The sequence below is a fragment of the Mytilus californianus genome, unplaced genomic scaffold (assembly GCF_021869535.1).
Source record: "Mytilus californianus isolate M0D057914Y unplaced genomic scaffold, xbMytCali1.0.p SCAF_5, whole genome shotgun sequence".
In the NCBI taxonomy this organism is placed as follows: Eukaryota; Metazoa; Mollusca; class Bivalvia; order Mytilida; family Mytilidae; genus Mytilus; species Mytilus californianus.
In genome coordinates this window covers 46,804,871-46,940,346 of record NW_026262701.1, presented here as the reverse complement: position 1 = coordinate 46,940,346, position 135,476 = coordinate 46,804,871, and the positions used below count along the sequence as shown (strand labels likewise).

Here is a 135,476-nt window from a genome sequence, read left to right as displayed (position 1 = left end):
AATGGATGATTTAAGTTTATTTGAAATCAAACTTCTTCTGTCTGGATTATCTTTAGTAAATCAACTGTCAAGATGAAGAACAGGAATAAAAGCCCTGTTCATTGATAATTTTCTATGTTTTCTATGTATTGTCTGCGATTTTGTCCCATGTACATTTACTCCATATCCTTTCATTTTCTATCTTCAGTAAGATATGGAGAGAAATTGCACTCGGAGGTAATATTGCAGAAAAAATTTTACAATAAAACAACATAAACATTAGAGGAGGGTATGAGGGTTGTCATCACGATTTCCAGAAAAAATAAAGTATTCTTTCCCGATTCAAGAAAAAAATAATCAAAAATTCCCAAGTGCCGATAAGTGTTAATCCCGAATGCCAGTCACAATAAAGGCCAAATCCGGCCCGACGTCCCAGTGAAGGTCCTTCCACCCCTCAAATAATAATAAGTTGAAAGGAATCTGAAAAATCTAAAAGACTGAAAGAAATAATTTGAAAAAGACAATATACTGTTAAAAAAGATATAAACGCCATGATGTTTGTTGTCATTATTTAAGCTTAACTGCAGTGTTTTGCCTTTCTATCATTCACAGTCAAATATACTAGTAGGAATTACGTAGAAAATCATTATAATAGATAGCACTGGTACGATCAAATTTTTGTGAAGTTATAACAAGGGTTTTAAAGGAAGAGAAAGTAAATTACGTTCGGAAGTAAACCAGAGGTATCTTCTTGGCAGCACGAGAACGGCTGCGCCAACGTGATTTATAATACTTAAAACATGGGTTAACATGATAAACTAATACAACTTTTAGAGATTTTTTCTATAATCAATATAAATACCCTTTTCACTATAAGACAGTGATATTATGTACTGTGCATTGTCGCAACGTTTAAAAACCATTGTTTCATTCCTTAAAGCCACATGAAAGGGTAGATAACAAAAAAAAAAAGTAAAACACTGGGCCTCAGCAAAGTAGGAAATTTTATTGGTCCCTAGAAATCTTCACCAGAGGAGATAAGGGATTGGCCATTTCGTTGGTCCCGTCGGTAAACCACAAGTTAGTTTTCCAAGTACTATTTGAGAAAAAATGCTCTGTTCCCTATTTTTGGATTGTTTGATAATCACACATGCAGCTAAATTGCAAAAAGAGACTTGCTCAGAACTTGAATGAACAAAATAGTTGTGAAAATTGTCTGTCAAAGTACTCCCTTTACATGTACTTTTCTTGTGAAAATAGTCTGTCAAAGTACACCCTTTACATGTACTTTTCTTTTGAAAATTGTCTATCGAAGTACACCTTTTACATGTACTTTTCTTGTGAAAATTGTCTGTCGAAGTACACCCTTTACATGTACTTTTCTTTTTATACAGTGCAATGTTTGTACTAGTCTCGAGGTTAGACCCGAATTTGAACTATTAACCTTATGCGCTTTAAAAAGTGCAGCATATATTGTGCATTTTGTTGTCAGAGTGTCAGGGTAGCTTACTAACTTGATATTGTAGTTTTCCTAGATGCATTGAAATATCTGTGACTTTAAAACTATTACTGTTTGTAACTTTGCATAGAGTACTACTGCTAGGTAACCTCCGAGATCTTAAATATTTACATTTCAATATTTTATGTATATGTTTGAGGTACATATGTACTTAACATGGAAACTAATAAATAAAAACCGCACGTGAAAAAATGAACAGATGTAGAGATAGAGCAAATATGATTGAAAAAACAACAAAAACAACAAAAACAACACAGTGTAGACAAAAGCCTCTACATTTTAATTTGAACATTTTCTGCACATTAAAATTTTAAAATAACAATTGAGGCTTGGGATTTGGTGTATCAGTGCAGCTTCATATCCTGTTTTTTTTTGTAATTTATACATGAGAAAATTCTGATAATCTGACTATCGATTATTTGTTTGTATTTTATCGTGCCTTTGATAATCAAAACCTAAAAGTTCTTCTTTGCTTTTCAGTCTAACCGAAAGTACAAGTGTAGGTCAGAAGGATAATCTACATTAAGGTCATAGAAACCAGGTATATCCTAAATTGTACATGTATCACCTTTCTGCATGCTAATTTTCAACCACTGTTTAAAGTCTTGTAGTGAAACACCAGCGTTCCGAAGGCAACTACTACTAAAAATAACCCCTTGTTTTCGGGAAATCTTAAATAAATAAACTATGGAGAGCATAAATCCTCAATTTTTAATGCAAACTTATGGACAAGTAAAATTTGACTCACAATCGTCTAAATATATTTTTCTTTCATCAAAAGTTCCATATCTGCAAATTTGTTGGTTAGTTTAAGTAAACAAAGACAACAAAAGCACTATTTTTTGTCAGGGAAGGGCTATACTTTTACATATGTTCTAAATTGGAGTGTGTGAAATGGTGGCCTGACACCTGAAACACAGCGGAAATTCTAGTTACAATTATACCAGAAAAATTATCTTAATTGCGAATTTTGAAGGAGCAATTTAAAATAGTAATTGATAATATTGGGATTTTTTAATACAGATTTAACACATAACAAATGTACACCGACACATATATACAGTATACGTATATATAGTTGATAATACCTTGGGATTCTCTTTTAAATATATCTACAAATTATCTAGAATCAGAACTTTATAAAGCTTCACTTATCTATTGGTGAAGACCTCTAGATACGTTTTTCACCTTTAAATATTGATCCTGGTTAGCTGTCTCATTTTAGAGTATACCGCATTTCCATTTATTTATACAAATGGTATATTAAAGATTTTATAAATGCATAGAAAACAATTCAGTCAAAAGCGAAGAAGAGTCTACTTTTATTCATAAAAATGGTGCATTAAAGAACTCGTAAATGTAAGAAACCAATTATGCCAAAAAGCGGGGAATAATCATGAAAAATACAAAGCATTAAATAAAAAAAAAAAATAAAAAATAAAACACACATTTCAGGACAAAATGCATCACTTACACTTAGTCTTGCAATTTACCACACATTAAACATACGTTCCTCTGTAGAAATGGTATAAATACTAGGACTAAAATGTTTAAACTTTATCAAAAGTAAAGTAAACGTTATCGTTATATCCTGAAGACTTACAATGTAGCAACAAGTAAAGATTGATAAATTTGCAATTCTATTTCCGAAGAAAAAGAACTATTCTTACCGTTAGAGAGTATTAACGTCCAAAAAAAGATTTTAAGACGATGTCTTCTAATGTATACTAAACTTGAAACCACGTGGGATAGATTAAACAGTCTACCTCGCAATTGAATGGTTGTTAGGTTAGGCAAATATAAACAATCTTTCAGAAGATAATACACCAATCTAACACCCAGATTAAGTGCAATATTTCACGTGTGACGCAAACCCTTATGTCAAATGTACAATCCTAATGTAACAATAAGTTCAAAACTAGCGGATATGGTATATTTTGAACTGATGATATAATCTAGATTGTTGCGGACACAACATTTTTTTAACATATAAGACTCGTTCGTAAAGGTGATGGTATCTGAAGCCACGTATCCAAAATTGCGAATCTAATACCCCTGGTGTGATGCAAATATCACATTGAATATTATATTACGAATAGATAGTATACTATATGTCCTATGCCCCTTTCTCTCTAAAACAACAGAGATCATCCCATACTCTTAAATCCCTTTGAGGCTCAAATATCAGAAACCAAGTGTGAAACGTAAATGAATGAATGTAGCCCGAGAAGATAACATGGAATTGCAAACCAAATATCCCCGAAAGATGTTTAATGTCCTTCTTCATTGAGAGCAGTTGAACATATATCGTATCCCTCGCCACCGCTAACCCTTTAAAGAATATGCCCATCCGTTAAATCCCCACAAGGCTCATATATATAGCAGATACCAGATTGGAATACGTAAGTCAATAGATATCGCTCGATAAAGTTGAATTTTCCATCAAAACACTCTTATCACCAAAGGAAAGTAATGTACACCAAGAGGATAGACGATAGTACAGAAACAACGTGAGGGTGAAAAAGAGACACCAACCCAACGTAACAAAATACCGAAAGACATCTAGAGGTCAAGTAATGTTATTGAAGGATATAAAACCATTACATTTTGGGCAATTGAAGGATAGTTTACACACATCTGATATGTTTAAACCTTGCTTGTACAAAACTTACAACCAGTGGTTAAGATTTATCTAGTTGTTAAACTTTGTACAAAACTTAAAACCATAGGTTAAGATTTATATCCAGTGGTTAAGCCTTGTACAAAACTTATAACCAGAGGTTCGGATTCACCCAGTGATTAAACCTTGTACAAAACTTATAACCAGAGGTAAAGTTTCATCAAGTGATTAAACCTTGTACAACAGCTTATAACCAGAGGTTAGGATTTATCTATAGGTTAAATCTTGTACAAAACTTATAACTAGAGGTTAAGATGTATTCAGTGGTTAATGTTTGTACCAAACTTATAACCAGAAGATAAGATTTATCCAGTGGTTAAACCTTGTAAAAAATCTTATAACCAGAGGTTAAGATTTATCTAGGGGTTAAACCGTGTACAAAACTTATAACATGAGGTTAAGGTGTATTCAGTGGTTAATATTTGTACAAAACTTATAACAAGAGGTTAAGATTTATCCAGTGGTTAAACGTTATACAAAACTTATAACCAGAGGATATGATTTATCCAGTGGTTAAACGTTATACAAAATTTATAACCAGAGGATATAATTTATCCAGTGGTTAAACCTTGTACAAAATCTTATAACCAGAGGTTAGGGTTTATCTAGGGGTTACGCCTTGTGCAAAACTAATAACTAAAGGTTAAGATGTATTAAGTGGTTAATATTTGCACAAAACTTATAACAAGAGGTTAAGATGTATCCAGTGGTCAAACCCAGTACAAAACTTATAACTAGAGGTTAAGATATATCCAGGGGTCAAACCTTGTACAAAACTTATAACTAGAGGTTTTAATCTATTTTGTTATATCTCTATCCGTCCGGTTTTTGTATAGATCTGAAAGAACATGCACTAAAACTCAGTACATAAAAACACTTAACCTTAACCCAACGGAATAAGATAAAAGAAAACACAAGTACAAACAAAACAATATAGAAATTTTACCGTATCGAAGAGTGCATGTGTAGTCACTGTAAGCATGCTCAAAGTACTTAACCTGCTCCAGGGTATATATCATCATATCGTCTTTATCTCTTATACCAATGGCAATTATTTACTTAGATAAAGATTTTATACAGCATCGTCATAAAAAGTATAGGGAGATTTGACATTGTGCAATGCTTAGAACATATTGTGCAGTATTTCAATGCAAAAAAAAACAAAAGAAACATTTTTTTTCTTGCTTCAAATTATAAATAAGCAAATCGTTGGTCATCGCCCAAATTACCACACAATAATGGAACAACAGAATTATTATAACCAGTCTGTTAAGCCAAAAAGAAAGATTTGCAGAACTTATCAACTTTATTAATAATATAAACATAAAAAACTGGGTGTGAAGAAAACCTATTATATCCCTGCAGTTGGAAATATACTTCCACAATTATTCTCTACATAACCGTTAATTGCGATAGAATTAAGTACTTGTTTTGACAAATTAAATGATCTACATCCCTGCTGTAAAAGATTTTGATAGTGCAAATATAACGTTATTTGAATATAGAAATGTATAAAAGTAAATAAGATGTCCGAATTAATCTGGCAAAATATTTTTGACCATTTAAACGACTAAATAAAATCTGTTTACTCTGCTAGCTCTTCCCTTCTGATGCTGTCAGAGTTTTTAACAATGAAAATATAACGTTCGTATAGAGTATAGAAATGTAAAAAATATTTAAAGTGTCCGAAATAATTTGGTAAATTATTTTGACCATTTATTCAAACGACAAAATAAGTTTGTTTTCCTCTGCTAGCGCTTCCTTCTGATGATAGTAAAAGTCAAGATGCTAAATTTCCATATTCTTTAACCAGTATTCATTGAATATATATAAAAGTAATGATAACGTTATTCATTAAACTTATGCATACATGTTTATTTACACAGGACGATTTATCTTGTGTACCCAAAGTAGATAATAAACACCCACCAAATTCGTACAAATATTGATTTACCTGTGATAGATAACATCAGAGGGCTTGTAACAAGGAAGTCCATTCCATCCCTGTCAGACTGGTCAAGTGAACAAACATTACCGCTAGGTTGTTGTTTCACTTTTCTTGTTTGTATATCTTCTGCCATTCTAACATAAAAAGCGGATCTTTATTTTGTAGTGATACATGTATGTGTCCGTTGTATTTGAGTAAATGTGTGTGCATGAGCTAGAATATCATTTGGAAATTCATAATAAACCTTCAACGTGACAAAAATATAAATATCGTCCAAAACAATGACAAGGATATGCAGAAGAGGGGTCTGGATAGGTGTTTTTTTTTGTCTGTATTTTTCAATTGTTTATGCCAATTTGCCCTATTCTTTTGTTTTGCCCATTTTACTCTATTCTTCCTATCCAAATGTTCTGTATTTTTCTTATTTTTTAGCATCCCAATATTCATTGTTCTTTTTATTTAAGCATTCCTATTTTAAGTGTTCTTTATTTTTCAAAATCCCAATAGGCTCTATAATTCTTTTTATTTAAGCATCCCAAAATGCTAGAATAGACAATGGAAACGGGGAATGTATCAAAGAGACAACAAGCCGAACAAAGAACAGAAAACAGCCCAAGGCAACCAACGTGTCTTCAACGCAGCTATATTGAAAACCCGGCATCCGGAGGCGAGTTTCAGCTGGCCCCCGAACTTGTTCAGAGAAATGGACACCACACAAAAATCAGAAAAATACAAATGAACCAAAATAAAAAAAATACACACACACACAAGATTATATAAGACTCGAGGTTCCTGACTTGGGACAGGCTCAAAAATGCGGCGGGGTTAAACATGTTTTGTGAGATAAGGACTACTAACAATTACTGACATGCCAGCTCCAGACCTCAATTTAACTGATCGAAAGATTATGTCTTCATCATTTGAAAATCAACTATTGTTCTTTTTATTTACGCATTCCAATATTCTGAATTCTGTATTTCTTAGCACCCATTATTCTCTATTCCGTTTATTTAAGCATCCCAATATTCTTTATTCTTTATTGTTTAGCATCCTAATATTCTCGGTTCTTTACTTTTTAGCATTCCCAATATTCTCTATTCTTTATTTTTATGGCCTCTGTAGAAGAGGGCATCATTGATGTCAATTAGACAGCAACCTTGATTTTTTTCAACAAAATAGATATTTAGAGGTCCCAAAAAGGCACTCAGAGATGACATAATGAACATGATGTCCTATGTAAGGGACATTGAGTTTAAAGAAAAGCATGATCCGTTAAACAATAACGGGACGCATTTTAAGAAACCAAGACTTTGAAGATCGTATATTAACTGGTAAAACTTTTCTATAATAAATTGAAAGGAATCTTTCGGAACAAGCGGTTATTATATTTTGAAATTCAAATGAATGCATGCATAAATATATAATTGTTTAAATAGCTAATAGGAGATGGGGTTAACATCATAGGGACAGAATCCAAACACCACAACGAAACCTAAATGATAACATACTACCTATAAGACAAGTGTGCATACAATTTCTGATTGTCTGGATGTGTTTTTTATGTATTTGCTGACATAAATTCTCTGAAAGTGTTTTTAAGCTTTTCTGGCCTACATTGTCCGAATGTTCTTATAAGTATTTGCTGACCTACATTGTCTAAATGTGTTTATAAGTATTTTCTGACCTACATTGTCTAAATGTGTTTATTTAAGTATTTGCTGACCTACATTGTCTGAATGTGTTTATAAGTATTTGCTGAACTACATTGTCTAAATGTGTTTATAAAATTTGACTATTTAATTAAATGGTCGTTTGGTAAATCTGAATGAAAATATATTTGCTGCAACTCATTTAAAGCCTTCTTCTCTAATGAGAAAGATAAATATGCTAGATATACTTACTGGAGGTGTGATGAGATGATTGAAGCTGTTAATTTTCTCCTTGATAATATTTATGTACGTTTCGGCAGCAAAGTTTATCGACAGGTTGTAGGTATTCCTATGGACACTTATTGCACCCCTTTTAAAGCAGACTTGTTTTTGTACTGTTATGAATCTCAGTTTATGACCAAACTCAGTAAAGACCCGTCTAAATTGCATTTAATTGATAAATTCAACAACACTTACCGTTATCTTGATGATATTTTTTCGTTAAATGATCAAGAATTTTCTCAATATACTGCCGAAATTTACCCAAAGGAACTTACTTTAAATAAATCAAATTTAAACGGTAACAACTGTCCTTTCCTAGATTTGGATATTTCGGTTTTACAAGGGAAACTCCACACTAAAATTTACGACAAAAGAGACGATTTTTCGTTCCCTATTGTTAATTTTCCCTTTTTGGATGGTGATGTTCCTTTGGCACCATCTTACGGTGTTTATATTTCACAACTCGTTCGCTATGCCCATGTTTGTTGTGACGTTTTTTATCTTAACGAACGTAATCTATGTATAACTGGTAAATTATTACGCCAGGGATTTCGTTACCACAAATTACTTAAAATCTTTACTAAATTCTTCCACAGATATAAAGATTTGGTTTTGAAGTTTGGTTGTACCTGTAGAAAACTTATTTCAAACGGGATTGCAAATCCTCATTTTTACGGCAATATTGTTTACCGTGCCCGGAAATTTAGAAATGATCCTGGTAAACTTATCGATCCTTTAAATAAACTTATACTAAAAGGTTACCAATTCAACACTGTAATTAGATCATTAAATATTGTTTTTATCGGTACTGATATTGATTTTGTTATCAGTAAATTAAAAGCAAACTAAATATTATTGTTATATACATATACACATTCATGGATCTACAATCTGTCGATACCTGTATCTTGGCATTGCACAAGGTCATGTTTTTCTATGACTGTTTATGACGTCTTTACACTAAATCCATTGGATTTTGGATGTGTACGGATTGATCATTGAGTCTTAGATGCATGATTTTTTTTATTAGTTGTTAGTGGCTTTGAACTAGCTGTCAGTAACTGCGAGTACTCTTAGATCTGTACTTAGTGTCTTTTTGTTGTTTGGATGTACAAGTACCCGGCCACGTCCACTCGTATTTGTAGTATTTGTATTTTTAACCATCTGATGAGTTAAGCATCTTTCAACTGATTTTTTAGTTCGTTCTTATGTTGTTACACCACTGTCCCAGGTTAGGGGGAGGGTTGGGATCCTGCTAACATGTTTAACCCCGCCACATTCTGTATGTATGTGCCTGTCCCAAGTCAGGAGCCTGTAATTCAGTGGTTGTCGTTTGTTTACGTGTTACATATTTGTTTTTCGTTCATTTTTTGTACATAAATTAGGCCGTTAGTTTTCTCGTTTGAATTGTTTTACATTGTCATTTCGGGTCCTTTTATAGCTGACTGTGCGGTATGGGCTAGCTCATTGTTGAAGGCCGTACGGTGGCCTATAGTTGTTAATTTCTGTGTCATTTGGTCTCTTGTGGAGAGTTGTCTCATTGGCAATCATACCACATCTTCTTTTTTATATAATAAGTATTTGCTGACCTTCATTGTCTGAATGTGTTTATAAGTATTTGCTGACCTACATTGTCTGAATGTGATTATAAGTATTTTCTGACCTACATTGTCTGAATGTGTTTATAAGTATTTGCCGAACTACATTGTCTAAATGTGTTTATAAGTATTTGCTGAACTACATTGTCTAAATGTGTTTATAAGTATTTGCTGACCTATACATTGTCTAAATGTGTTTATAAGTATTTGCTGACCTATACATTGTCTAAATGTGTTTATAAGTATTTGCTGACCTTCATTGTCTAAATGTGTTTATAAGTATTTGCTGACCTATACATTCAATTTGTCTAAATGTGTTTATAAGTATTTGCTGACCTATACATTGTCTAAATGTGTTTATAAGTATTTGCTGACCTATACATTGTCTGAATGTGTTTATAAGTATTTGCTGACCTATACATTGTCTTAATGTGTTTATAAGTATTTGCTGAACTACATTGTCTAAATGTGTTTATAAGTATTTGCTGACCTATACATTGTCTAAATGTGTTTATAAGTATTTGCTGAACTACATTGTCTAAATGTGTTTATAAGTATTTGCTGACCTACATTTTCTAAATGTGTTTATAAGTATTTGCTGACCTATACATTGTCTGAATGTGTTTATAAGTATTTACTGACCTACATTGTCTGAATGTGATTATAAGTATTTGCTGACCTACATTATCTGAATGTGATAATAAATATTTGTTGACCCACAATTTGAAGCCTTCAATAGAATATATTCATTCTTACGAATACAGTTTTTATCTTAAATCAGAATGGAATATATTTATAGTTTTGTGTTGGTTCTATTCAATGAAATTAATTTGCACATGATAAGCAGTTGCACTGTTTCATTTACAAAATAATTTAAACTAACCGTTGACCTATAATTATCTTCATTTATATTTTTTATTTTATTTTGATATTATTTTTTGCAACATTTATGGTAAAAAAAATTATGATGTTTTCTGTTTAATTTCATATACATTTAAGGTGCATAATAGAAATAGATTTTCTGTAGAATACATATATTAATCACAGGGCCCATTATTGATTAGTATTCAATTTGAAAAGGTATTCATAATCTTAAGATAATATTATTGTGGTATTGAAAACCATATTCTAAAATGTATGTCATTTATAAGGTCATGTGTTCCTTCTAATAAGAATGACTACGCATTTACTAGTAACTACTACCTTCCGAATGTCACCAAATATCAATCGTGTGTATTTATTTCCAAATTTCGGTGTTGCTATGCACTCACTGTATTGAATATTATCTGAACTTTAAATGACATTTGATCATGGATTCATTTAATACCATAGGTGATCCACACATAAACAGTTTTTCTCTTATTCTGTATGCATTCAAACTGGTTCTGTTTTTGATACACCACACGTCGATTGAATTATTTATTGCGTGCAATTTCCCGTCATATCTATTCGGAACATTGCACTTGGTGTTTTCCTTTAAATCACTAGAGATTCTACCGATTTGCCCCGTTGATAACAATATTTATCCACTTGAGAATTGCAGACTTTGAAATGCGAGGTTAAAACTTTACTGTGTATGAAACGTTTTAAAATTTAAAAAGGAGAAGATATTATAAAGTCACGTTTTACCCCTTTTAAATTGCGAATCAAAAAACACTATAAATCTTCCAAATAGCACCCTTCAGAAGTCTGTAAGACATTACTGTTAGATATCGGTATTTAAAAAAATTTTGAAGTATGCATTACAATTTTGTATTAGGGCTTCAAAGTTCTTGCATTTTAGTACATAACTGCAAAATCTGCCGCAAAAGTCCCATTTTGAGATCGAACTACTTGTTATTAATGTTTTTATGAGTTTAGATATACGCCAAGGCTTTACACAAAATGATATTTCACTACGAAATGTATTTTACAGTGATGCTAATGTAGGTAAAATATCTTTTTGTCTTAGTCCAGAGCTATAATCTATTTTGTCCAAAAAGTATGGCCATTTCATGTACAACCTGTTTATGACATCATTGGTTCAAAGTGACCTTTGTGCACTAAAGTGTCCAGAAAATACCAACCTGTTATAATCATAAAAATGACAATAACATAAATTTGGAAGACTTGAATAATCTTACTATTTTTTGTAGTGTTAGGAGCCAAACATGGCTTTTAAACATACCTCCTCTTTTAAGTATTTCGTGGATAAAAATCGAAATCAAAGGGGTGCTGTGGTAGAATTTATATTACTTAGAATCGGGTCTAGATCGTTGAAAAAAAATGTATAAAAACGAAATACAAAAATACTCGAATGTAACAACTATTTGAAGATCAGGACTCCCTAAACCATACAAATCTGCATTTTTGATTGCATTTTTCACATGGGTGTCACATGTTGTGCAAGATCTATTAACCCTTTCGGCGCACCTGAGATTGTCCCCGTTTTAGTAGGTGTGTGTTGCTCAATCTATATGTTTTAGTAGGTGTGTGTTGCTCAATCTATATGTTTTTGTTAACCCTTTCGGCGCACCTGAGATTGTCCCCGTTTTAGTAGGTGTGTGTTGCTCAATCTATATGTTTTAGTAGGTGTGTGTTGCTCAATCTATATGTTTTAGTAGGTGTGTGTTGCTCAATCTATATGTTTTTTGTAGACCGTTGTTTGTCTTTTCGTTGATTTTTTTTTGCCATGATTTTGTCTCTTTTCGACTGATGAGTTTGGTATCTACCGCTTTTTTAAAAGATAGAAGACAATCGGGTCTTTAAAAAGTTTACAAATTTGCTTTGGTAGATTACCTTGCGCATACTAACGCATAAGACAATAAAATCTATCTTTACAATTTTAATTATGTACTGGACACATCAATTTCATCTTATATTGTGGTAAAACTTACTTTGGTAATAAATGATTAATGAATAGAAGTAATGTCATGTTGCAGTTGATAAAATATGATTCATCTTGGTCCTAAACTTTGAATGAAAATATATGTCACTCAAAGAAATTAAAGATAATTATTAATATGCAGACAAAAAGAAATGATTTAAGTGTTATGCCAGGACTGCATCACGACACATTAATAAGTCTTTCGAACGATGAAAATGTTCTGTGTAGTATTTAAACCAGAGTCAGATACATGTATAGGAAGGGCTCTCATTTAGTACCCATTATTATATATACCAAAAACTATTTAAAACCAGCACTTTTTTATCTGAAAGGCAGATAATGGCATATACAACAGATATTTTAGTGTGATACCCTTGACTAAGAAATTGCAAGATTTAACACACAGTTTGTAAATATGAATAAAAGGAACTTTAGTGTAAACGTAAGCGAGATAACAACCCTACTGCACAAAAAGACATCAACTTATGCAAATAAGAAGATGTGATATGATTGCCAATGAGACAACTCTCCACCAGAGACCAGATTACATAGCAGTTAGCAACTATAGGTCACCGTACGGCCTTCAACAATTAACCTCATATATAAATAGTCAGCTATAAATGAAATGAAATGAAATGAAAAAGTAAAACAATTCAACGAGAAAACTAACGGCCTGATGTATTTACAAAACAAAATATGATATACAGCAACAAACGACAACCAATGAATTACAGTTTCTTTCTTACATTCTTTAACAATAGGCAAGTTTCTAAATGATATGACAAGCTCTTGTATTAAACAGACTATATCAATATCTTCCATCAACACTACATTCTCTAAATATAAAAAGAAAGAAAAAAACAACCCAACACATTATGCCATGAATATTTATAGCCACTTCGGTGTTTATAACTCTATCCCTCCCATTTTTTCATTCGTTCAGTGGAATTACAAAAAGTATTTACAAGATATCTTAAGGTTATCTTTCGCTATGATATAGTCTCAATGACTTTTACCAAACATCTCCTAGTATCTACATGTCGATGCACAATAACAATCAATACATCTAATCATAAGATTGAAAACAAGTTGAAGAACAACTACTTATCTCTTCTTGTGTAGAATAAATGAAACATTTAAAGTTAAGTGATTATTATGTTATATCCGACATTTACAAAGTTGTAATTACGGATTCATGATTGTATTTGATATTGTATATGATAAAGGTATTCATATAGTAATGCATGTTGTTAATATCGCCAAAAATTATCATTTTAATAGTTATTACTCGGTCATTCTCGATTCGCCTACAAAAAGGTTCCGATTGCGACCAATTTACGTCTGTTGATAATGACTATTATTGTCTGGCGAGTAATGTACCGAACGAACTTCCTTGTTGTACCTCGTACTTTCTCGTATATCACTGATTAATCTATACATGTATGTGTGCTTACATATATCGATTAAGTGTCCAAGTCTATTCCTATGGACAACTTTTATAAATTGTAGAATAATTGTTTTGTTTACATAAATGTTCCTGTTTCTGTAAATGTCCAGTCAACCCTTCCCCTTTGTGTTTTCTATTTTTTTTTCAAAACCTTGAATTTGTACATGTACGTGTAATCTCAATGGAAATAGAACGTGCAGTTTGATAGAAAGGTCATTTTACAACTATTATATTACATTTAATTTAGTAAAACATTTCTAAACATAACGTTATATTTAATCTAAAGAATTTTGATTTTTAAAGCTCGCAAATTTGCTGGTGTTCCTGAATTTCAAACCGGTTTGCCAGACTTTGAGTAATGCAAAGATACATGTAATGAAATCGTTATATTTAACCCTAGTATTTTTGCATTTGTTTTTATAGCTAATTGCGTTCTTTTATTAACATATCTTTAGAATCTACAGTTGTTTGAATAAATGTTTTTTTTTATAAAAAAAAAAATAACTATGCATTAGTTTAGTGCACAGTTATAATTCACAGGATAATTAATTTTGATGATAAAGCGTACACCAAAAAGTTGTGATTGGTTAAAATCGTCATAAAAATGGACAAGTCGTAACGAATGGCGTAACACCATTTCATGGTTGAACGAAAAATGAAATTATCAACAATTCCTAGTAAGTAGACACTAGAACGTGAATTCAAGTGCTATAGTATCGCGTATTGATATGTGTTTGTTAGTTCTACATTGGCTAGAGGTATATGGGAGGGTTGAGATCTCACAAAACATGTTTAACCCCGCCGCATTTGTGCGCCTGTCCCAAGTCAGGAACGTCTGGCTTTTGTTAGTCTTGTATGTTTTTTTTTAATTTTGGTATATTTATATATTTTCTCTGAAACAGTAATTGTATATATTTTTGTTTAGGGGCCAACTAAAGCCCGCATCCGGTTGCGGAATTTTCTCGCTGTGTTGAAGACCCATTTGTGGCCTTGAGCTGTTTTCTGCTCTTTGGTCGAGTTGTTGTCTCTTTGACACATTACCCGTTTCCATTCCCAATTTTATACATGCGCGAATATGAGCAATATACAGAATACTAAGTCAACTTATACCGAGCTGCAAACTCTCTTTGATGAAATGGAAAAGTGTAAATCTTTATCCTAACAGTTAGGACCGCCCTAAACAATTACATTCAGCGAATCTCCCTCAGTGTAGACATGTTTGATAAACCCACTGAGGTCAAATATATGTCATACATGTAAGATGGTCATGACACGCCCTAGTCCTTAAACACGTACCTTCGACAAACAAGCCACTGAATTACAATCTACTTATTTTATGTTGTTGAAATAATGCAATTTTTGGGAGAGATATTGCTATGTCAATCATTTAAATGAACGCAAGACGTACAGTACATCGTACGGTATCTGCACATTGTATGAAAATGGTGTAAATCAATTAGAAAATGTACTACTTTAAAATTAGTCAGAAAACAGATAAAATTGAGAATGGAAACGGGGAATGTGTCAAAGAGACAACCCGACCAAAAAGCAGAAAACAGCCTAAGGCCACCACTGGGGTTTCAACACAGCGAGAAAATCCCGCACCAGAGGCGAGCTGACCCCTAAATAGTAATTGTATAACAGTTCAGCGAAATGGACGTCACACTAAACTCCGAAACATATAAATGATGATGATGATGGATGGCTGCTTAACGTCCAGTGGAAATTAATATGTATATTAAGGACGAGGACATGTTAATGTAATATGAATATTTACACTGCTTTGTACTAGACCGACACGCTGAGCCGGATTTTTAACGTGCTAGTGCACAAGGTAAAAGTCCACAGAAAGACATGTCACCTTACCTGGACACATTATTCTGAATCCGAGCAGACCAGTCCTTGCTCTTACTCCTTATTGTCGCGTGCTTAGTGGAGAAGCAGCAAATACAAATTGTAAAGTCTTTGGTTTGACCCGGTCGGGGTTCGAACCCACGACCTCCCGCACTCGAGGCGAACACGCTACCATGAGACTACCGATGCGGTTTGAAACATATAAATGAACTAATATTTAAAAAAATACATCATACAGGTCCAATTGAAAGGAGCAAAGAATGGCGTCCAGAATTTGAACTAGCACACAGGAATTGAATCAAGTAAAAAGATAAAACTGTTCGGCTAAAGACGCCAAACATGCAAAACCTTAAATACAATTGTTATAAATTTTATGAAGAGCGTTTATTGATATAGAGCATATTTGGAATAAATACAAATAACTTAATTTCAACGTCACAAAGCAGTTAACACACAATTTTCTGACGACCCAATCACAATAAACAAAAACGTACTGGGAAACAATAAAATTATCAGAGTACCCTTTAACTACATGTACTATCTTTTCTAGTGGTCCTTTTATATGTAAACAGAGGTAGACACACTTGAATGAAATGCTTTACAACATAAAAACACTTGTGACAAAGATGGATTATCATTTACAAAAGTTGAAATAGATAACATATCACCTCTTTATTTTTGTACATTAAAACAATAAAGATGTCTGTACACTTTTCTTTGCAGATATCAAAATAAACTTAACGACGATAGCCAGACTGTTTTAGTTTAGATAAAAACTAGTAAAATTCAAATTGTATAAGAAAACAAATCTGTCACTAAAGATAAAAAAGACTTATATTCCGTGTAGCTACGTATAGTCTATTTTGAACACATGCATTTTACATGCGGTAGATGGGTTATTTTAAATTTTTAGATTCTAGATACGATTTTTAATCTACAGAATTATGATACACCTTATATCAGCATTCTTCCCGTCAAGAGCAAACTTTCAGAATCAGAGAGAATTCATGTCCTTAATAAAGTCTGATTTCTTGACCGATGGAGAATATATTTTAGAAATTACGCGGTTTAAAGAATCTGGCCTAATACATTTGATACCATATGGTATTAAAGTAAAAACAGCCATGACATATAGATTCATTTCCCGATGTTCCAGCTCTGCAGCAGACATAGTTCCACGTTTATTTTCAATTACAAACACGTTTTGCAGGATCTCAACATTGACGACTTCAAGTCTAAACCTACTGATTGCACCTGTGCTAGTTCCCAATTCACATATAATCCGGCTGGCCACGTTATTACCGGAGACCTCAACATTGTCAATAACACTTCCCTGCGTAATTTGTTATCCAAAGGTTGAAATATCGTTAGCCTAAATCCATCAATTGGAAATACAACTTCAAAATACTGATGGATTCAGTCGAGGATTATGCCAGGCAATGGGCTAAACGCGAGAAAAAAAAAACGTAGATACTCTTTCCGAATGGATTAAGGCTGTGAGATCGTTGATACAAATCCGAATTAAGAAACTAAATGGGTCTATCAATACCCACGCTACGTCAATTTTTTAAGACCCAAATGTTGCAAAACACTTGTCCTACCTCCATGACAAATATGTTGTTGTCCCCGCAGATAAAGCCCCAAACAACATCGTTTTTGTGTGTAAATATCATTACATAAACTGCTTGATAAATGAATAAGGTAACTCAACATATACCCTCACGACACTTACCAAAGAGGAAAGCCTGGATAATCATAGGTCTGTTCTATGTTCCTTTGGAATTTCAACCAAAGATGAAGAACTGGATCTTCCATCACTGTATTGGATACCTAAACTACATAAGTGTCCTTACAAACAACGGTATATTGCTGGGTCTTCCAAGTGCTCCACGAAATCTCTTTCGAAATTATTAACATCTATTTTATCAGCGATCAAAGCCGGGCTCCAAAGTTATTGTGAAACTGCCTATTCTAGAGGTGGCGTGAATCAGATGTGGATACTAAAAAAATCCAAAGATCTTTTAGAATACATACAATCTAAGACTCTCTCATCTTGCAATAGTATTAAAACATTTGACTTTTCTACACTTTACACAAGTATTCCCCATTCCAAACTAAAAGACAAATTGAAAGAGTTGGTATTACTTTGTTTCATTAAAAAGAATGGCGAACGTAGATACAAGTATCTTGTCTTGGGGAGGGATAAATCCTACTTTGTAAAGAATCACTCTGATTCAAACAAAAAATTCTCTGAAACTGACATTATCAAGATGCTTGATTTCTTGATTGACAGCATATTTGTTACGTTTGGAGGACGTGTTTTTCCCACAGACTGTTGGAACTCCAATGGGAACCAATTGTGCCCCTCTTCTTGCCGACTTGTTTCTTTATTATTATGAGGCTGACTTCATACAGGAACTTCTTAGGAAGAAAGATAACAAGTTAGCAATATCCTTTAACTTTACGTTCTGCTATATAGATGATGTTCTCTCACTAAATAATACAAAATGTGGTGACTATGTTGAACGAATCTATCCCATCGAACTAGAGATAAAGGATACTACAGATACAGTTAAGTCTGCCTCATATCTTGACTTACATCTAGAAATTGACAATGAGGGTCGGTTGAAAACAAAACTTTACGACAAAAGAGATGATTTCAGCTTCCCAATTGTGAACTTTCCATTTCTATGTAGCAACATTCCAGCAGCGCCTGCATACGGAGTATATTTCTCCCAATTGATACGATATTCCAGGGCTTGTATTTACTATCATGATTTCCTTGATAGAGTATTGCTGCTTACAAGGAAGCTATTGAACCAAGAGTTCCAAATGGTGAAGTTGAAGTCATCCCTTCGTAAATTTTACGGACGTAATCACGAGTTGGTGGACCGTTATGGAACAACCGTTTCACAGATGATATCGGATATGTTCCTTATGTCGTAATTACAATACCCTTCCCTTTTCACGAATGAGACCTACCGAATTAGACTATTTACAGGATTTGTAATAACATAAGCAACATGACGGGTGCCACATGTGGAGCAGGATCTGCTTACCCTTCCGGAGCACCTGAGATCACCCCCAGTTTTTGGTAGGGTTCGTTTTGCTTAGTCCTTAGTTTTCTATGCTGTGTCATCTGTACTATTATTTGTCCGTTTGTCTTTTTATTTTTGGCCATGGCGTTGTCAGTTTGTTTTCGATCTATGAGTTTGACTGTCCCTCTGGTATCTTTCGTCCCTCTTTTATTCAAAGTCGTGCAATTTGCAATTTGTCATACTTATATAGTAAATAAACTCATCATTACCAGGATTACAATTATGTACGCCTTCAATAAAATCATCAGTGATGCTCTAATAAAAGAAGTTGAAAAGGCCAAATAAAGTATGCATTTGCTAATAAAAAAGGTAATGTCTACTTACCTCTAGCTCCCAATCACCTCTGTACGAGTTGGATGACAACAAATAATGCGTTTATCATTATTCTTATTGGTTTATTAAAAATAATGGACATCAGTACAATCTGCATCAAACGTCAACAATGAATTCAAAGTCAGAATTAGTAAGAAACAATCATACAAATATTAACAATACAGCATGATAATAATGGTTAAGGTATGTCAACTTTGTGAAGACAAAATACAGAATATGAGTGGTGAGTTTAAGGAGTTATTAGGACTATTATGTAAGTCTATAGCGGTGTTATTGTAATGCTATATGCTACAATTATACATGATATATATATCGAGTAAAAACATGACTGAGATAAAAGCGTTCAAAAGTCACAATGCGACCTTCAATAATGAGAAAAAATCATAACGTATACTAGTAGTCAGCTGTAAAAGACACAGACATTAAAAATATGAAACCATTTAAACGAGAAAACTAACGGCTTGATTTATAAAGCAATTTACGAAAAACACGTATGACAAAAACGAACCAACGACAACCACTAAATTACAGGCTCCTGACTTAGGACATGAACACAAAGAATGTAGAGGGGTTTAACATGTTTTTTTGGGCGCTCAACCGTCCTCTAACATGGGACAGTGATGTTACAGCACAACATAAGAAGAAAATAAAAAATCAGTTGCAAATGGCTTAAGTCAATAAATCGATACAAAGCAAAAAACAATAGACACAAATCAATGATATAAGAGTAATCACATATTACTGAAAGTTTGTCAAAAGCCAATTACAGCCAAAGAATAAATCATGTTTTCATATACTAAATATCAACCAGTATACATCCAACAGATTTAGTGTAAAAACTCTAAAACAGTCTGAACCGTATGAATTCTTTTAAGCAAATCATTGCACTATTATTACAAAATTTACTATAGAAAAGTATAAGTGACCAAGCATTAGCTATATATAGGTTATGGAATGTTTCCTGATTTTTTTAATATCATTATGAGAGAGACATGATTTGTGGGAAAAAGGAGAAAAGAAACGGTAGAGGTTTTCTAAATAATGAAACGTATGTACTTCAATTCATTACAACCGATCATAATTTTCTCTTAATAGGAAAAATATTACCAAAATATACATCACATGAATTAGAATTTAAGTTATTGAATTCCTTTTCTACATTACTGAAGTTGAGTAATTTCAGTAGAAATCTATTTCCGATCATTAGGAATACAAGATGGTCGACATGATTTTACACCTGGACTACCTTGATATGTCATAGTTTACAATATTTTATCATATTATGCTAACGGTTATGTACTAAAATCAGATTCAGGATATATGCAAGTTCCCTGGAATCTAGGTTCAATTCAAGTCAAATCCCTTCTGCTTGTTTCTTCTATCATAAACTTCCACTACTACATATAACATCATCCCGACACTCAAAAATCCAAGACATATGTATAGCTTAACATATGTTATTAGGAAGTTACTCCAGGCAAAAGCAATGATAAAACCGACGGACTCCCATAAACGATAATTAGCAAAGGCTGCCTCGGTGTTGTCTGTGAATAAGTAACCATACAGTGCTGAAAAAATAGGAAATATATAAATTAAAAAAAGATTCAAAGAAAGATCTTTATGAAAGTAATTAACAGTAATATGAACAAGAATTAATATCGTACATGGCACTGCATACCCTTCCGAAGCATCTGAGACCCCCTTTGTGTGGGTTTATGATACTTTTTTTGTTTTCTGTGTAATGTTTGTAGACTGTTGGTCTTTTCTTCAGTTTATTTTTGGTCATGGTGTTTTCTGTTTTTCTTCGATTTATAGTTTTTTTTTATTGTTCCCAAAGTATCTTCTGTGTATTTTTTCCATAGTTCATAAACTTTGTGTTTACAGACACTTGAGTTTGAATTTCTCTTACTATGCAAATAAGCAAAGTACCCCAAGTTTTGCCATATGATTAAAAGAGACCTCTGGCGGATATCGGATGTTTCTTTTAGACGTATTGTACTTTCTCTTTTCACGCTTTTGATATCGATAGTCTGCCTCTGAAAGTGACATTCAAATATGTGTTGACGTATATGACCATTCTTCTTTGTTGTATATTCTTGCTGCGCCGCTTGAAATAACATTGAAATTTATCATCTGATTAGATATATTATTACCTTGAATTACAATAGGGTATCGCATGGTCAAATATTAGAAAGGATAAATGAGAGTGGTTGTACATTTTTTTACAAGTTCACGCGAGGTGAAAGTAAACCATTATTTTTGTTCTCTGACGATGTAGTGAGCTCCGTTTCATGTGACTAAACAGGAACTCTTTCAAAAATTAAATTGTTTTATAACATTACTGATAGATAAATAGAACAATGCTTTCCTTTGCACGGTAAATAGGACATGTATAATATTGACATTTAAAGGTGATATGAATTTTCATGACCTCAGTTTGTATCATACTAACAGTATGAGTCGGATTTTTCATCTGCTAACTCACAATGTAACACTCTGCAAAAAGACATTTCATCCTAATTCGATACACTATTCCGACTTTGAGCCGACCTGTCTTAGTCATACTTAAGGGTAGGTTCACTCTGCCGATCAGATCAACTCGATGATCCCGATTGCCCAAATTTCTACGACCAACCGTAACCAAGTCCTTGATCGGGCCTGTTTACGACTTCTATCCGACCGTACACGACTCATACTCGACCATTTACGATTCCTTAACGACTCCTTCGCGACTTCATCCAGACCACGCATTGAATATCTATTCGATTAACCCGACCAATTCACGATCTCTACACGCTCTTTACTGACTAGCTAGACTTAATCAACTATATACTCGATCTCAACCAGATTTGATCGTAAAGGGGTCGTTGGGTCAATTTCAGTATACAATTAAAACGTCTGACTTTTATTTGTTAACATTCAGTAGATCACAGAAGCTCTGAGTATAATCATACATATAAAAATATCTTCATGGAGATAGGGCAGTTGCAAAAATGGGCAAGGTGGTTAGAGCTCCAGAAGGACAGGTTCATAGCTGTGGGCTTGAAAAGGAGCGTAGAAAACGGACAAGAAGGCGTAGACAGCAACGGCGCCGATAAATATGGGCGAGGCAGTGGCTGACAACTGTATGTGCAGTATTAGAGACTGTTGCAGTCTAATAGTTGTAAAAACTTCCTAAGAGTAGACGCTGATATGTTTGGGGAACTTTTAAACCAAATATTACACAGACTTGAAAAACAGAACACCACTTTTAGGAAAGTTGACATGTTTATACATTGACAATTTCATCCGAATGAAAGCAAGGTGAGATAATAATATCATTGAAGGAATGATATTTAGACATTTTTCAACTTTTTTTTATATATTTGAGAAAAGCCTTCAAGCCTTGACTGAAACTGGCTGTCACCCTTCGCCATCTCGCAACTGGCGCTTCTTATGCAGAGCTCATGTTTTCATTCCGAATGGCTAAAACATCATTTGCTTGTTTGTTTCGGAAGTTTTGTAAGCTGTAGTACATGAGCCGGAAGAGGTGATGCCAGCCGTCGTCATCCTTGAACACTTGAACGGTGACAACAGATTGCCGATGACTTTTGGAACTTTCCTCATGCATGTGGAGCACTGGTTGGCAAGCAAGTAAGGATAAAGTGCTCAAAGGACTCACTCTAGTACACTGTACTGTCTGCAACTACAAAGAATTTTTCTTAATCATACTACTGGCCCTCGTCGACACAGACTACAAGTTCATAATGGTCAGTGTTCGTGCAAATGAAAGTGCATCTGACACTCACCTCCTCAACCACATTGAACTAAGGACTTTGATTGATGAAAAAAACCTCTGTATGACGTCACCTGACCCACTACCCGGCAATGACAAGAACACCCCATCCTTCATGTATGGAGATGATGCATTCCCAATGAGAATCTGGATGATGAAGCCATATTGCAGACGTAACCTAACCGACGAAGAGCGCATACGGTATTCAATAACAGATTAGTCTTTAATAACAAAAATTATAAACTACCTTTAAAAAAATTCAGTTACTAGTAATTATAATATATCATAAGCCTAACGTATATCTTTTGATGTTTGAGGGTATCAATTTTTCATTTTTTTCAAAACAATTTATCATCATGGTATTCGCTTTTTGGTCTCTACCAGTACTGACGAAATGCAAAAGAGAAGGAATTCTATAGGTTTAATATAAAAACAGAATTTCAATTGTTTTATTGTTATCAATTTGCGAAAAATAACATCAATGTTATCAATAACTTGTGATAATAGTCTTGCATTTGTACTAATTTTGTATAATTACACATTGTATATTTTTACTATGAAGATTTTCCAAGGCGAATGGTGGAAAACGCATTTGGTATTGTTGCCATGCGGTTTCAATGCCTGCTGGGCTGCTTGAATCAGTCTCCAGAGTCCATTGATTCTATCATTCTTGCATGTATTACACTGCATAATCTTCACTGGATTCGGAATCTTTCTATCGTACGACAGGCCATCGACCATGAGAATGAGCACAATCAACTACAACCTGGTGAATGGCGTCAGGGAAGGCAGATGGCAGATGGTGATCATACCCATGGAAGGAATGCTGTGACATCCGCTTGAGTCCGTCAAATACACTATCTTAAGCACTATTTCAATTAACCAGCAGGTTCAGTTAAATGGCAAGAGAGTATGATTTAGTTTCACCGTCAAACTGCCGATGCAGTTATTTAATTATGAAATCTTGTTCTCATGTGTTATAGAATTGTCAAGATTGTTTTAAAATAAAAGTAATTATGCTTTGTTTTGTTTAAAGTTAAAACTTTAGCTTTGGTATATGATTTGCCTTTTTTTGCGTTTTAAAAAAATGTAGTTTCTTGATAGCACGTTTCTAAGGAGATCCTTAAAGTTAAGGAAATCCTTGAAATAATAAAAAAAAAATAATAATAATCATAATAATTAGAACCGTTTGTATTTTCTTATTTATAAAATTTACTCTTTTCTTGAAAATGACACCACCAAATGAGATTTTGTCACCGGATTGGTACCTATGTTAGGCAATACGACCGGTATTGGTCGAGTAGGTCCGGGATCAAAAATAATAGTAGTCGCAGTGATCGGGAAGCGATCGGATATTAATCAAGCAAAGATCGAGATGATCGAGTAATGATCGAAAAAATATTTGTATTCCGACCAAACTCGATCTCATCACGATCTTGTCCCGATCAACTCGACCGTTACTCGACGAATTCCCAATCTCTTCTAGAGCGATTGGCTTCTTGATCCTATACACGATTTTTTTTGACATGTCAAAAATTGTCTGGTAGAAAGTCAGAGCGATGACGAGCAATGTAGACCACCCCGAACATTCTTGTCGAACGAGTCAGACCAGTCTCCAGATCGCTTAATCTGTCTTGATTGGGCTTGATCGAGTCGATCTGCTCGGCAGTTTGAACTTAATTTTACGCGTGGATACCAAATGTAAAGTTTTTTTTAACTCGGTGGCTGATCGAACCCATAACCACCCGTACTCGAGTACTCTTCCTCATTGTCTTCAAGGTGATTTTTATTTGATCTCTTGATAGATATATGTAAACAATTTCAGAAAAGGTATCACTCCAAGGAATTCTACTCTTGGCCAAATTTGGGGAAATATTTGACATCTTTACCCCCTTTTTACAATATTTTATAACAAAAACAGTAAGCTTAATTTGTAAGAAAGCAGTAAAAACTCCGATAACATATCAGCGTCCACTCTGAGGAAGTTTATACAACCATTGGGGTTCTTTCTCTCTGTTGAGCTCCTGCAACAGTCTCTCATACTGCCCATACAGTGGTCGCCGTGTCAGCCACTGTCTCATCTAGATTTCTTGGCGCCCGTTGCTGTCTACGCCTTTTTGTTCGTCTTCTACGCTCTCTTTTATGTTCAAGCTCCGTCACAGCTATTAACCTCTCTCTCTGACGCTCTAACCACCTTGCCAACAAATCCAATTTCTTAAATGTTATGTAGATATTTTAAATGTATGATGTTACTCCGACCATTTGTGAACTACTGAGTCTAACCAAATAAATGAAGAATGTGTCCATGGGACACAGATAATGCCCCTGCTTGCATATAACGTTATAAATTCAAGAACGGTAAAAGTGACGCCACCCAAATTTGCACTTGATCTGTGTTTTATGGTAATAAGCATTGTGTATACGTTTCATAACATTTGGCTGAGGCAAAATAAAGTAAGAGAACGGAAACTGATTTTGGGACGCACGTACGTACGAACGAACGGACAAGGGTAACACTGAATGCCCTCTCCGCTGAGGCGGGACATAAAAAATCTAGACGTTTTTTATACTGAAATTGTACATACTCGACTAATTCCCGACTATCCCTACGACCCCTATACAATCAGGTCGATCTGGTCTGGTCGAGATCGGGCTGAGATCGAGTATAGTTGATTAAAGATCGTGTAGAGATAGTGAATTGGTCGGAATGATCGAATATGTATTTAATTAGTGGTCGAGTTGGACTCGTGATGGATCATTAAAGAGTAGTGAATGGTCGAGTTAAAGTCGTGTACAGTCGGATAGCGTTCGGGAAGAAGTCGTAAACAGGCCCGATCAAGAATTTTGTTACGCTTGGTCTGGGAAATTTGGGCAATCGGGATCATCGAGTTGATCTAATCGGCAGTGTGAACCTAGCTTAATAAACTTTCAACAGAATTTTATTTTCGATGTTATTGTCCGAAGACATTTTTGCTGCTGTTAACTCAGTATACCGTTTTTAATACCATTTATTACAATAATAAGGTAACGAATAGTGGTTATAAACTTGAGTCTTGCAGACGAAAGTAGAAATATACATCTGCAGATTTATTTATTTACATACCATTAATTTGTGTCTGTATTACAGCATCACCAATTCCCCATAAACCAGCTACTATATAAAATATGTATGTAGGGTTTGGCTGCGGCTGCCACAAGAGTAAAGCAATCTGTGTACCGCCATGAACAAAGAAAGCTGGAATGATTTATAACACATCGTTATGTTATTAAAGATCACTGTTCAATCGAGCTCTAACATTAGGTCACCCTTAAACAAATCTTTGTTTGATGTTGCCTACCCATGCCTTGTAGGGTTGGGTAGATAGGTGGGGAATTTTTAATGTACAACATAAGTTACATGTTTTAGACAAGAAAACGACGTGAGAGCAGGAAAACATCTGTTAAAAAACAATTTGACCGATTTGTGTCATGAATTTTTTTCGGTTAGGCTGCTTTTTAGGTGGGTAGGTAGGCAACGTTAAACAATCTAAATTTTATTTTTGGCAATAAAGTGGCAGATACCCGACAACTAATTTGTCAAATATGTAATAACTTCTCTCTTACTCGCAACTCAAGGATAATCTAGAAATTAACCTAATCATATGAGGATAGAAACTGTTTGGCAAGAAGCTCAACCTGACGTTGATTTCAAGCTTATGACTTTCTTCTACTATAACAATAATATGTCAATGGAACGAAATTTGAATTCTTTTTTAAAATTCAGCTACTAGACCATGTAGACTACACACATTTTCAAAATCCTATGAATATTTTCTGTTAATTTTCAAAGCATTGGTTTGCTTTAGTTTAACTACTCTTTCAAATGATTCATTTCCATCTTCATGTAGTGTTTGCTCAATAATATACATTTCATTGTAGATACAACTTCGGCAACATTTATTTTTGGTGTTACAATCTCTTCTTGTTCTTGCTTTTATCAGAAATATGTCTTTTGACCGAAACATGAATGAATATACAAATTTTATATATGCCAAAGTCTGTTATCAAATAAAACATATTTAGAATGAACGAATATGTCGTACAGTTTCAATCCGTTTTTGACATCTAAGACGATTTTTTCAACAAATACGTTGAATGATTTGTTTAACCAAATATAAAACAGTATACATATATTATAACTAAACTCGATGTCCGCTAAACAGCAAAATTTCTTAATTTTCGACAGATTTTCTCAAAATACACTGTTATTTGTCTTGATCGTTTTTCTTTTCTTGCCGTGGCATTGTCAGTTTGTTTTCGACTTATAAGTTTGAATATCTCTTTAGTATCTTTCGTCTCTCTTTTAAAGATTTAAATGTAACACTGTCTGTAAATCAAATAGAGAGGAATTTGGTTCCCCCATTTCTCTGCGAAATAGGATGATTTGAAGAACAGCTTTGACCTTGTCATCGAACAACTTGATGAGTTTACCTATTGGCTTACTTTTATAGGTCTTATCATTGGCTATCACCAAAATATGGTCTTACCTTGGTTATAAAAGCTGGATCCCAATTATTGTCACATTAACCTGTTATGTTTGTTTGGGATGCTCACCCAATTCTGTTAATAGTACGGAATTATAAACAACTGTCATACAAGTGGGAGGTTTAGCTAGCTATAAAACCAGGTTTAACCCACCTTTTTTTTCTCGGAAAATGCCTGTACCAAGTCAGGAGTATGGCAGTTGTTTTTCACTTGTTCCGCTGATTGATAGCGTTTGATTTTGTCAGATTGTAAGGACTTACCCTTTTTGAATTTACCTTGGAGTTCGGTATTTTTGTTATACTTTTTTGCAACTATCAATATAAGTTTGGTAATAATTAAAGCTACATATAAACAAGACCAAATCTTACCTAACGCAAAAAATGGTATATGTCCAATATACTCTACTAGTCTACCAAAACTGAACGAGCAAATGGCATCCACCACACCATAACATATCATGACATATCCTACGTTCGAAATACCAATGGTACAGCCTACATAAGACTTTAAAAGACAAGAAATAATGTATACGATAACGAAGAAACGATTATTTGTTTTTTTTAGTTGTCTTTCCTTTTGTTGCTATGTTTAATATCACGTATTTTTGCAATGACATTTTATTATATCAGTTGTATTGGCAGAGGAAAGTAGAGTTTCCAATGTAAACAGTCGATCGTTGTATTTTAACTCTAAACTTTTTAACTTTCCTGTAGACAAAATTGCAGAAAATATCCTTTGCCATTTTTTAAATAGCCAGGATCGATGAAGCTGTCTAAACTGCAAATTTGACTTCATGTACATATAAGGGAAATCAGAATTTGAGTTGTAATCAATCGTGGATTTGAAATTTGCATTTAGTACAAAAGACCTTATCAAAATTAAATTACTTTTGCAAAAGGTACGTTGTTGGTTGACATACTTTTTGTCAGAAGGTTAATACGTTAAGTCTTGAGCTTTATTTAGTAACTGTGACCTTTGATTTAAGAATTGAATGCTTCTTTCTATAAATTTATTTAGGTGTAAAAGCGTTGACCTAAGGACATTTTGTACAAAGCGTGAAAGCGCTTCATATTAAAAATGTGCACACGATCAACGCTTTAAAAACCCTATGAAAAGAAGCATTCTATTCTTTTAATAACATTTTCATGCTACAACCATGCAATTAAGTGTTATACCAAGTGTTTTGTTTATTTTTAATGCATTATTTTACGGATAGCACGTGTAGTCATAGCTGTTGTATTTTATACGGAAATCAGATCTATGACATTGGAGTGCCTTGCAATTATTGTCAGCCAATCAAAATTTCGGATTCCAATTTAACATACATTTAATGTAATTATTGGTAATTGTTTTAAGTTTTGTTATACTTGTACGTGTGTTGTTTTTTTTGGTTTTTTTTATACCAGTATTACAATAATTTATCGTCTTTTTCTGAACCGGTTTTTATTATAATTATTTCTAAATATCTGTCGTGATCAACTGATCAAGAACTATAGTAAGCTAGACGATTGAGATGTAAAGAAAACTACAACCCAGCAACATGTCCACATGCCTGTACCCAATCAGGATTCCCATCAATAGTTATTCGAGAGTAAGACGTATTGAACTTAGTTTTTTATTTAGCCTTTTTAACTTTTTTGATTCGAGCGTCACTGATGAGCATTTTGTAGCGTCTGGCGTACAAATTTTAATCCTTGTATCTATGAGAAATTGTTTATTGACAATAAATAGACACTAAATCTTGTCTTTTGTTTTTCAAGACCGATTGTTGAACATTACCCAACATGCTTTTTTGAAGATTTCTGATTATCTCTGTTAAATTTATTCATGATTTTAATCTCTATTCTAGACACAGAGCGATTTAAAACTTGTTATAATGGGAAGAAGCGTATATTTATTGTAAAATCTCCACCTGTCAAATGAATGCTTGTTCTACACCACTGTTCATTGTCAATAACACTAACAACTTCTTACCTTAGTAAAGTCTCCAGCAATGAATGCTTGCTCTACACCACTGTACATCGTCAAAATCACTAACAACTTTTGAGTTGGGGATTTCCAGAAATGTTTAAAAGTTTCAATCAGCAAATGAAAAGAAAATTTGCCTTTTTCTTTTTTATTTTCGTTATGAACTGGTATGTTTTGAAGAAAGAAAACAATAATGAGAAATCCGATCGTGGCACTAGCCAAATAAATTCCACATACAGTATACACCTGAAAGAGAAAAAATAATCCTGTTGCGTAAATTTTGTTTTATATGATATGGTTAAAGGATTTCCATTGTATCAATTATAATTATTATCAATATGGACATATTTCCTTATTTAAGTGAAAAATGCTTTCAATGTATAAAAGTTCTATCCTTGAAGATAAATACTTTTACTTTGACAGTAATTTAACCATCCAGCTAACACTTTAGGTCCGAGATAATCCATTTTACCTTGTCCGATTTCATTTTACATTTTACATACAAACGTCACGTGATAACGTCAGAAATATATGCAGTGTTGAGATCGGTACAATATCCTCTACATGAAAACATCAACTGTCACCTTACGGCAGGTTTTAATCAGGTGAGGAAGTCAAATTGGAACAGCGTGGTCGTCTATGATTAGATGGAAATGATAACGTTTGCTTGATTCGTCTGTGTAAAAATCAAGGCATGTGCATAGAAAAATGTCACGTAATACGACTTTTGCAATCTCCATATTGAAACAACAATTACCTCGGACCACTACTATTATACCCTTTCCAAAAGGAGGCGTAAACTAGTTAAACGAAACATAGATATATTATTATCTAATTTTACATTTTGTGTTTTAACTTTACCAGAGATATGGGATCTACATGTAGTTAAATTGTGTATTCTTTAACAAAGCCAATGAGGCATGGATTGTAGGTCAAAGTTTCTTCATTTTGTTATGGTATTAACATGCTCGCTAATGTGCTTCAATTTTACAATTAAGAAGATCTTGTATATTATTGTGCTCATATGTAAACTATAACCAAAGTCAGTGAAGCATAGGATGTGAGTCATTGCAACCTAATTTACCTGACTGTTAACTTATATATTTAGGCCACATTGTGTGCAAGTTTACATAATCAAAGTAGGTTGCATAGAAAATAACTGTGAAAGGGTTTTTTCACGACGATGTACATGTTTCAAGAGTTGTCTTAAGTAAAATGTAATCTTATTATTTATAAAAAAAATTGTTCGTGTTGCTCAATCATTAGTTTTTTATGATGTGTTTTATATACTGTTGTTTGTCTTTTCGTCATTTTTCGTTTTTTGTCATGACATTGTCAGTTTGTTTTCGTTTGATGAGTTTGAATATCATTTTGGTATCTTTCGCCTCCCTTTAAACTAACCTCATAAATTTTATAGGACATATGGTCTTTTAAATTCTGAAAATTTCACAGTCACGTAGAAACGAAAACAAAAATAATCACATGAAAAATTATTGAAATCATATATATGTTACATTGCCATCAATTCGATTTACTTACTATTTCTATAATTTATTGTCTGCTAAGAATAAGCACCAGAGACATCGAAAACAATAATCATTACCTTTGTAATATCAGGTCTATCAAGATTAGTATTGTTAACCTCTCTACCTGGGTCATAATTTGCTCCACATTCTGCAAGTTCATCTGCTGTTGCGGTGGAGTTAGACTTTGATTTACTAAATACTTCAGATGATATCAGATTTCCCCAAATTTGACCTGAAACAAAGATGATGGTTAGTCATAGGGGGATCCAGGGGGAAAGGGGGGGGGGCCCACTTTTGTTGGAAAAGTTCTGAATCCGCCACTGTTAGTTAAACTTAATTAACATATGTTGAATTAATCCTGTTTTATTTAATTTGATCATATCTTAATCATGTTTAATTTGATCATATGTTAATCCTGTTTAATTTGATAATTTCTTAATCATGTTTAATTTGATCATAAATTATGTTAATCATATTTAATTTGATCATATGCTAATCGTGTTTAATTTTATCATAATTTCATGTTAATCGTGTTTAATTTGACTATGTTAATCATTTTAATTTGATCATATATTAATCATGTTTGATTTTATATAATTATAATTGGAAGTGTTTACACAACAAACTTGTAATTTCCCACTTCCAAAATCTAAATGAGCTACTGATTTAAGAAAAAAAAATCTTCAATGCGCAACTGAGGTCTTAAGCTAATAAACAATACCGGTGTTTCCGTTAACATTTTGAAAAAAAATTAGGGTAGGTAGGTATGAAAAATAATATTTAAAAAAAACTGTTTTGACTGATTTAAACATGGCAAATAGTCTGACTTTAATAGTGCTTGATAAAAAATGACAAAAACCCTAAAAGTGTCAAGACTCAAAATTTTATTCATAACCTCAGACACATGCAGGACAGTTGTACAAGAGGACACTATAATTACAAACATGAGATAATACATAGCGAGACAGGACAGACAAATCACAAATACATAAACGTGTCAGACAACCAATTCACCAACTTCAATTTATAAAAAAAATAGTGTTTTCGATGTCATTGTCATTGTTTACTTAAACTTACAAACAAATTTGCAGAAATAGAACTTTTGGTGAAAGAGAAAGTATACTTCTAACAATGAGTGTGCAGTGTTTCGATTTTAGCTTAGTTTTAAGAAAATAATTCGTTGACGTTTTTAAGTGTAGATTTATGGTATTTTTTTCGATGGATCCCTTCTTCTAATTATACGATCTTCCCTTGAACTACTCTACAGAATTGTTGATGTCTATTTGCTGGTGGTCCTCTATGACTTTTAAATTGTTTGGTTTCCACGCGTTTTTGTCTACATATTTTGAATTGCACAAGTGCATTCTGTCTGCATAAAAACACATCTAAACTGTATTTATGAAAGAGATTGCTGAAAATAAAATGAGGACTGATCTTCTTTATGTGTCTTTTGTTTTAATATTTTCTTTTTCTATGTTTATTTTTAAAATCATGTATCGTGGGAGGAGGAGGAGTGTCATTGATGTTTGTCTCGAGTCTTATTCTTATTATAATTTACTTACTTGTCTGAAAAACCATAAAAAAGAAACCAAAAAATCTGTTAATGACGTCATCTTCTGTTGCTCCAGTCAATTTCGCATACCAGACAGCTGTTTTTGTTAGATATGTACACTTAGCAGACCACAAAGGTGCAGCACCTAGACCGATGATAATAGATGCTGGGACAATAAGACCCCACACAGCATGGAAATTGGCTGCCATATACAGAATGTAGCAGATCATAGAGGCAGCAATGGTCCATTTACAACCAATATGGTTAATCACAAACGAAGGCACAAACATACATGATATAACAAGAGCTCCATAGATGATGGACAATCCTCCTGTGCCGATCCCTTCGTCCTTGTTAAGAGTACTTTGAAGATTTGTCAACGACTGAAAGGATGTAAAAAGAAAGACAAATCCAATGCTGACGACAAATACATTCCGAAGGATCTGAAATTTTGTCAACGGAATGTCTTCATTTGTTGTCTGTTTGTCTACTTCTTTCTTTGTGTCGGTTCCCATTGTATCCTTACCAATTCTAAAAAAATGAAATTAAAAAAAGTTATTAAATATCGTTTCAATATCACGTTTTTTTTTCTTCAGATAATAGGTACAGCAATATACGATCGATCGGAATTAACGAAACATCAGGTACGTCATCTTGTTATCGAAAATTATATATACGTAAAATGAAACGTTTATACTTCAAGAAATAAAGTAGCCATTCAAAGTATAAATGTATCGGCAATGGACATTTGAGCGATAAAAAATGACGTTTGAGCGCCAAAGTATAGGACATTTGAGCGCCGATATTTTTGGACATTTGAGCGAAAATAAAGATAAGTGTAGGACATTTGAGCGAAAAAAAATTAAGAATGATGAAGGAGTATCTCTTCCGTTCGTTCGTTCATCATTAACCTGTAAAAAATGTTCAAATCTATTTGTCTCAATATTCATCTTCGTTAACGATTCGTGCGTTCTCTCTCTAGATTTTGGAACTGCAGGGTGATATTTAAGTCTCTTTCTATTTATAGCCTTTGAAACGCTGCTAATGTCTTCAGATTTTAGGTTTGCCTCATCCATGTTCTGTAACTCGGTACGGATAATTTTCGAATGACGTTGAGCTATATCATCATCGGCTTTACGTTTTCCTTTTAGCTTTTTGTCCACTTTATATCGGAAACTGTCACAAACAATGCTGTTTTTTCTTTTATTAGTCTCGGTCAAAATTATATCCATTTTAACATGTACATGTATTAGTACTAAGATCTCAAGTGCCAAGGGACATTTTGCACTTTATAAATATAAGAAATTTAGAACAAAGAAAATTTTCATAGCCAATGAATTATAGTAGAATTGATTGGTAAGAAGAGATCAACTCAGGACTAAACTACCATTAACTAGCCCTAACCGTTCGAATTACTCGGGTGTAAAATCAAACAAATTATATTTATATTAAAAAGTCATTTTTTTTTCTTACTTTTTAAAAACATTTTCTTAATTCATATAAAAGTATCACAGGAAATTTCGCTCAGACGTCCTATTTGAAAATCCAGGTAAGGTTAAAATTCTGGCGCTTAAATGTCCTATGATGTCGGCGCTCAAATGACCCTATGTGTATATTTTAGTTGCGCTCAAATGTCCTATGCTCAAATGTATAGAATGGGCGCGTATATATCGTTAAAAAATTCAGTTATTAACCTTTAAATAGCCTTCGTTACCGAGCCAATACGTTGCTTTACAGTTAGGAAATAGAATATGATATTTTTCGATGAAATTCCATATTTAAATTAAAATCTTTCATCATTACAATGTTAAACTACCATTCCTCATACCCAATCTTAATATCGACCACACCTTCTCATTAAACAGTGTTTCTACAGAATTTTTAATCGTATATGCAAATTGATTGTTTTATATTATGGAAAATCTTTTTTTTTGTGAAGATACCACTCGGCTTCCATATACAAATACACCAAAGACGATATCAACAAAATGCTGGATTTTTTAAATGACAACATATCTGTCGATTTTGGTGGATTGATATTTCAGCAAACAGTCGGTATTCCAATGGGAACTAATTGTGCATCCTTACTGACCAACATGTCTTTTTTTTTTAATATTTTCATATGAAACAGTGAATTCTTTTTGACAAAAAAAAAAAAATAAAAACCATTTTGCCAATACTTTAATTTCATCTTCACATATATTGATGATGTCATGTCACTCAATAACCCACATTTCAGAGAGTGTTTACATCTCATAAAGCCAAGTGAACTTGACATTAACGGAATACTACCGGAACCACAAGGTCTGTTTCATATCTTAGACTAAATCTCTCTTTTGAAATTGACACGGAAGAACGACTTCAAACTAAGATCTTTGACAAGCGTGACGATTGATATTTTTCATTGTGCAATCTCCTTTTTACTCGGTTTAAAACTTGTTTCGTAAAATAAATGTTAAATGAAATTATATAGAATTTTTTTTATTAAGACAAAGTTTGACTAGGATGTATTTTATCTCCTAAATTATTTGCTATTCTAATGTCTGATCTTGTCTCAATGATAAAAGAAAAGAATCTCGGTATTAATGTAGCGACAGAAGTTACAAGTCACTCTTCGCAGACGATATTGTTTTACATGGGAAAACCGTCGAAGAATTACAAACCCTGCTGAATGTTGCCAGTGAATTTGTTTCAAAATGGAACCTAAAGTTTAATGCCAAAAAAACGAAAGTTCTAGTAGTAGGAAAAAGACTTAACGCAAATAATAACTGGTTTCTAGGGGATGTTTTAATTGGTGAAGGAAACGAATATAAATACTTGGGAGTTTATTTCTCAAGAACGTTAAAATTTAATCATCATATCGAGAAATACCTAAAGGAAAACTTTGAAAAGAAACATAACTATATTATTCGCGTCTTAGGAGAACACGGTGATTTTAATCGGTTTAATTTTGGCTGTGCTTTGTGGATTTTGGTTATACGTCCATTCATTGCTCATGCTTGTGGCGTATGGTACCCCGCGAAATGCTAGACAGCTGGCAGTACAAAGTCGCAAAAGTTATAATTAACTCTAAAATGAACTTTCCAAAATGCTCTGTTTTATCGCAGTTAGGATGGGAATCTTTAACAAATTATATGGACCTTCAAAGGATCACATATTTAGCTAGATTATATTCTTTACCTGGTACAAGATATTGCAAAATGATGTATAACGAACTTAAATTATCAAAAAATTAATACTTTAATCATATTAACGGCATATTCTAGTCAACGGCATAATCTAGTCCACGGGACTAGACCATTTTATACATGGAAATGTTAATATTAAAACGTTTAATAAGTTTGTTTGTATAGAAGCTTGTAATAAGCCCAAGTCCAAAATCCTTTAAAAGCGAAGCCTCGATTATTACCGTTGATTTTACATTACACAAGCACGACAGTCCTATTTAACAAAAGTAGATGATTTTGTAAGTTTCTGGCTAGAACAAACTGTCTTCCATTGAATGTTGTGTTATTCCGCATGAAATTGAAAGATAGTGATACATGTCAAACATGTTGTATTAAAGAATCTGTTTTGAATGTATTGTTGGAATGCCAGGCATATAATGACATTCGAGAACGTTTCTTTTCTGATTTGCACGATTTCCTTCTTAATTACACCTTATATAAGAATGCCGGATTTTGATTAGTTGTTAGCCAGTGTATTTTTCGCATATTCTAACATTTTTTCCTCATTTCAAACGAATTTGCCTGTTTTTCACCACTGCCGGTGAATTTGCCTCAAATTCCCCTCTCTGCCGTGGTATTTGCCATTTTGGATATTCCTTTTTTACCCTCGCGAGCCAGTTCCCGCCAAAATTATTCGGAACCTTTCTCACTTTATCCCGACAACATGGTTAAGCACTATTGATTGAGTTAAACCGAAAAGTGTCAGAAATATACATATAAAGAGGGGAAAAAAATGTCTATACAAATGAACGATTTAATGATGGTATAACAATGACGTTTACACATATAGATACCATGACGTTACAAAAAGACAGCACAAACGCGTATAAGTACATGTATAATTCCCGCGGTACTACGATTTCCCTTCACATGTACAGACAGTTTCAATCAAAATCTATTCGGTGTAATTAAACAGATATATCATGTTATGGAGGGATATTTGCGAAAAATACCAGTCTTGGGACCAAATTTCCTCGCCTTGGGAAATCTCACCGTCCCTTGACTGGTATTTTTCGCAAATACCCCTCCATAACATGATATATCTGTTCACAATGCAGGAACCGATGTGTTTTTCTCACAGTTGCCTCGCTTTAATAAACTTAAATTAATCATCGCAGACATAGTCTTTTTGTTCGGTGATGATATCGGAAAAAAGGTTGTTGAAATGGGCAAAATATATTTGACCTCAGTCTTTAAAGCTCGCAATGAGTTGTTGCATGTTAATGTCTAAATTAATTTATATGTTAGAAAGTTTGAAAGTATGCCAAATTTAAGTGAATGTGTATTTGAAGAAAAAGTCTAAATATATGTGTAATCTTTTAATAATATTCAAGATATCGCACTGCACTTTTACGGTTTTCTTTATTCATCTTTATACATGTTTATTGTCAAAGGTTAGATTTTAAAAGAAATACTTTTTTACGATTACATTGTATGTTGACATTTTAAATTTTTATAATGATGTGATTTTTACGTACACTGTATATAATGTATAGTTTGTATGACGCAAACACTAAAACCCTCGATATATGGAGTACTAATTTTTGCACCTTTTGTTTGTGGTATACCATCTTTTCCGCAAGTTTATTGTTTTCTGTTTGGTAGTTAATTAATAGTTAAGAACCATTTTGTTACATCTGGTGATCCGTTTATTTGGCAATCGCCAATGACAGTCAGTAGGGTTTAAGAACATCCGTTGTTCGACCTGCTAGTCAAATGCGTTTTGTTAAAATATACTTTTCCACTTTTTTGGTCTTTTGGAAAATGTTGTTTGTGCTGACCCCTCTACCAAGAAATTTGTTTTGCATGCACATGTGTAAAAATTGCGGTTTTTATCCAACGCAATCATAGATTTGAACGTTGTTTTCAATTTAGACTTGTTTACATAAATATATATATATATATACATGCTCTAGTTGCATGAGAAATTATATATAAAAACTGCGTAGATTATGTATTAATCACACTGATTAAAATCAGATGTTTCAGTCTGATTCATTGGGGTGGATTGTGGAGACCAATGACGTATATATTAGATACTAGTGGTAATATAAATCCTTGTCGGTGCGTGTAAAACGTTTTGAATCCTACTTCAGTGATTTTATCTCGAAATTTTAAAGACAGTGAGTGCTTTCAAGAGCTTTAAATCTTTAATTAGATATTGCATAAACAATCTACTAGACCCCCATTTTTTCATCAAAACGGGGAAAGAGAAAAAGTCACTTGTAACATAAGAAAATGATAACACGTATTTTCTTCTGACACATATAATTTGAAAAGACAAAGCCATTGTAAGAAAAACGAAAAGTACGTCTTAAAAATTAAAACATATAATAATGTCATAATACATTATTGCCCTGAACATGCATGAAACATTTGCCACTAGACGTTAAGCAACCAATAATCAGTCATAAGAACATTTAATTAACATAATTATACCAGAGTTAATAAAATGCTTCGCTGAGCGCAGCTGGATACGACCGCAGAGGTCCAACCCTGAACAGTTGGGGCAAAAATGGACACAATATTCGCGCTTGATACAGGTCTGAATTTGGATTGTAATTAAATATTTGACACATAATAGGTTTCTGATACCGAATAACTGTAGTCAAAGAACTTAGAATTGGTTATATGATTTGAATTTATATTCAATGTTTTGCTTTTGTGCAATGCTGTTGCGAAATTGACCCCCCTCCCCCCAAAAAAAATTAACCCCCCATTTTTTTTGCTTTAGAGAAATACACTATGCTGTTGCGTATTGACCCCCCCTCAAAAAAAAGTGTTTTTACCCCCCTTTTTTTGCAAAAAAAATAATATTTGAAGAAATTTTCTTTTTAATTTCTGAAATCTGAAATGAAAAAAAAAATTGCCCCCACACAATTTCTTTTTTACCCCCCCCTCCCCCCTATTTTTTTTCACCTCCCCCCCCCTTTTCCAAAAAAAAAAATTCTTTCCCTCAAGATATTCATAATCTCAATTCAAATTTCCAATGGAGTTTGCAACCATAATTACCAATTTAAATACATCATAAAAGTCTTAAAATAGAACCCCACCCCCAATTTTTTGAACCCCCTTATGATTCATCACCCCCAAACTCAATCCCAGCCTTCCCTTTGTGGTATGGTACCTTGCAGTACAATTTCAGAGAGATCCATACACTTGAACACAAGTTAATGTCTGGAAACTAGAAAAAAGTTTTTTTTGCCCCTTTTTGGCCCCAAATTCCTAAACATTCAGGGCAATTACCCCAAAACTAAAACCCAGCTTTCCCTTTGTGATGTGGAGCCTTGTAGTACAATTTCATAAAGATCCATACACGTACACACAAGTTATTGTCCTGAAACTAGAAAAATGCTTGTTTTTTTGTCCCTTTTTGGCCCCAAATTCCTAAACATATACGGCAATTACCCCAAAACTCAAACCCAGCTTTTCCTTTATAATATGGAGCTTTGTAGAACAATTTCATAAAGATCCATACACGTACACACAAGTTATTGTCCTGAAACTAGAAAAATGCTTGTTTTTGTCCCTTTTTGGCCCCTAATTCCTAAAATTTTGAGGCAAATACCCCCAAAATCAATCCCAGCCTTCCCTTCGTGGTATGGAACCTTGCAGTACAATTTCATCAGAGAGATCCATACACTTGAACACAAGTTATTGTCTGGAAACTAGAAAAATGCTTGTTTTTTTGCCCCTTTTTGGCCCCCTATTCCTAAACGTTTTGGGCAATAACCCCCAAACTCAATTTCCAGCTTTTTCTTTGTGATATGGAACTTTTACATGTAGTACAATTTTAGCCTAACCTTCCTTTTGTGGTATTGAACCTTATGGTAAAATTTCATAGAGATCCATTCACTTAAACTAAAGTTATTGTGCGAAAACCAATGTGTCTTCGGACGATGACGACGACAACGATGACGACGACGCCAACGTCATACCAATAAACGACCGCAAAAATTTTGCGGTTGTATAAAAACCAATCATCTATTCTGAATAAACAAATGCCTATTCAAAGATAAGGTAATCTTATGTATGACGTATTGTTGTAATTGTATGCCGTAGTTTTCTCTGATTGGTTCTTTTGTTTGATTTTTTTAATGACAAATTATACATCATTTTTGTCATTTTGAATTTAAAATAAGTAAATATCCTTAAACTGGTTTAATTAAAGTTAAATTTTGAATCGCAGTCATGTATTTATATATTGACTACTTAACCTTATCATAAGATGTAACAAAATACGATTTAATTTATCTTATATGATAGTACGGTAAAGGTAAAGATTGGACATTTCATATTGTTGTATTTACTAAATTATGCGCTTTAGCGTCTGATTGCTTAATTTTTTACAGATAGAACCCTCTAGCCCCTCCAACATAAAAAAAAATTAAGATTCCCGCCTGCGGTAAGGATGAATTAATCCTAAACATTAAAGCATACAACCGTATTTTACTACATAAAAAACCCTGAATTATATAGCCGATGAAAAAAGTTAAAATGTCATATGATCCTTCAAATTTAACAAAAAAGATGAACATGTTTATAAACTTTTAAAAATGGCAAAGTGTTTATTATAAAACACGTGTACATAATTTTTTTATGAAGAAAATCCTTTATCTTATCCAAATCTTCAGAAATGTACTACTATTGAATTATTGTCTTCCCGTTCTATAATTTACTGACAGCTTTCCAGTATGCAGTAACCTTGACTATGACACCTCTCGTTAGAAATTTGGCAATCGCACAGCACAAGTTGAAGGGATATCTCGTGTTTGAAGAAAAATTAACAAACTAAACGTGAAAGGAAGATATTTTTAACCGATACCGAAAGAAAATAACTAAATACACCAAATCATTTAACAACTGGTATGGCAAATGGGAACGCACGAAAGTAACAAATAAATATCGCTCTATCATCTCACTTATAAAACACGTGCACTATGATTATGTTTTGATTGTTTATCAAGGTCTAAATCGGTAATAAAACCAAAAAGTTAATTAGCAGTGCAAGTTTTCGATTAACAATCACAATTGAAATATTTTTTGTCGATTATGCGTTATGAATTCGTAATAAATGCAAAAATACGTGCATATTATACTTAGTTTAGTATACTGTATATGCATGCATTGGTTCAATAATTTCCTAAATATTACAACTTTTTCACTAAAAACTAGTTTCATATGACTTTAAACATTTAAAGGGGCATTAGCTACGAGATATAACAAAAAAATAAAATAAGATTTGTTTGTTCTATCATTAATGAAAGTGTAATATTGAAATGATAATTCGCTTTTAGCAGCCAGTTTGGTTCAATTTTGTCAAAATAAGCTAAGAAACATCGCTGATGAACTATTCACTTGCATGTGAATAATTCGACCTCATTGAATCCGTATTCATTTGACCTTCAATTTAACCCCTTAGCTAGAGATGGGTTTCGCATGAATTATACGTGTTCAGTTGTTAAAAGGAAAAGAATGTCAACATTAAAGTGAAACAAGGGTAAACCATTTGATTGGCTGATTTGATCCACAAAAACTCATTCTTATACAGGTAAATACGATGATTAACATATATGTTTAACCTATAACATGAAATCAAACAGACCTAGATAAATCCAATTGCACGAGTTCGCTATCTATTTATATCTACATTTATGTTTATATCGGGTTATATGACCGTCGGCAGTCTTCCGGAGTCACATCGATAGTTAATTAGATGGCGTCTAGACTAATATACACACAAAATGATAATACATATTATCGAGCCCATGGATTGTAAATTGTTTATTTTAGACTTTTTATTATTTGGATATACGTTTAAGTATGTTATAAATCAAATATGAGAATTTTAGTCAATTCAATGAACATGAATTTGACAGATAATGCCCCTTTAATAAAAGGTCTTTCATTTGGAATAGCAATATCATATTTTCATCAAGGTATACAGGACAAAGAACTGAGCCTAAAACACGGCACCATGCATGGTTTTTTGATAATATTATGCCAATGAACTCCAAATTACTCATTTCAGTTTACATAAATCACTATTATCCCTGAAATATACCTCTTGTCACTGTAAATGATTTTTTACACAATTTGACTATCAATACGGAGAGATTTAACCGTTTCTATCGAAAAGTGGGTGCAATAACAGGGGCGGATCCAGCCATTTTTAAAAGGGGCGTTCCAACCCAGGATAAAAGGGGAGGGGGTCGGGGGGTTCCAACCATTTGTCCCCATTCAAAAGCATTGATCGTCAAAAAAGTGGGGTTCCAACCCCCCGGACCCCCCGTTGGATCCGCCACTGAATAATAATCGATTATATATTAATTAGTCAAGTACCATGGCCATTTTCGTAAGTACAAAATCAACAAATTTTTACCTGTTGCCTTTTGTTTGTAAAAGAGACAGTCATGTTTGTAGTTTAAACATTGTGGTTGCAATTTAGCTTTTAAGCTGTTCAGTAATAAGCAGTTTAAAGACAAGGACTCTTTGGTAACAGAATCAATCATAAACAAACACAATTTTATGCACGGTTTTCTTTTAGGGACACGCATCGAAATTCAGCAATTTTTTTTAACTGACTTGATACCAATTTTCAATTATCAGGCATAAATATGATCCTCATGCCACTGCCAAGTTCACAGCTGCCTCAAAGAATTTTGAATTTCAGATATGAACTTCAGTTTTACTATTGTAACGGAAAATAAAATAAGTGGCCTTTAACGTTTTTGTTTACTATATTTCAATTGAAACTTTTCATGAACAATAACAAATGTAGACAAACAAAGAAGTGCATTGTGCAAACAATAATGCCTTCTCATCCTTAAAAATCACCTTATATACACATCTCATATATCGTAAATCATAATAACAGTCGATATTTGTCCTAGATAAGGTAGATAAGTATTGTATTACATATAATTTACCCTAACTTCCGGGTCTGAGTTAAAATTCTGTAAATTAAGTTAACTTATTAATTGTACCACCTCATACTTTAATCATTGCGTATATTACTAAATTTCTAATATAAACAGTACTGGTTGTCTAAAGTCATATTTATTTATCATTAAGGGAACGACCATTTGACTTCAAAGGAGGGGGTATGGTTTTTTCCTAAAAAATTATTCTGATCCCCAATTTGATGAAAAAAAATATTGTGGCCAAGCAGATGACAAAAAAAAAATATTCTGAATCCAGATTTGAAAAAAATAATTTGATTGATAGCGTCGAAAAACTAAAAAAAAAAAAAAAAAATTCTGACTCAGATAAAAAACCATAACCCCCCCTTTGAAGTTAAATGGTTGTTCCCTAAGGAAAGCTGGTGTTGATATCAGATCGTTGATTAATTTTAGAAATCAATTCACAAATTTTCTAGATTTTTTATTGTAATATTGTATATTAGACATTCGTTTTCATTTGTACAAGACTGTACGTTATCCCTTTGGTTTTTATGTTGATGGATTGCTGTCACATTGAAGTTAACCCTACGCCTCAATTTTATTTATAACCAAATGCGTTAATTATGTCAGCAAAAAAGAGGGGTAGATCTATAATTCGGACGAATTCAATAAATCTTGAAAGATGATTTCTTAAAATCCAAATGTCATATTTGGTAGCTGAATTTGTATCGCATATCTTTCTTATTGTTATACTAACTCTGACAGAATAACTAAAAAGGTAGCCATTACACATGTATGTCTCTATGGTAAATATGTATATCACAATCCAATATATACAGTGGAATCTATACAATTTATGACTACAGCAGCCATTCGAATGTAATTACCCTTTCCATTCACTCAAATACAAGTTTATAGAAATGAAACTGGGCTGATATGCAAAAAAATACTTAAGTTAAGATTTGTTTCAAACGGACGTGATTTTTCTACACAATCTAATTAAAATATAGAACTCGGATTTCGTTATACTACATACGTATAACGAAATCCGAGTTCTATATTTTAATTAGATTGTTTTCTAAATGGGCTACGATAAATTAGTACTACGATTGGATATCTTAACTTAAGTGGTTTTATGCATATCAGCCCAGACTTGTAACACGACGACAATCCAACACGAGACTACAAGCTCTTGGCTCGGCACATAATAGCCAAATATGTTACAGGGTTAAACAATCAAGTTTATTAACGCTGGATCGTCCCCTTACCTTCACTGTGGTGATACAACATAAACTTGATAAAGTGACAAACTGTAAAAACACTAATTACACTGATTTTACTCTTTGTGTGTTTTTATTATGATAGATTGACTTAAAGTCCAGGAGCAAATATTTGATCCACATCAGAATAACATAGTGATATTTAACATGAGGATCCCAAATTGTACATATTTTGACAGGTTTTTCACATACGTTTATTCATGATCCAGACAAAAGTTTTCATTCTGTGTTTATCTTGTAGATGTATCCTTATTTATTATATAGTTCCACCAATTTAATTTCAAATTCATACTGAATCATAGAAAAATGGGTTTGAACCGACCTCCAAACGATCCATGATTCTGTAATGAGGAGTACCCAAACTGCATCCATGCTTAAATTCACGTTCGTCAAATCGAAAAACTGATGTTTTATTTTATTTCTCCAAATATTTAGAACAATTTTACAATAGTCCATGCTTGAAATAATTTTTTTAAGAAACGGATGCCTGTAACATATTTTGATTGCTCATTCTTTAAAGTTGACTTTTTGTGGACATCGCATGATGACGTTTCCGTAGATTTTACTTTTTTCCAGTGAATACTTCATCCGTTTATATATACTGTGAACGTTTTGTGTATATTTAGATATGTTAAACTACATGAAAGACGTGCATAGAAAATACAAATAGTTAGTCTCTAAGAAAACTTGTAAGATTTCCGCTGCTATTTTTCTAAATGGGTGCAATTTGGGTACTGGGTGCAATTCGGGTACGGTGACGTTAGCTGGTAAAATCAATATTCGCTTCTTAATAATTTTGTTAAAAAGAGATGAAGGGGATACGTCGATAAAAAAAATCAAAATAATACAACAATACCTAATTCAGAAAAGACACAGACATCTGTTGTCTCAGTTAGAGGAAAGTCGTTACAAAAAAGATTTAGCTGCTTAGCTACATATCTTATTCAAATAGCGGCTATTTTGATTATGATGAAGATCAACTAGTGTGAAGCTAGCCGTCCATAACAGCCGGCTTTAATATTCACGAGGCCAACCTTCAATAATATTCATGAGCCATCAATAATATTCATAAGATAACTTCCGTTCGATGAAGTCTTGTAAGAAACTATCGATGATAACATGACGTTTTTTGTTTATATTTGATACTGTTTCAAACAGGCAAGTCAATGGGTGTCTACTTCGAGGTCCGCGTTTACTTAATCAATTTTGAAAAGGAATTAATAGTCTTCTGCAAGGTCTGCGTCTTTTAACAACATTTTAAATGAAAGTAAATAGAAAATGTTAATGCTTCCATAAACAAAGAACCAAGAAACGATCTATCTAAATTCTGTAATTAGTGAAATAATGTAAACTGAAACAACAATAAACAAAGGGATGATTGAATATAGAAATTTAACGATTACTATAAATAAAGAAATTGAACGAAAGACATGAAATGTGCATAATTTTGCATCTTGAAAACGGGACATTCCCCCGGACAAATTAAATAGAACAGTTCTTATAAATATCTGTCTAAAAATATGGTCCCATCTCAAAGTACTTCATATCGTAAATGCGATAGTTTATCTTCCATTTTAAACAGACCAGACACACAAAAAGTTTTACAATTAAAGATAAAAGCAGAAGAAATGAAAACTAACCGTTACTTTATCAATGACCTTTCATTATTCAAAACTACGGAGATCAAATAGAGTCTTAACATAATCAGGTTATTGCCATTCAGAGATTGGCATTGCCTTTAAAATGGCCCTAGACCTGTACGAGTTTGTCAGCAAAGGATAGGGGGAATACCCTGGTATATCACAAAGTCAAAATTAACTATTGCCGGCTGGCCAAACTAAGAGATTCTCCACGTGGGCCATGATACCAGAGGTAGAGGTAGGCATTGCCTTTAAAATGGCATATAGCACTTATGCCATAGACCCGGGCGAGTTTGTCATCAAAGGGTTAAAAGGGAGGGGGGGTATCCCGGTATATCACAATGTCAAAATTGGATATTGCCAACTAGCCAAACTAAGAGATAATCCACGTGGGCCATGATACCAAAGGTAGAAGTAGACATTGCCTGTAAAATAGCCTTAGAACTTATGCACTAGACCCGTACGAGTTTGTCAGCAAGGGATTAAAAGGGAGGGGATACCCCAATATATCATAATGTCAAAATTGGCTATTGTCGGCTGGCCAAACTAAGAGATTTATCCATGTGGGTCATGATACCAAAGCTAGAGGTAGGCATTGCCTTTACAATTGCCTATAGCACTTATGCCCTAGACCCATACGAGTTTGTCAGCAAAGGGTTAAAAGGGAGGGGGGTTCCCCAGTATATCACAATGTCAAAATTGGCTATTGCTGGCTAGCTTAACTAAGAGATTATCCACGGGGCCATGATACCAAAGCTAGAGGTAGGCATTGCCTTTAAAAAGGCCTATAGCACGTATGCCCTAGACCCTTACGAGATTTTCAGCATAGGGTGGGGGAGGGGAGTACCCCGGTATATCACAAAGTCAAAATTAACTATTGCCGGCTGGACAAACTAAGAGATTCTCCACGTGTGCTATGATACCATATTTTATATTGCTATAAATAGTAGAACCATATTGGATATTTACAGCAAAAAGTTATTTTATTGTTACAAAATATTAATTACCCACACCACATCATTGAACGCGGTCTCATCTCATGAATATTATTGAAGGCTAGCCTCATGACTATCAATGCCGTCTTCATGGATGTTAAATGTACCATGCATCGCAAATTAAATTCATATTCAGCTGGACGAGAACATGTAAATGTGATACCAATATGAAATCTGCTTTGTACTAGACAGACACGCTGAGTCAGACTTTTAACGTGCTAGCTCACAAGGTAATAGTCCGCAGGAAGACATGTTCCTACCCGGACACATTTTTCTGACTTCGATCCAACCAGGTTTTGCTCTTACTCCCAAATGCCGCGTGTTTGACGAAGAAGCAGCAAATACTGATTTTAAGATTTTGGTACGGCTTTTGATATATATGACCGTTGGCGAAGTGGATCTACATCGAAAAGTATTATTCAAATTGTACCTTTGTCAAAGGTTGTGTTTCCTTAGTTAAAATATTTCTAATCTGCATCAAACAATCACAAATATAAATAAATGCTAAAGCCAAAGTAATACGCAATCGGAGGGTGGTCGAATTAAAACAAAAAATGTCATTTTGACATCGTTTGAAGACGAATGTTCTTTCATTGGTCCTTCTTCGTTCAAGGACGAATCATTCATAAATTGTAAATTAATGTCAAAAAGGATATGGCAGAAATTTCACACCATTGCAGTATCTGATGTTTTAAAAGATGATCCATTCCAGGGGCACGTCTGTGTATCTCCTACGAGATTAATTGATTTAGCCTTGTAGTTTCAAAGCGGTCATGTGGCTAGCTGGTTTAAGATATTCTCGGAAACCAGCAACAGGATCGACTCTGTGTGAGTAATCACATACGACGCCATTAAATAAAATAAAATGATGTAAACATAATTAGTCGTAAATATGAAATGGCCTTGATGTTTAAACATCTTTTGAATTTCATAGTAAAATATACATATTTAAATAATGTGTGTATTCATCTTCGACAACGTGCTCAATTTGTAATTCAATACTTCAACTGGGAAAAACATAATAGTATATAAATTTGACCGAATAATGTTTACTGTAATTCAAATACAATGTATTTTTAGTTGTATATTTTGTGAAGTTGCATCACCATTTGCACTTGATGATTTGAACTATCATGCTGAAATGAAAGTTCGAATTTTGGGAATAAAGAAAACTTGACTTACCTTTTTGTGTACGTATTAAAATTTATCAAACCGAAAGCTGTAAATCTTTATGTATGTAATAAATTAACTTATGCAAATTAATAGACATTTATTGCACGATGTTTTGTAGTACATGTAATCACCAGCCCTCCTTTAGTAGTACATATACATGTAATTTGTTAACCAACAATATACAATGGACCCTCACTAGGTTTTTTTTCACAATTATTTCTGTCATTTTGGCTAAAGAAACCATCGAATCTATCAAACATTGAAATCACATACTCGAGGATGTAATATTATTAATTTCTTATATAACAGTTATTTTAAATATACATTTTATTTATATATATACATTTCTTAAGGAAAAGACGAATAAACTTACGTATATCTGTAAACAACTGTTATTTGGTTACACCTGATTGCATCTGTGACATTATATTAGGGTCTGGATGGGGTTTACAGAATAGAGAATGATGGCAAAAATAAATAATGAATAGAGAAAAATGTGCAAATAATTTAAAGAAAAGAGAATTGTCGGATGCTAAAGTTTAAAGAATAATTGTGGAAAATAAAAGAATTAGGTAATAAAATACCTCTTGCCTTTGTTAGTCTTGTATGTTTTTTTAAATTTAGTTCATTTATATGTTTCGGAGTTTAGTGTGGCGTCCATTTTCACTGAACTAGTACACATTTTTGTTTAGGGGCCAGCTGAAGCCCGCCTCCAGATGCGGGATTTTCTCGCTGTGTTGAAGATCCATTGGTGGCCTTGGACTGTTTTCTGTTCTTTGGTCGGGTTGTTGTCTCTTTGACACATTCCCGATTTCCATTCTCAATTTTATTATTACATAAATGAATGATGTACAGCTCAAAGAAATCTGATTCAATATATTACAGAAAAAGTCAATAGTAAAATCATATTCATGAAAAATGTACAGAATCATCGTTTTTTTTAAAACAAAGAAAAAATGCCCTTATAAATTAAAGAATACAGAAATTAAGGACCCCCATCTAAACCCTCTTAATATGTTGTAAGTCACATTTTTTTCTTTCACCACTGTATCAATAAAGTCAGAAAAATATGTTTATAATTTTTGTTATCATGAATTATTATGTCACGGCATTTTGATATTGACAATACTTTATGCAGAATTGCCTTCTTATGTGTAAAGTTTTTGCAAAAATATTTTTTTAATTTTCCGGAAAGTTTTCTATGCCGTGACGGTTATTTACCTTCATTTCTTTTTATATCGAAATGGACATTTCTGTCATTATTTTACTTCAAATGTGAGCAGTAAAATAAAACATAATTTCATTTGAAAAAAAAAGATGAATAGATAACACGAATCACAAAAATCTTTAAAGAATCATGACTTTGACCCCCAAAACAACTTGCACGAAAAAGTGAAAACAGGCTTTTAAACGATGCAAAACTTCAGACTATGTCTCATTCATCAGACTTCAGTAAAACAGAGAGCATCGACGAACTGAAATCAGCATTACAATAGTTAAATTTTGAAAAGGAAAAACATTTGAATAGAATGATTAAATACTGAAATACCATTATCACAACCCCCCCCCCCCCCCCCCCCCAAAAAAAAATGACGCTGTTAACAGTGACCGCTATGTCATATTTTGAAAAAAAGGACTTCTGATTTATTTTTATGCTAAATTTGAAGTCGGGATACTTCAAAGCTTTTAGGTAAAAGAAGAGCAATACTCATAAACGGCAACATGAAGTTGGGACATTCGGTATATTTTACTTCAAAAAATCTCTGTTTAAAAACACACGCAAACTTATAATAAGTAGAGCACTTCTTTTATCTTCCGTGATACTTTACACTCAATATAATTACCATATAATGTATATGTAAGATAGGAATAGGCAATAATAAGAATATATAGCCTTCGATTTTTAAGAGTTTTTTTATTTGGATAAGATACAATCTCTTTCAAGTATCTTATATATATGATCCAACTGTTTTGAGAATGTTTCTTGTCTACCTGTTTCCTTATCTTTTCTTCAATGTGCTTTTTTTTTATTTGTCTTAATATAACTTTTAAAATGACAAATTTCACGTCACAGTATCCAAATTGCACCGAGCACCCATTTTACAAAAGCTATAGAAACCTAATTAATTTTCTTAGAGACTACATGTAAATATAGCCACTGTTATAGTCTCTCAGAATGGCTCTCTATTTTATATCTATATTTTACACTAAATGTAATGTTGTATTATATATCATTGAGAAATGAGACTTAAATAAAATATTGAATTGAATTGTAAACAAGTCGTATTTTTATCATTTGTCATTCAGTATGCACTTCTTTCAATATAGCTTGATATACAAAACGGACACTTATAAATAAAAAAAGATTTACATAAAAGTCCCCAGTTAAAAAAGGAAAATTCATGGAAACGTCCACAAAAGTCGTCTTTTAAAAATGAGAAAATAAAATTCGTCACAGGCATCAATTTCTTACAAAATGCACAGCAAACAAGGACTATAATATTGCCATATTTATCTAAAAATGCGGAAATTTAAAACAAAACATCAATAATCACATATGTGTAGTGAAGCAAGTGTGCAATTTAGGTACAGCAACAGTAACTTTTCGTTACAGAATCTTCGATCGTATAAAAGTCATATATAAACTCATTTTTATATAATTCAGTATGTATTCAAAATAAATTTCTGGAACTTTTGTTATTACGGGGGACCTCAATATCGTCCAGGACAGAGAGGTTAAAACATTTTGAAAAAGGACCAAAATATCGTCCTCCATCTAAAATAGATTGGAAACAGTGTCGTCAGGTCACCAAAGATGCTCTTTCCTCGCTTTGTAAAAATTGGTGTAAACGGGAAAAATCTGATAAAAAATCTGTTGATTCTTATTTAAATAAATGTATGAATGTGGTAGATAATAGAATATCACATTTTGAAAATAATTTAGAAGTAAATAATAGAGTACATAATACGCCTATTTCCAGAATAAGAAATAAACTTCAAGAACTTTCAAAGCGGTTTGTGTTTGTACCGGCCGACAAAGCAGCCAACAATGTGGTGGTGGTATGTCGTAAATACTACACGGACGTTTTTAAGAATGAAATTTTAAATTCATCTACATTCAAGTCCATGCGCCCCACAGAGAGTCATATAGATAACAAACATATCATAACCACATCACAGCTTAAGGCTTCTTCTGAACATTTGAAGGTCCTAACTGTGTATTGGTTACCTAAACTACACAAAAAACCAGTAAAATATCGTTTCATCTCGGCCTTTAGTAAGTGTTCTACAACTAATCTTAAGCTTTCAGTGCTTTTAACAAGTTCCTTAACTATACTATCTAAGAGCTTATCATAAACTATTGTAATAAAATATATGAAAATAGTGGAATTAACTATTTTTGGAGTGTAAAAAATTCTTTGGATGTTTTAGATAAATTACGTGCTTTTGATGGTCCTTTTGATTCTGTTGACAGTTTTGACTTTTCTACTCTTTACACTACACTTCCACACAATCTTATCAAGCAAAAACTTGACTATTTAATTAAATGGTCGTTTGGTAAATCTGAATGCAAATATATTTGCTGCAACTCATTTAAAGCCTTCTTCTCTAATGAGAAAGGTAAATATGCTAGATATACTTACTGGAGGTGTGATGAGATGATTGAAGCTATTAATGTTCTCCTTGATAATATTTATGTACGTTTCGGCAGCAAAGTTTATCGACAGGTTGTAGGTATTCCTATGGGCACTAATTGACTTGTTTTTGTACTGTTATGAATCACAGTTTATGACCAAACTCAGTAAAGACCCGTCTAAATGGCATTTAATTGATAAATTCAACAGCACTTACCGTTATCCTGATGATATTTTTTCGTTAAATAATCAAGAATTTTCTCGATATACTGCCGAAATTTACCCAAAAGAACTTACTTTAAATAAATCAAATTTAAACGGTAACAACTGTCCTTTCCTAGATCTAGATATTTCGGTTTACACGGGAAACTCCACACTAAAATTTACGACAAAAGGGACGATTTTTCGTTCCCTATTGTTAATTTTCCCTTTTTGAATGGGGATATTCCTTTGGCACCCTCTTACGGTGTTTATATTTCACAACTCGTTCGATATGCCCGTGTCTGTTACTAAGCCAGGGATTTCGTTACCACAAATTACTTAAAACCTTTACTAAATTTTTCCACAGATATAAAGATTTTGTTTTGAAGTTTGGTTGTACCTGTAGAAAACTTATTTCAAACGGTATTGCACATCCTCATTTTTACGGCAATACTGTTTACCGTGCACGGAAATGTAGAAACGATCCTGGTAAACTTATCGATCCTTTAAATAAAGTTATACCAAAAGTTTACCAATTCAACACTGTAATTAGATCATTAAATACTGTTTTTATTGGTACTAATATTGATTTTGTTATCAGTAAATTAAAAGCAAACTAAATATTATTACTATATATATATAAAAATATTAATTTTCGCGAACCATTTAGGTCACGGAAATTCCATTTTTTGCCATCAGTAAGGAGAGTTGTACAAATAATGTGAATACACAGAACCCCGATCCAATTCATCTTTTGCTAAAAATATTTATCATTTTCTGTTTTATATCTCCTAACATCATTCCATTTTTCTGTAATTTCGATTAAAATATGCCAAAACCTGCAGTAAAAATAGATGTATGCCCCAAATAAACATTCCCCGATTGGTTGAACTACTATGGCGTGTCATTTGGTCTCTTGTGGAGAGTTGTCTCATTGGCAATCATATCACATCTTCTTTTTTATATTTTCTACAAAATAAGCACAAAATGGAAATCTTTGTCTGTTTCTTGAATAAACGAAGGTGTCAACATATGTGCAATTTGGATACCCTCACTGAAAACACTGTTGTGCTACCTTAAATGGAAGAAATACACGACTTGGAAAAAAAGGGTTGTACCCAAACTTGGTTTAAGTCCTGTTAGATATACACTGGATAGTAGAACACTCATCAATTTAATGACAATAATAAAAAAAAAATCGTGACTTATTTACAGTTAAGCGGCTTTTTCTAGATCTCAAATGTCCAACAAAAAGAAAATTATTACCACAAAATTCTGTTGTAAAAATATAAAAATCACCCGCTTTCAGTTAGAGCTTGTCATTTTTAACGATATAAAAGGCATAAATGTGTCAGAAAACTAAAACATTTTACAGTCAGTAAATATAAAATGATAGACGTGAAGATATGTGATGTCTATTTAGGAGTCCAAATCATCAAAATATCCACTTATAAGTAAACAGAAAAGAACAGAAAGAAGTAAACACGCATCCATGAAGTCGTAAAACTTGTTTGCACGGTAGATACAAAATATAATTTATTTACTTCATAAACGGAAGCCCGGTAAAAATAATTTATGAATTGAAAGTAAATACAAATTGTATATATAAAAATAAGATGTGGTATGATTGCCAATAAGACAATTCTCTACAAGAGACCAAAAGACACAGAAAATAAAAACTATAGGTCACCGTACGACCTTCAACAATGAGCAAAACCAATACCGCATAATCAGCTATAAAAGGCCCAGGAATGACAAATATAAAACAATTCAAACGAGAAAACTAACGGCCTAATTTGTGTACAAAATAATGAACGAAAAACAAATAATTTTATGTAACACAGCAACAAATGACAACCACTGAATAACAGGCTCCTGACTTGGGCTAGGCTGACTTTTTTCAGATAGTTCCCTCGATTTCATTGCATGATGTTTAATGGTTGGTTCGAAGTATTTGAAGAAGGTATTAATATAGAAATATGGAGTTGTGGTTTGTTTGCCATTGGGACAACTATCCATCAGATTCCAAATCAATTGGATAAAGCAATTATATACATCATTAAAAGGCTTTCAACTACCACATAGTCAGCTATAAAAAGCCCCGACATTACAAATTATGAAGCTGTTCAAACGGAAAAGAGATTATAACAGAGGGACGAAAGATACCAGAGGGACAGTCAAACTCATAGATCGAAAACAAACTGACAACGCCATGGCCAAAAATAAAAAGACAAACAAACAAATAATAGTACAGATGACACAACATAGAAAACCAAAGACTAAGCAACACGAACCCCACCAAAAACTGGGGGTGATCTCAGGTGCTCCGGAAGGGTAAGCAGATCCTGGTCCACATGTGGCACCCGTCGTGTTGCTTATGTTATTACAAATCCGGTAAATAGTTACGTTACGTTGGCTTCATTGTTTTATTGACAAATTCATAAATGCTGAAGGTATTTTTTAAAGTGTAAATTATGTATCAGAACTTATTATAAAAAAAGCTTTAAAGGATGTAACATTTCAAATTCTCTGCTCAATAAAGTTTGTTTTTTTTTAAAGATAAAATCATTTAATTTGCATCATTTTACAGTAAGACACCGCGCGTATCAAAAGCATATATATAATATATGAGATGTTATTCTGTAAACTACTTATAAACTGTTACACTTTGCATGCTATGGGTGGTAATGACATGCACCATAAATCTAGTAAGTCAATAAGTCAAACTCTGAAAAGACAAATGAAAAAACATATATGCTATAGGCTTCTAAATCAATTAATTCAAATTTATACTTACTTCATTACAACACGTAAGGAACTGTTTGCATTGTAGAAAAAAAATATACATTCAATTTTGAAATTTGTGCACTGATATGATGTTTGAGATTACTCAGATTATATAAGCGATACATGTACAAAAACATGCACAGAAACACTAAGCTAGGCATGAGTCCCATGTGGCGTAAACAGTAAGTACATTAAGAATACACAGTAGCGACAATTAGACATAGTAAACCGTACTGAAGACCGACACAATACAATTTTTCACTATTCATGTTCTTCGTACATTGACGATTCTGGAGTTAATTTTGTTTCTTAAAATCTATTATTTGTGTCGTCTGAAGAAGACGTCAAATGCAGGGAGGTGCTTGATTCCAAATGCATCAAATGTATGCATGAATCACGAAGTCCGATAAGTTTGAAAGGTTTCCCATATTTTTATTTTATTTTTTTTAATGTTAAAGAAACAGGAAACCTTTCGAACATGTCGGACAGCATGATTGGCCGGGTAAACATGTTTGGGTGCGCCCAACCCTCTTCTTACTTAGTTACTGAAAGCTGGATCAAAGTCAAATAACAACTAATAATTTAATTTTGGATGTAACACGTCTTCTGATTGGCTGAAAGTTTTTTGTCTATCAGCTCATAGACATAAATTTGTCATGTGACCGTGACGTCATCAACGTTTTTTTCATGATTTACTCCTTAAAAATAGAATTTAGAATTGAATTATAAGGAATGACTGTAATATTTTTCTGGCTATTTGAAATTACCCTAAAAAAAGTGGTGCACACTTTAAATAACCCGCTACGCTGGTTATTTAGTGTGCACCACATTTTTGATGTTATTTCTACATACTAGACAGAAAAAATATTACGGTCATTCCTTAAGTAAAAAAAATCATAATTCTATAACTAAAATATCAATCAGCACTCATCCAGTATCCAATGAATATAGTGTGAAGACGTCATAAACAGTCAGACTAAAAAGATGACATTGCTCAATGCCAAATTAAAGTTATCGACAGGATGAAGGACCGTGAATGTTCATATGTGTATATCAATAAAATTCATTTGGGTTTTAATTTATAGAAAACAAAATCATTATTTACACAGTTAAAAAATCAAATTCAAAGATCTAACTACAGCGTGTATTTGGTAACCTCTAAGAATAACTTTATTCAAAGGATCGATAGGTTTACCCTGTTCGTATCTAATTTTACAGGATCGATAAACAACATCACCGTAAATGTTAGGATGTACTATCCCGTTTGTAATAAGTTTTATACAGGTACAGTTTTATACAGGAATAGCCAAACTTAAAAAAGAGGAATTTATGAATGAATTCAGTAAGGATTGAAGTGACTTGTGGTAACGAAAGCCAACAATTTGCCAGTTACACATTGATTTCGTTCATTGAAATCCGAAACGTCACTACAGACATGGGCATAGCGAACGAGTTGGGATATATAAACCCCGTACGATGGAGCCAAAGGAATATACTTGTCCAAAAAAGGAAAATTAACAATAGAAACGAAAAATCGTCCCTTTTGTCACGTAAATTTTTGTTTAGAGTTTCCCGTGTCAAATTGAAATAATTCAATATAGGAAAGGAGGTTATTGCTGTTTATATTTGATTAATTTGAAGTAAATTACTCTGAATAAATTTCGGAAGTGTATTTAAAGAATTCTTTATTAACGGTGAGTGTTGTTGCATTTATCAGTTAAATGGAATTTAGGCGGATCTTTACTGAGTTTAAGTTTGTTTGTAAAGAAACTTGGTGAGCCTCCCTTATCCTTTTGTTTGAAAGGTCGTACAAATGAATGTGATAGTATTCAATAATGGTGCGTTCATCATAAGGTGATTGTTTAAATATTATACGGAGATGACACTAATCAGTAAAGCTAATTAAACTATTGGATAAAAGGTATCGACTGTGTTTGAGTTCGCCAAAATAAATACTTTTACTGATCTATCTATCTGTATTTGTTTAACGCATGCTCTTGAATTATTTGGTTGTTGCATTGTCCTCTTAAGCTTGCTATCAAATTACTAATATTGTTCATGTTATATTCAATTCATATAGTTTCAGTTCAAGCATTGATCCTTTTATGTAAAGAAATGACCAATATTTAGCTTTAAGATCAAAAGACTGTAGGGATTTTAAATAACATTTTTTTTTCAAATTGACATAGGATATTTCAAACTTAAAATCTTATATTATAAAAAGTGTAGATATGATTCTGATTGGTAAGGAGACATATTTACTTAAAACAGAAGGCAGGAAATCCTTTAACAGATGTTTGCATTGTTGTTATTGAATAAATTCAGGGTATACTATTAAAGATAACCGAGGTATAGTAAAATGTATATGAAATCAATATAGTGGAACAATAGATTTTTTTCAAAGCAGGTACAAATGTACCTAGGTTGTAAATTCAGAGGCAAGATATTTTACTGTGCACTCTATATTCATTTCAAGTTGAAAATGATATCCATAATAATGTTTTGTTTGAATATATTGAGTAGAGATAAGCGATTCCTAAATTAGAAAAACATTTTTTATACAAATAAGGAGATCTCATCATGGATATTTTCCAGACTCAGATCCAGGATTTGATGTCAGGGGGAGTTGGCACTTCTGAAAATTAGGAAATTAGAGGACCTTATTTTGACACAAAATTGGCTGTATTTTTTCCTTAATTTAACTATTCCAGGAGGGCGGGGCACCGGGTTCACCCCGTCTGAATCTACACCACATGTTTTCAATAAAATTGAGAATGGAAATGCATTTTGGAGTATTATCTTATGCTAACCAATACAAAAAATAACACATTTGTCAATTTTCACTTTGGTACAAAAATGTAAAGCCCATGCAAATAGAGAAGCAATACAACAACACAGGTTCCAGTAAAAACTATGTTAGAGATCGTCATACGGTTTTCACCGAAAATCAAGGTTATATTTCTAATGGTATATATCGACTAGAAGAGGGGGAAAACGGAGAATGAAATACACGTTTTAGTAAATCATTTATGTGCCCTTCAAACTTTATAAGTCAAACATTCAAACTCACAATTCAGCGTTTGTTTTTAGTGATGTTTATATTCTTTTTCTATAAATTATTTGGTGTTGAAGATATATCTTTGGTGGTCTTTTAAATATATCACAACTTTTCTAGACTAAAGTATAAGGTGATTAAGAGCCTGTCATAATGTGTAGACACTTATCAACTGATAAAGACTGTAATATGACTTCTAGTTGTTATTTTTGTTTATTATTTTCTATTGTTAGGTTGCTGTCTCATTGACGCTTTCATATCATCTACATTTATTCACAATAAAAATCAAACAAGAAAAGCGTTTTCCAGCCGAGGGTCATAATTACTGTTGGTTTAAACACAGACGCAAGAAAAACAAACTTGTTTGTAGCTGTATATCATATTTGTTTTTCGTTAATATTTTGTTCATAAATCAGGCCGTTAGTTTTCTAGTTTGAATTGTTTTATATTTGTCATTACGGGGCCTCTTATACCTGACTATGCGGTATGGGTTTTGCTCATAGTTGAAGGCCGTACGGTGATCTATAGTTGTTAACGTCTATGTCATTTGGTCTCTGATGGAGAGTTGCCTATAAATGCTTACACCCACTTTATTTAAACTTTGGTGGATAGTTGTCTCATTGGCAATCATACCACATCTCCTTATTTTTATAATAAATAGTAAACTAATATTTGGATCTAAGGCACGAGTGGGGTTCGTTCGAACTTACAGTGTCAGTGTCGACAGGCAAGTGATCACTTTACAAGGACTTATTAGGATATTCGGTCACCGACGAGCTCGTTTTGATGCGTACTGGCTGATTGTATTTTCGTTTATTGCCTTGGTGTTCTTGAGCGTAGTTTCGAAAATTTCGTGTATGTTGAATTGAGCATTCCAAACCTATTTCTGTTATCTTTTTGTGCCACCTGCTAGTTGGTTGAGGGTTATGAAGGCCCTCGGTCTTCCATAATAATCGGCGTTTATTAAACAATAATTTGTGAAAAGAGTTCAAATATGCAACATCAATAAGAGCTTGGCATGGCTAACAAAATTTGTTTCTTAAGCACAGCTTTTATTTGATGCTTGAAACATGAAATAACAAGCTTGGATAAAAAAGACTGTACACTTTATTTTAATTATAAAGCTGTGATACATAAAGGCAACAGTAGTGTACCGCTGTTCGAAATTCATAAATCGATTGAGAAAAAAACAAATCCGGGTTACAAACTAAAACTGAGGGAACTGATGCATGTCTTCTTTTAGAATTATGTTTTTGTTATTTATTTAGTTCAAATCAAAATTAAATTCTAAATGACAATTCTTTTATTTCAATTTAACAAGTGTTTTGTATCCACCTTTTATATTTGTCTTAATGATACATACATTTAAAAATATTTGCTGAATTCTAAAGAAGTTGCGTCTAAATAATACACATTTCTGTATATTTAGTCTATCATCTATCATATTCGTTAATATTTCTAGTAAATTTGATCAATATTTCATGTAAAATCATCCGCATAATTTGATAGTTGACTGTGATATATATTATAACATTTTGCAGGTAAAATATACAGGTAAAAATATGTGTACAATTCTGAAATAAAAAGTTTAATTTGTAAAACAACAAAACACCCTATTTTCAATGATGTTTTCATATACATAATTTTAAATGGGAAAACCAGATTTCTAAAAAAAAAACCCTGATGTCTTTTGAAAAGCAGGAGGAAGTTATTTGGTAGATTTATAATACTTTTGGTTTTTTTTTTCAAATTCAACGGCCTAAAAATATAATCTCCTTCATTCGTTGATGCAGTTTCTTCGCAAAGAAGCTTGGTTTGCACATAATACAAAAGTAGAGACATTTTATTCAACCATTTAAATTGGCTTTCCGAAAACTTTGTTTTAGATACCAAACTGTTAACTTGCGGAGACTCAACACTTTCGATGAACAAAATTTCCCCATTTTCTAACATGTTCATGATATAATTAAGCGACCAAAGATATTTCTTGTACCCTCATTAAGTGTTATTGGTACTAGAGCGGAACATTATCATCGTCGACATCATAATCAAAACCCAAGTATTTCATCACAGAATAATATATGACTACTCAACCTTTGCTTCTTCCTTTTCTTTTTTTCGTTTTATTTATAGTTTGTATAATATCAAATCAATTTGTTCGTTTTACATTCATGCTCATAATTACATTATTTTACATATATACATATTGTATAATGGAGAAGACTTCATAAGTATGATTTACTTGTGTCTTATCAATTTTGCCTAGATTTAGCAAATGGAATATGTTTAAACTGAGAAGATTGGTTGGCATCTCTTTTCCTTTTGTTCGTAAAGTTCGTATAATAAAATGTTATATTATCTCATTATGTAAGTTTGTGGTATTCATCTTTAGGCCATTGTCAGTATATAGACGACATTTAAAACTAACCAATTAAGGCTGATTGAACTGAAAGTAATGTTTTGTATTAAGGTTCATCATAACAAATGGACAAAAATGGCTGTATTTCCACCTCAAAAACTACTCTGAGTACAGACTTACCTGTCCAGTTGGAAAAGTTTTAATGCCTGGCATCCACTAGATATATAAAAGTTAAATGCATTTTGTGTATCAGAAATTTTTTTAAGATAAAATCTTTTTTGGATTTTGATGGCCATTTTTTTTCCTTTCTGCAGAAGGTGTAAAAATAAACTAAGTTGGGATAAAACTTTGAGATGCTCCCTCTCAGGTAAAAACTGTATAGTATTGTATTGATTGTCCTTGATTGACACAGACAATAGACAGACAATAGGTATATACACAATTATAGGAGAGTTAAAGGGTTTAACTGAGTGGACAGTATCAAAGCAATTCAGGTGTTTGTTTATTTTTACACCTTCTGCAGAAAGGAAAAAAAATGCCCATCAAAATCCAAAAGTGATTACATCTTTCTGAAACAAAAAATGCATTTAACTTTTATATATCTAGTGGATGCCAGGCCTTAAAACTTTCCAAACTGGACAGGTAAGTCTGTACACAGAGTAGTTTTTGAGGTGTAATTACAGCCATTTTTGTCTATTTGTTATGATGAACCTTAAAGTTAGCTCAAATTAACATTTTATTGATTTATGACTTCTTTAAATCATATTTTGTTAAATTTATATCATTTCGTTGTTTAATTGTCCATTAAAAATCTTATTACTTGTATTTCTCCAATTATAGTAAATTCAGTAATTTCCGTTTATGCTGTGAACATATGTTCTTCTTTCAAGGCGGATGTACTAGGAATCAAAGACACTGTGACATTAAAAACTGGTTATTGTTCAAATTAACATAGGTTATACAAAACATACAACGAACTGTATACAACTAATCAAATGTGTGGAAGTGATTATCATGGGAATATATTAAGATAATACTTGAAATTAGAATGCCGGAAATCCTTAAATGGATAAATACATATTTATTACCGAATGACTTCATAATATATATTAAATAAAACCAAAATCTAAGCAGCCACTTAATTAGGTGTATGGAATCAAGTAGTAGTACAATATCTTTTTTCGATATAGATGTCGCAAAAATTCAGGAACATCAAATTTTTTTACAATCACAGGCAAGACAATGTTTAATTAAGTTTAAAGTGAAAATGACATTCTGGATAATTTGTGTTTGGATATGTTGGATACAGATAAGTAGTTCATCAAATTATCTCAGTATGTATTCTCTTAAAAAAAAACGATATTAGTTTTGAGACGAAACCAGTTACTAAAAGTTCACTTGCTATGTATTGATATGGGTGACTTTGTTGAGATTTGCTTACCAATACTGAAAAGAGCACATATTTTACTGACTAGATTTATAGCATGCAATTCAAATTAAATTCATAGAATGAGAAATTAGGGGGGGATGGGGAGGTTTCCACTCCTCAGACAAAGTTGACCCTAGAAGGATTTGGTAATTCGTTTTAATCCGTTTGATCACAAAGCTATTCAGATGTGCAGATAGTTATGCATCCTATTTTTTTGGGGTATAGATATAAGAAGATGTGGTATGAGTGCCAATGAGACAACTCTCAATCGAAGTCAAAATTTATAAAAGTAAACAATTATAGGTCACAGTACGGTCTTCAACACGGAGCCTTGGCTCACACCGAACAGTAAGCTATAAAGGGCCCCAAAAAATTACTAGTGTAAAACCATTCAAACGGGAAAACCAACGGTCTAATCTATATAAAAAACGAGAAACGAGAAACACTTATGAATCACACCAACAAACGACAACTATTGAACATCAGATTTCTGACTTAGGACAGGTGCAAAAAAATGTGTGTATGTTCCCGATCAAGATAAAACAGGAAAGTATTTCTTTGATATTTTCTCTTTAATCTATTCACTCCTTTTCTAATTAAGGGTGCATTATTGTTAAAGATTGTATCTAGGTTTTACTGACGAACACCCAACATCTCCTTTTATCGAAAATAATAATCAATCAAGCTTTTTATGTACCGATATTAGTATTACTGGCGATTAAAACAACGAACACATGAAAAATCATTATATATACCCCAAATCTCCTACAATAAAATTGAGAATGGAAATGGGGAATGTGTCAAAGAGACAACAACCCGACCATTGAACAGACAACAAGTCTTACATAACTCACCAACAAGAAATTTTTTCTTAAAAACGGCCAAAAGAGCTTAATCTGGTGATGATGAAATGATGCATCCTTACATTCCAACAAAGAACCGTATACTTATAAGTAGATATCATTGCCACTGCACCAGATGCGCATTTTGACAATATATATCTTCAGTGATGCACGAGGCCAAAATATTTGATATCAAAAACTCTTTAAAAATGATTAGCTTATAAACTGAAGAGGATAAAATGTATAGCCAAAAGCCGGCAAGGAATGAGAGCTTTGCATGCCTTAATTCAAAATAATTTTCAAAATTTTGTAACAGCAAATTTGTAAAACATAATATCTGTATTTACATGCCTGTATCAAAATACTAGCTACTTGGCTGGAAATGACCTTGAGGACTAACAGTCCACCAGCAGAGGTATCGACTCAGTGTCAGTAATAACATTAACGATACCAATTTCACTGCACCTGATGTAGATTTAGATAATAAAATGTTTCTTTGGTGAAGCTCGAGGGTTCAGAAAAGGACGAGATTGTGCATGTCAATAGTGAACTGTGATACGTGTGAATTTAAGCCTTATTTTCTAAAAGTTCTGAACATAAAATTTTAATTATATTTATTTTGTATATATTAACAAACATAAAAATACATTATACAGGTTCTGTATTAACATATCCTGACATCACATTGATATCATAATGGGGTTGTTTTGACATATTAGAAACAATCCTTGCTTCTGCTAATTTCAAGACCAATTGCAAGCTAGCCTTAAAAAGATAAATTTGTGAGTTCTACCACTGGGTGAATTAAATTTTGGTGTGAGGCCAGATTTAGATTATTTTCAAATGCTATGAAAGTTTCCTATTTTGCAAAATACAGGCATATTTTTATCCCCAAGAAATATCATGAGCTTATCATCCACACCACAAAGAAACAATGAATTTTCCAAAAAATCTGACACTCCAAGTTGATTTTGTCAGCTGATAAATTCCACATGTTTTGTTTTCTTGATAAAAGGTGATAATTGTTACATAAATGAATTAAAGGGACATAAGCCACGATTAGGACTAAACAATGAGATATGATTTTATTCTTTGTGTCAAACATTTATTAAAGCAGGATATTGAAAAAAATAATATTTTGCTAGTAGCTGTCAGTTTACTTTAGTTTTGCCAATAAGACTTAAAACACATCGCAAATGTATTGATGGCTTAAAAGTCAAAATTCAAGTCATTGAATCCGTATTCATGCAACATTTAATTTGACCCTGGGTTGTGCATGTGCTAACCATGTTCAGTTATTGAAAATAAAAGAGTGTCAAAATTGAAAAGTGAAACAAAAAACCAACAGGAACAACCATTTTGTTGACTGATTCGTCCTACTAAAAAATCATACTCATACAAATAAAACGATGATCTACTTTTTTTCAATCTATAACATGAAATTGAACAGACCTAGAAAATCGGCTTTACACTATAGAACATGCTTGTCTGTTTATATTAATGTCATATGCTATATGTATATATGCTATAGTTGTTTTCTCTTTGAACATCTTATTGCAAATCACATCTTTATGTAATATATGCCAATGTTTGATGATGTATTTTCTCAGTTTCGAATGCATGGATTTTATTTTGTTGACTAAACGAAAAGTATTTCTTTTCTTTGCCTTTCAGAATTTTGTCTCAGTAGAGATTTTTTTATCTCTCGTAATGGCCACATTTGTACAGATTTTACCTCTCTCTCCTTATACTCTATGCTGATCAAGTTCAATTCGTACTGTGAAAGAATTTGTTGTAACTCATCTGTATTATTTGTGTTTCTGATGTATCGTATTACCCTACCCTTGATAAAACCAGAAGACACGTGTCTAATGTGACAACTGTTTTAATTAAGGTATACACAATGAGTTGGTATTTGTTTTTAAATCCAATATGATTTCATAGAGAAATCTCTTCGTTTTAAATAAGTGAACATCTAAGAATGTGGTTTCAGCGTTTGAAATTTCATATGTTACATTTAGAAATATTTGGTGGCTAATAGCCAACTCAAAAAAATTCATCGAACTCTTGCTTGTTGCATGTGAATTGTAAAACCATCGTACATGTATCTGACATAATAAAGTATTTTATTTCTCTTTTGAAATTTAAAAAGAACTTTTTCATGATATTGTACATTAAATTATTATAACATTCCGGGGAACAGCAAGCCCCAATAGCAGCACCAAGACATTGTTGATATAGAAGCCCATTAAATTCAAAGATATTATTGACGAGAACAGTTCTCGGGAGGTGAAGTAGATCCTCTGTGGATGGCATTTGATTTTGTATTGTAATTTGTCAAAATTGGATTGACAAACAATTCGTCGTGTGAATCCACTAATGAAGTATTTTCATTTGGTAATAGTGGTAAAAATTTAAGTTAAACTTTAAAAGCGCAATATCTTAAATATTTGACTGAGGCATAAAAATTTATATATGAATCGAGTTTACGTACATGAAGAGTAACTCTTTGTACGATTGTTTTTTTAAATAGACAAGCAACTTAGATATATAAAGCATCCTATTTACTGGAGATAGAACATTTCACTACAAACAATGTTGTTTTAGAAATTTATCCCTATTTTTCTATAAGAGATAGCCGATGGATTTTTTTATCTGTGCAATATCCCTAATTCCGGACTGCTGAATTTGCTAAGAATTACTCATAGATTGAGTTTTAACCATGCAAACAATTTAAGCATAGTACTACTAAGACAATTTTGATAACAATTATTTTACAGCAAAAAATACCCGAAAAATAGTGGAGATACAACACTATAAAAAATAAAACTAACTGGATGAATAAGCCAATGGAAATGTGGAGATAGAACAGTGCAGTTCTGACAAAAACTTGTAGGGTATAGAAATATTGCATTATAGTTGTAAAGCGAGATATACCATTGCACTTGGATATCAAAAATATAGATATCTCCATTTTTATAAAAAAAAATGGACATATAGCACTATAAGATTCACACGACGAATTATATAAATCTATCTAGTCAGTTTCAGTATTTTACGAGAATAAATTAATACCCTAGTGAATGAAGAGTTTGCATTCGAAAATTTATTGAAATAATGGTTGACATGAATTATATAAGGATGTTGGAATTCGTGGATGTTGGGTTCAATTTGAATTTGAATTAATGCAAACAATTATATAAATTTGTCTAGTCAGTTCCAGTATTTTACCAAAATATATTAATACCATCTTGAATGAAACATTTTCCTTCAATGATTTATTGAAATAAAGGTTGACTTGAATTATATAAATTTGTTGGAATTCGTAGATGTTGGATTCCATTCGAATTTAAATTAACAGATAACATAGATCAAGTGTGTAAAAACAGTTAACAGTGTACTGACCATTAATAGCTAACAGTGGTATTTTTTTAATAATAACAGTTAACAACAATGTCAATTTTGAGAAAACAGTTAACAGCACATATATTTTTAAAATAACAGTTAAAAAAAGTTTGAAAATGACTAAAACACCTGAACAGAAAAGATCTTGCCCCCACTTTAGTCTGAAATACGCACGAAATGCTGATGCAACATAACGAGTTCATTCATTGTGAATTGTTTCTTTTTGGACGATTTGTAACTTGGATATACGTTTTAGTATATTATAAATCAAATATCAAAATTTAAGTCAAACCGCTGACCAATTATATTGGACAGCTTAATAGTAAATACAATGCACTTATTCAAATGTGTATATTTACTTAAGTAAATCTGTAATACAAATTGTGTGTAGTTTAAAAGGATGAAAAATAAAAGTTTCATCAGAAACTCTTTCATTCTTTTGCATATTCAATTCCTATGATTTAGTTATGAATATATATGTTACAATAAAAACAAGTTGCTTCTTTCATTGAGTGGTAATATCAAACACAAGACACAATCACCTTTATCATGTTTACAAACTCAGTTCTGTTTTAAACAGTCATGTGTTTGTTAAAGGGGCATTAGCTGTCATATTCATGTCCACCGATTTGACTCATTGACTCAGATTCTCATATTTGATTTATAACATACAAAAACGTATATTCAAATTACAATATGTCTAAAATGAAAATTAACAATGCATGCACTCAATAATATATATCAGCATTTCGTGAGTATTTTAGTCTAGACGCCATCTAATTAACCATCGAGATGACCTGAAGACTGACGACGGTCATATAACCCGATATAAACATAAACAAAAATATGAATGAATAGCGACAACGTTCAATTGTTTTTTTCTGGGTCTGTTTGATTTCATGTTATAGGTTAAACAAATAAGTGAATCATAGTTTTAACCTGTATAAGAATTTTTTTTGTGGATCGATTCAGTCAACGAAATGGTTCACCCTTGTTTCACTGTCAATGTTGACATTCGTTTCCCCTTTGATAGCTGAACATGCCTTGTACATGTGTAAACCATCTCAAGCAAAGGGGTTGAATTGAAGTTCACATGAATACGGATTCACATGAGGTCAAATTGTTCACTTGCAAGTGAATAATACACCAGCAACATTTTTAAACTGATTTTAACAAAAAGTAAAATAACAAAAATACCGAACTCCAAGGGTTTTACTGTTTAGCTAATTACCATAATTCATATTTAACGTATGCTTCACTATTTCCATCCAAGTTTTTCATTATTTGGAATATCTTATACTTAGACACAGTAGTATATGTTTCAACAAAAATATTGGTTATTTCGTTTTTGAAACACTTTTTTAAAATAACGAGCAAAACAGATTCAACCAATAAATCAAAAATTTGCTGCATGACAATATGGGTATACCACCAATTGCATAAATCAAGACATATCGTGAAGAAAGATTACTCTTGGATTAACTGTGGTGACAATGCACACCATGTTGCTTATTTACCACTCAAAATACGAGATTCTAAAATTATTTTACTTTTGTGCTGCTGTTGTGAAAATTCATGTATTAACCAAAATTACAGTATTATTTGCGGTGACAAAAATTAAACTGAGAACAGTTCCTCTTATATGTATGTTTTGCTCTACTTTGTACTTACATAAGCAACACGACGGGTGCCACATATGGAGCAGGATCTGCTTACCCTTCCGGAGCACCTGAGATCAGCCCCGATTTTTGGTGGGGTTCGTGTTGCTCAGTCTTTAGTCTCATATGTTGTGTTTTGTGTACTGTTGTTTGTCTTTTGGTCATTTTCTTTTTTGCCAAGGCGGGGTTCGTTTTAAGCAAGGTTTATTTTGCTATCGTCTAATATGAAGAAGCTGAAAAAAAAATGATAACACGATGGACACATTATACATCCAACACTAGTATTAAAAAATTAATAATTCCGAATAAAAAATTAAATAGCTGCTGTTAAACATATGTAAGCTTCTAAAGAATTTTTAAGAATTTTTCAACTAAAATTGAAGAAAAATACGCACTGTATCTAGGAAATTTTGTAGAACACTTATAAAGAATTGTAATGTTACACGTTTGGTTCATTTGTATGTTTCGGAGTTTAGTGTGGCGTCCATTTCGCTGAATTGGTGAACATTATTGTTTAGGGCCACCTGAAGCACGCCTCCATGTGCGATGTTCACCGATACTTATAATCTTATTTAAACAATACGTATACAAAATGTACCATATACAAAGGGCGATGAACTTTGTTTGCGCTTTTCTGTCTTGGTCAAACTACATTCAAAACGCCCATCATCACCACACCTCACCTATCCTCATCATGCCGGTCGGCATTTTAAGGACGGATACATTTTTTTTCATTTAACCCGGTCTTTAGCTGTTTTCCTTGCTATAGCCCAGCTGTTCCATCCATGTGTCATTCTTTCCGTCTCGGCAGTTCGTCTCAAGGTGGTTTTGGGACGTTTCACCTTCCCTTCTGGTTTCCATGTCAGTGCCATTGCACATGTACTGTTGGTATTCTTAGTACATGGCCATCCATCTCCAACGCCATTACCTAATATCATCACTTATTTTCTTTGTTCCTGCTCTGATGTGAAGGTTTTCAATTGATATGGTGCTGGGCCATCTTATTCGCAGAACTGATCTCAGACATCTATTTTCAAATGTGTTTAATTTCTTTTTGTCATGTTATGTTGTTTTCCATGTTTCACATCTATATAGTAATACCTATATAACCAAACTGTTAAATAACTTGACCTTTGTTTTGAATAACAACACTGATGATCTGCATAGTTTCCTTACCTGCTTAATTGGCCTTTGACTTTTTTAAAGCTGTTTTCTATATACCATGGTCACAGCCAACTTTTGTTGTTACTATTCCTCCTAGGTAAGTGAAGGTATCAACATCCTCTAGGTCTTTTTCATTTAGCTACACCGGGTTGTTATCAGTGGTGTTCATCCGCATTACTTTTGTCGTGGTCGTATTTATCTTCAATCCTATCTTGCTGGCATTTTTTTGAAGTTTGCTTGTTTTCAGCTGTATATGTTGGAATTTCGAAGATCGTCGTCTGCGAAATCAAGGTCTTCTAATTTGGTGGTAAATTTCTATGTTATTCCTGTTTCATTTTCTTTTGTTGTTTGCTTCATGACATGGTCAATGGCTAACAGAAATAAAAAAAGACCGGACATTACACAATCTTGCTTTACTCCTGCTTTAACTTTGAACAATTTATATTGTTCGCCTTCGTCTATGACTACATATTCAAATGCATCATAAAATAGTTTTATAACTGTAAATTAAAGTTTGTCTGGGATGCGATATGCTTTCAAGATCGACTATAAGCTTTCCCTGTAGATGGAACCGAATGCTTTTTTTAAAATCTACAAAGTTGAATAATAGAGGAGCATTTCATTCAGAACATTGTTCAATGCTGTTTCGTAAAGTGAAGTGTTGCTCGGTAGTATTTTCCACCTTCTGAAACCAGCATGTTCTTTCTTTGATTCTTTGAATGAGGATTTTGGAGAATACCTTACTTGGCAGAGATAGAATAGTTTCGCCTCTGTAGTTATCGCATACTGTTCTAATTCCTTTCTTTATTATTTTAGCATTCAGACCTTTATTTAACTCATTATTAGGTTATACTTATTCGCTCTTTTTATCATATTGAAAAGCTCAAGCAAATATTTAGTAGATGTTATTGTGTCTGCTATCAGGATCTCAACTGTTATGCCATCTACACCTTCTGATTTCCCATTTTGTAATCTTTTCAAAGTTTTTGTAATTTCCTCTTTCCTGATTGGACCAATATCTATCTCCCTCTCCTGGATTCCATAATTCAGATTGATTTCAAGTGGTATTTCAGGTTCAGGTCTGTTAAAAACCTTTTCGAAGTGTTCTTTCCATCTTTTAGTTTTTCATCATGGCTAGCTAATGAATTTCTTTGATGACCTGAGGTAGCTTTTGTGTTTCGTTGCAAATTTTTGTTGTTGTTTCATAAATTGTTTTCATCATTGCTGCTTTTTCTGCTTCTTCAATTAAGTTGTGTATCCATCGCCTTCTGTCAATAACATACTTTTCTTAACCTCCATGTCTTTAACAGTATATTTGGCATTTAAACTGTTCTTTACTCGTTGAGGTCTACTATTGTGAGTGTTTTTGTCCTCTAGTTTATCTAAGAGTTGGAACTTGTTCTTTAGTTTAACTGAAAATGCTTTAACAACTTCTAGACATTATAATTTGGTAGTATCGAATCGTTTCTTTGTAATATCTATTACAATTTTGTGTCATTTCAATGTGATTCTTAATTTGCATTTGAGGAGTGCATGATTGCTGCAAATGTCAGCTCCTCTCATTGTCCTTGTGTCAAGTATTGAAGTTCAGTGTTGTATTTTGACTAAGATGTGGTCTATTTGATTTTCTATTCTCTTTCTTGGTGATTTTTATGTCACTTTGTGTTTGTCTTCATGTGGTGCCAGTAATAACTAGGTTGTTCCTTTGACAAAAACTAAGGAGGTTCTCGCCGTTTTCATTTCTTCTTCCTATTCCTCGCCTTCCCATGATGTTCTCATGACCTTCATTGTTCATTCCAATCTTTGCATTCAAGTCTCCGATTACTAAGAGGATGTCATGATTATGTGTTCCTGCTATAACTCTATCTAGCTGTTAAATGAAACTTTCTTTTGATTCGTCTGTAGCATCGTTGGTCGGTGCATATATAGTGATGATACTAATTTTAAGCGTAGTTATGGAAAATCTGGCATACATTAATCTCTCAGTGAGTGATTGGTTTTCATTCAATGAATGCCTTTTTAGCTCGGTTTGACAACATCATTCCAACTCCTGTTTGATGTAATCCATTATTCCTGCCCAAGTATAATAAAACTTTACCGCTTTGAAGTGTGATCGTTCCTCTATCTACCAATCTGACTTCGTTTAAGGCTAGAATTTCAATACTAGTATCATATTTGTCCATTTGTCTTTCTACTTCTGTTGTTTTACCTATAACATATATTGTTCATAAGTTCCAACGTCCTAAAAATATGTTTTGTTTTGTTGTACACAAGGGTGTTGGCTTGTCGACTTCCGTAGGCTTTCATCCACCAGCGTCATGTCCCTCAAACCATGTTGCACAGCAGAGGGGTCCTTATGCTGCTTTCTTAACACTCAACATAATAGGCTGGAATGCAAAACAAAATGTATTATAAATTAAAAAAATGGAATAGACCATTGTTTGGTTATTCAGGAATATGCACAATAGAAACCTGAGAAGGAAACTACGAAACTAAACATTATTCTCATGTAAATATTTACGTGATATTCGTTGAATTTTGTCCCAAAATTTTTTTTTTGATATCTATCAAATATTATAAGACGATGACCGCAATAAAAAGCAATAGCTTTTTATAGACACAACTGCCATAATTGAAACAACAAGTACAAGGACATCCGACCAATTTTTAAGAGGTGACCAAAAAAACGAAATCAATAAAAGAAGTTGAATGTTAAATCGTCCCCCTTTTTGAATGTGTCTTGTTGTTCGGTATTATTGTTATACCTTTTAAAGAGTGTTGTTTAACTTTTTTTTTAATGTAAAATATCCAGGTCAGCTTTCAATTATTTTCAACTTGTAACAAAACTTTGCATTAAAACATAATATATTACCAAAGGTATACTAACATATGTTTCCTTTTAGTTTTAGAAGATACACACTCTACTGCAAATACAGAAACAACAACGTTACCTGATTTGACAAGTTCAAATGTTGGCTTGACAATTAATTCATGCCAATGCCCATGCTCGGATGTTGGACATAATAGATGTTTGCTTTTACAAAATTTAAACCTAACAATGCAAGAAATGAAGGAGATAATGCAGCCGGAATTAGACGCGCAGAACTTTGGATAACAAAGACGCTTACAAGCAGGTTGTAAAGTTCTAAAAATTCAGCCCCAGATGACCATACTAGCTCCATTACTATGGGTTACGCCGGAGTTATTTTCGTATGTGTCATTCTTTCTGTCCCAGTTCTTCATGATATTCTGAGATGTTCGTACTGCGTTTATTTTAAAACTAAAGTGAAGTTTTCAAAAATACAAATGGCTTTTGTGTAAAATATTTAAGGTACATTTAGATAAGCCATTTAAGAATGTGCGTGTAGCAAGTCTCATCGGTGGCATATTTGTAATTTATTGGTACTTTTAGCTTTACAATTTTGATGACAAATGATAAGCAAAACAATCCTTTCCTTTATTGTCGTTTGTCATCTTTCATTTCCCATGATATCCTATGAGAATCGAGTTATTAAGTATTTGAAAGGAAAAACTAATGCACTTAAATTCACAAAATTCAAACGAAAACGATGTCCATACATGCACTGACTACTTTAAAATTTCATTTTTTGAACAATTGTGACTAATCCTCAACTACAAATAATGGATTTGGACAAAAAATATTGATGCCAGAAACAAATCTGAAGTAGAATTCAACAGCAACGTTTGAATATGCTTGGAATAGACTTTGTCTTATTTTCAGAAGATTAAAATGTTAAACAAAATAAAAGGTAAACGTAAATATATTGAATTGATGGATTTATCTGAGTCTAGCAGTGATAGATAAATTACCACAGTTAAAAAGTCATTAGCTCTGCCAAATCTAATTCAATCCATATTTTGTTTACTCAACCCTTAATGGATATACATAAAGAGATAGACAATGATCATTTTAAGTTTCTATGGAATATAGATAAAGATAAAAGTATAGTTATTATCAATAACTATGTAAAGAGGGCACGAGAATGTCATTTATAGAATTTTTTGTATGTGTGTAGAAATGACATGGATTGATAAAAATGTGGATCCATTAAGTATGCAACATCGGTAGACTTTATATAACAATCTATATAAAAAGTTCGGAAAAGATAAAAAAAAAATAAATTGGATGACGAATATCTACACACTTCAAGAAGGGATTGAAACATTTTTACCCATTCTCAATTGTTAAATAAGGAACTAAAATAAGTTACCAATATTCAATGAAAATTGGTGCCAAGAAAGAATTTTTCTTGATAAATAGTTTATAAAATGAGAATAAAAAAAATTCATGAACTTCATCTCGAAACCACCCTCGTGCAGTTTTTTTTATTGGATTCAGATGTATAAGAACCAAAACAGTTGAAGAGCTACATGACCAAAAAGAAACTAAAAAAGCTAAATCCATCTAAGGTCAGCTTTGCTTGAGGGAGTTGAAACCTTAGTTTCTTTATAATTGAAAAGTTTAAAAAGGACAATTTTAAAAAGGTTTGTTATAAATCATGTCAGTACCGAAGTACTGACTACTGAGCTAATGATACTCTCGGGGACTGATAGTCCACCAACAGAGGTATCGACCCAGTGCTATAAAAATTGGAAAAAAAAACAGGTTACAAATTTCATGCATCTGAAGAACTTTTCTGGATTTACCTTCATCAGGAACGCTGAAAGCCGAATATTTGAAAGCCAAGGATGTATAAGAACTGTAACTGTTGAAGAGCTATATGACCAAAAAAAAAACACTAAAAAAGCCAAATCCATCTAAGGTCAGGTTTGCCTGAGAGAGTTAAAACCTTAGGTTCTTTATAATTGAAAAATTTATAAACGGACAATTTTAGAAAGGTTTGTTATAAATACTGAAATACTGACTACTGAGCTGATGATACCCTCGGGGGCTCATAGTCTACCAGCAGTCATCGACCCAGTGCTGGAAATAATGAAAACAACACGTTCTAAATTTCATTCGTCCGAAGCGCTTTTCTGGATTAACCTTCATCAGGAACGCTCAACGCCGAATATTTGAAAATTCTGATAGTCCACTAGCAGAGGTATCGACGTTAATTTCAAATATAAGGTAATATCTAGAATATAATACACAAACTCACTTTTTCACAACTACACATGCATTAACTGTCTTAAATAGATTTAACTAAAGAACATCGAGAGATCTTCTTCCATAGTCTCATTTATTGTGGGTCTTCACTTTCTAAAAAGAAACATGGTTTGTTATGAAGAAGTTTTATTCGTGACTGTTCATCTTATAATGAATGCTATACATGTTTTGAGCACAAACGACACACATTTTCCTTGTAGTTCACTTACAGTTCAGTGTTTTATATTGTCCGTGTTTTTTAGAGAGCAATATTTAAAACGTCCGGGTTTTCAACAAATGGTCCTGGGTTTTTTTAAAGTGTGAATAAGAAAGAAGACATTCTTGGGCTTAAAACTGACTTTTTCTAATTTGTAACTGTAATGTAGAGAAGGACAATATTATAGATATATATATTATTCATAAATCCCCATCACATATTACTTTGTTGATCAAATTGAACCCTTTTCAATTTAATGATAACTATCTTTTCTGAAATCATTTTAACCATAATCTTGCAATATTACGATATATAAGAACGGTCTTTAAAACCGAGTACAGGGACTCATAATCTTTTCAATTTCATTTCTATGATATAACCTGAATGACTTTTAACCACCATCTCCTAGTATCTACATGTCGATGTACAATAATAATCAGTACATAAAAGTCATAAGAGTGTAAACAAGTTTAAGAGCAACTATTCATTTCTGCTTGTATAAAACAAATAAAACATTTAAAGTTAAGTAATTATTATGTTATTTCCGACACAAGAATTTACCATATTATAAATACTGATTCATGATTGTATATGATATGGATATGATATAGGTATTCATATAGTAATGTATGTTGTTAATATCGACAAAAATTATCGACAAAATTGATTTTCAATAGTTACTACTCGGTCATTCTCGATTCGCCTACAAAAAGGTTCCGATTGCAACCAATTTACGTCTGTTGATAATAACTGTTATTATCTGACGAGTAATGTACCGAACAAACTTCCTTGTTGTACCTCGTACTTTCTCATATATAACTGATTAATCTATGCATGTATGTGTGCTTATCGATTAAGTGTACAAGTCTATTCCTAAAGAAAACTTTTATAGATTGTAGGACAATAGTTTATATAAATGTTTTGGAAACGTCCAGTCAATCCTTCCCCTCTGTGCCTTCTATTTTTTCAAAACCATGTTACAATGCTGTGTTTACGTTATGATTAACCACTGCTGGAATTCTTGAATTCGTACGTGTAATCTCAATGAAAATAGACAGTGCAGTTTGGTAGAAAGATGATTGTAAAACTTGATATAAGACTTTAGATAAGTTAATCACTTCTGAACATGACACTTTATAGAATCTATCAAAAAATGATTTTTAAAGCTCGCAAATATGCTGGCGTTCCTGAATTACAAACAGGTTTGTCAGATTTTGAATAATGCAAATATGCATGTAATGTAACTGTATTTTTTCATAATCAAATTAATTCTGTATTAGTTTAGTGAACAATAGTAATTCACCGTTTTCAGCATTCTGGATATTTGATGTTAAAGTGTACACAAAAACGTTGTGATTGGTTAAAATCGTAATAAAAATGGAAAAGCAACGAATTACGTAACAACTTTGAAATTAGCAACAATTCCGTAGACTCTGAAACAGTAAAATGTACAGGATATCTTTTATGGTTTAACATCAGTGGCACGACATTGTAAATTTATGAAACACAAATAAAATATAATATATAACTAAGTTTTAGATAATTGTAAACTTTACAACTATTTAATATACCATTATATTATCGATACAAATAATTGTTTATTTTTGAGTGAGTTTTATGAATTCAAGTATCAAAGTATAGTACAATACAGAATTTAAGGGTAGAACGTGCATCTTTCATTGCAAGAAGTGCATCGTAAAATATATACGCGTGAATACGAGAAATAGATAGAATCCTAACTGAACTATCACCAATTGCAAGCTACAACCTATATTTTGTGAAATGGCAATGTATAAATCTTTATTCAAACAGTTAGGACCAACCTAAAACCATTACATTCTGTGACTCCCCCTCAGTTTAGACATGTTTGATAAACCCATTAATGTCAAATATATGTCATAAGATGGTCATGTCCCAAGTCAGGAGCCTCTGGCCTTTGTTAGTCTTGTATGGTTTTTAAATTTTAGTTCATTTATATCTTTCGGAGTTTAGTGTGACCTCCATTTTCACTGAACTAGTACACATTTTTGTTTAGGGGCAAGCTGAAGCCCGCCTCCGGATGCGGGATTTTCTCGCTGTGTTAAAGACCAATTGGTGGCCTTGGGCTGTTTTCTGCTCTTTGGTCGGGTTGTTGTCTCTTTGACACATTTCCCATTTCCATTCTTAATTGTATGACACGCCCTAGTCCTAAAACACGTACCTTCGACAAACAAGCCACTAAATCACAATCTACTTATTTTATTCTGTTGACAAATTGCAGTTTTTGGGAGAGATATTGCTATGTCAATCATTTAAGTAAGTGAACGCAAGACGTACGGTACATTGTACGGTATCTGTACATTGTATTAAGATGGTGTAACTGAATTAGAAAATGTACTACTTTAAAATTAGTCACTGACAGATAAAATTGAGAATGGAAACGGGGAATGTGTAAAAGAGACAATAACCCGACCAAAGAGCAGAAAACAGCCCAAGGCCACCACTGGGCATTCAGCACACAAATCCCACATTCGGAGGCAAGCTGGCCCCTAAATAATAATGTTACTAGTTCAGTGAAACATATAAATGAACCAAAATAAAAAAAAAATTATACAAGTCCTATTGAAAGGAGCAAAGACTGGCGTCCAGAATATGAACCAGCACATAGGAATTGAATCAAGTAAAAATATAAAACTGTTCGGCTAAAGACGCCACGCATGCAAGACTATACATAGACTCAGTATTACAATTATCATAAATTATATGAAGAGCGTTTCTTGATATAGAGCATATTTGTAATAAATACAAATAACTTTCAAGGTCACAAAGCAGTTAACACACAATTTTCTGACAACCTAATCACAATAAATAAAGGCAACAGTAGTATACTGCTGTTCAATAGTTATAAATCGATTACGCGAAAACAAATCCGGGTCACAAACCAAAACCGAGGGAAACACATCAACTATAAGAGGAAAACAACGGAACAACAGAAATACTGAACTGCAACAAAAACAAACGCCAACATACATGGAAACGGACTATTTGATAACAACTGCAATATTTCTGACTTGGTACAGGACATTTAAAGAAAAAATGGTGGGTGGAACCTGGTTTTATGGCTAGCCAAACCTCCCGCTTATATGGCAATGTTAAAAATACTGCTAAAATGACAACATTACATGACAGGAATACAGTACAAATAAATGCAAGAACACTCAGAACAGAGAAACACATAAATGAATAATATGATAGTACATTACAACATGTAAACCACAGAATAACAACGGACACCTCCCATGAATCCACGACAGCATACCAGGACACCACAAACATATTATAAACTGTGCGTGACACGAATGTATCAACGCCACAAAAGTGACGTATTTTTTGTGACGTTTATATTATCACAGGTAAATTTCTAAAAATAGAATTAATTTGTTTTATTGTAGACACGTACAACAATATAAGATCGAGTTTGTAATTGTGTTATTTTATGTATTTTCTAACCATGACAAGAATATTAAAATGGAATTGTGTTTGTAATGGTGTTATTATTTGTATTTTCTAACCATGTCGGTTTTTCTTCGAAATCAAAACTGTGTATAAACAAAAAAATCCTGTGAATATAGTTGCTTTAAACTAAAAATCATATAAACATGGTACATGAAATAGCTGATTTATTATCTTAACTTTTACATACATATAGAAAATAAAAATAAAATAACTGTAATATAAGGCAAGATCATGTAAGACCAAACAGTAAACGCACTTGAAAACAAACAGCATAAAACAAAAACACTGAAGACGATCCACGAGTTACTCGACTATACTGGCAAATAAGACATATGTGAAATGTACCGAAAATACAGAATTCAAACCACAAACGATAAGAAATAACACAATATCAAACCAGACTTACAAAAGAAACATAACTAAATACTTGAATGTTGGATGTATAAATACTGAGACGCGTCGTATAGCAATGCGAATTCACACTCAGCAAAACAGACGTACTGGGAAACAAAAAATTTATCAAAGTACTCTTCAACGACATGTAATATCTATTCTGTGGTCCTTTTATATGTAAACAGAGATACTTGAATTAATAAAAACACACTTGTGACGAGGAAGGATTGTCATTTACGAAAGATGAAAAGGATAACATATCATCTGTTTATATAGATATAAGAAGATGTGGTATGAGTGCCAATGAGGCAACTCTCCATCCAAGTCAAAATTTATAAAAGTAAACCTTTATAGGTCAAAGTACGGTCTTCAACACGGAGCCTTGGCTCACACCGAACAACAAGCTATAAAGGGCCCCAAAATTACTAGTGTGAAACCATTCAAACGGGAAAACTTTAGTTTTGTACTTTAAAACAATAATGATGACTGTACACTTTTATTTGTCGTGTAGATATCAAAATAAACTTAACGAAGAGAGTCAGACTATTATAGTTCAGATAAAAATTGGTAAATTCGAATTGTACAAGAGAGACGTGAGGTCTATTTTGAAATATGCATTTCATATTGCGATATGTCATGTTTTTTTTAATTTCCAGAATGAGGATACACTTTGTACCAGCGTTCTGCACGTGAAGTGCAAACTTTCAATATTGAAGAGAGAATTCATGTCCTTAGGAAAGTTTAATTTCTTGACAGATGGAGAAAATATTTCAGGAATGACGAGTACATGTACGAGTGTAAAAAAAGAAACTTAACTTTTACATTTGTTACTTTTTTACCATGTGGTATTATAGTAAAAACCGCTATGAAATATAGATAATTTTATAATTTTTTCAAGCTCTGTAGGGGGCACGGTAGTATTTTCTGGCCCATAGGGATAATGATAGCCTATTTAGAAGTTTCACCATTTTCTAACACTGCCCAAAATTCTACATACACAGTTAACTGAAGTACTTTCATTATAATATTCAGAAATTAATTTGAATATGAATGATGACCGTTTACTTTTTCTGCTATCTTTATAAACCTAAGGCCACTAGTGCTTTTATGTCTTTTATCATGCAGTGAATACAAAATTTAAAAAATTCTCAAAAATTCATTTTCACCTGTATGTAAAATTGTTTCATATTTTTCTACACCTCATCTCTCAGTTTGGGAAAATATGTTCAGTGGATACTGTATTTTTTTGTCAAAGCACACTGTTCAGATACATTGACTTAAGTAGGGTACACAAAAGAGCAACCTAAATTCCGGATTGCCAATACTACCGTGCCACCTGTAGCAGACATAGTACTACGTTTATTCTAAGTCATGCAATTTGAATTTTTCATACTGATATAATTTAATGATACTATATTTCTTCGTGTAGCTTTGTGATAACTTAAACAGAAGAAAATAAACGGTAGACAAAATTATTTACTTCCCTTCATTATAACCGATGATCATTTACTCGTAATAGGAAAAAAATTCCCAAAAGATACATCATATTAATTAAAATTTAGGTAATTGGCAGCTTTTCTACACTATTAAAGTTTAGTAATTTTAGTAGAAATCTATTTCCGACCATTAGGGATACAAGATGGTCGACATGATTTTTCCCTTGGACTACCTTGATATGTCATGCTTTACAATATTTTATCATATTATGCTAACGGTTATGTACTAAAATCAGATACAGGATATATACAAGTTCCCTGGAATCTAGGTTCAATTTAGGTCAAAACCAGTCTTCTTGTTTCTTCTATCGTAAACTTCCACTACCACATACAACATCATCCCGACACTCAAAAAACCAAGAAATATGTATAGCTTAACATATGTTATTAGGAAATTACTACAGGCGAAGGTAATGATAAAACCGACGGACTCCCACAAACGATAATTAGCAAAGGCTGCCTCAATGTTGTTTGTGAATAAGTAGCCATACAGTGCTGAAACATAGGAAATATCAATTAAAAAAAATGCAAAGAAGATTTTTATGGAAGCAATGAGCAATAATATGAAAAAGAATTAATATCGGACATGGCACCGCTGTATACCCTTCTGAAGCATTTGGGATCCCCTGTTTTTGTTGGGATTGTGATACGCTTTCTTTGTTTTTCTGTCAAGTGTTTTGTAGACTGTTGTCTGCCGTTTCTTCCATTTTCTTTTTGGCCATGGTATTTTCTGTTTTTTTGTAATTTTTGATTGTCTTCTTAGTATCTTCTGTGTCTTTTTTCCATTTTTAATATATGTTGATGTACCAAGTACTAAGATGCATCTTGATTAATACTGCTTTGCATCATATTGCTATTTATGCTACACCGCTTGAAATAAGATTTATATAATAACTAGTTTAAGATTTCGATATAGAAATATATTCAACGAGTTTCGAACAACACATTAATTCACGCATGCGCGTAGCGCATGTGTTAATAAACAATGTTGTTCGGTCATGAGTTTATTAATTTATTTTCGATATTTTAATTCTTGGATAGTTTTTCTTTTATTACATTGATCATGAACTTTTTAATGGAAATAAAGTAGAAAATGAAAGGAACTATATATTTTCCTACGCATTCTCAATCGTTTAATTCCAATGTAATCGACAACGTCTTGAAAACACCAAATGTTGTATGTGGTCAGAGGAGTAAAATTATCAGATTTATTGCCCATGTGAAATAATCGGTTTTTATTTCACTGAGAAATCACGGTTATTTATTGCAACCAATGTAATAATGAAAATGTATCATCTGATTAGATATATTATGACCTTGACTTACAATAGGGTATCGCATGGTCAAAGATTGAAAAAGATAAGTGCAAGTGGTCGTACATTTTGTTTTTGTACGTTCCCGCGCAGTGACAGTAAACGATTATTGTGGTTCTCTGATGACGTAGCGAGCTCCGTTTCACGTGACTAAATAGAAATTTTTTCAATAATCAGGTACAATTAAAAATTTGTATAATATTACGGATAGTTAAATGGAACAAATAAACGCCCCTCTGTAAATATCAGATGCATAGTATTGACATGTACAAGACCGGTGATATGAATTTTCAATCTGCTCACTGACAATGTAACACTCGGCAGAAAGACATTTCATCCTACTTTGATACACTTTTCCGACTTTCAGTCGACCTGTCTTTATAAAAGTCATACATGACTCGCAGATACCAAATTTGAAGTATTGTTTTTAACTTGCTGAGGATTGAACCAATAACCACCCGTACTCGAGCAATTTGCTGCAATGTCTTAAATATGGTTCAATCTTACGGTGATCACGATCGACAAATAGTACAATTTTTGTTATGTAATAAACTTTCAACGGAATTTTATTTGCGATGTCCTTGTCCGAAGACAAAGGTGATACTTAACGGTTTGTTTGCTGCTGTTAACTCAGTTTACCGTTTTTAATACCATTTATAACAGTATGACTTCCTTTGTTGACCTCTTTTCCCGCACTTCACAACAAAAAGAAATGTATAATAAGGTAAAGAATAGTTGTTAAGAACTGGAGTCTTTTAGACGAAAGTAAAAATATACATCTGCAGATTTGTTATTTACATACCATTAATTTGTGTCTGTATTACAGCATCACCTATTCCCCATAAACCAGCTACTATATAAAATATGTATTTTGGGTTTTGCTGCGGCTGCCACAAGAGTAAAGCTATCTGTGTCCCACCATGAACAAAGAAAGCTGAAATGATTATAACACATCGTTATGATAATAAAGACCACAGTTCAAACGAGCTATAATATTAAAGTGTTTCCATGAAAACTAGTTTGTCACGTATGTAATAACTTCTCTCTTACTGGCAAGTCAAGAATTATCAAGAAACCTACCATATGAGGATAGAAACTGTTTGGTTACAAACTCAACCTGACGTTCATTTCTTATGACTTTCTTCTACCATAACAATAACATGTCAAAAGAACGAAATGTGAATTCTTTATTAAAATTGAGCTACTAGACCATGTAGACTTAATACACTTTAACAATCCATTGAATATTCTTTCTTAATTTTCAGAGCATTATTTTGCTTAAGTGTAACTACTCCTCAACAGGTTTTATTCCATTTCCATGTATTATTTATAATATATAATGCTCATTAATATATATCCAATTAGTAGATACAACGTCGGCAAAATTTATTTTTGGGGTTACAATCTCTTCTTGTTCTTGCTTTTATCAGAAATATTGCATACATTTTGACCGAAGCCTCAATGAATATACATGTACATCAAATTTTATATATGGCAAAGTCTGTTATCAAATAAAAAAATTTAGAATAAACTAATATTGCGTACAGTTTCTATCCATTTTGACATCCAACATGATTATGTCAAATAAAAAAAAAAAGAAAAGCGAAACATATTTAAAGGTTATTTTTTTAACCAAACATAAAATAGTATACACATACTACTAAATTCAATGGCCACAAGACGGCATATTTTCTTAATTCTCGAGAGATTTTCTTAATATCTAAGCCTACGATATAATAAAAGGAGCGTGAAATTTTCCAGTCTATGCGTCCGTCTGCCCCATCCGTCCGTATCAGGTGGCAGTTTATCTCGAAGTTATTGTCATATCAACTTGAAATTATTAGAACCTCTTTTCTCTCTTTAAAAGATTTGAAACTAACACTGTCAGATAGAGAGGAATTTGGTTTCCCCTATTAATCTGCGAAATAGGATGGTTCAAATATTCGGCTTTGAGCGTTTCTGATGAAGGTAAATGCAGAAAAGCGCTTCGGACGCAAGAAATTTATAACTTGTTGTTTATATTGTTTGAAAAACAGCTTTGGCCTTGTCATCGAAGAACGTGATCAATTTAATTACTTATTGGCTTACCTGTATAGTGGTTGTCATTGGCTATCATAAAACAAACGTCTTACCTCGATTATCAAAGCTGTTTTGCAACTAACAATATAAGTTAAGTTATAATTAGAGCTGCATATTAAAAAAAATCAAATCTTACCAAAGGCAAAAAATGGTATATGTCCAATATACTCTACTAGTCTACCAAAACTGAACGAGCAAATGGCATCCACCACACCATAACATATCATGACATATCCTACGTTCCAAATACCAATGGTACAGCCTACATAAGACTTTGAAAGACAAGGAATAATGTAAACAATAACGAAGAAACTATTGCTAATCGTTTTTTTTTTTGTGTGTGTGTATGAGTTGTCTTTCCTTTGCTTTGTTGAAATTCGCGGATTTTCATTGTGTCCGTTGTAATGGCAGAGGAAAGCAGAATACTCAATATAAACAGTCGATCGTTATTTTTTTTATTTAGGTTCGTCGACTTCGTGGGTATAGATGAACCACGAATTTGAATATTCAAAGAAGTACAAGTTTTTCATAGGCTTGTAAGCAGACCTCGGCGAAACAACGAAATCTAATATCAACGAAAATTCAATTTTTGCTCGATTCAATATATAGACACTAAATCTTGTCTTTTGTTGTTAAAGACCGATTGTTGAACATTACCCAACATGCTTTTTGTAGATCTTTGATAATCTTTGTTAAATTTATTCATGACTTTTTAACATCCATTCTAGATACAAGGAGCATATTTATTGTAAAATCTCCACCAACGAATGCTTGTTTTACACCACTGTTCATTGTCAATATAAATAGCAACATCTTACCTTAGTAAAACCTCAAGCAATGAATGTTTTCTTTACACCACTGTTAATTGTCAATGTGACTAACAACTTCTTACCTTAGTAAAATCTCGAGCAATGAATGCTTGCTCTACACCTCTGTTCATTGTCAATATAACTAACAACATCCTACCTTAGTAAACTCTCCAGCAATGAATGCTAACTCTGCACCACTGTTCATTGTCAATATAACTTATTGTCTAACAACATCTTACCTAAGTAAATTCTCAAGAAATTAATGCTTGCTCTAGACCATTGTACATTGTCAATATCACTAACAATTTCTTACCTTAGTAAAAACTCCAGCAATGAATGCTTGCTCAACACCACTGTTCCTTTTTAATTTCACTAACAATTTCTTACCTAAGTAAAAACTCCAGCAATGAATGCTTGCTCTAAACCATTGTACACTGTCAATAACAGTAGCAACTTCTTACCTTAGTAAAATCTGCGGCAATGAATGCTTGCTATACACCACTGTTCATTGTCAATACAACCATCAAATTTTACCTAAGTAAAGTCTCCAACAATGAATGCTTGTTCTACAAACTCTGTTCATTGTCAATATAACTAACAACATCCTACCTTAGTAAAATCTCCAGCAATGAATGCTTGTTCTACACCACTGTTCATTGTCAATATAACTAACAACTTCTTACCTAAGTAAAATCTCCAACAATGAATGCTTGTTCTACAAACTCTGTTCATTGTCAATATAACTAACAACATCTTACCTTAGTAAAATTTCATGCAATGAATGATTGCTCTACACCTCTGTTCATTGTCAATATAACTAACAACATCTTACCTTAGTAAAATCTCCAGCAATGAATGCTTGCTCTACACCACTGTATATCGTCAATATAACTAACAACATTTTACCTAAGTAAAAACTCCAGCAATGAATGCTTAATCTAAACCATTGTACATTGTTAATATAACTAAAATTTCTTACCTTAGTAAAGTCTCCAGCAATGAATGCTTGCTGTACGCCACTGTATATCGTCAATATAACTATCATTTTTTGAGTTGGGGATTTCCACAAATGTTTAAAAGTTTCAATCAGCAAATAAAAAGAAAATTTGCCTTTTTCTTTTTCATTTTCGTTATGAACAGGTATGTTTTGAAGAAGGAAAACAATAATAAGAAATCCGATCGTGCCACTAGCCAAATAAATTCCACATACAGTATACACCTGAAATGATATGATACGATATGGTTTAAGGATTTTCAATTGTATTAATTATATTATCAACATGGACAGATTCCCTTATTCCCAATTGTAAACTTTCCATTTCTATGTAGTAGCACTCCCACAGCGCCTGCATGTGGAGTATATATCTCCCAGTTGATACGATATTCAAGGGCTTGTATTTCCTACCATGATTTTCCTGATAGAAGGTAGCTGATCACAAGAGAGCTATTAAACCAAGAGTTCCAAGTGGTGATGTTGAAATCAATCATTCGTAAATTTTACGGACGCCATCACAAGTTGGTTGGCCGTTATGAAATATCTGTTTCATAGATGACGACAGATACGTTCAAATTGTCGTAACCACAACCCCGTCCTCTTTTCCCCGAATATGACCTACCGAACTAGACTTATTACCGGTTTGTACTTACATGAGCAACACGACGGGTGCCACATGTGAAGCAGGATCTGCTAACCCTTCCGAAGCACCTGAGATCACCCCCGGTTTTGGTGGAGTTCGTGTTGTCTTTAGTTGTCTTTAGTTTTCTATATTATGTTTTGTATACTGTTGTTTGTCTTTTTCTTTTTCTTTGCCATGGCGTTATAAGTTTATTTTCGACTACTAGTAATGAGTTTGAATGTCCCTTTAGTATCTCTCACCTCTCTTTTTAAGTGATAAATGTTTTCAATGTTTAAACATTCTATTCTTGAAGATGAATACATTTACTTTTACAGTGACCATCCAGATAATTATTATACCCTGCCCGAAAGGAGGAGTAAACTAGCTGAACGAAACGTGGATGTGTTTAAATCTAATTCTACATTTTGTGCTGTAACTGTACAGAGATATGTGATCTAGTTGTGTATACTTGAACAAAATCAATGAGGCATGCATTGTAGCTCAAAGTTTCTTGATTTGGTTAACGCTAATGTACTTCAATTTAATTTACAAATTAAAAGACCTTGTATATTATTGTGCTCATATGTAATAAACTGTAACGAAAGTCAGTGAAGCATAGGACGTGGATCATTGCAACCTTAATTACCTGACTGCTAACTTATATACTTAGTCCACATTTTGTGCAAGTTTACAAAGTAGGATGCAAATAAAATAACCATGAAAGTTTTTTTTCACGATGATGTACATGTTTCAACAGTTGTCTTTGAAATTAGTAAAATGTAATCTCATTTTATAAAAAAATTGGTTCGTGTTGCTCAATCATTAGTTTTCTATTATGTGTTTTATGTACCTGTGTACTGTTGTTTGTCTTTTCGTCGTTTTTCGTTTTTCGTTTTTGCCATGACATTATCAGTTTGTTTTCCAATGAGGAGTTTGAATATCATTTTGGTATATTTTGACTCCCTTTGCACAAACCTCATAAATTTTATAGTGCACATGGTCTTACGAAAGACGAATACAAAAATAATCACTCGAAAAATTATTGAAATCATATATATATGTTACATTGCCATCAATTCGATTTACGTACTATTATTTGTTGTCTGCTAAGAATAAGCACCAGGAACATCGAAAACAATAGTCATTACCTTTGCAATATCGGGTCTATCGAGATTGGTATTGTTAACCTCTTTACTTGGGTCATAATTTGCTCCACATTGTGCAAGTTCATCTGCTGTCGGGGTGAAGTTTGAGTCAACCGGTTTGCTAAATACTTCAGATAATATCAGATTTCCCCAAATTTTACCTGGATTAAGGATGATGGTTAGTTACATTGTGTAAACGTATTTATCATAATTATGCTAAATTAATCCTGTTGAATTTGATCATATCTTAATCATGTTTAATTTGATCATATTATTTCAATCCGGTTTGATTCGATCATATGTTAATATGTTTAATTTGATCATCATGTTTAATTTGATCATAATTTCATATTAGTCGTGTTTATTTTGACTATATGTTACTCATGTTTAATTTGATTATATGTTAATCATGTTTAATTGATCATATGTTATTCATGTTTAATGTGATCATATGTTTATCATGTTTAATTTAATCATGTGTTAATCATGTTTAATTTCATGGAATGATTGGAAGTTTTCACACAACAGACTTTTAATTTCCCACTTCAAAATCTAAGTGAGCTGCTGATTTAAGAAAAAAATCTTCACTGTGCAACTGAGGTCTAATAAAATAATACCTGTGTGTCCGCTAACATGTTGGAAAAAAAAGGGTAGGTAGGTAGGAAAATAATATTAAAAAAAAACAGTCTGACTTTAATAGTGCTTGATAAAAAAATGACCAAAACCTTAAGGCCAAGCACTACAAATTAGGATAGGCAGGGGTTAGCGGAAACACAAGATATTTTATAAGGCCTAAGAGGAAATAACGTCTCATTTTAAGCATTTAAACCATTCACTATGAAAAGTCGACAAGCTACCTATTTAATCTCTTGAATTTATAAATGAAAATAAATTATGAACGATGAATCTATCGTGTGAGAATTCGGGACAACTCGGCCTGGAGACAACTCGGATCGAACCAAATCGGACCGACTAATAAGTTAACTCGGGCCGTCTATAATGACAACTCATACAAAGTATAAAATTAGGATTTGAACTATATAAATGATTATTAAAGTTAACATGACAATTTACATGTTGCTGAATTTGCAAAAAATAATAAAAAAAAAACATATTGTATAATGTGAATTCAAATTTTTCAACTGCAAGAGGTCATATATTACGTCAACATCACCTGGTTGCAGATCTCGGTATGGTCATTTCAGTTCAGGAGTGTGTTTGGCATAAGTGGCCGTACCAACAATGATGTCGAAGGATTGCACCACCGACTCAACCGAAAGGCAAAGAAAGGCAACCTCCAACTCTACGTTCTTCTTCATCTTAAGTACAAGGGAGCAAAGAAAACACCAATAGATTGCATACTAGTCAGGTTCCAAAAAAAAAACGCAAAACGCAAACACAAGGAATGCTGCCTACTGCATGGAGTTGTATGCCACCAAAGACATGACTGTCAGTCACCTCCTGAAGAAGTGTGCCCGTATTTATGGACCGTCCGTTTGATTAAATTTTGTCAGTGTTATAAGATTAACTTTACATTGTGCTTAGTAAGAATTTTAGTGCTTGGCTATATGAACTATTAATTTCTAGCTTATGAGATGAATCGTACTGTTTAACTTTAGTGGTTTTGAAATAATGATTCCTTATTATATGTTTTAAGTTGTTCTTAGTGCTCAAATTATATTATGTGAATGCCATACTTGTTTTGATTTTGTGTACGTCTTAGGTTTTACTTATAGACGTCTCTTCATAGACGGTCCGAGTTGTCGTTTTGGTCATTTGTATACTCTAAATCGGGGTCAAAACTTTATTAGAGACTTCTCTTCAGACACAGTCTTTTTCATTAAATCAATTATTTCGTCAATACTCTAATTTTATACTTAGTCAGAGTTGGCATTATAGCCGATCCGAGTTGACTTATAGCCGTTCCGAGATGACTTTATAGACGATTCGAGCTGACTTATTGATGGTCCGAGTTGTCTTCATAGACGGTCCGAGTTGTCTGGTACCCTCTTGTAATACCACCCTTTCCTATGCGTAAACATAAAACTAAACGAGGAGGAGGCATGGTTTTGCATTGTTTCTCTTTTTTCCAGATGAAATTAATCAACATGGCTCTCTACCCTAAAGACAGTATGTAAACTATAGTTTGTTATCCACCCTTATGGTTATTTTGTGTTAGATTGAGAATAATTCGGACGGGGGCTAGGATGAAATTTGAAAAAAATAGGCAGGACAGGAGTTTTGAGTAAAAAAAAAAGGCAGGATGAGATACTTGCAAAAAAAAAAGTCAGGATGACAATTTAGGTAAAAAAAAGTCAGGATAAACTTTAAAAAAAAAGGCAGGACGGAATAGAGTGAAAAATAAAAAGGCAGGACAGAGAATACAACTAAATAAAAAGGCAGGACAGAGAATACAACTAAATAAAAATGCAGGACAACATTTTTCATCCTAGCCCCCCTCCCCCCCCATAAAAATCAAATGGTAGCTCCCTTATTTCCATTGAGTCGGAAGGTACCACGACGCACTCGAAAACATAAAGATATATAAAAAAAAAATGCAAAGTTTTGTAAATACACATTATCCAAAAAGTAAATAGGTCCACAATGCCGTTACATTGGAAGAATGTTTTCAAGCTTTTGAGAAATGCAGATATTATTGCTGAAGATGCAATAAAATAAACAAAGTAGTATTAATTATGGGCCTGGTTTTTAGATTTTCATGAACGTAACCTATATATAACTTGTAAATTATTAATAGAGGGATTTCGTTACCCTAATTTACTTAAAATTTTACTAATTTCTTTCATTACAGATATAAAAATTTTGTTTTGAAGTTTGTTTGCACCTGTAAAATTCTTATCAAAAACGGGATGTCACATCCTTAATTTTATGATAATATTGTTTATAACGCCCAAACATGTAGATATGATCCATAAAGACTTATTGATCCTTTGAATTAACCTATTCTGTAAGGATATCAATTTAACACCTTTTTCAGATCTTGAATATTGTATTTATCGGTAATAACATTGATTTTCTTAAAAATAACTAAAATGTGTATTGCTTTACATTTATCAAATCTCATTGTTCTAAATCGTGCCGATATTGTATGCTTTTCTCAGACTATTTACAGGTGAAAGATGTCACTAAATCCGTTGGCTGTGTACTGAGTGATATTTTAGTGTGGGAGAACATGATTGTTTATAATATAAAAAGAAGGAGATTAGACAACTATCCAACACAGTTCAAATGAAGTGGATGTAAGCAATTATAGGCAAACGCACAGCCTTAAACAATGTGAAAAACTCATACCTAATAGTCGACTACAAAAGGCATGAAAAATATGAAACAATTCAATTGCAAAAACTAACGGCCTAATTTATAACAAAACAATTTACGTAAAACAAATATTACAGCCATGAACCAACGACAACCACTGAATACATGCTCCTTACTTGGGACACACACATAAAGAATATGGCAAGGTTAAACATTTTTGAAGGCTCTAACCCTCCACCAACCTGGGACAGTGGTGTAACAGTACAACATAAGAACTAACTATACAAATCAGTTGAAAAGGGCGTAACTAATCAGATCGATATAAGTTGTTTTTGGCTATAAACTAGCTTTAAGTAACTGCGAGTACTATTTCATTATAATGTTAGTTGTTTCTTGTGTTTCGTGCCGATATGATGAGTTAAGCCTTTTCTAATTGATTCTTGCAGTTTGTTCTTATGTTATGCTGTTACACCACTGTCCCAGGTTAGGGCAGGATCGAGAGCTTACTCACATGTTTAGTTGTGAAACATGAAAAATGTTTGTTACATTGCGATTTTCTACAATTGTCAATATTGACATGTAATTAGGGCAGAAAGTACTTATCATAAATTGCAGTTTAAATCAGTTTATCCTATTTTAAGATAACATGTATACTTCTAACAATGAGCATGCAGTGTTTCGATTTTAGCTTACTTAGTCCAAAGAAAGTATTTCGTTGATATTTTAAAGTGTAGATTTATGCTATTTTTGTAGGGTTCGCTTATCCTTTGAACTACTCTAAAACGTTTTGTTGAGGTCTATTTGTTTCCCGTCCTCTATGACTTTTAAATTGTTTGGTTTCCACTCGCTTGTGTCTACATATTTCAAATTGCAAAAGTGCATTCCGTCTGCATAAAACATAACTGAACTCTATTTATGAAAGACATTGTTAAAAATAAAATAAGGACCGCATGTGTGATCTTCTTTAGATGTCTTTTTTTATATTTTCACTTATATATAAAAAGAAGATGTGGTATGATTGCCAATGAGACAACTCTCCAAAAGAGACCAAATGACACAGAAATTAACAACTATAGGCCACCGTACGGCCTTCAACAATGAGCAAAGCGCATACCGCATAGTCAGCTATAAAAGGCCCCGAAATGACAAATGTAAAACAATTCAAACGAGAAAACTAACGGCCTAATTCATGTACAAAATAATGAACGAAAAACAAATAAGTTACACAGCAACAAACGACAAACACTGAATTACGGGCTCCTGACTTGGGACAGGCAAATACAGAATGTTTATTTTTTAATCATGTATCGTGGAAGGAGGAGGGGTGTCATTGATGTTTGTCTCAAGTCTTCTTTTAATTTAATTTTACTTACTTGTATGAAAAACCATAAAGAAGAAACCAAAAAATCTATTAATGACGTCATTTTCTGTTGATCCAGTCAATTGTGCATACCAGACGGCTGTTCTTGTCAGATATGTACACTTAGCAGACCACAAAGGTGCAGCGCCTAGACCAATGATAATAGATGCTGGGACAATTATACCCCACCTGGCATGGAAATTGGCTGCCATATACAGAATGTAGCAGATCATAGATGCAGCAATGGTCCATTTACAACCAATATGATTAATGACAAACGAAGGCACAAACATACATGATATAACAAGAGCTCCATAGATGATGGACAATCCTCCTGTGCCGATCCCTTCGTCCTTGTTAAGAGTACTTTGAAGATTTTGTAACGACTGAAAGGATGTAAAAAGAAAGACAAACCCAAGGCTGACGACAAATACATTCCGAAGGATCTGAAATTTAGTCAACGGAATGTCTTCTTTTGTTGTCTGTTTGTCTACTTCTTTCTTTTTGTCGGTTCCCATTGCATCCTTACCAATTCTAAAAAAAAAAAAGAATTTTTAAAAGTTATCAAATATCGTTTTAATTTCAGAAAATTTTCTTTCAGATAAGAGGTACACCAATAGGTGATCGATTGGAATTTAATGAAACATGTCATCTTGGTATAGAAAATAATACCTATGTAACGTTTATACTTCAAGAAATAAAGTAGCCAGTCAAGATATAAATATACAGAATGGTCGCAAATATGTTACAGGATTAAACAATCATGTTTGTTAACGCTTGATCGTCCAGTTACCTTCACTGTGGTGATACAGCATAAACTTGATAAAGTAAGAAACTGTAAAAACACTAATTACACTGATTTTACTGTTTGTTTGTTTTTTATTATGATAAATTGACTTAGCGTCCAGGAACAAATATTTGATCCACATCAGGATAACTTAGTGATATTAAAAGTGCAAATTGCACCTATTTTGACAGGTTTTTCACCTACGTTTATTTATGATCCAAACAAAAGTTTCCATTCTTTATCTATTTTGAAGATTTAATCCTTATTAAATATATAGTTCTACCAATTTGATTTCAAATTCATACTGAATCATAGAAAAATGGGTTTGAACCGACCTCCAAACGATTCATAATTCTGTAATGAGGAGTACCCAAATTGCATCCATGCTTAAATTCACGTCCGTCAAATCGAAAAACTGATGTTTTATCTTATTTCTCCAAATATTTAGAACAATTTGACAATAGTCCATGCTTAAAATTCATTTTTTAAGAAATGGATGCCTGTAACATATTTTGATTGCTCATTTTTAAAAGTTGACTTTTTGTGGACGTCGCATGGCGACGTTTCCGTAGATTTTACTTTTTCCAGTGAATATTTCATCTGTTTATATATATACTGTGAACGTTTTGTGTATATTTAGATATATTTAGCTACATGAAAGACTTGCATAATGTCAAATCATAAAAATACAAATTGTTAGTCTCTAAGAAAACTTGTAAGATTTCCGCTGCCATTTTTGCTAAATGGGTGCAATTTGGGTATTCGGATCAATTCGGGTACTGTGACGTGAAAGAAATTTTTCTCATATACAAGGAAAAGACGAATAAACTTACCTACATGTATAGCTGTAAATAATTGTTATTTCGTTACACCTGATTGCATCTGTGACTTTATATTAGTATTTAAGAAAAATAATTTATTCCATAAGCTGAAGCTTGGTAAAATAATTTCTTATTCTTAAAATTAAAATTAAAAGCTTTTAAGGTGTGTATCATTCAAAATTCTCTGCTCTATAGAGTTTTTTGAAAGACAAAATCATTTAATTTACATCATTTTAAATTAATGCACCGCGCGTATCAAAAGCATATATGAGATGCCATTCTGTAAACTACTTTAAAACTGTTACGTTTTGCATGTTATGTGTGGTAAAGATATGCACCATAAGTCTAAGTCAAATTAAATCGACAAATAAAAAAATAGATACTATAAGCTTCCATAAAGACACATTTTATACTTACTAAATTACAACACATTTAAGAACTATTTGCATTGTAGAAAAATGTGTGTACTGATATGATGTATGAGATTATTCAGATTATATAAGCGATACATGAACAAAAAAATCCGCAAGGCATGAATCCTATGTGTGCAAATAGTAAGCACATTTTGGAATACACACTAGCGACAATTAGACATAGGGTAGGATTATATCATATATACCCTTAGACCTGTAATCTCTGATATTGTTGATTATACTTGATGCTGCTTTTAGTAAATTTAAAATAGTCGTGAATATTTAAGAATCAATTTAAACAAAGAGATATAGAAATATGGTCACCTGGATTTCTCCTGACCAGCAATAAAACCCTTGACAAAATGAGGCGTCATTTTGGCTGTGGAGGATGTATGAACTCGCAGCAACGTCCGGTTGAAATGAGGACTTTAAATCCAATGCTTCGTGTAGATAGACTGCGAGACTCTCTGCACGTTAATAAACCCGCGCAACAACCCTGTGAGATGTCCTGTTGTAAGAATAATTTTCTACCCCACATACCCTCGTTTCCACTGGAAATCCAGATATCCCCTCTTTATCCCAATCGGCTTAGAAATATGACTTAAAATTTGGATGGACTTGTACGAAAACTGACCAATTGAACAATTACTTTGAGCGTTCTTGATGAAGGTAAATCCAGAAAAGCGCTTCGGACAAACAAAATTACAATGTGTTATTTTCATTTCTTATAGCACCTGGTTGATACTGCTGTTGGAGGGCTATCAGTCCTCGAGGGCACCATCTTCTTAGTATGTTGTATTTCGGTACTTACATGATTCATAACATAACTTTCTATTATTGTCCGTTTACAAATTGATAAATTATTAAGAAACTAAGGTTTCAGCTCCCTCAGGCAAAGTTAACTTTAGATGTATGGGCTATTTTTTTAGGACCTTTTTGGATATATAGCTTCTTTTTTCGGTGCTTGTACATCCTTGCATTGGCTTTCAAATATTCGACTTTGAGCGTTCCTGGTGAAGGTAAATCCAGAAAAGCGATTCGGACGCACACAATTTATTACGTGTTTAAAGAATAATCGTAACTCTAATTGTTTTATGCATACGTGCCGTAATGTAGAAATATACTAGATACCAAACGAAAGTATTATTGTAATTATAATTTTTGTTAGATATTTATCTTTTGAAAAACAATTCTAGGTTTTTACGAACAGTGTATCAATGGATCTTTGTTAAAATGTCGCTTCCAGAAACCTTACTGAAACCGACAACATACAATTTGGCATAATGCATGCTCGACAATTTTATCACGGGAGCGTGAACATGATAAAACTTATTCTCACCATAATTTTAAGAAACATAGTTTGTAAGCATGGAGTACCAAGATGACAAACAATTGTGGAACTGGTATATTTAAATATGTTTGTGAGGGTTGAAATTACATGCTTTCAAGTAAGTTTGGTTTGAGCGGTCCTAATGACGGTAAATCCAGAAAAGGTTACGAGCGCACTAACTTTACAAAGTATTATCTTCATTTAGAGTCTAGGACATTCTGTAAATGTGGACCGTCGTGTATACTTTACTAGATCCGAGCTAGCCTTTAAGCTCAATTTCACGACAGAAGCGTCAGTCCAGACAACAATCAAATTTTAAAACTTGCATGAAGCGATTTAACCAAGACAACTTGGGTTATTGACGAGTTATCTTTTATGTTCTTATCATTGAAATGAACTGAAAACTGTGTTAGTTTGTTCTGAAAATGTCAAAAGATGAATAATGTGTATCATTTTCCTGGTGGTTTAGTATATTTTGTAATAGTGATTAACTGATTTCGGATGCAATACTGATGAGTTATATTCGACCAATTTACTAAAGTTGTGGTAAAATTGTTGATAATTTATGACATATTTACAAAAAATCACAAGTTACAATTGCCACGCATATTGACTCAACTGTAACCTCATGTTTGAAATCAAGGAAAAGTAGCAAACTATTAAACTCCGATTGATCGGCGATTCTTTCTTAACCTTTGAATTCTATAACAATTGAAACTCGCAATAACGAGACTAAAGAATGTTATCACATTGACGATGTTTTATTCTGGAGTTAATTTTGTTCCATCGGAAGAAGACGTCAAATGCATGTGTTGTTTGACACTTCATGCATTTGCATAAATCAATGTCGTTCGATAAGTTTGAAAGTTTATGCATTGATGTGTAGTCATGCGCATGCATTTGACGTCTTCTTCCGTAATGAATTTTACGAAATTAAAGCTACCAAAAAGTGATAATTTGACATTTCTGTATAACTGCTTGCTTGTACATACAAACCACCAACATAAACGAAAAGGGAAATCTTGTTTAAGTTGATACATGCATAATTTATATGATTTCATTAAAATAGGGTGCGAAAAATGTGTGGGAGGCAAACAAATGTACGAATTTTTGCGATCTTTCTTGCCTTGTGGTAAATAAGAATAGAGGGGAATTGTTTATAAACTACTGTTATTTCAAAAATCGAACAGATAAGAGCTTACACATTAAAAAAGTGAATATGTTAAAATATTAAAAAATATTTACTAAAAAAAAAAGAAGATTAAAACACAAAACAAAATATATATAAAAGGAAAGGGTGGGGTGGGGTCATTCCCCAACAGCCTGTTGGGAGATATCATGTTGGCCCTAAAAATAGTTAAATCTCAACCTTTTCATTACTATTGATATTTTAATATGATAATACTATCTTTTGTTTCGACATTTTAGAACAGATTAGGCAGATGAAATATCACTTTCCCGTCATAATCATGACTGTTGCCTTTGACATACATTGTAGATTGTATTTGACCTTAAATGACATTCAACACATACTTTTTAAGAAAATTGGGTAAAAGTCAAAGCCTTACCCAAACGATAGTTTAGCCAAAGTAATATCGGTGCATAAGACTTTTGTAGTAAAACAATGTTTTTTAGTAAGCTTAGGACTTTGATCGTATCTAAATATTTAAAAGATCTAAAAATGAGACTATTTTGGTAGTTTTTGCATTTTACCGTGAAGTTTGAAGTGCTATAGCATATTTGAAAGGCTCAATTTCAGAATATCGGTTCGGATATCCTAAAAGCTAATTTCTTGTGAACTTCTGAAGAAAGTGATTGAATACATTTATAATACTTTTTTGATTTTTGAAATCAATGGTTGAACAAGTGACTTTATCAGATGATGCTCCTTTCATTCGTAAATTAATATAAAAAATATAATACAAGCCCAAAATGTATTTATAAAAAAAATATAAACAAGTCTAAATTGAAAACAACGTTCAAACCTATGATTGCGTTGGATAAAAACCGCAATTTTTTTATACGTGTGCATGCAAAGCAAATTTCTTGGTAGAGGGGTCTAAATACAGCACAAACAACATTTTCTAAAAGACCAAAAAAGTGAAAAGTATATTTTAACAAAACGCATTTGACTAGCAGGTCGAACGGATGTTCTTAAACCCTGCTCACTGCCATTGGCGATTGCCAAATAAACGGATCATCAGATGTAACAAACTGGATCTTAACTATTAATTTAATACCAAACAGAAAACAATAAACTTGCGGAAAAGATGGTATACCGCAATCAAAAGGTGCAAAAATTAGTACACCATATCCGGATTTCGACAATTAATGTCTCTTCAGTGATGTTAGGAATCGAAACGGTATTTGGAAGGCTTTATAGTTTACCTCAATTTAGGATACACTCTTGAATTTTGAAGAGTCGTAATAGGATGAACGGGTCATATAAACCCGAAAGCAAATATAATACAAGCCCAAACGAAAAAATATAAACAAGTCTAAATTGAAAACAACGTTCAAACCTATGATTGCGTTGGATAAAAACCTCAATTGTTATACGTGTGCATGCAAAACAAATTTCTTGGTAGAGGGGTCTAAATACAGCACAAGCAACATTTTCCAAAAGACCAAAAAAGTGAAAAAGTATATTTTAACAAAACGCATTTGACTAGCAGGTCGAACAACTGATGTTCTTAAACCCTGCTCACTGCCGTTGGCGATTGCCAAATAAACGGATCACCAGATGTAACAAAATGGATCTTAACTATTAATTTAATACCAAACTGAAAAAAATAAACTTGCGGAAAAGATGGTATACCGCAAACAAAAGGTGTGAAAATTATTACACCATTTCCGGATTTCGACAATTAATATATATATATATATTAAAAACCAATTGTTCAGAGAACAATTGAAGGTCTTTCCATCCATAAAGATCAATTTTGATTTAGAACTATTAAAATATCATATCCAGCGTCAAAAGATAGCTTATTGTACACTGATTCCAAAAATATATGGTTTCTATACATTTTTTTTCTAAATAAGGGAGATAGATTGTTACTTCCGGTTTAAAGAATGTCACTTCCGTTTTTTTTTATAGTTTACTTGATACTGATTCCAAAAATATATGGTTCAATATACTTTTACATTTAATAAGTACAAAACATAGCTTCTTCCGGTTTACACATGGTCACGTCCGGTTGGCTTTTCCATAGTCAAGTGGCTTGCAACGTAATGCAAAAAGTCCCATGGCTTTATCATGTATACATACATGTATGGGGTAAAAGCAAAGGTCAATCTCTAGAACGTCAAATTTACCAATGACCTTGAGCTCAATTTCAAGGTCATAAACCAAGGGCTTCAAATCAAAAGACCATAGGTCTTAATTATACATGGTTAATGAGTTATATCACTATATGCCTAATATTTAATATAAGAGGGGAGAAAACTCCAATTTAATGTTAGTGTACCCTTTCAACCAAAATGTATGTGTTATGACATGTCGCAACTTACAATTTAGTAAAAATATGTTGTCAATATCTTATACGGTTTTTGAAAAGAATTGAAAATAAGCCAAAATCAAAATTCAAAATATGACCTTGACCTCTGACCTTGACCTTATTTTCTTTTTTTTGGACCAAGGACCTCAAATAAAAAGATCCTAGGTCTCTATCACTTATGGTTTACAAGATAGAAATGCATATCACTTATATCAAATGCATAAGGGGAAATAACTCTCATATGGAGTGTTCGTATGGCTTCGGTCAAAATAGAACAAATCATGCGAAGGATATAACAAGCAATTTTATAAAATAAATTTGTCGCTTTCTTATACGGTTACAGAGGAGATGCAGTCACAATGAAAACAGTGTTCGGGAAGATAACTCCTACAAAGAAAAGTATTCGGTTACGCAGGGTGAATTTCGAAGGCCCATAAACTGTTCAATATCATATACCAAACACCTAAGCGACATCTTGCGAAACAAAGTGGCGGAAGAAGAAAAAAAATAATAATCAGAACAAATACAATAGGTCTTTCCACCGAAAAGTGGAAAGACCTAATAATCAGAACAAATACAATAGGTCTTTCCATCGAAAAGTGGAAAGACCTAATTAGAAGATGTGGTATGATGGCAACGTTTCAACTGTCTACCAGACCAAATGACGTAGCAACTATATTTCAGCGTACTGCCTTCAACAATGATCAAAAGCCATACCATATATAGTAAGCTATAAATTGCCCCGAAATGACATGTAACACAATTCAAACGAGAAAACTAATGGTCTGATTTAAGTACAAACTCAATAATTTGCCAGTAATAAATAGATAACTTTCACTTAAAACCAACACGTAACTATAGACATGGGCATAGCGAACGAGTTGGGAAATATCCAAAATCGTTCAAAAATGACAATTAGCAATATGACACGAAAAATCGTCCCTTTTGTCGTAAATTTTTGTTTAGAGTTTCCCGTGTCAAATTGAAATAATTTAGTATAGGAAAAGAGGTTTTTGCTGTTTATATTTGATTAATTTGAAGTAAATAACTCTTAATAAATTTCGGCTGTATATTTAAAGAATTCTTCATTAACGGTAACTGTTGTTGAATTTATCAATTAAATGGAATTTAGACGGGTCTTTACTGAGTTTAAGTTTGTTTGTAAAGATACTTGGGTAGCCTCCCTTATCCTTTTTTTTTGAAAGGTCGTACAAATAAATGTAATAGTATTCAATAATGTACGTATTTAGCATTCATCATATGGTGATTTTGTTTAAATATTATACGGAGTTGACACTTATCAGTAAAGCTAATTAAAGCATTGGAAAAAAGGTATTGAATGAGTTTGAGTTCGACAAAATAAACACTTTTACTGATGTATTTGTTTAACCCACGCTTTTGAATTATTTGGTTGTTGCATTGTCCTCTGGATATCTAATTACTTATATTGTTCGCATTATATTCAACTCATACAATTTCAGTTCATGCTTTGATTCTTTTGTGTAAAGAGATGACCAATATTTAGCTTGAAGATCAAAAGATGGTATGGATTTTAAATAACATTTTGTTCAAATTGACATAGATTATTTCAAACATAAATTCAGGGTATACTATTAAAGATATTAAAAATAATTGAAGTATAGTAAAAATTTATATGAAATCAATATAGTGGAACCATAGAATATTTCAAAGCAGGTACAAATGATATACAGAACAGTTTTTTGTTTGAATTTATTCAGTAGAGATAATGAATTCATAAAGTTAGTAAAAAGGTGATTCTTAGCATGGATGTTTGCCAGACTAAGATCCAGGATTTGATGTCAGGGATGGCTGGAGGGGGAGTTTGCGCACCTGGTAATTAGGAAATAATAGAACCTTATTTTGACAAAAAATTCGCCGTAATTTTTTAATTACACTGTTCCACTTTTTTCGGAGTAGAGGGAGCACCGGGTTCACCCCGTCTGAATTTACACCATCTGTTTTCAATGCATTTTGGAGTGTTATCTTGTGCTTATAATACAGAAAAGAACACATATTTCAATTTTCACTTTGGTACAAAAATGTTTGGTTTCGTAAATAAAGAAGCAACACAACAACACAGATGATTGTTGTACAAAAAAAAAAAATGTCCGCCATGTTTCATTTGCCTGTTCCGACTCGGTTACCTCGCCATTGGTTGATTTTGTTGATGCTATATGTTGTAAGGATTAAATAATTGAAATTGAAGATAGATCTTTGATAGTCTTTTAAATATATCTACAACTTATCCAGTATTATGACGATTTAGAGCCTGTCATATTGTGTAGACACTTGTCAATTGATGAAGACTGTAATATGACTTCTTGTTGTTATTCCTTTATTATTTTCTATGTTAGGTTGCTGTCTTAATGAAGCTTTCCTGTCATCTCCATTTATTCATAATAACAATCAAACAAGAAAAGCGCTTCTCGGCCGAGTGATGTCATAATTACTGTTGGTTTAAAAACAGACTTATATATCAATTATTTCTTTGCTATTCATATAAAAATTAAAATTTTGTTCACAAAAACCCCAAACTACGAAAGCCTTTTAGGGTCACAAAAAAAAAAAATAAAATTTAATCTCGTAATTACGAGATAAATATCTCGTAATAACGAGAAAACTCTCGCGTAATTACGAGATAATTATCGCGTAATTACGAGAAAACTATCGCGTAATTACGAGATAATCATTTTTTATCTCGTAATTACGACATAATCATCGCGTAATTACGAGAATACTATCGCGTAATTACGAGATAAGAAGTTTTTTATCTCGTAATTACGAGATAATTATTGCGTAATTACGAGATAATTATCGCGTCATTACGAGAAAACTATCGCGAAATTACAAGATAATCATTTTTATACAAACATTAACATGATTAACGGTATATTGGAATTATATCAAAAATATTGCAAATAATACATGCAAAGAGCTTGCGATGTCATATTTAGGTAGTCAATGACAAAAATCAAGACACCCCCTCCTCCTCGTTGGTAATGATAATAAATCCTCTTCATTTCTAACACTTTTTATTTGCAAATGGGTCGTTCAGCACTTTTTCGACCAACTGGATTTTACTAGTATATTGAATTGGTGCCTTAAAATATGTTAACAAGAGGTACAACCCTTGCTTTTGGGTACAAACGTTGATAATCATATCGACTTTTTTCAATATATACAGAGCGAAATTGGGTAAATGTCCCCTATAACAAGCATATTCAAAAGTGTAATATAAGATAAAGATAAAGGAGTTTTCATAACAAGTTCTCTTTGCGCTGTAGCATTTATTCATTTAACAAAGCAAAAAGCTTCTTTTGTTACTTCAAAGGCTCCCACAACATGTTAATAAATTTCTAAAATATTGTTATTTTTCTTCTTATTTCTTACGAAATTCGTATTTTGTTGACTATTTTCGCGATAAAGATAAATGAAATTTACCAAAAACAAAAACAACATTCGGTTGAGGGGAGGGGAGGGGGGCATATTATAATTATAACTAACAAGAAAGAGAGTAAAATAGTTATTATATCTCTTCTTATAATGCTTGTACACATAATAGTTCGAATCCTTGCCCTCGCCTGAATGCTTGTAAGACTCGCAACCTTTCTAAAAGCACTTGGTCATGAGGGGATCTACTTTCAACTTTTTCTTCTGTTTTTCCTGGTTCTCTTCGATAGGAATTAGTTTAAACAGGAACCAATTACTTCCTCCGAAATTCTTGTGCCAATTTAAAACAAACTTTCTATTTGGCAATAGTAATAGTTTTATCCAGACACCGATGACAAGCTCATTTGAGCGTCTTGTATACTATGTGTTTATGTCTATGAGCACATATTAAAAATTTTGTAGATTTGGACACGCAAACACATGATGTAGTCAATTGGCTATAGTATATAGGCTTTTTAGAGGTGTTTTACGGATATGACTTAATTCCTCGCTTCCTTTTTACGCAATTAATTTATAAAATCATCTTTTATGTTTTAATATGTGGCCAATAACATAAATTATTTAACTTAAAAATTAATAAAAAAAAAAGAGATTACATTTCATTCAAATCGATTAACAAATACATCTTTTACTTTCTATAACAACCTTCTTACGACTATATATATATATATGTATGCCTCAAATCTATGTCCAGCCTCAAATCTATGTCTTTTCCGCAAATCTATGTCCCTTTTAATATTGCGTCATAGACGTTCCAAATTTATGTCCTTTATTGTCTCAAATCTATGTCTTTTATTGTCTCAAATCTATGTCCTCTATTAACTCAAATCTATGGCCATTTTTGTCACAAATCTATGTCCTTTATCGAAATTTGGTGACGTAAGACATAGCAAGACGTAATCAAGTAAAAAAACATTTGTAGTTTCATTCTTGAAGGCACATTAATAAAGTAACATGTATGCTCGTTATGCCAATAATTTGTACACAGAATTATGTTGTGGTTGTTGAATGTTGATGTCATGGTACACAATGGATTTAAAAAAATATATATAGATTCGTAACCGGAATAGTTTCACCAGAAAAAAAAACTTTTTTAATAAGATAGTGGCACAAAATATCGTTGTTAAACCGGCAATAAATTATACCCTAATCATTTTTATGTGGTACCTATACATTTAAACATTGAACAAATATGTGTATGTGTTTACAGATTACGATACAGAATAGGTTCAATTCATTGTTGAAGGCCATACATGTACCTTTAGTTGCTTGTATACAGATGTCATTTTGTCTCAGGTTGTTTATTAACTTATATTTCGTATTTGTTATCAAGACGTAATGAGTAAAGGGAAGTAACGATAATTACTACAGAACAATAAAACAAGGGATCAAGACAAGCAAACAATTTGAAAATGTTGTAGTTTTACAATAAAATGTAAATCATACAATAATTACACACTCATGTAAATATTTTAAGCACACACATGGAGAACACATCCCAACTTAACATTGAATTATGGGAAATGACTTAATAAAACAAAAATCCTTTCAGGCCGTACTTATTAGACTGGCATAAATTTGCGCATGGCGAAACAAACTGGAAAAAGATTTAAGAAAAGAACACAGATTTGAGGCCGTATCTTTTAAACGAACATAGGTTTGCGAATGACGTCACGATTGAAAACAAATTTTGAAAATAGGACACATATTTGAGGCCGTGTCATTTTTAACGGACATAGATTAGCGATTGACGTCACGATGGGGCACAGATTGGCGAAACGGACACAGATTTGAGGCCGTACACAGATCTGAGGTTTACATATATATGTAATTTTATCTCGTAATTACGTAATTACGAGATAAAAAACTTCTTATCTCGTAATTACGCGATAGTTTACTCGTAATTACGCGATAATTATCTCGTAATTACGCGATAATTATCTCGTAATTACGCGATAGTTTTCTCGTAATTACGCGATGATTATCTCTTAATTACGAGATAAAAATCTTTTCTCGTAATAACGTGATAGTTTTCTCGTAATTACAAGATAATTATCTCGTAATTACGCGATAGTTTTCTCGTAATTACGCGATAATTTTCTCGTAATTACGCGATAGTTTTCTCGTAATTACAAGATATTTATCTCGTAATAACGAGATAAATAAATTTGTTTGTGACCTTTATAGGCTTTCGTCCCAAACAGCTTATCTGGTGATAATGGAAAATACCTTCTTACATTTCAACAAAGAACAGTTTACTTATAAATAGACCTTATCCAGCATCGTAATAAATGGGCTCAGTAAAAGATGACCTGGTGATTTTATGTCATGCAAATTAAAAAAGGACAGATTTTAGCATTATTTTGAATAAGAACAAAAGTTTAAATGATCATTATTTTGTGCTTAGAAGCATACCTACAAACACATAATATAAATAAACAGATGTAGATGATCCTCTCTAACTATGTGATTCAAAATTTAACGACAATATTGAACGCAAATACAATGTATCCCATTGAATGTGAAGAAAAAATAATATCACAGAAACTGTCAAGTCTGCTTCATATCTTGACATAGATCTAGAATTTGACATTGAGGGTCGATTGCATGAGAACAAAAATTTACAAATGGTGAACTTACCATTATTATGTAGCATAATTCCTACATATGGAAGATATATCTCACAGTTGATACAATTTTCAGATATTTCGATTCTTTAACAATTTCCTTTGATAAGTTTTTCAATGGGTTGATGCCACTATTGGTGGACGTTTCATTCCAAATGGTATCACCAGCCCAGTAGTCAGCACTTTGGATTGACAAGAAATATCATTGATTTGGTTATTTTCTGTATTTTTTTTTTTTTAATTTGAAATAATACAAAACATTAATTGAAGTTGTTTTACCTCAGGTATAGATAGCCTTAGTAGAATTTTACACATTTTTTTTGAAATTGTTGTTAGCAATGCTTTAAAAAATAGTTTTTGATAAGGCCGTACAAACTTTTTGATTTGAGCGTCACTGACGAGTCTTTTGTGGACGGAACCCGCAACTGGTGTAATAAAATTATAAGCCAGGTATCTGTCTTGAGTTTTTAAGGACGCCATTGTGAGTTGGTTGACCATTATCGAATATCTGTGTCACAGATGACCATGGATATATTCCAATTGTCGTAACAACAATCCAATCTTCTTTTTCTCGATTGGGACATCACTGAATGTATCACCGAAATTGTACTTACCATAAACAACAGGTGTTACAAGTAGAGCATTTTCTGTTTACTTTTTCTAAGCACCAGATTTCAGCCCGAGTTTTTGATGAGGTTTTTGATGCGCATCCTGTAGCCTTCTGTGAAGTGTTTTGTGGACTTGTTTGTCTTTTTGTCGTCTTTCGTTTTTTTATACTGGAGTTATCAGTTTGGCTTGTACTTCGACTTAACAGTTGTTAATGTTTCCTTGTAATCTTTCGGCTCGTATTAAAAATTATATTAAGATAACTTAAAAACAATATGCATATGACAGTTTTCATATTTTCCAAAATTGATACATTTCATTTTAAATGACGAGGATAGATTCGAATAGATATTCAATCAAGTTTCTTTGAATTTTTAATCTATAAACACTTAGGCTTTGAAAGTGATAAATTAATATAATAAAAACGACGACTCTGGAAAGTATGAGTTCAAGCGTAATAATTTACATTACCTAATGGTCATTTAAAAATAAAGAAAACATCGTATTACCAAAAATACCGAACACCAAAATTAATTAAAAAAATCGAGAACCTAACAAAATCAAATGCTCATCAAACGAAACAAATAGAAAATAACTATTTTATACCTGTCTTGGAACAGACATTTTCTGAAGAAAATGGTGGGTTAACCCTTTGTTTAATAGCTAACTACTGCCCTTTCGGTTGTTTATAGTTCCGCTATATTGACAACATTAGGTGAGCTACCCAAACAGAACTAATTTGGTAAATAATACTAAATATGACAATAATTGAGATTGATCCAGCAGCCAAAACTGTGTAAACATACATCACAGACAAACAAATACAATTGATTTAAAAAAGCAAAGCCCCAAACCCAATAGCTGGATGTACAAATACCGAATCACGTCAAGAGTCATGCAACTAAAAGGAACAAAACAGTACAGAGACAAATAAAGGAAAAACTGTAAAGACCAGCCTATACTATTTGTGAAGTAGACATTGAATAGAAACATTCTATATAACAACCAGGGAAAATACTATATATATTTTTGGGTTAAGGAATTAAATGACCATGTTCCAATGGTTTCGACATTTACCAATCTGTTTAATGATACTCAATACTTGCATATCAACGTATTTTACTTAGAGTTTCAAGCCGGATGTCAGCATGTGAGCCAAAACGGTTGACTTTTTCGGAGCATATGGGTTCATACCCGATTTTAGGCGGGATTGATTGTTTAATTTCTCATTTTCTGAGTGTTTGTAAACATTTGATTTTATAGTCGTAGTTTTTCTTTTGCCATGCTGGTGATGTCTGCTTTTTCTTCGACTACACAAGATTATTTTAAATGTCAAGAAGTTATAAGGTTAAGTCTGTTAAGAGTTTAAGTATTTTTCATATAATTTTAATAAGATTATAAACTTAATACCGTTCAGACGTTTCGCTTGCAGTCAATTCAGTACTTTCCAGTAACCTAAACTGTACGGACGCCATTATGAATTGCAGTGATGACAACTTGAAAAGGAGTCCTGATGTGATGTTTTCAAAATTAGTTAAATTAGTTAAATTAGTTAAATAAGTTATATTAATTAAACGTTTTACTCCATGTTATCCAGTGAAATAACATGTAAGTCTTCTGTCGTTCTGATATGAAAAAATAATGATTCCAACTGTACGTTAGAAAATAACAAACACACCAATCAACTAACCAATCAATCAATAGTCCATAGCACAACCACATGCATTGGCATATCAATTTATTTGAAAGGTCATTTAGCTACATATTTATCCTTAAAACATTCACAACGGGTTCTAACAGTTAAATTTCTGATATAAAAATTTGTAAAATAAGAAAACACCACATATTTTCAGATACTTGTAATTACAATTAAGGAAAACCAGATTTAGGAATAATGATGTCTTTCAAAAATCTGAAGAAATTTATTTGATAGATTTGTTCTGTACGTGTTTTTTTTTTTAAATTCAAGGGGCCAAAATTTCATAACCTACTCCGTTTAATCGTAAATGAGGTTATTCCGTGAAGAAGCTTTTTTGTCCTCTCTTTTACTCAGTTTCGCTCCTAAACGTCGTTTAATAAAAAATAATATCATCTGATTAGGTATTCATCTGAAGCTATTGTCAATATTTAGACGACATTCAAAACTAATCAGCTGAGACTGATTGAACTGAAACTTAAGTTTTGTGTTTAAGTTCAACCAAATTAACACGAAACTCCTTAAAGATATCAGGCTTATAATTTAAGTGATCTAAGATTGTTTTAAACCATTATTTGTCAAATTGATAATATTTCGTTGTTAAATTGTCCTTTTTTAATCTCATTACTTCTATTTTGCCTTTTATAGTAAAATCAGTAATTTCCGTTCATGCTGTGCACATATGTATTTTCTCTCAAAACGGATGTACTAGGAATCAAGTACAATGTGACATTTAAAATATTCTATTGTTCAAATTGACATAGGTTGTACAAAACATACAACTAATCAAAAGTGTGGAAGTGATTCTAATTTGTATATAGTAAGATAATACATGAAATTAGAAGGCAGGAAATCCGTTTAGAGATAAATACATATTTAACACTGAATGACTTTAGAACATATCAATGAATACAAAATCTATAAGCAGCCACTTAAATAGTTGTACGGAATCAATATAGTAGTGAAATAATTTTTTTCAAAGTGGTTACCGTGAAAATTCAGAAACAATATATAATTTTACAATTACAGGCAAGACAATATGGATTCGACGTTAATTAACTAATGTTAAAGTGAAAATGACATTCAGGATAATTTGTGTTTGGATATATTTGATACAGATAAGTAGTTTGTCAAGTTATCCGGGTATGTAATTTCTACCATTAAAAAGATATGAATTTTGGGACGAAAATGTTTATTAAAGAGAAGTAATTTTTATGCGCTGTTAGGGAATGGCTGTTGATATTTGCTTACCAATACTAAAAAGAACTCATATTTACTGAAATGATTAAATTTGTAACTTGCATTTTCTATCAATTTCATAAATGACTAATTATGAAAGATGAAAATAAGAATTCGACTCTCTCAGGCAAAGTTGAGCAGAGAATGAATTGGTTATTCTTTTATACTCCTGTTTGATGAAATGAATATTCACGTGGGCAGATAGTTAAACATCCTTGGCTTTATTTTTTCGGGGGAAGGGGTTGGGGGGTGGGGGTTTGAATGTTCCGGATGAAGATAAATCCAGAAATTAATCGGACGCAACAAATTTATTATGGATTATTTTCATTTTACTTTGATCAAAACAATGTATTTTGATAAGAAGTACAAATTACGAAGTTTTAGATAAAATTATGTTTTTGAAAATCTTTTATGAAGCGTTTGGTAAACCACTGGTTGAGAGTTAAAAAATTCAAACTCATAAGTCGAAAATAAACTGGCAAGCCATGGCAAAAAAGACCAACAGACACAACAATACATAAAACACAACATAGAAAACTCAAGACTGAGTAATACGAACCCCACCAAATGATATGAGGGAGATATATGCCTTGATTTAAAATAATTTCCAAAATTTTGTAACGGCAAATTTTTTAAACATAATATCCGTATTGCATGCCTGTACTAAAGTACTAGCTTCTGTGCTTGAGCTGAGCCCAAGGACTAACAGTCCACAAGCAGAGGTATCGACCCAGTTATAGTAATCACATTAACGGTACCAATTTCTCTGCACCTGATGTGGATTTCGACAAAAAATATTCCTTCGGTGATGCTTCAAAAAAGACAATATTGTACAATGTCAATAATGAACTTTGAAACGTGTCAATTTGAGCCTAATTTTCTTAACGTTCTGCACATAAAATTGTGTGTTAAAAAAACAGACATTAAAATACATTTTACGGGTTCTGTATTAACATATCCTGACGTCACAATGATATCATAATAGGGTTGTTTTGACATATTAGAAACAATCCTTGCTTCTGCTAATTTCAAGACCATGCAATTGCTAGCTATCCATAAAAAGATAAGTTTGAGAGTTTTACAATTGGATGGAGTAAGTCTTGGTGTGAGGACAGACTTATTTTTTTTCCATATACTATGACAGTTTCATATTTTATTAAATACAGACCTATATCTATCACCAAGAAATACCATAATTTTTTTTATTTTGGATAGAAAATGAGCTTATCATCCACACCACTAAGAAACAGTAAATTTTCCAAAAAATCTGACACTCCAAGTTGGTTGTGTTAGTTGATAAATGCCCCATGTTTTGTTTTCTTGATAACAGGTGGTAATTATTGCATGAATGAATAAAAGGGGCATTAGCCACAATTAAGAATAAATATGAAATATGATTTTTTTTTTCTTTCAAACATTTATAAAAGCGGAATATCAAAAATATTTTAATATTAACTGTCAGTTTGCTTCATTTAAAAAAAGAAGCTAAAACACATTTCAAATGTATTGATGGCTTAAAAGTAAAACCATAAACTCATTGAATCAGTATTCATTTAACCTTTAATATGACGCCGGGTTACGCAAGTGATTACCAAGTTCAGTTATGAAAATAAAAGAATGTCAACATTGAAAAGTGAAACAAGAAACCACCCGGAAAAACCATTTCGTTGACTGATTTGTCCTACAAAATATTCGCATACAACGATAATTTAATTTTTAAAATCTTTAACATGAAATCGAACAGACTTAGAAAAATCGGTATTACAATATAAAACTTGTTTATCTGTCTATTTGTATTTATGTTAATGTTTATATCAGGTCGTAAGACCGTCGGAAGTCTTCGTAGGTAATCTCGATGGTTAATTAGATGGCGTTTAGTCTAAAATTACACACGAAATGCTGATACATCATAACGAGTTCATGCATTGTTATTTTTTTTCTTTTTGGTACCATTTTTTTTAACTTGGATATACGCTTTATTGTGTTATAAATCAAATTTGAGAATTTAAGTCAAATCGCTGACCATGAATTTGACGGATCAATAGTAAAAACAATGCATCTATCAAAATGTGTTATTTCAGTCAATTAAATTTGTAATACAAATTGCGTGTATTTTGAAATGATGAAAAATAAAAGTTTCATCACGAACTCTTTCTTTCGTTTTAATATTTAATTTCTATGATTTAGTTATGAAGATGTTGAAATAAAAATAAATTGCTTTTTCCTTAAGTGGTAATATCAGACACTAGACACAATCATCTTTATCATGTTTACAAACTCAGTTTTGTTTCAAACAGTCATGTGTTTGTTAAGTAATAATATCTGTCGCTTTATCGGCACGAGATGACATATCTAGAGCTCTACTTAACATTTTATATTTAAGAGTAAATGTAAAGTTTATTTTCTCTGAACAGGTTTTGATGCAGGACTGAATAGAAACATTTCATTGAAGTTTAAGAACGACATTTTGATAGACAGTCAACAACTTTTTTTTCTCAATCTATGAACTTCGTACGTCAAAGTGATATATTGATATAATGAAAAAGCCCAATCTTGAAAATATAAACTTTTTTCATGTTGTATCACCTTAAATGACTTAAGCTTAAGCAACTCATCTCCGAATATTTACCTGTCATGAGAAACAAGACTGCAACTGATTTTCCTTCCGGAGCACATGACTCAACGAATGTTTTTTTTTTAATATGGTCCGGGTTGGTCATTCGTTTGTTTTCTGTGTTGTTGGTGTTTGTGGAGTCTTGTATGTCTAGATCTGCTTGTAGTGTTTTGTCTCTTTTGACATATATGTATGGCTTCGTTCAACTTATAGCTTATGGTTACCCCCTCCCCCCTCCCCCCCCCCCAAAAAAAAACCCTTGGTGTCTTCTCTTCTCACTTTAATGACTTTTAATAGAAATCAATAAGCATTTTACGAGCAGACATTTCTTATATAATGAATATTTAGACAGTCAATATGTTGATATCAATGTTGACTTGAAGCGTTATGAGCGAGCTCTTAATTTATACCATCGGTTTTATTTACCTTTTTATGACAAAAGTCAATAACCTCCTGTTTAGATAAACATAGAATTTTTATAGCATCATGTGTTTTTTTTATATAGTTTACCGTCTCTTTGGGAAAGTTTGAATGTAATCCGACGGGCGTTTAGGAGAGTTTACGATCTTGTTGGCGGTACACATTGTGCGGTATTCCTTACTTTATACCTTAATATATATAAGGGAGGGTATTAATGCAATGTCGACTACATGCATACAAAAGCATTCAACAAATGTCAATGAAATACAAGATGATATCTATTTGCGCCAATGCTCCTTTTGCGCCACTGTATTTTGAAAACTATAGGTTTTATTTGCGCCAATAAAACAAATATACAATTTTTTTCAATTTATGTATTTTTACTTATATGCATATATATATCTTCTAAACTATTTTAGAAGGTCTTTCAGATAATTTATGATCTATCAACGCTGATAGGTTCCCTCTATCTAACACTATTTTCATAAACAATATATCATAAATCTTTACATGTGAAAAACTATTATTTTACTGAACAATTTATTTATTGGTGAGTTTTTCTTAATTTTGATGAGAGTTCTGTTTAATCATAAGTAGATAGGCTAAACATGGTACATGTTACATCAATGATTTGTATGTTACTATATAAATCCTTAGTTACAGGCATAACATAGGTAAAAAAATATATACAATTGGTGCAATTTGATTCCGTTTTTTAGCCCAATTAATACCATCAGAAAAATAAAGAGTGGCGTAATTGATACCTTTTTAAACTGTACTTGGTGCAAATTGATTCTTGTCGAAATGTACAACTGTACATGCATGTTAACCTTGTGTACATGACATAACTTTAATTGAACTGTGAAACTGTTAAAACAACACAAGTGATCCATACAGAACAATTAAGAATAAGAGGACAGCAGTTAGAAAATAAGGCTCCAAGCTAAATAGGACAGCTTTAATGTGCAATAACAACCTACACGGATATTAATATCTAGTGAATTAACTCCGTGATGAAAGGAAAACAACGAAAAGACAAACAGCAGTTGATGAAATACTACACAGAACATCAAAGATTGAGCAATTAACACGAACCCAACCAAAAAAACAGTGTCGTATTTATTGTGTGTTTTCAGCGTATCAGTTTATTTTCTTTTGGATGGGATCATGATTTGGATTGACACAAGAGCTGATTTAACCTTGCAAGTTTTCGGGTGTCCAGAGATAATGAAGTTCAGATACTCATTAGGATTGTCTTTCCCCCTCTGTGTTTTTATTCATTTTGCTAATTTGAACATACATCAATTATGCCTATTTGTATCTGCTAACAAATGCAAACAAACAACATTAACATACACACCCACACATCAACAAAAGAAGTAAAAAATAAAATAATATATCAATTATTTATTAAATAGGCTATGAATATCTTGGCTGCTACAAAGATAACGAAGACAGAATGTTAGACCAGAAGATAAAAGACGGAAGTATGACTTTTGAGCTTTGCTACAAAAAATGTTCAAAATATTCTGTCTTTGGGCTTCAGGTTAGTTATTGATGGCTAATTGTTTAGACAATATCAAGGCGGTGCACCTAGATAAATGTACCTAAAATCAATGGTACGGTTCTGTTATCCTTTTAAGAATATAGATTAACATCCATCATGCAAACATGAATTTTAGTATAATATACATGTAGGTGTTGTTGACTTGTTGTATGTTTTAACGGTATGCTGTATAGTATGAGAGTATGAGTATACCACCAATTGCGTAAATCAGAACATGATCGTACTAAAATGATTGCTTTTGGATTAACTGAGGTAAAAATTCACACCATATTGCTTATTTACCACCCAAAATACGAGATTCTAAAATTATTTTACTTTTGTGCTGCTGTTGTGAAACTTTGTGTACTAATTTAAATTACAGTATTATTTGCGGTGACAAAAATTAAACTGAGAACAGTTCCTCTTGTATGTTTTTTTTTGTTCTACTTTTTACTTGTTTCTGTTGTATAAGTTGGGATTATTTTTGCACAGTTGTAAATTATGAAGTACTACATGTATTATATTTTGTAGCCTTTTTTTATTGTATGCATGTCGTTTATGTTAGCCATATATTTTCTGTCCTTCGTTGCTATTATCAAAATGCTGGACTTTTTGATCGACAATATATTTGTTGAGTTTGGAGGATTGATATTTCAACAGACAGTCGGTATTCAAATTGGCACTAATTGTGCACCCCTACTGCTCGATTTGTATTTTTACTAGTATGAAGCAGAATTCATTCAGAACCTTCTAAAAGACAAAAAGAAAAAGCACCTTGCGAAATTCTTTAATTTTTACTTTCAGATATATTGATGATGTTATCACTGAATAACCCATATTTCAATCAGTACTTACATCTCATATATCCCAGTGAACTTGAAATTAAGATTACTACTGATACTAGAAGGACTGCTTCATACCTTGATCTTTTCCTCAATATTGACACAGATGGATGACTTCACACTAAAATCTATGACAAACGGGATGATTTCAACTTCCCAATTATCAATTTCCCATTTACCAGCAGTAACATACCATCTGCCCATCGTATGGTGTTTACATATCTCAGTTGATACGTTATGCTCGTGCATGCTACCACCATATGGACTTCATATACAGGAGTATGCTCCTTACACAGTAACTGCTCCAACAGAGTTATGAGGAGGAAAGATTAAAAATGACATTCCGTAAATTTTATAGACACCATCACGAATTGGTTGATCTATACGATGTGTCTGTGCTTAAACTAACTAACGACATTTTTACCACGTCTTAGATTGTGGTTTACAAACTACGTCGTCTGGTCTACTAAGTACCGAACGTGACCCATTACCGAATATGACTGTTTAGCCGAGTGTGAATTCGCATTGCTATAGGACGTGTCTCGGTATTTATACATCCAACATTATGATGTTTCTTTTGTAAATATAAAAAAAAGAAGATGTGCCAATGAGACAACTCTCCATAAAAGACCAAATGACACAGAAATTAACAATTATAGGTCACCGTACGGCCTTCAACAATGAGCAAAGTCCAGACCGCATAGTCAGCTATAAAAGGCCCCGAAATATAAACAATGTAAGTCTGGTTGGATATTGTGTTATGTCTTATCGTTTGTGATTTGAATTCTGTATTTTCGGTACATTTAACATATGCCTTGATGGTCAGTATAGTCGAGTTACTCGTGGTTCGTCTACCATGTTTATGTTTAATGTTGTTTGTTTTCGAGTGTGTTTACTGTTGTCTTGCATGAACTTGCCTTATATCAGAGTTATTTTATTTTAATTTTTTATATGTATGTAAAAGTTAAGATAACTAATCAGCTATTTCATTTACATGTATATGATTTTTAGTTTAAAGCAACTATATGCACAGGATTTTTTTTGTTAAAACACAGTTTTGATTTAGAAAAAAAAACGACATGGTTAGAAAATACAAATAATAACACGATTACAGACACAATTCCATTTTAACATTCTGGTCATGGTTAAAAATACACAAAATATCACCATTACAAACTCAATCTTATATTCTTGTACGTGTCTATAATAAAACAAATCTATTCTATTTTTATTAACTTACCTGTGAAATATGTAAACGTCATAAAAAATACGTCACTTTTTGTGACGTTGATACATTCGTGTGACGCACAGTTTATAATTCGTTTGTGGTGTACTGACGTGCTGTCGTGGATGCATGAGAGATGTTCGTTGTTATGCTGTGGTTTACATGTTGTAATGTACTATCATATTATTTATTTATGTGTTTCTCTTTCCTGAGTGTTCTTGTGTTTATTTTTACTGTATTCCTGTCACGTAATGTTGTAATTTTAGCGGTATTTTTAACATTGCCATGTAAGCGGGATGTTTGGCTAGCCATAAAACCAGGTTCAACCCACCATTTTTGCTTAAAATTTCCTGTACCAAGTCAGGAATATGGCAGTTGTTATCAAATAGTCCGTTTCTATGTATTTTGGCGTTTGTTTTTGTTGCAGTTTAGTGTTTCTGTGGTTTTGATTTGTGACCCGAATATGTTTTCGCTTAATCGATTTATGACTATTGAACAGCGGTATACTACTGTTGCCTCTACTTGGACCCAGAATTGGCCTTTTGTGTTTTTTCTTATTTAATATAGGCTATCGATATATTCCAAAATTTCTACCAAAGTGCTGACTACTGGGCTGGTTATACCCTCGGGGACGAAACGTCCACCAGCAGTGGCATCGAACCAGTGGTGTAAATAGTTAATAAAGGTACCAGGATTATAATTTAATACGCCAGACGCGTAAAATATATGTGAAAATTTGCATCGATTGCACGAAAGTAAAGAGTGCTTAATGTTCATTATTATCATATATAGTTTAAGTTATCAAATCAATTTGAAGAGAATGTATGCAAACATACGTGATAATTCAAAATGTCGAGGTACAAAAATATGTTATCGTTTGAAAATTCGTAAGGGTTTCGCGGAACCCAGTGTCTCGCCTACTTTTGCTGTTAGTCGCAGTCTCAACAAAAATGGGGGAAAAAAATTATTAAAAAATTTCCTCTAGATACTCTCTTTTGATTGTAAGAAGCTTCTATCCAAGTTTTGTAAAAATCTAGGATGGTTATGAATCTAATAAATGTTTTAAAAACTTTAACTGCAGACTGTATGTAATGTTAACTGGAAGAAAAACTAAGTCCATTTATAAGTAATATATAAAAAAAACAGGAAATAAATTTTTACAAAATTTCCTTCTAGATACTAGCTTTTAATCATAAACAAGCTTCTCTCCAGGTTTGGTAAAATTCCAGGATAGTTAAGAAAAGTTATTAAAATTTTAAAAACTTTAACCTCAGAGTGAATGTAATGTTAACTGGCAGAAAAACTAAGTCCATTTATAAGTAAAAAACGGATAAACAGGATTTTTTTTGCAAAATTTACTTCTGGATACTATCTTATGATCATAAACAAGCTTCTGTCCAAGTTTTGTAGAAATCCAGGATAGTTTAAGAAGGATATTAAAATTTCAAAAACTTTAACCACAGAGTGAATATTTGTGGACGCCGCCGACGACGACGATGACGACGACGACGACACCGAATACGGAATGTAGGATCGCTATGTCTCGCTTTTGCGACAAAAGTCACAGGCTCGACAAAAATGATTAAACATTAGACATATATAGGTCTTTCAGCTGTTTGCATACTTTCTTTCGAGAATGTGGAGGTGGGTTGAATATGTTCTAAGGAAGATTTAATTTGCTTTCCGTCTAAATAATGTTGGGTATGAAGGAGCTGAAAAGGGCAGTCGATGATACGATGGACACATTACTCATCCAAAACTGTTACTGAAAAATTAATAATTTCAAAAAAAAATCAGAAAGCTGCTGTTAAATATATGTAAGCTTCTAAAGAATTTTTAAGAACTTTTCAATAAAAAAAGATAAAAAATACGCACTGTCTCTTGAAAATTTTGTAGAACATTTATAAAGAATGGTTATGTTACACGTATGTTTCGAGGTTTAGTGTGGCGTCCATTTTGCTAAACTAGTATATATTATCATTTGCGCCAACTTAAGCTCACCTCCGTGTGCGGGATTTTCATAGGACCCGTTAGTGGCCTTGTCTATTTTTTGCTCTTTGGCCGGATTGTTTTATCTTTGTCACATTTCCCGTTTTCATTCTCTAGTCTAATCCTTTTAAGAAATTGTCTGTAATAATAACTTTCATATACATATTTAAGAATAGAATAGAGTGTTTCTGCGGAAACTCAACAGAGAATGCAACCATTACCAACGAAGACCAGAAAATGAGTGTAACATGGCGTGTAGTGGAAATTCAAGTCAGACCTGCGGAGGTTATTGGAGAATGTCTGTCTATAGAAACGGTAATTTTATGTACAAATGTATCTATTGTGAATTCCCAAGTGATTTTACCTAAATCAATGAAAATAGTGAGCGTAATTATAGAACTGGATTAATTCAGTTATTTAGGAAAAATATAATTGCTGAACTAAGTACGAAAAACATATGTACATAGGTGAAAATTTCTACCCTGAAATATGTTAGACTTTGCAGTGATGTTAATGCATCAACTCATCAAATACATAACGTAATAGAATAATAGAAGAATGTGTCTGAGGACACATATATCCCTGCTCAAGCTTGCTTTCAATATGTGAAAATACATTTTTGGACGGACGAAAGGGAACACGTAATGCCCCTTTCGCCAAACTAGAAAAAAAATATTGATGACGACATATATCATATATACAATGTTACGCACTTTAATAAATGTTAATGCATGAAACCCCACCCCCTACAACAAAAATACAAGGCAACCAATGATTGAATTATAATAAATCCATAAGAAACAGGAAAATCTGAAAGAGCTTAACTAGAGGAGGAAAGTTTAATTTGTTATCGTTGGACAGAAAATGTCATTGTACTAGTTTTCGTCCCCCAGTCAGTCGTGCATAACGTAATTTTATCTTGAACATTTGCACGGAACCCTTTCATATATTATGAGATTGCTTGTTATCTTGTGTAGGTTATCACATTAAATTGCCATAAACTGTCACTCTGATTTGACAATTTGACAAAGAGTTATCTGTCCTGGATCATAAATTACCCTTTGTATCATATTGATGCAGGTCTGTTCGAGAGCTTTCAAACTCAGTTTAAGGTAGGTTTGTTTTAATGTATAATAGACCATATTGCATCACTCTATTGTGATTTGGTTATAAAAGGGAGGCGAAAGATACCAAAGGTACATTTAAACTCATAATTTATATGCAAAATATAAACTGACAACGCTATGGCAAAAAACAAAAAAGACAAAAAAAAAAACAAAACAAACAACTGTATACAAAACACAATATAGAAAACAAAAGACTGAATAACACAAGCCCCATGAAAAACCAGGGGTGATCGTAGGTGCTCTGGAAGGGAAAGCATATCGTGCCCTCTTATGTTACTCTCGTCACATAAAATCAATCTAAAAATGAAAAATAGATTAAAATAAAAGCTCCAAACTGAATAGGAAGATAATAAAATGTGTGCAGTTATTGGTCTGCCATTTTCTCATAACCGATACATCTTATCTTATTTAACAGACATAACGTTTACAAAATTAACCATATGTATAGCATGAGGAATTTCATGCGTTTCTCTGACTTGGTAAACATGCATTCGGAACGCCCAACATAACCAAGCTGGAATGCAAAACAAAGTGTATATAGAAATTTAAAAAAATCATTGGAATAGACCATTGTTTGCTTATTGTGGAATATGCACAATAGGAACCTGGGAGGAAAATTCAATAATTTCTCGGACAAGTTAACTGTTATGCTCAACATGCTCAATCAAAACTAAACATTATTTTCATGTAAGTAGTTGTCATTCAGGATATGTATCGAGTTTTTGAAAAAGTACAATAACATCCGACAACTGTTAAGGAGGTGACCACAAAACTTCATCAATAAAGGAAGTTGAATGTTAAAACGTCCCCTTTTTGAATTTGCATTGTAGTTCCGTATTTTCGTTTTACTTTTTTAAAGATTGTTGTTTTACAATTTGTTTTTATCTCAAAGATAACTTCAAGATCAGCTTTCCATTTTTTTTATACTTGTAATAAATTTTTCATTAAAACATTAATAAATTACCAAATATATACTAACATATGTTTCCTTTTAGTTTTAGAAGACATCACCTCTTCAGCAAATACAGTATCAACAACTTTACTTGATTTGACAAGTTCAAATACTGACTCAACAATTAATTCGTGCAAATGCCCATGCTCGAATGTTGGACATATCAAATGGTTGTTTTTACAAAATTTAAACTTAACAATGCAAGAAATGAAGGAGATCATGCAGCCGGAATTAGAAGAGCTCCAAAAAGAACTCCGGGTAAAAAAGACAAACACAAGCCGGTTGTTACGTTCTAAAAATTCAGCACCAGATGACCGTATCAGCTCCATTACTATGGGTTACGCCGGAGCCATTTTCTTATGCGTGATTCTTTTTGTCCCGGTTATTCATGATATTATGAGATGTGTATATTGGGTTTATTTCAAAACTAAAGTGAAGTTTTTAAAAATTTCTTAGCAAATGACTTATTTTTAAAACTCAGGATAACATAAAATATTAGTTCTTTTTAATCTGCTTTCATTTAAAAGTGGTATATGTAGCTAGGCCTTTCAGATAAGTGCATTTAGCTAGCCTATTTTAAGAAAGGCTCATGTAACAAGGCCTATCGTTCGCACATTTAGAACATTTTAGTACTTCTAGCTTTCCAGTTTAGATGTCCAATATTATGCAAAGTAACTTTTTTTCATTATTGTCGTCCGACATTATTATTTTCCCATACTATTGTTATATGCATCACATTACATAATGATAGAATTTAAAAAAACATATGCATTAAATTCCATGAAAAGAAAACGAAAATAATGACTAAACACGTACTGGCTACTTAAAAAATGGAAATAATTGGTGACTTACTTTAAACAGATAACTACAAATAATTGATTGAATGAAAAATTAGGTACCAGAAACAAAACTAAGGTGGGATTCAATAGATAAATTTTGATTATTTGAATAAGTTTTGAATTATTTTTAGACGATAAAACTGCTATTATCTTTAAACAATACAAAAATAAATGAAAAAATAAAAGCTATATTGAATTCATTGGACTTATCGGAATTTGACAGTGATGGCTAAGATATCACAGATATAAATTCATTAGCGCTGCCGTTTCTGATCTAATCCATATTTGTTTTACCTTAGCCTCAATGGATATACATAAAGAGATATATAATGATTTTGTTGTTTCTATTGAAATAAGATAAAATTAATACAATTATCAGCAGCTATATAAAGGTTGCATTATCTATACAATCTGTTGGTACAAGTGGGGAAATGACATGGGTTAATTAAATTATGGATCCATCAAATATGCGCCATTGGAAACTCGAATGAAAGATCAATAAAGAAAGTTAAGAAAGGATAAAAAAGTTTGAAGATGAATTAAGATAGTTTAAGCTTAGTATCCATATATTTTAACAAACCATGGACTAATATATTAATCTACTCGGGAGACTTATACGATTTCAGATCAGACATTTTGACAAATTCTATATGGTTTAACAAGGAACTAAAAATAAAGAATAAATCAATATTCTATGAAAATTGGTATAAAGAAGGAATATTTTTTACAAATGATAAACAAAATGGAAACCTTTTGTTTTCTCTTTTCAACAATTTATTCAGAAAATCTGACAAAATACAATTATGGGGAAAAAAAGTTATAAAACTTTACATATGAAATACTGGGCTTTTTGATAAAATAAACTCGTCTACAATTTTCTACAAATACATACCGTCCAGAATAGAAGTCTGTAGCTCGTGTACAGAAACCCGAGAGACAATCTCCTAAACACCTATTTTCACTTTCCCAAAAGCATTATGGCTGGAAATGAAAGACTTTTGGAAAAATATTAGAATTTTTATGCACAAGATGTCAATTTTTGAATTGTTTTATTTGAACATTCTACTAACTACATCAGTGTTCTCATTAAGTATTATTATTGATTCCCTTTGTTTGGTGTCATTAGAAGTATTTAACAATGAAAAACATAGATAAACTGACAACTGATTAAGAAATAATTCATTGAAGCCATAGAATTGTTTCTTAAAAAAAAAGTTGGAAAAAATGTGTTTAATTCTTTTAACTCTCAACCCCAACATTGCCATTTCTAATTTAGATTTCTCTCTCGTAAGCTACCGTTATATCGATAGTTGACATTTCGTAACAAAGGAGCCGCCATGTTGACCTAATGAAATCAGTAAATGTACGAATAATGCAATAGAATAGAAGATAAAAAAACCCTACCTTGAAACTCCATTTTAATGCAATATTATCCGAATTTGGAGCGCTCACGTAACGGAAAAACCTTCAGCTTTAGCGTGTAATTTCGCGGAATTTTTATTCTATTTTGATTTTGTACATTTTTCCGAGCTCTAATGCATTAAATCTTTTTGTTATGCATCAGAAAAAGATAAAGTTTCTGTATTTTTTTTTTTTTTTTTCAATTGAACGAAAAAAGCGAAATCGGCATAGCGGTTGCATATAGGTTACGATACATGTGGATTTACGTGTGAGGTATATTGTAACAGCCATTATTATGTACGTCTCTGAGTATCGATATATCGAGAATTTTATCACGGTTTTGTTTACAAAGCACGTCATATTAGAATGTCTATAATTCTTCTTCAAAAGTGAATAGATAGATGATAAAAGGAAATGCATAAAGATCACTGTCGCCACCTAGTTTTCATTTCCAACATATTAGCGTAAAGCAAATTTATTTTCTGCTGGCTCCTAGTCCAAATAGAAAATTGAAATAGTGAAAAATAAATATAAGCTATTGATGGACAAAACAACGTATTTGATTTAAGGAAAGAAACGTTTTGCTGAAAAAAAATTACATCAGGGTTTTCGATATCACTAAACTTTATCATCGCTACACATCATTCGAAAATACATGACTTATACGTTCAGGTATTGAAAAACCTATTTTTTATGGTACTATTTTATACAAACCACAAATATGTGATTGTTCAACTCAAAATCTAACCAAATCTTTTAATATACTTATTCATAATGGATATAGTTACGATACTGTAAAGTCATTAAAGATAGCATTTTTTGGAATTAATTTTGATTAACTCATAGTGTTTTTGCATCGTAAATATACACATTTATTCTAAAACCAGTTGGCATGATACAGGTTATGTTCTTCTCGTATAATTTATAATGTCATGATACTAAAGTCCTAACAGGAGGGATTGTGGTTGATTTTCATATGATGAAGACGTAATCTTTCAGTTGATTTCTTAAAGTCTGGAACTGACAGGTTTTTAGTTTTCTTTGTTGTGTCATCTGTACTATTATTTGTCTGTTTGTCTTTTTATTTTTGGCCATGGCGTTGTCAGTTTGTTTTCGATCTGTGAGTTTGACTGTCCCTCTGGTATCTTTCGTCCCTCCTTCAGTAACTGCTAGTAGTCCTTTGTTAGATGATGTTTATTTTTTCATTTTGTTTAGTTTCTTCTGTTACCTATTCTAACATCGGATTCGGTTTTCTTTTAAACTGAGTTTTACTGTGCGTTTTGCTGTGTGTTTGTTTATTCTACATTGGTTAGAGGTATTAGGGGGCTTAGATGGGGTTGAGATCTCACAAAACACGTTAACCCCCCCCCCCCCCCCCCCCCCCCCCCCCCCGCATTTTTGCGCCTGTCCCATATTAGGAACCTCTAGCGTTTGTAAGGATTGTGCGTTGTTTTTAAATTTATGTTCATTTGTATGTTTCTGAGTTCAGTGTGGGGTTCATTTCATATACCTATTTTTCACATCTAAGTTTTCGAGTACACCGGTCTGCTCATGTAACGTGAATTTCGGTATAAAAATATTAGCTTTGCGTGAATATAACAATTTAAAAGTGGTGTCTGTGCAGGTTCAGATTTGAATTATAAAGAAAGTTATGTGTTATTAATTTTTGATAGTATTTTAAAAAAAGGTCTTCAAGATTTCTTTATTTATCGATCTAATCACAATCACTATTTTTACATCTGGTAACGGTTCGTTTGAATTTGCTAAGAACCTAATTTTAACAGTGTTCTTTGCTACATATTGATACGGTTTAGGGGATAGACTGTAGGATTGCAATTCTGTACGACTTTTTCAGACTACTCAGTAACCACTCACTTCTACTTTCACTTTCGTCGTTTACTGTTATCCAAACGTGTATAAATAGATATTTGATGAACATTTCATATACTTTTATTCTTATTGTATGTTTGGTCTCCGGGAATAATGGTATAGAGTTCGTCTCCACTGTTTGACCATAGAGGGTGCCATGACTGAACAACGGCTCCCAACTTCTGTTTACCCCATTTCACACGTTCCCGTATTATTACCTTTCTAGTTTATTTGTGTAATATGTGTAAGCCGGGTCCCTCACGTTCTAAGACTAAGCTTTATTAAGCTTATTTCGTCCATTTTCCAATAGATGTACAGTTTGCTTCAGCAACTATATTGACATCAGTGACCTCTTGGCTTGAGTTCAGCATACAATCCATATAAAGTAATTTTCCCATATTCACCATCAGGTCACGAACGAGACTTTGATGGGACAGTTGTATAAAACGAGTGCATATCAGTTTCCAAGGAGACTGCAGCCCACCACCAGAGCGTTCATTCCTGATATACAAAGAAAATTACCACAGGAAACCTAGTACACCAAAGTCGGTACAATTCGTAAAATGCACGTTATTTTGCTAATGTATGCATCCCCATTGAATAAATGGACCAAATCCTAATTGACCTAGATATTTTACTTCGCTCACTAGATCTTACTACGATGTTGACAAACATGTAACATACCAAACAGGATGTCCCTGCGTTTTTATAAGTAAAATAACCAAATTGCTCACGTAGGTTTTATGTGATTTATAGATCGTAGAATATAAGATGTTTTGTATATAAAAAAGTAAAGCTTAGATCAATCTTTTATCTGTTGTACCAGTACTATGTAAGTCAATGTTTATATTTAAGCCAGTGTGTTAGCTGCTTTGCCTGCTACGCTAGCATTGCCTTGGCCATTTAGCTAGCTACGCTACCAGAATAGGTATTATGTAACTTAATACCAGGGTTGACAGATATTTAAGAAATAATATATGGTAGCCGTAGATTTTTATTAATTCAAACATGGGATGGGCATTCAGTTTCGATTATTTTAGAACTACATCACCATTTATTTTACTTTCGGTACATACTCGCACGATTCCTTTGGATTTTTTCTTTCAACTTCTCTAATCTAGCAGCATACATATATGGATAATTAGCATGTTCAGACAGTAGAAAAATAAATTGAAGTTGGTACTTCCGGAATTTATTTTTATAGCAGCATTTTAACTAAGTGTACACAAATAAAATTGAGAATGGAAATGGGGATTGTGTCAAAGAGACAACAACCCGACCAAACAGCAGTAAACAGCCGACGGCAACCAATGGGTCTTCAACAGAGCGAGAAAATCCCGAACCGGGGGGCGGGCTTCAGATGGCCCCTTAACAAAATGTGTACTAGTTCAATGAAAATAGACGTCACACTTAACTCCAAAACATATAAATGAACTAAAATTAAAAAAACATACAAGACTAACACGGTCAGAGGCTCCTGACTTGGGACAGGCGCAAAAATGCGGCGGGGTTAAACATGTTTTGTGAGATCTCAACACTCCCCTATACATCTAGCTAATGTAGAATAAACAAACCAACAGTAATACGCAGAGTAAAACTCAGTTTAGAAGAAGTCCGAGTCTGATGTCAGAAAAGGTAACTTAAAAAACTAAGCAAAATGACAATGATACATAAATTAACAAGGTTCTACTAGCAGTTACTGACATGCCAGCTCCAGACCTCGATTAAACTGATTGAAAGATTATGTCTTCATCATAGGAAAATCAAGCACAATCCCCTCCCGTTAGGGTACAGAATCATACCATCATAACATATATGAGAATAGCATGACCCGTTACGTGCCAACAACTGGTTTAAGAATAAATGTGTTTATTTCCGATGCAAAGACCCTATGAGTGAATCGATATTAATACCTAAATATGCCATCTTTAATGAACTGACAACAGTATCATAACAATATCCCTTCTGAATAAGTCTGTTGAAAGGTTTGGTTAGCTTTTGAGATGAATGTTTACATTTTTCTGCTTTGTATCGAATATTACCATAAAAAATGGGATGTGAAATACCTGAACGTATAAAGTGTCTGCATGTTGATTCATATTTACGAATGATGTCATTGTACCGATGATAAAATTTAGTAAATGTTTTGACTAGTTTTTGATATCGAAAACCTTGGTGTAATAATTTTTCAGTAATACAGAGATATCTTTCGTTTAAATCAATCACCTTGTTACATACACGAGCGAATCTAACAAGTTGAGATATATAAACACCATAAGATGACGACAAGGACACATCACCATCTAGAAATGGATAATTAACAATAGGAAATGAAAAATCATCTCTTTTATCATAAATTTTGGTATTAAGCTTCCCGTTAAAGATATAGATATCTATCCAAAGCTCATTTAGACTGCTGTACTCGTCGTTGCCAATTTAGGAGGGAAATGATAACATTATATGGAATTCTATTGCAATTCATTTTCATTGTTACATATTTTTCCAGACAGTTTTCTCGTGAATTTATAAATATTAACGTACTTGATAAAACGGAACAAATATTGAAATGATAAAGCGTTTAGTGTTTACAAGGCAGGTAATGTGTCGACACTAGATTTTCCACTGAGTTGCAACTACGGCATTAAAATTGACGTTGGACGATTGTGTTTTCTGTTAAGACATATTGATCATATAAAGTATGACACGTTCTTGTGTGTTTAAGCAAGATAACAGAACCCCCCCCCCCCCCTCCCCCCAACCAATAAAAAAAAAAAAAAAAAACATTAAGTGTTTCACAGGTCATTAATATCGAAAGTCAAAACGAGGCATCCATATTTGTTATAGCTACAAAATTTGTGAACATTTATGCACAAAATGTTTCAATTAAACACTGTCTTTCCAAAACATGATAAAGCACAATATAGTGACGGAAAGTATCCTTGAGGAGGTAACAAGCCAGTGGTAGTAAAATGTATGACAGCTTTTCTTAGCAAACGTAAAGTTTAGGTGTACACATGAAAATACCAAATGCATTATTGAATAAATATCTTTAAGTGAGGAATTAAATATATTGATTTCTGCATTTCAACAAAAATTTTCTTTATCAAATGGAAGACAAATAAATGTATCATACATAGTTTCCGGTGAGTCTGTGATATCCCTCATGCATGTTGTAAACTATCTAGTACGGTTTATTTTATTTTTATTTTTTTTCAAATCAGTATACGTACTACATTTCCACAAATGATTTTATAATGTCATCCACAAGTCACAGCTAATCCCTTATCTTAAAGGATTATTCTCGCACGTCGGTACGAGTGTTCTGTGATATTATATCCTTTTTTGAACCGAATGGTAAGTATTGTTAAAAAAAGTAAGATAGATCAAATTAAAAACAACATGGTCAAAAGAATAAAGTACAAAGGGCAAACAAAAGATCACGCAGCATACATCATGATGTTTTAAAATGTTAAAGGAACCCCGCCATAAAGTTGGAGATGAACTCCTGTGTTTCAGAAATTTAAAAGGTGGCCCTTCTAGTGACATACATCAGTTTTCTTATGACAATCAAAACAGGCATCGTCCGTTGATCACTGTGACACGTACAGACATATACTAACTCAAAGCATGATAGCGTACGTAAAACTTGAAAAGGGTAACTTCAACTTTACACTCTACACTCTACAGTTTATTTTGCTCAATAGCGTCCTTGTTAGCAGCAACATTGTATCAAGGATAACTGTATAAAAAACACAAGCCTGAAATATCATACTAACTGGTTATAAATGCAAGTGTTGTTCAAGTCTTGTTGCTAAAAAAAAACCTGCCAGCATTTGGTCGTATAGCTTAAAACTTATCTTACCATCACTTTGAACTTAAAATTTTAAGTTATAAAATATCTGTGTAAGTTATAAAATATCTGTGGTATCTTTCTTCTAAGTTCTATTGGATATATGCGATACACATATTCACTAAACTTTCAACTAGAGCATATCAATTGTTAAACAGAACGTACAGTTAAAGGATTGTAGTAGTCTTAATGAAGTATGCCGCATATAAATAAAAGAACAAGTTGGCAAAAAGGAGAGCACATTTGGTTCACTTTTGGATTTTTGAGTGTCTTTCAAAAAAAGTCCAACAAACGTAACAAATATGCTATAGGAAAAAACAGATAGTGTCAGTGTTATCGGGTTGTTATTTACATGAACAACATGACGGTTGCAACATGTGGCGGAGGATCTACTCACCCTTCCAAATTACCCAAGGTTTTTGGTTGGTTTCGTAGTGCCCAGTCTTTAGTTTTCTATGTTGTGTATTGTATACTGTTATTTGTCTTTTGATCGTATTTCGTTTTGTTTTGCCATGATGGCATTGTCAGTTTGTTATGAACTTGGGTTTGTATATCCCTTTGGTATCTTCGATCCCTTTTTTTTTTCTTAATGAACAGAGTAGTTTTTCATACAATAAACGAACTGTCTCACCATAAAAATAAAAGATATTTGTATCTAAGTTGTTCATTCTTCTAATGAATTTGAAAATGTCTGGACTAATTGGACTTATGTTTTTTAACTTAAACTGACGATACATTTGTGAAGGATGGAGTAGTAAAATATTTTGTGTTCTTGGAAATGTGGAGGGAGTGTGATTTTATGTACTCGAACGAAGTTTCCTTGTCTGATCTGATTCCTTCACCCTCAACAATAATAATTTTCACTTATATAGATATAAGAAGATGTGGTATGAGTGCCAATGAGACAACTCTCCATCCAAGTCAAAATTTATAAAAGTAAACCATTATAGGTCACAGTACGATCTTCAACACGGAGCCTTGGCTCACACCGAACAGTAAGCTATAAAGGGCCCCAAAGAATTACTAGTGTAAAACCATTCAAACGGGAAAACCGACGGTCTAATCTATATAAAAAACGAGAAACGCCAGGTTGTACTTGCTGAAAGAACAGATAGTTGTCATTTTGAAATCCGTTTCGTTGGTACGTTAATGGGAATATTACGGATACGTGATGTTTAATGAAACTTAAGTAATTTGTCTATCCAGATGATATGACATTGACATGAGTTCAATGAACATTCCAGCATTTAGCAGGTTAGATTTTTTTCACACATCACAAACTATTTCATTGTATACGGACTGTATTAACAGACCAAACACACCTCCTGATGACACAACACCATTGAAACAGAATTATGATCACATGTGTTTACATTCCCAAACCATTAAATAACAGGATAGCTGTCTTACCTTAAATCAACGGATTGTGTCCTATTCCGGCTTGTAACATTTTGACTTCAGTTTGGATTCGCATGCGGATCATTCATGCATAGCAAGTGATTCTAATATCCAGTTCATGCACACGGTCTCGATCCTTATTAGAGTTCATGCAAGTCTCTCAGTTTTTGTTTGATCACCTTGATGTGTATCTTCTGAATTGATTTATGAGATTTGAGCATCGGTAAATTACTGTTCCCTCTTTTATATCGAACCCCAACGAAAAACACGTTATACCATTTAAAATATTATCGATGACACAACTGAAAACCCGCACGACTTATTTTTTTTAATTAATTCGGAAAAAAGCTTTCCATTATGTTGATATTTGCAAGTTTTTCAGTATTTAACATTTGTATGCTACATTTATAAGCTAGACGTGTGTTGGAACGAGGCCTGATGGTAAAATTAAGTTAACTGAAACGAAACGCATACTTTATCGGTAATGCTTTGTCATTGCATGTCTATTTATATCGGAGTAGCAAGGTGTTCGTTGTGAGTGTGGTCTGTTTTACTATCTTATATTTTTTATCATTCATTTAATCCTCACTAGGCATTTTATATATCCATTGTTTGTGTTGCTTTCGTTTATGTGCAGCTTAAAGACAATTGGTAGACATATTTTGGCAATTGTGTCGTGGTGTTGACACTTCATAAACAGTAATCCCAATATCTTCTTCAGTTTTCTAAATACATGAAATAAGGAAAACCTTATTCAGATAAATGAATGTATTTAATCAAAGATACCAGGCTTTTAATTTTGTACGCCACACGCGCATTTCTCCCACGTTTAACTCACCAGTTACGCTCGAAATAAAACAGTTGGTAGGCTAAATTTAATACAAAGTTAAACGCTTTAAATACGTAAAATTCCGGAAACTGTGCAAAATACGGATAAGGCAACCTATACCCTTATTGTCTCGAACACTTCAACATTTTATTTACGGTAATTTTTCAGAAAATGAACATATCAATGATATTTCATGTCAGCACATAAACTAAAACTGTTGATAATAAACTCATCGTAGATACCAGGATAAGAATTTTGTACGCAACACGTGCGTTTTGTCAGTAAAAAAGTCATCAGTGACGCTCGAATCAAAGACCAAATAAGGAACGAGGTTAAAGAGCATTGAGGACCCTAAATTCCGGAAGGTTTTGTCATATACATCTAACGTAATCTATTTCAGGGGTAGAAAATCCTTAGTATTTCGAAAGTTTTGTTTTTTAAATTTTTAAATTTTTAAATATTTTACCCACAATTCTAAAATTCTAAAAAAACGAAAAAAGTTATTTGAGATGGGTGATAACATCACAAAATTAGCATACTTAAGCCTATTACATTTTCTTCTTACTTTAACAATAATAATTATGCTATAAAAAAAAGAAACATCACTTGGTTGGCACACCATGCCTCCAAGAAAAGAGATTATGTTACCTCTTCTTTGTGTCCGAGACCATTCAGTGACCACAATACGGCATGTCACGAGTAAGATCAAAGACACGGTTGCATACCTTTATCCATTTCAGACTCTTTTTATCGCTGCTGACCAGCAAGTCTACGCATTAGCAAAACAGATACAGTGGCATTGGCCCGAAAAGTATGATGAAGACACGTTTGTCTTTATGCTTGGGAGTCTGCATATTGAACCTTCCTTCAAAATAAAGGATAGACAGGAACCATTGTTGAGGCATCATTGCTTCCATGGGGACAGCAGAATAATTGTTTTAAGATTGTTCATAGGATCCTACTATTTAATTCATTTTCATTGAAATGTAAATTAAAAGAAACTGAACTATGTACATTTTGTTCAGAAATTAGAGAAAACAATTTTCACATTTTTTTGGAATGTAATGTTATACAAATTTTCATTATAATTAGAGCAAGCGACACATATGTTCTTGCCATTGCGGTCATTATTCTGCCAATTTTATAGCTACTTTTTGTAGAAAAGATTTGGGTTGCGTTTCATCATAGACAAAACTTGAAGTGGGTTTCCATAAGTCAATTGGCCAAGAAAAGTCCAAGGATCGTCTTTTTTCCAAGTTTCTACTGGATGTGATGTCATAGCTGCAATCCGTGGTAAAAGGAAAAAGAGGACATGGAATGTATGACCTGAGGCGTTTATGTTTTACAAAAACTCAGTCAGTACCCACCAACAATTGACGAAAAAGATCATTTTATCCTTGAGAGATTCGTAGTCACTATATATGACTTAATTAGTGCCAATGATAGTATCGATGAACCAAGACTAGAATTGTTTGCTCGAAAACAGAGGTCATATGAATAAATTCCTCCTACACAAGCAGCTGTTATTCAACATATTTTAAGCGTGCTGCTTGCAAAGCAGGTTGCACATGGGGCTAATCGACCGTATGTGAAATAGGAACCAAAAGCCCTGCTGACTGGGGTTGGAAAAAGCAAGATGACATATGGCAAATCTTCTTGTAAGCACTTCCGATAATTGATCAGGGTTGCCAACAGCTTATGAAGTGTGGTTGCACAACTGAATGTCGCGGCAGGTGTCAGTGTTATAGATTTAGTCTCCCTTGTACAGCTCTGTTTAAATGCAATTGTGAAGGCTAAAATCTATTCATAGACACAACTAGTTCTTTAATTTGAGAGAAAATAAAGAGGAAAAACTTAAACTACAAAAAAAACCACAAAAGAAGATAATTAAACCCATAGAAATACACAAAGATTCTGACCTTTAATATTTGTAAATATACATACAATGAATTCGTATAATTTCTGACCAACAACCGTTTACTTTGGTCGTGGCTAACGGAATTTTCCGAATTTGTAGATACTAAGGCGTCTCCATGTCAATTTTAGTTCAATAATGTGAACGATTTTTTTCACTAATCTGACGGGCTAGTGAATTTATTGATCTTTTCGACGACTTTTACACTTATTCTGTACATTTTACTTCTGTTTGGCGGATTTTTAAGCATACAGTTGCAATATCAATATATAACTGTATCTTTAAGTACTCTACTGAGATTATCCAAAGAAATATTCTAATATGGATAAAAAATGCACTTTTCTTTTAAGAAGTTTCTATACAAATCAATTTGTGCTTCAAGCCGACGAAGTGGGAATTTATCATGCTATTTATAAAAAAACTCATCAAAGAAACCAGTCTTACGATTTTGAACGCCAGACGTCAGACAAAAGACTCATGACGATCGAATCAAAGAAATTAAAAGGCCAAATCAAGAACGAAGTTGAAGAGCGTCTTAATGATATTTTGACATTTATGTTATTTTTCGTTAAGTCATTTTGTTAGATGAATGAACGGCTGTTTAAAGTCACTACGTGGCAATAATATTGGCGCATCGTCTGGACGAAAACATACACTATTCATATTACCTTGCTTTGTACTAGACTGAAGCGCCTAGTCGAATATCTAACGAGATAGTCATTATTATAAAAGTCCGCATCAAGACATTACTTTTGGCATTCCAACGAAAATTTCAGTAGTTCAAAAAGGAATGTTAAAAATATGTTTATCAATGTGTATAAAAAATACCGAAAAAAAATATTGAAACCTTATTATTTTCTTCGTTTTCGGTGATTCTGAATATTATATAAAAAAAACAAAAAAAAACATTTTAATTTTCAATTATTTTATATAGTTTCCAATAACAAAGAGCGCATAAATATTAACCATTCTGTAATAAAAACAGTCGAATGATTTCAAAAACTTAAATTAAGATTTAGTTTTGAATTATCTCATTTGGTCGACGACCATCCCTTTTTAACCTAAAACTGGTGCACAGTGGAAAATAACGTAAGTTAAACTTTTCGTCGTTTCAAAACATCAAAATATGATTACAAAACTTTAAATACTATTTGTACAAGATACAATATTAAATATAACAAACACTTCTTTTGAGAGCAAAATTTGAACCTCAAAAATCTTATACCAACACAAGGACATCGGTTGATAAGTTAGAGAACCGTTTTACATACTATACTGGGCATGTGTTCGTTTTCATTATTATAGCTTCAAGACGACAAGTCTGCTCTTAAACGCAGCGTGCTTAGCAGAGACTCAACAAATGCAAAATATAAATTGGTATGCTATACTCAACAGGGGATAGAACATTCTTTTATTCTTAAATTCATCATATAGAAAAATCAAAACGAATTTCTTATATATTCTGTGTTCACCGTCTTCATTATCTTGCAGTTTGTGCTCCCTCGATTGTTACATTTAAGCTCAGTGAAGATCTTATAGTTCCAGAAAATTCTCACAAACTATCACAAACTAGTCAAAACATTTACTAAATTTTATCATCGGTACAAGGACATCATTCGTAAATATAAATCAACGTACATACATCTTAACGTTCAGATATTTCACATCTAATCATTTATGGTAATATTCTATACAAAGCACAAAAATTTCGTCATTCACCTCAAAAGCTAACCAAACTTTTAAACAGACTTATTCAGAAGGGCCATAGTTAGGATACTGTTGTCAGGTCATTAAATATAGCATATATCACTCATAGGGTCTTTCTTATATATTTTATGATGGTATAATACTAAACCCCTAACAGGAGGGATTGTGCCAGATATTCATATGATGAAGATATAATCTTTCAATCAGTTTAATTGAGGTCTGGAGCTGGCATGTCAGTAACTGCTAGTAGTCTGTTGTTATTTATGTATTATTGTCATTTTGTTTATTTTCTTTTGTTTCCTATTCTGACATCGGACTCGGACTTCTCTTAAACTGAGTTTTACTGTGCGTACTGTTGTGCGTTTGTTTTTTCTTCATTGGCTAGAGGTATAGGGGGAGGGTTGAGATCTCAAAAAAGATATTTAAGCCCACTGCATGTTTGCGCCTGTCCCAAGTCAGGAGCCTCTGGCCTTTGTTAGTCTTGTATCATTTTTAATTTTAGTTTCTTGTGTATAATCTGGAGTTAAGTGTGACGTCCATAATCACTGAACTAGTATACATATTTGTTTAGGGGCCAGCTGAAGGAAGCCTCCAGGTGCGGGAGTTTCTCGCTGCGTTGTAGACCCATTGGTGACCTTCGGCTGTTGTCTGCTCTATTGTCGGGTTGTTGTCTATTTGACACATTCCCCATTTCCATCCTCAATTTTATTTGCATCGGAAATAAACACATTTATTCTAAAACCAGTTGTTGGCATGATAGGGGTTATGTTCTTCTCATATATATTATGATGGTATGATACTAAACCCCTAACGGGAGGGATTGTGCTTGATTTTCCTATGATGAAGACATAATATTTCAATCAGTTTAATTGAGGTTTGGAGCTGGCATGTCAGTAACTGCTAGTAGTCCTTTGTTCATTTTTGTATCATTGTCATTTTTCTTTGTTTCTTCTGTTACCTTTTCTGACATCGGACTCGGACTTCTTTTTAACTGAGTTTTACTGTGCTTAGTGCTGTGTGTTTCTTTATTCTACATTGGCTAGAGGTATAGGGGGAGGGTTGAGATCTCACAAAACATGTTTAACCCCACTGCATGTTTGCGCCTGTCCCAAGTTAGGAGCCTCTGGCCTTTGTTAGTCTTGTATGTTTTTTTATAATTTTAATTCATTTATATGTTTCGGAGTTTAGTGTGACGTCCATTTTCACTGAACTAGTACACAATTTTGTTTAGGGGCCAGCTGAAGCCCGCCTCCGACTGCGGGATTTTCTCGCTGTGTTGAAGACCCATTGGTGGCCTTGGGCTGTTTTCTGCTCTTTGGTCGGGTTGTTGTCTCTTTGACACATTCCCCATTTCCATTCTCAATTTTTTCATCATAGATGGTTATATAAAATGTGAGGAACACATGGTCGTGTTTGTTGAAATTTATCTGATATAAATCGGTCTTTCAAGATTACAAAGAAAGTTTGATATTTCGAAAAGAACATATAATAAATGTTCAAATTTATACTCATTAAACAGATCCAAAGAAAAGACAAAAAACAGAAATTTAAAAAGTTGTTTACCTTGTAAAATTATGAAACGAATGAACTGAAATGTCATTTAAATCCTGTGAACTTCATCTAATGAAGTTAGAATTAGTTCAGCTATGTTCCGTGTTGTACCACTTGCGTATTACATACAGGAATAGAATAAAGTTTAAAAATCAGACGAACTATGACAATTTTCCATTTTGAAAGGCATATAATATTTTAGATTCCGAGAGGTAAGCTTTTTTCAGTGAGTTGAATATTGTAGAACAGAACACATGAACTTTTATATTAACATTTGAGATCCTTTAATGAAGTATCAAACTTTAAAAGGATTTGTTTCCGCGGTAATCTGTTTTAATAACTTCTTATGCTAAAGTTAATTTAATCACATTTTGTAGTTTTAAAAATAGCAAATCAGGAAGAAAGTAAAATTACGTGAACAACTTACTTGAAACTTTTTTTGGGAACTGAAAACGATACGTTAGTGACTTCACTAAGGAGAAAACATTATATAAAATTCCTTAAACAGTGCAGCTTGGCACGACCGAGATCAATACCAAAATAAACCGAGAAGGAGTTGAAAAGGCTATCAAAAACCCAGGTCATAGAAAAAACAAAATAACATAAGAAAAAAAAAAACAAAAACAAAAACGAATAGACAATTAACATTTCACAAAACACTTCACAGATAACCAATGATTGAACAATATTAACCCTTTCAAAACAGGATGTGACAGCAGGTGCTCCGAATGGGTAAGCATGTTTTGATCTACTAATGTCAATCGTCATACTTCGCATTGTAAATAAATATCGGGCAATACAACATATTAGTTGATGTCATATGTCAATAGAGAATGAAGGGATTGTGGAAACAACAAATGTTAATATACCAGTGGTCATCTGTATCACAGATATTCCATACGGGTAAACCAAATCATGATGGATTTCGTAAATTGTTCAAAGAGATGACTTAAACCATTCCTAATTAAGAATCCTGAGTCTCTATAAAAAAAGTCATGATAGGTTTGAAGCTATGACATATCACAATAACTGTTAGATAAATACTCGATATGCAGGTACAACTGAAATGTTGCTATCCAGAAATAGAAAGGACAAAAAGGAAAAGTAAAATCTTCTGTTTTGCCTTAAAGTCAATATCTTAATTTAGCTTTGTCAATTTTTAGATGCAAGTCAGGCTCATTGTGTTAGTGGTATTTTTTTTAAAACTTACAATGCGATAGGTTTGATATACATAGTCAAACATATGTGAAATGTCCAGTGCTAGGACATTATCTATGAAGCAAAACGTTAATCTAAAGGAGTTATTTCAATGATGAAAGTCTTCTTGAAATCATATTCTGAATTTCAAGCAGCAAAAAAAAAAGAAATATGTTAGTCTTGTTTTTCTCTTCACAAGTAATAATGTGTTACTTTGCTAACTCTAAAGTTTCCGAAACCAAATACTTGGTTAAATTAGTCAATTATATGTTTTGCAAAAAGCAAGATAGAAAAGTTAATTAAACAATCAACAGTTAAGGACATCTCAAATTAGCATAATGAATGACCAAATATGCATCCTATCCATGAAATGGAAACCCCTCCCTTTAGTTCAAAGTTCTAATAACCTGTAAACCATCAAGTTTCATAACATACCTTTCTAATATAGTCTGTTTATAAATGAGAAATTATACAGAATCTAAGGTTCCAATTCTCTCAGGCAAAAGTGATCTTTGATGGATTTGATTATTTATTTTAGATTTGTTTTTGGTCATATACCACCTGTCGTGTTTCGATACTAATTCATCCTTGGCTTTTAGTGGTCTTGATGAAGTAAATCATGAAAAGCGTTTCAGACACATACATTTAATCAAATGTATTTGATTATACTAGACTAATGAGACCCCAAATTTAAAATGATCTTTTTATATTATTCTCTTTTATATATTACGTTGAAATATTTTGCACATAAATGTATGCACAACATTTGAAATTGGTTTTAAAACCTACACAAAGGAATGGAGTACACAAAAATCAGTCGTGTCATGTATTGTTTTAATATCAAACCTTTTCGTGTTTTTGTAGTATAAAGATACTGCTTCATTGGATCTATTGAAAAAACCAAAGAATCCAAACGATAAGGGTATTTAATAAATGTTTGTCATGCAAATGGGTTAAAGTTTTAACATATTACAAGTCTATTTTTGTGCATTGTATTTTGTTAACCCAAGTAACAATTTATTATGTTATTAAGTGTATAGGAATGGCCATTTT

The 135,476-nt window shown here is 32.7% G+C and overlaps 2 protein-coding genes across 3 annotated transcripts; both read right to left on the bottom strand.

The window, feature by feature from the left end:
* Positions 1-19,294: 19,294 nt before the first annotated feature.
* Positions 19,295-48,256, bottom strand: LOC127702358 (protein unc-93 homolog A-like). Of its 2 annotated transcripts, none has more exons than XM_052206506.1 (7): positions 48,189-48,256; positions 32,609-33,129; positions 31,124-31,278; positions 29,527-29,766; positions 27,921-28,056; positions 26,132-26,263; positions 19,295-20,821 (listed from the first exon to the last, which is right to left on the bottom strand). In XM_052206506.1, exons 2-7 carry the CDS (start codon positions 33,111-33,113, stop codon positions 20,598-20,600), a joined length of 1,392 nt encoding a protein of 463 aa, XP_052062466.1. In that variant the 5' UTR covers positions 33,114-33,129; positions 48,189-48,256; the 3' UTR covers positions 19,295-20,597. The 2 variants fall into 2 exon arrangements, with proteins under 2 accessions (XP_052062466.1, XP_052062467.1); XM_052206507.1 differs by lacking the exon at positions 48,189-48,256 and adding an exon at positions 47,825-48,105.
* Positions 19,295-86,408, bottom strand: LOC127702006 (protein unc-93 homolog A-like). The gene is made up of 7 exons (XM_052205984.1): positions 86,405-86,408; positions 86,027-86,184; positions 84,242-84,481; positions 82,590-82,725; positions 81,177-81,308; positions 79,235-79,556; positions 19,295-20,499 (listed from the first exon to the last, which is right to left on the bottom strand). The coding sequence occupies exons 1-6, from the start codon at positions 86,406-86,408 to the stop codon at positions 79,333-79,335; spliced, it is 894 nt and encodes a 297-aa protein (XP_052061944.1). The 3' UTR covers positions 19,295-20,499; positions 79,235-79,332.
* Between the last annotated feature and the right edge of the window lie 49,068 nt (positions 86,409-135,476).

Bases quoted from the DNA above. Each gene is read 5' to 3' on its own strand.
- LOC127702358 (XM_052206506.1), bottom strand. From the start codon at position 33,113: ATGGGAACCGACACAAAGAAAGAAGTAGACAAACAGACAACAAATGAA. The intron at 29,767-31,123 runs GTAATGATTATT...TTTCTCTTTCAG, and splicing joins ATAGACCTGATATTACAAAG to GTGTATACTGTATGTGGAAT. The intron at 26,264-27,920 runs GTAAGATTTGGT...AAATCATTCCAG, and splicing joins TATACCATTTTTTGCGTTAG to CTTTCTTTGTTCATGGCGGT.
- LOC127702006 (XM_052205984.1), bottom strand. The intron at 82,726-84,241 runs GTAAGAAATTTT...TGTCTTTCAAAG, and splicing joins TTGCTGGAGACTTTACTAAG to TCTTATGTAGGCTGTACCAT. The intron at 81,309-82,589 runs GTAAGATTTGAT...TAATCATTTCAG, and splicing joins TATACCATTTTTTGCCTTTG to CTTTCTTTGTTCATGGTGGG.